A 144,179-nucleotide genomic window follows, 5' to 3' on the forward strand; every position below is an offset into this window, starting at 1 on the left:
TTTTGGAATAGGCTGATTTTTTGCGAGGATGATCTCTACGGTGAAGAGATCATCCTCACAAAAAATCAGCCTATTCCAAAACTTCTAAACCTAGTTTACAAGTTGAAGAATCGTAAACCGTCCAATTTTTGTAAATCACTTTTGATGGGGTTAGAAGTTTTGGAATATGCTGATTTTTGGTGAGGATGATCTCCTCATCATAGAGATCATCCTCACAAAAAATCAGCTCATTCCAAAGCTTTTAACCCATATTTTGAAAAATGTTTGGCACCAAACTTGGCAAACTTTAGGGCTGCTGAACCGTCCCCTATATATATATATATATATATGGTCAGGTTTTATAGTCAACGTTGGGAGCCAAAATTTGTCCTATATGGGTTTATTTTTGTGAGAATGAGCTCATCACCATAAAGATCGTCCTTACAAAAAAATCACCCCATTTTAAAACTTCTAACCTCATCAAAACGGGTTTACAAATTAATGGTAAAAATAAATGGTCACAATTCTTCAACTTTGTAAACCACTTTTGATGGGGTTAAAAGTTTCAAAATGGGCAAATCCGAAACTTTTGCCCATATACGTACGTTGACCACCAAACGACACCCATATATATAATTTACATTATTTGTCACATTTTATAGGATTGGGCCCTGTGAAATTGGATCCCATTAATCTATAATTAATTTGATAGGTTATCAAATAGGGCTCTTCTTTGAACCCAATCCTCGATCCATATCAAAAGTTATCAAATCAGATTTCATGTTTGATTTGATCCATTGACAACCCTAGCTAGTGTAGTGAAACTTCTACCTCAATGAAAAACTAAAATAAAATAAAAATCTACCATCTTCTACCTCATTGCAAATCGTATAGGAGTCTAATTCATAAATTAATTATTTTCTTTTGAACAGAGGTATCAGGGCCTCTTAGAACACATGACTAATCCTCAGGGTACATACAATACTCTCTCCCATACAGACCAGGTAATTTCTAGGATAAATCTCTAAAGCTAACCCCTAAGGGGGGATTCGAGCAAAATACCTCCACTTCTTGAGGTGAGGTATTGGCCAACTCACGAACATTTAGATGGTTTTATTCATAAATTTATTGTGTATCTAACATAAAATATATTTTTTCATTATCAATTGAAAAGAGCGAGGGGTGCAACACGGGGACTTCCGATGAGGCCACTCATCTCCTAATGCAAAATACTTGATACTTAAAGTCTTGTGAAATAGTTTTTGATTTTTCTAACCTTACAGAGGATCTTCAATGGACGCATACATGAATATTAAACTTCTTTAATAATTTATATTCATTAGATTTGATAATTGTATATTAATTTGATCTCTCAAAGCAACTGTCATATAAATATTTGACTCACAATAAGTGACACATAGAAACAAAAACTTTGTTTTTTAAAAGTCTCATTTAAAACGTGTTTCGTACCCCCAAATGATTAAAAACATTATAAATAAAAAATGTTTTAATATTTGAAACACAAATTTTACGTTTTAAACACGATATTTAAAAAAAATATATATTCAATTTGTATAGGTCTATGATTAATTTCTACGGCCTTATGGTTGTCTGTGCTTTGATTCATTGTTTAATGTAGGGTTTGATGATAATGCTTGATGTGATTGCTTTTTTTCCAATACTGTGTTATTTTGCTCAAAAGATACATTGATGGTTAGACTTTTTTTATTATTATCATAAAATATATAATTATGTATGGGAACATGTTGTCATACATAGATATTTAATAATATTTTTTTCTCAAAAATATATTGTAAACTTAGAATAAATGCCTAATGATTTATACATTTTATACATATATATTGAGTTGATTTTTTGTGAAGATGATCTCTATGGTGAGGAGATCATCCACACCAAAAATCATCCCAATCTCGACCTTCTAATCCCATCAAAATTATTTTAGAAATATGAACCATCAATTTTTTATCAAAAATCTGTATACCACTTTTGATGGACTTAGAAGTTTCAAATTCAGTTGATTTTTAGTGAGGATGATCTCCTCACCATAGAGATCTTCCGACAAAAAATCAGCTTAATTCGAAACTTTTAAGCCAGATAGGAAATAAATGTTGTTAGCCGAACGCTCCCCATATATATAGGTTGTGGTTCAAGAGCCAATAACATAACCAATGTGTGTGGTCCTACATGGGCTAAAAGTTTCCGAATGGGCTGATTTTTTATGAGAATGATCTTTATTTTGAGAAGATTATCCTTATAAAAAATAGCCAATTCTCAAACTTCTAACCCTAGTTTATAAGTTGAAGAATCGTGGACCGTCATTTTTTAGCATCAATGTGTAAACCACTTTTGATGGGCCTAGAAGTTTCGGAATTGGCTGATTTATTTATTTTTTCTTTTTTATTTATTTTTTTTTTTTTTGTGGATGATCTCTATGGAGAGGAGATCAACCTCACTGAAAATCAGTCCAATCTGAAACTTCTAACCCCATCAAAAGTGAGTTACAAAATTTACAATAAAAAATGGTAGCCCACAATTCTTAAACTTTGTAAATCACTTTTGATTGGGTTAGAAGTTTAGATTGGGCTGATTTATTTTGAGTATGATCTCCTCAACATAGAAATCATCCTCACAAAAAATCACCCCAATCTGAATATATATGTACATATATAAAGTCGTGATGGAGTAACATTGAAATTGACAACATTTGGGACTTGGTGTGCACAGAACATAGTTTTAAAACTCAATTTCGCATGTTGTCCATGCTAGATACCGACTCATCTCAAACGAGTTTGAGACATCTTGTTCAAAATTTTAAAAAATGAACGTGGGGTTTTAAATCTCATCCAAAAATTTGACCTGACCATCCGTATCGTCCATACCTGATATTGAGATGACTCAAGCGATACGTCTTGGTCAAGTTTTGAAACCATTGCAAAGAATCATAAACGATTTTCACTCATATCTCGATGAAAATCATCGATGATTTTATAGACACATCCACATCAACAATGTCTGAAACAATGTCAATTTCAATGTTACTACAATATTTTACATATATATATATATATATATATATATATATATATATATATGGGTGGCGGTCGGCAACCAACACATTTGTCCTATGTAGCTAAAAAGTTTCGGATTGATCTGATTTTTTGTGAGGATGATCTCTATGGTGAGAAGATTGTCCTCACAAAATATTGGCGCAATCTGAAACTTCTAAGTCAATCAAAAGTCGTTTGTAAATTTTTGATAAAAAAACGACGGTCCACTATTTCTAAACCACTTTTGATAAGGTTACAAGTTTCAGATTGAGCTCATTTTTTGAGGATGATCTTCTCACCACAAAGACCATCCTCACCAAAAATCAACTCATTCCGAAACTTTTAACCCTAGTTTACAAGTTCAAGAATCGTTAACTATCAGATTTTTGTAAACCACCTTTGATGGGGTTAGAAGTTTCGGAATGGGGTTGAGTTATGGTGCAAATGATGTCCTCATCATAGAGATCATCCTTACAAAAAGTCATCCAATTCTGAAATTTTTAACCCATATATATTGGGGAATGCTAGCATATAAGACCTCATGGGGATGTTAGCATTCTCTAACACTTTCACTTTCAAAAAATATACCTACGCATTTTTTTTAGTAAAAAAAAAAAAGGGGCATCTTGGTATTTTACATAATAAATGCACTTATTATGTATTTAATAAATACATTTATTATGTTGACATTAATTGTAAACAAAGTATTTAAATACATGTATTATATTGACATTAATTGTAAACAAAGTATTTAAATCTAAATGCTTAAATGTTCTTAACATTTATTATGTGAACAAGAATTTATTATATAAAAGACCAATGTAGACACCTCAATTTGATCGAACAAACTCGAGAAATCATTCGAATTTAACATCAAGGATCAAATCGAGAGAATTTCAATCAATCAAGTGGGACTCACTCAAACTGATCAAGGGAAATCAAATAATATATAATAATAAAAAGTTGGTTTTTGCCTGGCCGTATAGACCAAATGGCCAAACATTGGCATAGCCTGGCCATTTGGAAGATATGGCTAGGCCATATTTTGTTCTGGTTTTTGTTGAGTATTGCACAGGTATAATATGTTCTGGTTATTCTTGGCATATCCAATTCGTTTAAGCAGTTGAAAGAATCCATGTGTGCAAGAGATTCTTCCCAGGTGACCGCATACACTCTCTTAAGTTAGATTTTCCCTTTTCTAATCCCCTAAGTACCCTCTAAACCTCTAAATTTTCCTTCACCTAGGTCTTTTAGTAATTTCCATTGTCCCTTAATCTTTACCCAATGTTTTCTTGGTCCCCACTTAAGGAGAATTACCTCCTCTGACCCTAATTTTTTGAGACTCATTAAAGAAAATTCCCCCGTTCTACTCTTCTAACATTTTTCAAAACCAAAAAGATTTCATGACATTCAAGGTAAATTGATCATCTTCCAAGAGCTACAACCATTTTTTGCACGTTAGAGAATTCTCTAGAACTTGTGCACAATGACCTATTCATCCCTATTTTATTGGAGACTCTCTTAAGGGAAGTAACAAAAGAGGTCAAAACCCTATCCATTATTTACATGCCTTATGCACTCATTCTCTTTCAATTGACTCAAAACCTAGGGTTTATGACCACTTTACTCCCCTCAAAGAATTCTCTAGAAACTTTTAGTTTTTTACTAACCTATCATTTGATCATCTTTATTAGTTAGACTCATAGGTGAGTGAAAGACCATCAATACTAATTTGATTGAGGATATGTATAGCCATACTATATGATTTTTTTGTGAATTAAGAAAAATATAGATTTTAGAACTAAACTACCTCCAAAAGTCTTCCAAAATCCTATAAATAACATACTCATCCAAGGCAAATGAAAGGAGCTCAAGTGTGATGTAAAATTCTGTTTAAAGTTCTCTAACCTTCTATTCTTCACAAATCTCTTTAAAAATCCATAGAAAGAAAACCTATAAAAAATGACAAAGGTGTAATCAAGAAACCCTTTCTAATCCCCCTTATTCTCATTCTCCCCCCTCTATTTATTTTAAGTTTTTTTTTATATTTACAAGTTTAATTTCATGCATTTTTAATTTAGTTCTTTAAAATCCTAGTTTAGAGGCTTGGGGGTAGAGAGTAATCCCTTTTTGAGGTAATCTCCTCCAATAAATTCTCAATAAGCTCCTTGAGAGCATTAGAATATGTTATTTTACTTCCATGTAATTTAAATTTATAGTGTAGATGTTTTACTTTTATTTACTTTTCTTTCACTTTAAGTTTCTTAGAATAATGATTATTTTGTTTTACCTTTATTTGATGATAATAGAGTTAGAAAGTAAATCCTCTGAGAAGGTAATCTTCTTTTGCTAAGCTCATTCCATGCATACACATCTACATACACACCACATCTTTTTTTACAGAAGGGTTAAGAGTCAAAGGTGATAATTTCTCTAGATCTTCACCTAACACTCTAAACTAACAAAAAACAATCTCACAAAATCATACATAAGGTCCCTAGTTTTTCAACAGTGGTGTTCAATCCATGGGCACCTCCAAAAGACTAAACCAACAAAAGGATGCTCTCAAGTGAGCACATAACCTTCCAAAAGAACCTTTGAGTATAAAATGGTGGAATTCAAGTAGATTCCTATTAAAATTCTAGTATGCTCACTTTTCTAATTTTAGCTTTCTCATTAGTTTAGTTTGTCCATATTCTAAAATTAAACTATTTTCTATTTTCCTTAATTCCCTTTACGACTTCCTCTATCTTCAAAACTTCAAAAAAGAGTTTTAAATGCTTCATTTATACTCATATTGGTAACCATCTTAAGATGGGAGGGACAATTGCACCTTCATTGTCCCTCAACCGAACTTCCTTACCTTTAAAATTTCTAGGAAGACTTTTTTCTTTATCATTTGGATATCATAGTCACTACAAGCCAAGGAAAACATATTTGGTGTTCATTCACACCTTAATTGAATAGTGGAGACTCCAAAATCCAAGTAGATGAGCTCAAACCCTCAAAGATTTTAAAGCTCACGTGTCTACAACCAAAATGCTCTTACTTTTTCACTGAAAGACAAAATTAGTAAAAGTATTTTTGAAAAGTAAAAGTGTTGGAGAATACTATCGTCCCCATGAAAATCGTAGACGTTAGCATTTCCCATATATATATATTCACTCGTGCAACGACACGGGCATCCTTTCTTAGGTCAAGGGGGTAAAAGCAAAAAAAATTTAAGAGTAGATGGTGGCAATTTTAACACGACTTAGGAACATGACTTGAAAACAACACGAAATTAGTGGGTTTGAGTCAAAGCCTAAATGGATTTGATTTATTATTGAAATTTTTTAAGGTTATAACGGGTAAAAGATGAAAAACAATAAAAGGGGTAAAATAGGAAATATAGTAAAGTCATAGGGATAAAGTGTCAAAAAAATAAAGTAGATTCCACGAAATTATAATTTGATGAGACGGTTAAGAGCATAAAAGTGAAAAAAATAAAGTTGGAATGATATTATTAAAGAATTTTAAGGTTAACAGGATAAAAAATAAAAAAAAATAATTAAATAAATTAAAAGAGATAAGTTAGAAGAGTACAAATAAAATTGAAGGGAAAAAATAGTTAAAATGAATCCCACATAAAGATTTGTATCTCACAACTATACTAACTTGATTGTGTTTTATTATTATTATTATTCTTTGTCATTTTAAACTCATACTCCAACTTGGTGAATATGGATTCATGTACCAAAAATAAGTTTGATGGGATGGTTTTAACAATATATTTAAGAAAAGGTGCAACATTGGGTCTATATGTGATGATGGTTTTTAATCCAATGGTAAGAGAAGAGGGTGTTTAGAATGTTGTGTGAAAAGACTTCAAAAAGTAAACGAAAAATAATATATTTTACAAAAATATAATTCTTATAGTGATAAATAATAATAATAAACTTATTAAAAAAACCAATTGAAATGATTTGATCACATGGAGCGAGGTCCAAATATAATGAGTAGAAATCCTTGTAAGAATGACTGAATGTTAGAATTTCTTCCAGAGGTGTAACTAAAAATTCAAATCAATTGGTAGGATGGTTGGTTTTGGTTTCACTTTATTTATTTATTTATTTACTATTAGAATCAAACTTAACAAAAACAAGAATCGATTTTTTTTTTCTTTTATAATTCTCGATTCTAGGATTTTCCTAATGAGAAATAATACATATATGAGAAAGAGAGAGAGGACATGTAGAAGGGGTCTTCCCTTGTAATATTTACTTGATATGGTGAAAAATATCCAGTGAACCTCATAAATTTTTGTGTTTGTGTTCATATTTTCTTTTTTATTTTGAATCATGTTATGTTTTCTTATTAATTTTCACAATAGATAAATCCCTTCAATGTTAATATTCTAGTAGAAACTAATAATATGGCCAAAATACCCTCATCTTCTTGTCAAACTTGCAAAAAAAAAATTCCCACACCCATTGGTTTCACTATGTTACCTAGTTTGTCAGTTCGTTCGATTCGAATTTGGTTTTGTGGTTCGCCATTCTATAATTCGTTTCTTGGTTCACTTTGGTTCCTAGATCAATTCTCTAGCTTGGTTCACTTGTGTTTATATACATAATTCAAGTATGCAAGTTATAAATACAAGTATAATGTTAAAATATTCTAAATTAAATAGAAATAAATTAATATAATAATTCAAAATTTAAATATAAGTAATAAAAAAAATATAATAAATTGATTCGGTTCACTGAATTAGTTAAAAAAATTATTTAGCTCGCCAAATCCAACCATATTTCAATGGGTTTGGTACTAGTTCTTGGTTCGGATATTTTTTTAATTATACATGGAGCCGACCCAAACCCAACCCATGGACACCCTTAATTAGTAGTAGATAATTTCCCTCATTTTCTTATTTGTTTAATGGAAGATCTGTCCGGGGCAATATGTGATTAGCTTAAGAATTTGGGGGGGGGTATCACTAATTTTCACCCCTGAACCTAGAGGGGGTTACTTAAAAATTACCTTTTATATTATCTCACCGATTGTAAAGGTGGCTCCATAAATAAACATTAAATGGATGAGTTGGAATCTCTAAGAATCTTAGTTTTTATCTTAATTATCTAATTAGAGATGATCCTAACCCTTGGATGATGGGGATGAAGGATAGTACACCAAGGTTGGTATAGAGCATAGCATCATATAATTTCCTTTGAGTCTAAAAAGATGGGTCCATTCCACTGTATGTTTCGAAGCAGAAGTGAAGAGGATATGTTAAAATTCTGATAAAAATTAGGTAGAAAAAAAAAATTTACTTTAGAATGCCATTATGTACGGACGGTTGAGAGAACGTGACCACTTACTTACGCAGCAGCAGCAGCAGCAGCACATCCCTCAGTGCCACCACTCTTTACTTTTTTGTCTGCGACGACACCATAACAAACAAACCATATTTACTTTTTTTTTTTTTTTTTTTTTTTTTTTTAAATAATTTCAGTATTTATCTTTTTTTTTTTTTTTTAACTGCTATTGGCACTCCAAATTTTTGTTATTATATAACCTAATTAAAAATAGGGTTAATTACTATTTCGTGCGATGAATATGCCAAAATACCAAGTTCGGAACACTGTTCACTTTATGCATGTACGAATTCGTAAGTTCATCCTTTTTAATATCTACGAAGTGTACTGCATGCATGTTTTTGGAATTAAAATAAATTATGTACCAAAATCAGAATTTGGACAAAAGTTGCCCCCTGTTTATAAAAAAAGTTCCCAAGTAAATAATTAGATGATTGAGAATAAATAAAAATTGAGGTGCCAATAGAAGTTCTCTCATTTTTTTTTTTTATTTTTTTTTTTTTTGTGAGATTTTTATTTTTTAGGTTTAAGATTGTATATAAGCCTAATTATAATTGTAAACAATTATTGAAATATTTAAAGAGTGATTTAATCTTTAATTGGGGTGTCAATGGCAGCTCTTTTTTTTCTTCTTTTTTTCACTATATTAGAAAGTTGCTATTGCCTCACCAACTTTAACTAATGTCACACCAATTCTTATGTAAATCATTGCACATAGTTGGTGTGGCGTTAGTAAAAGTTGGTGTGACAATAATAATTCTCTTATATGGAGGAAAGATAATTTCATGGACCTTGAGGTGGGGGCTAATTTTTAAATGCCCGGTAAATTTTGGGTGTTAACTTAATAACCCAATTAATAAATAAAAAAATTTCTTAATACCTATTTGCAAAGACTAATTTTAAAGTATCCAAAATAGTCTTTCCTCATCTCTTTTATCTTACATTAATTTTTCAATGGCGGTTGTGATTTATTTTGATGAATCTTGATGAAAAATGATAAATAAAGACAATACCCAACGTCTGAATATAAAAATAGAGAAACAAAGTTACACTCATAATTTCAAAACTCATTCGAGATGGAGAGGTATCGCCCGAGTCGTCTCAATCCCGTAAGTCGTGAGTTTGATACCTAGTATGAATATTAATTCCTCAGGGGCCACTTGCGAGGGCACACCCCCACTTACCTAATGTGTGTGATGTGCAGGCATTGTACATGCCCCAAGACTAATCCTTGGACAAGGCCATGGTCTATGGATTGGGCAAAACCTAGATATGGGGCCTGGTCCGTTGTCCACAGGGATACCCAGTTATCAAAAAAAAAAACACTAAGATCAAACACTACATCTAAACCTTAAAATTTATGAGTAAGTCACTCTTCATTTGTCATTTACCTTTACAAATTGTTTGAAAGGATCAAAAGTTACATTTAAATCTTAGAAAATGAGTATGTCATTATCTACTTGTCGGAATGAATCATAATGACTATGAAAAAATTATGTAAGGTAAAAGAGATGAGAAACAATTATTTTAGATGCTTTGAAATTTGTCTTAAGGTAAGGAGCCATTTAGAAAGAAATATATTTACTAATGCTATATTTGGATTGAGAGGAATGGAAAGAAGAGAGAAGAGAAGAGAGAAGAGAAGAGAAAATAAATGAGATTGGATTATTAAGTGGGGGAGAGAAGAGAAAAGAATTGGAGAGAAAAAACATGTTAGTTTTCTTTCTCTCAAAAAGTGAAGAGAAGATAAGAGAAATGGTGAGAAACTCTTATAAAATATTTCACAATTCCAACTCTGCCCCTATATTTTAAATTTTCAAAAGTTGTCCCAAGTTCTCTCCTGTCCATCCAAACATGATGGAGAGAAATTGAGTTTCTCTTCTCTCCACTTCTCTCAATCCAAACATAGCCTAAGAGTTGTGATGGAGTAACATTGAAATATATATATCGATTCTCACATTGCTGATGTGAAGATGCACACATAACCATATATGCTTTTCACTTGTATCTCGATGAAAAGCATCTATAGTTTCATATATAATCCACATCAACAATGTGAGAATCGATGTACATTTTTATGTTACTTCAGCATTTTCCTTTTAATAATTAAATTATCATCCCAAAGTTAAGGGTATGTAGGAAGACGTTCCTATACCATCGTCCATTAAGCAATTTTCCCTTAATATTAAACATAGATTGTGGTACCAAGTATCTACTAATTAAAAAATTATAATTATTTAAATATAAATTTTTTTTATATTACTTCAATTTAAATTGTTTAAATGATTTAACTCTTCAAAGATTCGACGACTTAGATGAATCAACTTGTGGTGAGGGTAAAATTGGAATGAGTCCGAATCGGGTAGGAAAACTTGGTGCCTTTTTTATTGGGTTTTATTGGATCTCAACATTAGGATCCAAATCTGATCGAATAATCTGAAAGGTTACCGATTACCAAATTGGATCCTTATCAGACTTCAAATCGTCGACCCAATGGTCTAGGGTCGGATCTGATCCAATCCTTTAGTATGTAAAAATATTTGGGTGACCTAAAAGGTTTTATGGGATTGCTTTATAGGTTGTGGGACCATCCATTGGCATTTGTTTTAAGCCCCTATGATATATGTAAAATATTTGAATTTGATGGATAGAAAATAAGAATCATGATAATTAAATCATGAAGAAGTGGACCAAACATTTATGGGTTTAATGGACCTGACAAGAAAACTTACTTTTTTTCTTTTTTTTTTAACAGAAGAAATGTTCCATCTCTTATTGGACCTACATATAAAGATGGGCATGATTGGCTATTTGTGGATTTGATTCAAGATCTGTTTCATCGTGGGCATGGATCCCACCCATTGGATCTACTCAGAAGTCACACACACACAAAATCTCAGATTAATAATGGCATTGTTAGCAGGATCTTAGTGCTTAGAGCTTGAAGTGGGTGGGACTGTGGAAATGCCTAGTTCAAAAATATCCTAGGGTCTAAAGTGCCTCCAAAGTAGGGCTACAACTTGGGTGGGCTGACCTGGAATCAACCCGGGTTCAACCCGATTGAAGGGTGAGCCTGGTCCGAGATATGTAAGATATGAGTTGAGCTTGGGTTAGGATATCTGAACCCAACTTCAATTCAGGTTGAGCTTGGGTCTAATGTTCGGGCAACCCAACTTAACCAAAACCTGATGTTATATATTAATTTATAAATATTTTATTTATTTTAGTTATCTTTTCGTACATATATTTGTAAAACTAAGGGAAAAAAATATTTTTATAGATTTTTCCTTCAACTTGAATTTATTTCTATATATGTTGATCAAAATGAAATTAGGCATGTCCAAATGAGCTCGACTACCCAAAATTACTTAACTCAAGCTAACCCCAAGCTCAACCCGATTTTAGGAGTAAAATCTTGGGTTGAGCTCAAGCCCGATGGTCAGGTTGAGTTGAGTTTAAGTTGATGATTCTACAACTCCGGTTGAGCTGGGTTTACCCTCCAACTCGCCTAGGTTGCAACCCTACTCCAAAGTATTATATATAGAGTTATATATAATAACTAGAGTTTGCCCAAGCCTATGACATAGGCATCCTCTCGAGGTTAAAGGGATAAAAGATAATAAAGTTTGAGGGGTATTATTGAAAAATGAGGATAAAGTTGGAGGCATTTTTTTGAAAAGGGGAGCGAAAAGGAAATTAAGGCAATAAAGTTCAAGTTATCCTTGGAAAGTGGTGAAGAGAAAAGCCAATAAAAACAAAAGAAATCTTCATGATACATTTTTTATGAGGTATAAAGATTGAGACAAAGGAAAACAGTCCACTATTGTGTTTTATCATATAGATATACTCAAATATCAATTTTATTATTATATTTTACCATTTATTATATATCTCTAAAAATTATTTTTTTTTTTTTTTCTTGCTGAGATGACGAGGGCGTCCACACCTGTAGGCCGAACTAGTAGTGGTGAGTCAACTGACCTCTTATAACATAATATCTCATGCAAATCCCCCTGGTACATGCAATACCCCACAAATCATACATACCAGGTAAGTCATGATAAATCTTTGTGAGTGACCAATGAAGGGGCCAAAATTCAATATCTCTCCCTTTTGAAGGGAAGTCCTGGCCACAACGCCCAACACTCGTTGGTTTGGCAAAAAGTAACTTCTCTTTTACAATTTATAATTGATAATTTTTAAGAAAAGACAAATGTGTTTTATTTAGTCAATCGTTTATCAAAAAAAAATCTAATTATGATTCTGCCATAATTCATAGTTTAGTTATATTTTCTTCCATCCCTCTATAGTTTGATTGCATTATTATTATTATTATTATTATTATTTATTTATTTATTTTTGGTTATATTTAGATAGTTTAACTAGCATCACTAGTGTTACTTGTTACTCAACAACTCTAAATAATTACAACAAAACCGTTCTTGGTCAATGTTATTATTTATTAATTATTAAATATTTAATATACATTTAAATGGTTGAAGCTTCTTTTACTTGTGAAGTTTTCAATCTAATTTTGTTATTACAATTTTTAATTGTTATACTATTGTCGTCTTCTAATTGTAATATATACTTAATGTTGTTAGTGGAGTGAGATTATTCGTGAAGAACATGTTTCCAATATTTTGGGAGCGAGAATTGGAGAACAGTAAGCTCCTAGAGTGCCTAAGCGAGGTTTAGGAGTGTGAGTGATCCAATCACGAAGAGCATATCGACCTAAAATCCAATCCATTCCAACATGATAACTTTGGATATGGATAGAAGTTTTGGATTCTAATAAAGATCCAATTTGATAATCTATCAGATCAAATGATCAACCACATCCAATCCAATCGAACCCAATTTGATAAGATGTGAGAGAGTATGTAAATTATACAGAGTTGCTATCGACATCCCAACTTTTACTTAATCTCAACCATTCAAAACATTATAACACTCGTTCAGATAATTTCAATAGTTGTTAACAAGTATATGATTAGACTCATATAAAATCCAAAACCCAAAAATAGAAATATAGCAAAAGAAAAACAAAAGAGCTTCTATTGCCACCCCAACTTCAACTTCTACATTTTCTCAACTATTCACTTATTTTCTTTATTTTTAATTGGGGTGTATTGAGTAAAAGTTAAGGTGTCAATAGCAACTCTCAAATTATATTAACTATTCAATCCAAATCTAATTGCATCAGTTTCCTTTCCATTGGATTACACAAGGCATTTTCAAGGAGGTATTCCAAATTTTAATGGAAATGTAGGGTTGTGAAATAAATTCAAAATGCCACTTGTCTTATGATGAGGAGGGTTCTTTCAAAATTTTCGGACTCCAAATAATGTGTCATGTGGCATTTTTTTTTATATTTTGCTGAGGGAGCAAACTTTTCTATTGTAACTTTTTCTATGAAACTTTCTGCTGAGTTACAAATAAGGAAATAAATCCTTTTTTTCCCCTTTTTTTTTATTGATTTTATTTAATTATTTATTTATTGGATGCTTTCGTACAAAAAAACCCCTTTCATTTCATTTATATTATGTTATATTATATAGAATGGCAGAAGAAGGTCCACTTCACATGGTACCTTTTATTACAACCTTTTTCTTTTCTTTTACTTCTACTTTTGATGATAGAGATCACAACTTTTTCTTTAGGGTAATTTTGTAACAACCCCCTATTAAATTAGTGATATTTGATTTACTCCCTGAAAAATGTAAGATTAGATTTACCCTTGATCAAGACTTAATAATGAACCTAATTAATGTAGGTTCCATCATAAAACCCATATATTAGATCATATTTAGGATGAATTGAATGGAATTAGATAGCCCGTCTTACGTCCAATGGGCACTAAATGTGCCCAAGGGCGTCTAACGGGTCTTAGACTTGAAAGTATGCCTAGTGGGGCAAATGAATGTAGAATTGATTTCCGGCCTTGAAAGGGCACTTCCAATAGTCTCTGCAAAAGGTTTTAACCCTGAAAGGCATGTACTAGAAACTTGCGTGATAAGTTTTTTATCGAGTTAGTGCAAATTTTGAGAGAATTGACTATGTTGTATCTTAACGTTGTTTTTAATAAGTAGAGATAATCAACTAAAATGAGACTAAACCAAAAGAAAACTAAATAGAGAAATCAAATAAACCCCCATGTCATAGAATTATTAGCGATTCAGGAAGCTATGAATCTTGCTACAGTATGAAACTTTCCTCAAATTCTTATAAGTTCCGATTTTTTATATGCTATAAAAAGCATCAAAGGTGAATTTCTTGTGTCTTAAAAATATGTAGAATTGGTAAGGGAGATCCAGATAAAGGCAAACTCATTTGAATTTTATTGGAGGGAATCCAATAGGGTTGTAATTATCTTGTTCAATTGGGATTCTTGGGAGCTAGCAGGAATAGTATTTGACGATGTAACTTGTAACTATTCTCAAAGTTGATTGAATAAAAGGGCGGGACCCTTTTTTGTTGCTTATCATGGGTATCCCCACCGTTCGGGTGAGACTAATCTCACAGGCACATGCACCACCCCTCGAAAAGTCTTATGTGCAACTGGTTGAGTCGAGGGTGAACAAGACCTTGGAGGGTGACCCCAAGGAATTCATTGTTGTGTGGGGTTTCTAACACTTGACCTACTCTTCAATCCCAGCTTATCGATAAAAAAAAGATTAATATTGCAATAAGGACTTTCAAACATTAGATGAAAACAAACAGTTTTCACTCACTAATTTATTTTAAAACAAACAGTAACTTATCGAACCTTTCAATATTTTTTCATAAATACATATCAAACATTTTCCACATGGGAACTCGTGTAAGGAATTGTTCGGTATGTAACTATTGATCTAAAAATAATAAATTCAGTACAAACATACTGAACATACGCTACCATACGATAGGTACATACCGAACAATTCTTTACATGGGGATCCCATGTGAAAAAATGCAATCGGTATGTACTTATCGAAATAGTGTTGATGAGTGCAATCTTAACTCATCGAACGTACATGAAATTTTGGAGAAAAAAATTGATGCAAACGATAAAAGATAAAATCATTTTTTAGCATGGTTCATTTGCAAAACAATAAATAAATAAAAAAATCCAAGAACAAAAGAAGTTGAAAATAAATGATAAAAACTCACTTCCATCTATCAAAATGCTTAATTATATCAAATAATGGTTATAAAAAAAAATTAGATTTTAATAAATAATATTTTCACAAATTGATCCAAACACGATCGTTTGATGAATCTCTGAAGAAAAATCAGTTGGTTGAATTTCGATTGAACTTTGATAGGGTTTTTCGATATAGATGTTTTAATAAGATTTGATGTGCTTCGAATCAGTAGGAGGGAAAAAAGTATTTTTGTTTGGTGAGTGCTAGTTAGGTGTATGTAGTATAACACAATAATACCCAAAAGGGTATTTGAGTACTGGGTGTACGTAGCGCTGACATTATTTAAAACTAGAATGTGGTATGTGCAAACACATGTATCAAAAGGACTTATTTCTAATGTAATATATTAATTAAAGGATTTTTAATATTATATAGTGAAAAAGATATTTTTGTAATTTTCAATTAATGCGATTACGGGATTGTGGGAGTGAAATTTTCTTTGATTTTTTTTTATCAAAATGACCATATTAAGTTCAAATGTCAAAGTGAGGGCATTTGTGAGATCGAAATTTTGGTGTTGAACCACTTCTAGTCTGCCTCCTCTCATTATAATAGTACAAAAAAAAAATTCATTTGGTTCTAAATTACCTTCATTTATTTTCGTAAAAAAAACAATACCTATGTGTATGAACTTAAATTCAATTGAATAAGTACTTTTTTGAAAATAAAAAATAAAAATAAATCAGCTCATGTATATGAAATATGAATTTGAATTAGTAGTGGATGCCTATTTTGGTAAAAAGAAAAAAAAATTATGGACAAACCCCAAATCCAAATATAGTATTCACCCCTAAAATTAAAACCCTCTTGAAATCTTAGTGTTACAATATCTAAGACCACACCTTCGGAATTTGAGGTCTTGAATTCGAATCCCCCTTTATGGATCACCCTCAGGGATTTTTCCCAAAAATTACCTAGCACAATGGGTGGAAAGGACTGCAAGTGCCCAAGGACTAGTCGGGTGCTCTGAGAGGTTTGAATACTTTGGTTCTGAATGTTTGAATGAAAAAAAAAAAAAAATTCTCTTATTTTACCTCAAACACAAAATGGAAAATTATAATTTTCACCAACACCAATAAACTTATAACCTTTTTTTTTCTTTAATTTTTAACAGACAAAAATGCCTCTAATTGACCAAAATACAATATTTTGAAGGAAAAAAATGCTCCCCATGGAAAGACAACTGGATCAAAGGTCATTGCATTTTGTCCCCTTACCACACTAAGTGAAAGGAGTGTACTAAAAGTGATTATTCTTATTCTTAATTGATGGATCAAATTGCTTTTCATTATGAATATTTATAAATAAATAAATAAACAGTTTCGAATCCCTTTTAAGAAATGCTCCAACTAAATGATTAGACATCACCAATCACGTTGATCTGTGGCTTGGTCGATTAAAGAGTGGAGGGGAAAATTCATGGGATCAATGGACTATATAAGATGTATTACATAAAGATTCAATAACATCAAGAACATAATATCTATCATCGAATTTATTTATGAAAAAGTTATATCTACAAAAAAAAGTTTGGTCTTTTTTATAGGAAAGTATGTATTTTGATTGATTGAAGTAATATTCCATGAATAAGGCTGAAGTCACCTCACATCACACACACCCTGACGTGAAAGTGTATGGGAATCATAGATGTTTTTTCTTAATATACAAATGAAAAAGAATCTATGGTTCCTATCCACTTTCATGCCAGGATGTGCAATATAAGGTCCAATCTTGACGTCACTCTGGAACGACTCATTTTTTATTAATTTTAATAGTGTTGGATGTTTTTGTCAATATCGTGTGACACTATAAATTTATTTCGTATTTTTAGCGTAAAGCCGATAAGGGGTATATTTGTGGCATGTTTGATTGCAAGGCAAATGTGAAGAAAAATCATTTGTCAGAATTTTTTTATTTTTTTTTACCTTGTTTGAATCCAAGATAAATCAAATTAGGGTGAAAAATAATTTGCCAAATGCATGAGATTTGCCTTCCAAATGGGCAAATCATTTTCTCACCCCATCCCCTAGGAAAATTAAATTCCTGTATGGGAAAAATATGTTGGTGAATGACTAAGAAAATGTGCAAAAATTAAAAAAATATAATTAAATGTATTAGTTATAATTAAAATTTTTAAGTAAAAAATAGTAAAACTAGTCAATTTTATCATAAATCTAAGGAAAAGAATTTATAATTGGCAAAGAAAATTGTAATATTATCAACCCAAAATCAAAATATATAATTAATAAATGTAATCATAATTATATTATTTAAGTTAAAAAAAAAATTTTAAAATCATAAAAAATAGCCCAATTTAGCATAAATATAAGAAAATATGAGTAATAAATAAAATGTATAAAATTATTAACAAAAATTAGAGTATATAACCATTGAACTTACTTATAAATAATATAATAAGTTAAATAATTTACTAAACACAATAAAATAATACAATAAATGTTAGAAATTTATGATTGGCCAAGAAAATATGCACAAATTATAAGCAAAAACAAAAAATTTAAATCTATTATTTTTAAAATTAATTATATCAAATTATTTAAATAAAATAATAAATTTGGTAAAATCTACCATAAATTTAGTAAAAATAATTTAGTTAAGTGAAATTAATTAAAATTATTATGAATAGTAAAAAAATTAACTTAAATATAAAAAAGTTAATGAGTTATTTGTTGGTATGGATGCATTTTTAAATTAATTATAAAATGTTGTTAGGTTTATATAAATATATATATATATGAGGGGGTTTTGGACCCATAGGCAAAGGCGAAGCCAAGATTTTGTCTATGTGGGGGCAACCAAGAGTAGAAAAAATTTTGTGGGGGCAACTAAGAATGAAAAAAAAAAGTTGTAGGGGCACGTGCCCTCATAGCCCCCAATGTAAATCCACACATGCTCATAAAGTCCAACTAGCAATGGTTAAGCAACTGGCCTTTGAAAGCATTATCTTGTCCAAATCCCTCGAGTACATGCAATACCCCCACAAATCAAACATACCAAGTACAATTAATATATATACATATAAATTCTTGAAAGATTTTCACAACAAACCCTACATTTTTTAATGGGATTATCATTTTATACATAGTAATTAAAAGAATTATACTTAAATAAAAAATTACATAATTTTCCATGATAACATTTGTAGAGGATATTTATCAAAAAAAAATGACTTCACAATCACAAGACAACCTAGCCAAGCATCCGAAGTAGTAGAGGCGGAAGAAAGGTCGATCGTTGCTTTCAACCAAGTTCTGATGGTCTATGATGGAAGCTCGAAAGTTTTGAATCCCTTAAAATAAGGAGTTTAACCACATTTTCGAAAATCAAGGGAAGTCCCTAAAAGAATGAAATCATTTAAATGAAATATAGACATGAGATGTTCATTATTAAACCTCAATACTACGTTGTTTGAGTGTGAATGGGCACCCAAATTAATTTTTTAGGAAAACTATTTTTATAACATTGTAGTGTCTTTCATTTATGAAAAATAATATGGTCTACCTGAGATCTAGGTAAGGAGATTCAATTAGAGAATGAGGAAGGTTTTAGGCACCCCATTCTCTCCAATTATGATGGTTATCTTTTTGAATTTGATTATTTTTAAGATAATTAAAAATGAACAATAAAATATATGAGATGTATGAAGTGAGTGTGTGCACATGGTGTGATGTATCTCTTTGAAAGATGATTTAATATTAGTATTGACATGTAGGAATATTCTATGGAAAATGACATCTCATGGAATCATCACATTCATACATAAGTTAAAATGTTGGTTTAGGATTTTAGAGAAATTCCATGGATGGAGTTCATTTAAATCCATAATATCGATGCATGCATACTTGACTAGAAATTTAGTGTTTCAACCCTACCAAGAAAGTTACACATTTTTTCATCATGGCCAAACATGTGGTGTGTGTTTGCATAGTGTATATTATGATGCATGAGAAATGAATGGGTTTTAAAAAAAAGGTTTCAACCTCCATCTTTTTAGCCAAACTTCCTCAAGCAGTCCATGCCCAAGGTTGAGGTTCAACCTACTCAGGATGAAAAAGAGTTTTCCATTACATCTTAAAAGTTTTCTAAAAAATAAAAATAAAGAGGGATAGAAGAAGAAGATGCAAACTTAAAATAAAATTAACCCACCTTGTCCCTTGATAGACTTGAATGAGATTATCTTGAGTATAATTTGAAGTTAAGAGTTTTGACTAAGTGTTGAAGGTTAGAAGATAAGTGATGATTTTCGTTTTGAAGTTTGATGGTTGAGAGAAGATTAAGAGGTGGGGGCTTGAGTTAAGTATGGATTTTAATAGAGTTTAAGGTTGAGAAATAGAGGATTAGGAACATAAATTTTTCATAGGAAATGAGATTATTTATAAAGTTTTTGAAAAATTTTTGGGGATAAAATGATCTAACCCTAAAAATAAAGAGAAATGATATGAGGTTGTGATTATTTCTTTTAGGATTTTTCATCTTTATGAGAGTAAAGGTGGAATTTATGAGATAAAATCATAAAAGTATCTTTGGTTTTTGATTTTTTGATAAATAGAGGTAATAAAACAAAATTATTTTTAGGAAGGTGAGTAGGGGAGTAACATGTGTAAAGGTGAAGTGGTAGGTAAAAAGTAGATTAGGATTATCTTGTAAATATTCCCAAAAGTAATTGTAAATATATATTTTTGAAATAAACTAATTGAAGAGCGACATATATGTACTTAAAGATTCCTACCTTTTGTGGATAAGATTGGAAGTTCTCTCAACTTTTGAGATTTTTACCAAAGACCAATGTATCTTTTTGGTTTGACCTCACTTTTTGAAAAAGGTATTCTTGAGCTTTCTCAAAAAAGTTGACTCTCCAATTAGATTAAATCATTGGGCATTGAAAGCTTATGAAAGACCACCATGTGTCCTCTTTTGAGATAAGGTATAAGGTAATGGACTTGGCATTGGATTTCGATTTTAGACTTGAATTATGGACTCGTGATGGTTTGGATTGAGATATTTAGGCTAGGCTTGAGAATGGATTTCGTATTGGGTTAAGGTATGGATAATAGATTGATTATGAATAATGAATATGGAATTGGAAAGCGGGTATAAAATTGGGTTGGTTCATGAGTTAGGAGAGTGGGCATGGAATTAGATGGGATTGTATAGATGGACAAGGGACAAGGGACAAGGTTTGGGCACGATGCATGTGACATGATGTATGTATGCATGTATGCATAAAGAAAAGTGTCAAGTGACAATTATTATACAAGGTGAGCTCATTAAAGGATTTTCGACTTTTAATCAAAATCAACTTGAGATTTTTGAAAATTCCTAATGAGTTCATGCAAATTGAAGTGTCTATACGAAAATTAAGAAAAAAATTTAGGAGGATCTAAGGGAGAAAGCCCCTATAAATACATAGGTGCAAGGTACTAAAAGGTATTCAATTTTCTTTAAAAAAACGAGATACTTTCTTGTGCTAAATCCTAACTTGGGCATCAAAGTAGTGTTATTGCAGGCACACCTAGAAATAAGAGAAGAGATTGCAAGATTTTATCATAAATCTCAAGGTAGTGCAATTGTTTGCATCTACAACATTCAAACATGAGTAAATGATTTGCTAATAATCATTTTCCAATCAATCTATTTTCCAAGTAAATATTTTTCTTTAGAATCAAACCAGCCCTTTATATATAGAAAAAAGGCTATTGTTAAGGAAGATATTGCAACAAAGTTGAAAAGGATTTTGAGAGAGTTGTCTCAACTTTTGGAGAGAATGTGTAGATAGCACTTGAAGTCTATGGACCATTTAGATCTAAAATTCAACCCATTCCAATCAAATGGCATGATAATTTAGATTCCGATAAGGACCTAATTTGATAGGTTGTTTGATTGATTTTGAATCAAACTATGTCTTGATCTAATAGGTTCCAATCTTGTTTTATATACAATGAGAAAATGTATAAAGTATGTTATAATTTGTAATTTGGTTTTAATATATGATGTATACTCTAGAATCAAAATATGGATTTTAGGTATAATTTGGAGAAGCTATGGATCCAAAGAGTTTCACTTATTATCTCTACTCATAAAGTTAGAATATTTTCATTCTCTTTCTTCTATTCTTTTTTCATCTCTTTGGGCCCACAATCATTCAATCAAAATTATTTCACTTTTGGCAATATGGCACACAATCATAGATGATTTTTCAACAACATCATCATTTGCAAAATATACACAAATCGACTTTCAAAACTATATAATTTAATAAATTTATTCATATTGATGATCTTCTTCTTGAGGTTGAGTAGGTATTATAGAATTAAGATGCGTTATATTAAGTTGAATAAGATACACTATATCCCATGGTTGTGACTTGTGACATGGTGCAATCATAATTATTATTTTTTTTTTTAATTTTGTTGGAATCAATTAGTATATTTGTAAAGAGTACTGATTAATATGGATATTAAATACACCAATCTTATAATCGAGGGGGATACCAAATTATATATATTAATTCAACTATATTCCGATTAAGAATAAGATTAATATTTGTTTAGCCAACCAAATATTTTTAGAATAAGACTAATAATAAATAAATAAATAAAACATAAAGTATCCATGAAATCTTTTCATGGTTGCAAACTATAATACAAAAACTCGTTGCAAGGGGAAGGATATATATATATATATTATATGGGTGGCGATTGAAGGCACCTAAAAAGTGTCAAACATTTTTTTCAATATATGGGTTAGAAGTTTCGAAATGGACTGATTTTTGTGAGGACGATCTCTATGATGAGGAAATCATCCTCACCAAAAATCAGCTCATTCTGAAACTTTTAACCCCAACAAAAGTGATTACAGAAATCGGACGATCCACGATTCTTCAACTTATAAATATATATTTGTTCACAACCACTACTGGGATTTGATCTTAAGCTAGGGATGATTGCAGAGAAAATATTTTATTAAGGAAAAATAAATTTCAAAGAAAATAGATTCTCTCATGAAATGTTCTTTAGTGGATGATTGTACCAAAGAAAATCTAAAAAGAGAGGTGCCTTGTAGTTAGAGTCTTGATAATATGACTCGCCAAGTGGCATACTCAAATGACTCCATGACGTGGACAAGTTTGGGAATCGCAGATATGTATGCCTCGGGATACATGATTCCCTAATGATACACTTTTTATGGGGAATTGCAATTGTGTATCCCAATGCATACAGATCTATGGTATCCGAACTTATCTCGTCATGAAGTCATTTGAGTATGTCACCTGACGAGTCATATTATCACAACTCTTGTAGTTATGGAGTTGGGGGTCGTCATTTCCTAGGGCGTTTGATTGGAGAAAAGGTATTTGAGTAATGATTTTCTGACTCCCAATATGGCATACTCAAAATACTCTCCTAATGTGGCATGTGTTAAAACCATAGGTCTTTTTTTTGGCCTCGAGATTAACAACTGCACATATTTATGTGAATGTGCAGATATGTATCTCGAGGTAAAAAGATTAATGGTTGTAGCACATGTCTCATCATGAAAGTATTTTGAGTGTACCACGTGGGGGAGCACAATTAAAAGTATTTTCTTAAGAAAAATACTTTTCTTGAAAATTGGACAATCACATTTTCTTTGGAATATTTTTTTTCAGCCATTAAACCAACACCATATAAGGGAGGAAGAAGCTTTACTTTCCTTACCCATCTCTTATAATCCATCCTCATCCCATTCCCATGTATGTCCATGGTTTTTAAACTCGGTATTAAGTCTCGTCTCGTCTCGTTCAGCTCCGATATCGAGTCGTCTCGGACGAGTTTTCCGATACGTTTGAGACGTCTCGTGAGATAACTCAAAAAATTACACTATGAGACGTAAAATTCGGTCAAAAAATGACTTTGTGAGTTGGTCTCGATCAGTTCTGATACCGAGTTAACTCGGGTGATACGTCTTTAAAAACCATGTGTATGTCAGGCTTTTACAAGGTCTCTCTCTCTCTTTCTCATATGTCTATTCTATCCTTTTTGACCGTTGGGGGCCATTTTGAAAAGTTGATCACTTTTTATTTTTATTTTTAATTTTATTTTCTGATTGCATGTATTATTGTACTATTGATGGAGCCATGGGGTATTGGGGAATATATAGCCCCCCACTTTCAAACATACAAATTACAAGGGACAGGAATTAGTCCAAAACCATGTAGGAAAAGTTGAGACATTTTTGTCCTCTTCAATGCTGCAGAGAGGACCCCAAAATCAGATGTATCAGTTCCTATCATTGTACATTACTTTGACTAATGGTCTTTTTTTTTTTACATCCTATCCTTTCACCATATGGAGTCTATTATTACTGATGATTTTTGGCCACCCAAGTCATCTCAATGTTGTTCATGAACAAGACAAGTTGCCAAAGTCGAGATACTTCTTCTTCTTTCTGATTCAAAGATTTGTATTTTTGTTTCAAAATCTTTCGAGATACTGAGATGATGTGTTGTTCGTGAATGAGAAACCATAACTACTCTACCTAATTAATAATCATTTAACGTCTCTTATCATCACCAGGGCTGGAGTCAGGATTTTCTTGTCGTGGAGGCAAACTATGATTAGTTGTATAGTTGAAGAACTTGAAGATGAATAGTTTTAGAGAGAAATTCAATATTTTTGTTTAGAAGTTAAAGAAAATGATATTTAAGTTATTTTCAATTAGTATATGAGAAGGCCCAATCAAGAGGCAATGTCATCAACAAAAAATTGGAGAAAAATTTTTAAGATATGAGTCTAAGCCCAATGCACATAATGTTAATGAAAGAAAAACACTTACCTCACCTCAGTTGTAGAGAACAAAATTGTAAGAACTTTGATTTTTCTTTTAAAAAAAATATATTCTTTTAATATTTAATTTTAATTTTAAATTTAGGAATACGGTGGAGTCGGAATTTTTTTTTTTTCATTACTTTTTGTCTTATTTTCTTTATAAAAAAATCTAGAGTTTTTTTTTTAATTTTTTTATGAAATTTATAGGGCTATGATGGTGGTGTTGGATTGCCAATTTGATAATTTATGTGGGCCCAACAACCCTCTGTAAGATTTGAAATCTTAATAAGTTAGTCAGGCTAGCTGGACTTCTTATATATTAATAAATGCTTATTTTAAAAAATTATTATTTTTATTGTAAAAAAAAAACTTTTGAATCGGAGTTTTTTTATAAAATTTATAGGACTGGTGTTGTAATCCATGTATTTCCAATGACCTTTAGGAAGATTTGAAATCTTACTAAGTTAGTCTGGCTAGCCTGACTTCTTCATAGAGCCTCAGTTCCATGAGTAACGGAAAGAGTTGTAGGTAGTAAATATATATATATATGGGAAATGTTTAACACCAAACATTTTTCAAAACATGGGTTAGAAGTTTTGGAATTGGCTGATTTTTTGTGAGGATGATCTCTACGGTGAGGAGATCATCATCACCAAAAATCAACCCATTCCAAAACTTCTAATCCCATCAAAAATGGTTTACAAAAATTGGATGGTCCACGATTTTTCAACTTGTAAACATGGGACTAGAAGTTTTGGAATGGGCTGATTTTTGATCCGTTCAGCACCAAATATTTTGGCCAACATTTTAGCCAATCATTTTTGTCCTACATGGGTTAGAAGTTTTGGAATGGACTATTTTTGGTGAGGATGATCTCTACGGCGAGGAGATCATCCTCACCAAAAATCAGCCCATTCCAAGACTTCTAGCCCCATGTTTACAAGTTAAAAAATCGTGGACTGTCCATTTTTTGTAAACCATTTTTATGGGATTAAAAGTTTTGTAATGGGCTGATTTTTGGTGATGATGATCTCCTCACCATAGAAATCATCCTCACCAAAAATCAGCCCATTCCAAAACTTCTAGCCCCATATTTACAAGTTGAAAAATCGTGGACCGTCCATTTTTTGTAAACCATTTTTTATGGGGTTAGAAGTTTTGGAATGGACTGATTTTTGGTGATGATGATCTCCTCACCATAGAGATCATCCTCACCAAAAATCAGCCCATTCCAAAACTTCTAGCCCTATGTTTACAAGTTGAAAAATCGTGGACTGTCCATTTTTTTTAAACCATTTTTGATGGGGTTAGAAGTTTTGGAATGGGCTGATTTTTAGTGAGGATAATCTCTACGATCCTCACCAAAAATCAGCCCATCCCAAAACTTCTAACCCATGTTTTGAAAAATATTTTGCCAAAATGTTTGGTGCTGAACATTTCCCATATATATATATATATATATATATATATATATTTCGAAAATAAAATATGTAAGAAAAATGTTTTTGCGCTTTTGAAAAAGGTAGAGGATTATTAATAGATAGGGGAGTCAATTGGGCATTTTAACAAGCATTGGGCCTTGATCTTGATTCTATACGGTTAGTTTCAAAACTTTCCAACCCACTAAATCCAGACAGGTTAGGGCCTAACAATGCCCAATCTTACCCAGTTTAGTATCTTTGTACGCTTTATATGAGGGGTGTCAATGGATAGTCGAAAATTCAAATCTGATTTGAATTCGAAAAATCAGATATTATTCGAAAATTTTGAATATCGGATTCGAATTCGGATAGTTTTATATATTCGAATCTGATAATATCCGATTCGAAATAATATATGATATATATATATATATTATTGTATTTGATTAATTTATTATATAAATAATATAATATATATTATTTTAGTTTATTTATTTATTATATAAATAATATAATATATAATAAATTTTTCTAATGAAAAATCAGTTGGATAAGGAAAAATTATGTTTTTTTAATATACAAATTATTCGAATTCTAATAGGATATTATCCGATATTCGATAAAATAATCGGATTCGAATTCAAATAGAGTTTTAAAACATCTATCGGGTTCGAATTCGAATTCGAATATCAGATAAAAATTTCGTATTCGGATTCGGATATTGCTGTATCCGAACCGATAAACATCCGTTGACAACCCTGCTTTATATATGTTTATTATGTAGGGTAATTTAGAAAAACCCCCAATAAAATTGTTGATATTAGACTTACCCCATTGCAAAATGCAAGATTAGCTTTACCTCCTTGATCGTAAGTCAACGTTATTTTTTCTTGATGATTTAATAGTGAAATTTTAATGTTTTTCAAATTTTGATTTAGTTATTTAAGTATTTGAAGAGGATGTAATATAATTTAAAAAAAAAAAAACGCTACCGTAAAATCAAAGGAAAACTCAATGTCGACTTACAGTCAAGGGGGTAAGGCTAATCTTCCATTTTTGCAAGGGGGTAAACCTAATATTACCAATTTTACAGGGGGTGTTTCTAAATTACCCAATTATGTATGATTAAATATGTGATTTTATTTTTTATATATATAAATAAAAACAACTAAAATATAATATAGATATCGAACTCTCATCTCTAACCATTTTTTAACTAGAAAGAAAATTGGACCTATATTTGGATGAAAAGAAATATCAAACCACTCAATATGGTTTTGAAATGGTGCTCATATTTTTATTTTTTTTATAAAGTAGACTTAGGCCCGATTGGGATATAGGGCCCAACCAAGTCGAGCCCAAACCTACCCAGCACTAGTAATAGAGTATTTAATATGATTAATTATAGTATTTAATTGTGCATCAGATCATCTTCTACTATTCATGTATAAAAGAAATAATTATAAATAAAGAGAGCTGCTTTTGGCACACCAACTTTTACTTATTACATTCCAATTAAGATTAAAGAAAATAAGTGAATAGTCAAGAATAAGTAATAGAAAACACTCTTGTTATTTAATTTAATTTATTGTTTTTATTTTTTGTTAGATTTCTATTTTTTGGGTTTAGGATTTTATATGAGCCTAATCATAATTGTAAACAACTTTTGAAATTGTTTGAGCGAGTGTTATAATGTTGTCTAATATTTAGATTATAATTTGAGCCAAACCTTAGTAATGTTTGAAGGGTGTGTTTTAATCTGTTATTGGGGTGTAATAAATAATTTCAGAAATTGGGGTGTAATTAGTAATAGTTGGAGTGCTAAACTATGGCTACATAAAATGAAGTAGTTGACCAAACAAAATGGATTGACTTTTTTAATTGGCCCTGAAAACTTAACCAATGTCAGCCCATCTAGATGTCCAAGTCCAGCCCACTTTAATTAATTGGACTGAGGGGCCCGGGGGCAAGCTAAGGCTATTCTATTCTATCCATGGAAAATGATTTGGGAAATATTTTTTCCAGTAAAATACAATTTTCACAGGAAAATTAAACGATTTTATCATCCAAGGTGATTTTTCATGGACCAGAAAATATTTTCCCAGCCCACCCACTAATTGGGAAAACTATTTTTCTTTCTCTTGATGTTATTAACTTGTGATTGCCACCAACCCAAAAACAAAAAACCAACTCTATAATCAAACACCATAATTCATTTTTCCAGTGAATTTATTTCCCTCGCAAAAAATTTCTCTATATTTATACATACCCTAGCTAGAGTTTTTCCATGACTACATTATGGTGGAAAATTTTTTAAATCATGATTGGGCACATTTATTTTTCAAAAGGTTTTTTTTTTCTACTTTGTTTTTCATTTTAAAAAAAAAAAAATTCTCAAAAAACTGTTTGTTACCTTAAAAAAAAAAATGTTTCTCTAGGCTGCAAGTTGGTTTGCCGATAAACTATTTGGGCCACATGAAATACAAGTCCAACCCTTCAACTAAATGGATCTAGTCCGGTACACTATGGGCTTTTTGGGATGGGCCACAAGACAACCCGACCCATTATTTTCCCTGATAACTTGTATAAGTTGCCAAATTGAAATCAAAATCAAAATTCCACCTTCCCTTGTGAAGTAGTAGGCATTCAAAATAAAAGTATATTAAATTTTTAAGTGTCGAACATCTTCAAGTGTTTGAACAATATTTTCAAATTTCCTCATACAACTATGTGAGTATATGTAATATGTGACACGCCAGTGCCAAGTATTCAATCACAACGAGATAATGATTTTGTGTATCCCGAGATAAATGATCTACGATTCTGTGATGGGGGCGTTGGAAAATCATTACACTAAACTATATATGTAGGCGATTGAGAAGAAGAAGAAAAACACACACACTAACCCTAGTAGGGTTGTCGACTGGGCTTGTTGGCACGTTTGAAAAAACCAAGGTTTAGGGCCTTATAATGAATCCACAACTTAAGCCCAAAAAGATAGGTTAGGGCTAAAAGATTTCATAGACCATGGTCTTGTCTAAGGACTAGTCCTGGGGCACATGCAACACCCGTATATCACACACACCAAGTAAGTGAGGGTGCACCCTCACAAGTGGCCTCTAAGGAATTAATCTCATATTGGGTGTCAAACTCACAACCTAAGGGCATTAACTACTTATCGGTCTGAAATTGCCATTGAGCCAACCCCTCAGGGTTTACATGACTTTTCGTTAGGATATATGTTTTATCATAATATTTGAATTTCATTTTTTTTTTATTTTTTGTTAGTCACTTTTTTTGAGTCAACGGATCCAGACGAAAATTAAGTAACATGGCCATATAAATTTGCTTGCATTTAAGAAATGAAAATGGTTCAAGTTTTGAAATTTTGGTGTCTTGTTAAATCAAAGGTGATTAAATTTGAAGTCTCCATAATTGGATCAAATAATGCGGACAATTATTTGTTAGTTACGTAAGAGATCCATTTAATTGGTTGATGATTATCTTAATTGGATGATTGCTTCCTCATCTTCCACCCAAAGCTTCATGCAAATCTAGTCAACGTTACAGGTGAATCAAACACATCGGTGATGATGATGATGATGATAGGTTGGATAAGAAGTTCAATGGAGTGGCAGACATGACGTGGTGGGGATTTAGTGGCCAGAAAGTAGGCTTGTTTTTTTCTAGTTTGATTGGTTGGTTCGATAATTGATTTTATAATAAAATCGATTTGGATTCGATTATATTTTTATAGTGGATGTAGAACATAAAATTTTATTCTCTCTTAAAAAAGATATTAAAGAACTAAAATTTTCAAAGTTTTTGTAATTAAATTTTAATTTGAGAGTTATTTCAAAGTCTTTAGAGTTGGCAAAAAAATAATAATAATAATAGTAATAAGGGTAAATTACACTCTAACCCCTTGTAGTTTGGCATAATTCCATGTTGACCTCCTAAAGTTCTGATAAATGCACTTACCTCCTTATAGTTATCTAAGGGACTCATTTTGCCCCTTTCCATCTGCTTTCCGTCACCAAACATTTAAAATGATTTCTATTTTTAAAAAGATCATTTTACTCTTTTTAAAATATTATTTTTCTTGATAAACAAAAATATTTCTGTCAAAAAATGGGTTCATACTTAAAAATGTGAATGCTTAGATGGGGACTTTTTAATTTCATTTTAAAATTTTTTTTGTTGTATTAATAAAAGTAATAAAATAAAAAAGGTAAAACAGTAAAATAACATCTGAATTTTAACATTGTTAGTGAAAGGGGAGGTAAGTGTAATTATTAAAACAATAGGGGATCAACATGGAATTATAGCAAACTATAGGGGGTCAAAGTGTAATTTACCTTAATAATAATAATTGTTTTGAAAACTTCTATTAACACACCAAGTTTTACTTATAACACATCAATCTATATGCATATGAAAGTTTAGTTTCAAAAGGATTGGTGTTTAATAAGTAAAAATTTGTGTGTTACTAGAATTCTCTTGTTTTTTAATTTTAAATATAATCCAACGATGAAATCTAGAGGTTTAAGATGTCATTTGGACCTATGTGGTAGTCCACAAGACTCAAATGAAGACCTCAGTCCAAGCTCTGCACGATGAGCTCTACGTTATTTTCAAATTTACCAAACTAAAATTATAAGACCGATCGTAGTAGTCTGCTTCTGAAGTCGTTAATTGCAAAAACACAAAGAAATCGCTAAAGGATGATTTGATTAAAGGATCTTGTTAAAGTGCATTAAATACACCTTGAAAACAAGCCCATAAAGATATTTTTTGAGAATTTCTATATAAAAATCAAATTTCAAGACGTATTTAATGAACTTAAACATGTGCCCTAAGAGCTCACATTAACAAAATCCTTGATTAAATGAAGAAGCCAAAATGATGAACAAAGCCCTTAAGAATGAATTAAATCAATCAAGAATAGAAATTCTACACTCTGATGCTTTTTCTTTTTATATATTTAATGGAATTTTAGTAATTTCTATATCTTGGGAGATTATTTTGAATAAAATCAAATTTTCATTATCAATCAATCCACAGTTAGCTAGTAATGTATTGACTTTTGGTCAATGGGCTATAGACAACAACCTCTTGCATTCTTCTTTCAAAATAAAGAAAACATGTTATTTCTGAAACGTGATAATCTGACAATCCCACATGGGCAAACTCAATTGAATACTTTGATGTGACAAGTTCAGAAACGGCAGATCTGTGCTCCTCGGGATACACAACTATATCTCGAGATAATCAAATATCCTAAGGAGCACAGATCTATGATTCCCGAACTTGTCGCTTTAGGCAGTTGATTGAGTAGGCCACATGGGTAGTCAAATTATCACAAATATATATATATGGGTCCCGTTCGGCACCCTAAGTTTTACCACACACTTTAACAAACGCGTTTTGTCCTACATGGGTTAGAAGTTTCGGAATGGGCTGATTTTTGGTGAGGATGATCTCTATGATGAGGAGATCATCCTCACCAAAAATCAGCTCATTCCAAAACTTCTAACCCCATCAAAAATGGTTTACAAAAAATGGACGGTCCACGATTTTTCAACGTGTAAACATGGGGCTAAACATTTTGGAATGGGCTGATTTTGGGGGAGGATGATCTTCTAATCATAGAGATCATCCTCACCAAAAATCAGCCCATTCCAAAACTTTTAACCCATGTAGGACAAAAAACGTTTGTTAAAGTGTGTGGTAAAACTTAGGGTGCTGAACATTTCCCTATATATATATATATATGGGTAGCGTTCAAGGGCAAACTTTTTAGCAAACTTTTTGGCAAAACATTTTTCAAACATGGGTTAGAGGTTTTGGAATGGGCTGATTTTTGGTGAGGATGATCTCTACGGTGAGTAGATCATCTTCACCAAAAATCAGCTCATTCCAAAACTTCTAACCCATGTTTACCAGTTGAAAAATTGTGGACCGTCCATTTTTTGTAAACTGTTTTTGATGGGGTTAGAAATTTTGGAATGGGCTGATTTTTGGTGATGATGATCTCCTCACCATAGAGATCATCCTCACCAAAAATCAGCCCATTCCAAAACCTCTAACTCATGTTTTGAAAAATGTTTTGCCAAAAAGTTTGCTAAAAAGTTGGCCATTGAACGCCCCCCTATATATATATATGGGGCGGTTCAAGGGCCATATGTAAAAACATATGAAAAAATAATGGTTTTTCAAAATAAGGGTTAGAGGTTTTGGATTGAGCTGATTTTTTGCAAGGATGGTCACTATGATGAAAAGATTATCCTCACAAAAAATCAGCTCAATCAGAAACTTCTAAATCCATCAAAAGTGATTTACAAATTTGTGGTAAAAATTGGTAAAAAATCGACATGCCACATTCTAAATCACTTTTAATGGGATAAGAAGTTTCAGATTGGACTGATTTTTTTTTTTCGGATGATCTTCCCATCATAGAGATCATCCTGACAAAAAAATCAGCTCAATCCAAAATTTCTAACCCATATTTTAAAATTTTATTAATGTTACATTGTTTTTACATATGTTTTCTCATATGGCCCTTGAACCTGACCCATATATATATATATATATATGACCCACGAACAACCACATTGACTCAAATGACACCTCACCCTCCAGCTTCTATTTTTTGTATTAGATTATTTTATAAGCAACAAAAAATTGTCTTATAAAAGGCTGTGAGAAGGGATGGTCATTGAATTCTTATATTTGAAGTTCATTGATCAACAATAAAGGCATCTATTTTAAATAAAATTATTTACAATTATCATAATTTTGTGCATTATATCCATCTAGAAAGTGTTGGATTTTCAAAATGGGAGCCAAAGTCCTAACCAAATTTTGCCCTATGAGTTAAATTTGGTCAAAAGTGATTTACAAATTAACTGTAAAAATTGACAATCTACAATACTTCAACTTATAAAGTTAGGGCATATTCTTAAAAAGAAGGGGAGAAGAGAAAATAAATTTTAACATTGTCTTTGAGATAAATGTGAGATTGATTTTGAACCCCTCTTTCTGGGGGGATAAACATTAGGAAAACAACCGTCGTAAACAATTTTTGAATATTATATGGCAAAAAAAGTTTTTGTGTGTGTGTGTGTAATTTTGAAAACTAATAATTTGATTCTTAGAGTCATGTGTGTAATTTTCTTTATTTTCGACTAAAATGATCTTAATTATATTAAATTTAAATGTGAAGATGAGGGCATTTTTGAAATTTAAAGTTGTGTCAAACCACCTCTAATCCACCTTCTCTCATTATAATAGTAAAGATATGAGCTGAGATCAGGAGACAACTATTTGTTATAATATCTTTAACAACACCATCTAGATACCATCCATTTTTTCAAATTCTTTTTAATAATACCATCAATTGCCATTGGATCTTATAAAATAAATGACATCTGGACGTTGGATCTTGACCTGAGAAAAACTCTAGGCCCTACTTGTTTGCATCACAAAGTTGCGTAAATACAAAAGTTTGTGTTTACAAAATTTTATAGTCACTAATTTTTACATTGATTTGTGATTGAAGAGTTTTGTTGTGTCAAATGTAAAATTATGCGGGTGCTTGGTTATTTCGCAAACACAAAAAAGAAAAAAAAAATTGTAATTTTATTTTTTTGAAAAAAATCTTTTTGTTCCCATTAAAAAAATAATATTAGGCTCAAAAACATTTTTAAATAAATTGAAAGACTACAACCAACCTCTTATACATGGCCTTGCATTGACAATGATTAAAAAAAAATAAAATAAATAATTGACCAAATTTGTTAATATGGAAAGAACATCAATTTTCTTCATCTCAAAATGATTTGCTGATTGGAGAATCAATCAAATACAGCAACAGTGTTGTCACTATTAACAGCGACCAATGACCCAAACCTTTTTCTTTAAGAAAGTTGTTATTGCCACACCAACTTTTACTACTACCACTTCAAAATGAGTGCTAATCTTGTTTTAAATATGAATTGGGGTGGCATTAGCAAATGTTTGTGTGGCAATAGAATCTCTCTTCTTTAAATAAGTTAATTTATTTTCTAAAAAATAATAATAATAAATATTTAAATTTTGAATAATGCTGAAGTGGCCTCATATCGGACTTCTTGATGAAATGAATCTATGATTCCTATCCACTTTCACATCATGAAGTGCGAAATGAGATTGCAACTTCAGGTCACTCCAGCACAAATCTTGAAAATTAAATAAATGGTTCACTAACCCAATTGATTTTATTGGACTTTTGACACATTACAAAGCAACTTTAAGGTTATGGATCCAATTTCACACTATAAAAATTAGAGTTGTGTTGGAGTAACCTCAAGTTTGAACAGGAGCAGAGTTAGTCAGGAGTTGGTGGGGGCAATTGCCCACCCAAAATTTTAAGACACTCCTATATTTTCAATTAATTACATGTCTCATTTGTCCCCACTCCCTCACCTCTTTCTCTATTTGCCTCTACACCCTCACCTCCTTCCAATTCCCCCTCCCCCCTCTTCTCTATTTTTTGTTGATGACATTGCCTCTTGACTGGACCTTCTTTTATACTAATTGAAAATGACCTAAATACCCTTTTTTCAAGTTCTAATTAAAAACCTTTGAATTCTCTCTAAAATCATTGATCTTCAAGTTTTTCAACTATACAATTAATCATAATTTCCCCTCGTTACAAAAAATTTTTGGTTCCACCCCTGAATTCGAATTTCATATCACACTTCTTGATGTAAAAATGAATATGGATAGGAACCATAGATGATACAAGTGAAAAAGCATTTATGACTCATCCACTTTCTCTTCAAGAAGTGCGATTGAGCCCCGAGGTCACTTCAGCATTATTCTAAAAATTAAGAAAAAAAAATCAATTTTATTACAACAGAAACCGGTCGAACCAACGGTTCAATCCGGTTTTTTTAAAACAGTCGAATCCCATTCTCGCTAAAGACAATGTATTAGGTGACGTGAGAATCGTTCTCGTAACGAAATGGCCATCCGAGTTAGGTCAACAAATTGACAAGGTTAGGTGATTTATTCTGCCACGTGGCATTCAGGAAATTAGTTTTTGTTGGACGGATGACTCGAATATCCAACTACTCTAAAGTTAGAAAGATTGCTCTTTTTCGACCACTAACTAATTTTGTTCATCTCTGACGTTGCACCAACTATATATATTACAATCTTTTATTCTTGTTTTTAAAAGCAATGTTGCAAGAAATTATTAAATTACCCTTTTAGATGTTTATAATGTTTAATTAAGTGTTGAAATCTATGGGTATGAATCGATATCGATTTAATTAGAATCAGAATCGAAAATCCTAAGTTTGAAATTTATGTTTTATAGGAATCAAAATTGATTCGATTTAATTTGACAAATATTTGAAATCGATTTGTTTTATATATTTGAAGGCTTTCTGTTATTTAAACTTATTATGTATTTGAGCTTAAAGTGGGTCATCTTTGCAATGATCCGTTTGTCTTTTCTCATATTTTGTAATGGAAAAAGATTTGCATGTAAAGACGATGAAGATCTTCAATCATTTAGGTTATGTTTGGATTGAGAGAGGTGGAGAGAAGAAAAGAGAAGAGAAACTCAATTTCTCTCCAACATGGTTGGATTGACAGGAGAGGACTTGGGACAACTTTGAAATTTTAAAATATCTTAAAAGAGATCCAAGGGCAAAGTTGGAATTGTAAAATATTTTATGAGGATTTCTCTCTAATTCTCCTAGTTTTCTCCCACTTATAACAACTTTGAAATTTTAAAATATCTTAAAAGAGATCTAAGGGTAGAGTTGAAATTGTAAAATATTTTATAAGGATTTCTCCATATTTCACCTCATCTTCTCTACACTTTTGGAGAGAGAGAAAACTAACATTTTTTTTTTCTTCTTCTCTCACCACTTATAATTCAAATAAAAGAAATGGAGAGAAACTCATTTATTTTCTCTTCTCTTCGCTCAATTTCTCTCAATTCAAACATAGGCTTAAGGTGTTTTTTGTCTCATTCATGTTCGTAAGTATAGGAATTCATGGGTGCCCTTGATTCTTACTAGTTTCAATTCTAATTCCAATTCCAATTTTATTTATTTTATAAATAAAACTAATAAAAATCGAAATCGAAAAATATAATGATTTTGATTTTAGGTACCTCAAGATTCAAATCAGAACCGACCTGTTGAGACCCCCGTTGAGATCCAATGACTCACGAAAAACACAAAATCTATTAAAATATGAGATCCAATTGTTAAAATAAAAAATGGATCTCGAGAATACATCATGAACCTTGAAATAAATCCCAACCATTAGATTTCATGTTTTAATTGTTTACATGTTAGCGAATCTCAACCCTTTAATTAATTGTGCAATATATTGATTTAGAATCATAGCTAAAGCTTGAATCAAATAAAGTTGTAAAGTTTTACATTGAAAATTTTCAACTCGTTATGATGTTTTAAAGATTAGCAATCAAAACCAATAAAATTTACAATAATTTGTAGAGTGAAACCGATAAACGATTAAAGAATTTATGTTGATTTGCAAAGTGGCAACCCAACATAGAGGCATAAATGATCTTGTTTTACATCAATATGTGGCAACACCAAGTAGGCAAGGCATTAGGGCTGTCAACGAATCGGGTTGATCTGGGACCAATCCAATAGGGATCGGATCGTACCAAAACAGACTTGATAAGCATTGGATCTCATTTTATCGGATCCAAATCTGATCCAATAACAATAGGACCGGGTTGGATCAAATCAAGTCCAATCTTACATATATCAAAAGTATATAACTAAACTACTTATATTTAAACAAAATCTATAATATAATTTACACACTCCCTCACATTTTATCATATTGGGACATGGTTGATCCAGAACCAATTCGAGAGTTATTATCAAACTGGATCCTTATTGGAACAAAATCCTCGATCCATATTTAAAGTTATTGGATCAGAATAGATTGGATTTTGAGTCTGATTCGATCCATTGAATTCGATTAAACTCTTGTCGGATAGAGTACTTTTTTTTTAATTGGATCTCAATGTTAGGATTCAAATCCGATTCAATAACAATTTCAATGGGTCTTGCATCTATTTGATACGATAAACAAAATATGTGAAAAGACTTTTTGATTAATTGAGATTATTCATGTGTTAATTATTTTTTAATTTAAGCATTTGAAGGCTCTTTAACAAATATCATATTGATGTCCCATGGAGAAGTCTCCAAGCAAGGAGGAGAAGAATCCAATCTACTCAACTAGAGATTGATCTCGCGGTGTATGTGATTAGAGAGTTGGAAATCACCACAATTTACATATATTTCTCGGATTGTATCAGATCAGATCCTATCAAACTGGGATATAGTTGATCCGATAATGATCCGATAAGTTATCAAATTGGATCCTAACCAAAACCCAAATCATCAATCTAGATCCGTAGTTATCATATATATTGAAACTAATCAAATTTCGAGTCTAATTTGATCAATTGACAGCCCTATATCCACCCACAACGGTCAAAATAGATCATGATCCTCGAGATTCAGATAAAAGAAATATTGGATGGCCCTTGAGTTCCTAATTCATAGTAATCAACCTATAGTAATCAACATGTATGATTGATGTGGATGACAAGTCATGAATCAGTTTTATTAATAAAATAACTCTATAAATTGTTTATAAAAAATATTTTTTTTACTTTAAAAGAAAATATCATCCAACAAATTTTGTTTTGATGGGGTAAGTTAAAAATAAAAAATAAAAAACTGCTATTGGCACACCAAATTTTATTTATTACACCACAATTTCTTAAATTATTTATGAGACTGTAATTAAAGAGTAAAACACAACATTCAAACATTACAAAAGTTATATATCTATATATATATATAGGGGACGGTTCAAGGGACGTTTGAAAAATCCTATTGGAAACCAATGTTGTAAAGTCGTTGGATTTGGACGGTTAAACGGCTTGGATTGCGTATTCAAGTCAATTGCGAGCCAGCTAAGACGAAAAAAAATATTTGAGGTATTTTTAAATATCTCCTTCCTTTTTTCTTTTTTAACTTAAATAAACTCTCATCCTCTCTCACTGTAATCCAACGAAACCGATTCATTCTCTTATCTCTCTCTTTACTGAAAACACAGACAAAGTAGAACAAAACCCACGAACTCACAACCCACGATTGTGGGCAAGCTCATCGTCTTCAACCTCCTCCTTCCCTCCTCTCTCTTTGTCTCTCTCTCTTTCATCTAACGAAACAGATTCATTCTCTTCTCTCTCTCTCTCTCTTTACTGAAAACACAGACAGAGTAGAACGAAAATCACGAACTCACAACCCACGATTATGGGCAAGCTCATCGTCTTTAACCTCCTCTTCCCAAACCCATTGTCTTCAACCTCCTCCTCCCCTCCTCTCTCTCTGTTTCTTTCTCAACCCTAACATCCATTAATGGTGCAATATATGGCGAAAATAAATGTTGAACCATAGAAAAAAGAAATTGGTGCTAATGTCCACAATTGGCTTCGATTTGAGCACCGAACCATTGGAATATTATCCAATCTCTCGCTCTCTCTTTTGGAGATCTAAGAAGATGAAAAGGGGAAGCAGACAAACCCAACTGAATAATGGCAGAGAAACATTTTAAAAGTGAGTTCTATTTTCAACGAAGAGTGAGAGAAGAGAGTCGATCGAGAGAGGTTGAGAGAGAGAGATAGAGACGTCCCTGTTGAGAATTGGTGAGAGAGAGGTTCAAACTTCTCTTGTGTGTGTTAGTTCTATAGGGAGAACAAACTAATATTGAGAGTTGGATTTAATTTTAATAAGTTAGAAAATGGAGGGAGTTTTTTGAAAATATATAAACTCTTTTATAAAAGGTGTTCGGTTTTCAACTATTTGACAAATGCAATCCAAACCGTTTAATCGTCCAAATCCAACAACTTTATAACATCGGTTTCCAATGGGATTTTTCAAATGTCCCTTGAACCGTCCCCTATATATATATATATAGGGAGAGAGATTCTATTGGCACCCCAACTTGTACGATTTTTCAACTATTGACTTATTTTTTAAATTGTGATTTAATAAATAAAAATTGGGGTGCCAATAGCAGATCTAAAAATTGTTTAATTTTTTTCCCATTAAGTGGACACCATTAATTTGGGGATTTCATTAGCAGGGCATCATCCACGAGGAAAATATTGGTGTGGTTCAGACTTCAGACCGTAGCTTTCAAACTGAGTCGCCTCAATTTAACTGGATTTCTAGGTGACTCGCCCTTAAACTCAATGGAACAAACTGGCCAAGTCAACTTGAAAAAGCTCCAAGTTTAGTCATAAATTCAACCGAGTTATTACTCCGTATAAATTATTTTTGTGAAGAAAAATAAATAGTTTTATTTATTTAATTATTAGAACTATTTTTTAGATATTTATAATTTTAATATATTTTTATTTGACTGTTCAAGTTGAGTCTAGAGTTTTTAACTCGACTCATCGAGTTAAGTTTTTTAGTTTTAAAATTACGGTTCATATAATGGTTGTCAATGGACCGGATTCGGAACAGAATTGGTGGATCTGGGGCCATTCCAACCAGACCCAGAACTGGTTTGATAAGAATCGGATTGGACCCTCATTGAATCTCAAAATAATGATCCAAATCCCAAATTTAAAAATAATCGGATCGGATCAAGATTGGATCACATCCAAATTGATATATAAAAACATAAATAAATTTCATGCATGTAAACAAAAAATATAATAAAATTTACGTATTTCTCATATTTTGTCGGATCAAGATGTAGTTGATCCAGAAATGCTCTAATAGGTTACTAAGCTAGATCCTTATCAAAACGCAAATCCTCGATCTAGATCCAAAGTTACCGGATCAGATTATGGATTTGATCCAAATCATGGACAAAGAGTTGTGATACATGTGCATGCTAGACATACACGGTGTGTACACAGTTGATATGACAAAGGCATGTAACCATAGATCCTTTTCTTTGGGATACACAAGGAAAAAGATCTATGATTCTACGTTCTTGCCACATCAGCTGCATACAAACCGCGTCTATAGTCTTAGATAAATACATAGAAGATCTAAAAATACTCGAGATTCACTTTATTCCAAAATTCAAAGTTGATTGATCAAGATTGGTGAATTTGTACTCCAAAATACATATCTTATTCCAGCGCTCGAGACAATTACGGCGTCATTGGGTACACATTTAATAGGAGTGAAACCGAAACCAAAACCATTAGATGATTCTGGGTTCTTTTCTATTGGAATCGATTAGAATCTGGTCTCTTGGAACTGAACTGATTGAGAATCAAAATCGAAATGAATCAATCAAAATTGAGAAGTTGAACCGTTTAATGAGACATTTTTAACGGTTCTGATTATGATTCAATTGATTTTAGTTTCGGAATCAGAACCAATCGGAATCGAAACCAAGACAAATTAATGGATCTGAATTTTATAAGAACCGAACCGGAATCAACCCATTGACACCTTAAAGACAACGTTAAAAATCAAATTTTCTACCCCCAAATTTTATTATTTGAGACATTTTCAAACATCAAACAGTAAAGAGACGGTTAGTCAAAAGTCAAAGGTCAAAGGTCAGCCATTGAGCTCTGCCGTGTCTGCTTGGTATGAAATGGTTAGAGAGTACGCCATAGACCATAGTACATTGTTGCCTTGTTCTCTCATCCAAGGACTCCACCACATCTGAACGGGATCAAAACTGATTTCATATATAAAATATAAATCCTAATCGAAACCTAACTCTTGATCTAGATCCGATCTATTACTCGAATTTTTAACCGGTTGCAATATTTGGATCCAAAATCCAATTCAACGACACTTAAAATGGGTTTGGATCAAATAAAAACCAATTACAAATTATCGGATCGGATCGGATCAAGGAAAGCCAAATCCTCAAATCCAAAGGATTTGTTTAGTATAACTCCCATTCTTTTGTTGTCGAGAGGGATGAAGTGTTGTTAAAAGAAGTTTAAAAGTATTGTGAGGCTAAATTGACATTTTCGACGAAAATAGCTTTCAATTATTAAATTTTGATAGAATGATCGGAATGTATTTTTATACTAAGTGAAGTAATAATTAACATTTTTTACTGGAAAGGTAAATATAGTGTCGTAAATTATGTTTCGTGGGACCCACTATCAAAATAAAAAATGTTTGTAGATAGCAAAAAAAAATCCTAAAATCAAAATGACGATTGATCATTTTGTAAATAAAACAGATAAATAATCGATAATAACTAATGGTTATATATGTTTCTCGAGTCATGAGTTTAAGAGATAATCTCATTGTTTTTCTTCGATATTGTGGGATCGAGAGTCAGAGGTTTGCTTTACTGCGACAGACTTTCTTCTGTTTCTAAGACTCGAACTCGAACTCATTTCATTTCATGCTCCAACAATGATCTAGACCATCCATTGGATCACAAAATCGTCGTCCATGGGGTCATCCAAATTGAAAACGTTGTGTACCATGGTCAAAATTGACTTCGAATTATTATAAGTATTGTGCTACTTGAAGTAGCTTAGCATTTCCCAGGAAAAATTAGGTGGTTGCTTCCTATTTACCCCATAGGGTGTAGTACAAAGAGAGAAGTACAAGGACATGGTAGTCAAATTAGACATCTCTAAGGACATTTTGGGTACATAAAAATATTTCTCTCTCTAGACCACTAATAGCTCTACTTAAAAAAACATCGACTCTGTCTGTCTCTCTTCGTAAAAGTCTCCCATCCTCTCTCCCTCCCTCGCTGTGTTACTCTGTTATTTGGTCTTTCCTTCTCGGCCCCTTCTCTAATGGCGCCGGGTCTCAGAGACCTTCAACTCACACCTCTCTCTTTCATCTCTACAGATGATTCTGCAGATCTCGAAGAGGAACGGCTTCTCGATTCTTACGAAAAAGAAGAGAGAGAGAACAATGGGGAGGATTCGGGGATGAGGAGAATTCAGTTGAGAATCACTGGGATGACTTGTGCTGCTTGTTCGAATTCAATTGAGTCGGCACTTGGAGAAATCGATGGGGTTGTTCGGGCTTCGGTGGCTTTGCTTCAGAACAAGGCGGATGTGGTTTTTGATCCGAAATTAGTCAAAGTGAGTTTCAGATAATTGGTTCTGGGTTTTCGTTTTTTGTGAGCTTTTAGCTATGGGTTGTTTGTTTTCTCGACAATTAGGATCATTTGAGGCAGTTTTTTATTTTTATTTTTGAGAATTTTTGTTATTATATTTGTGGTTTTTGATCCGAAATTAGTCAAAGTGAGTCATTTCTTTCTGATAATTGGTTATGGGTTTCGTTTTTTTTTTTTTTGGATTTGTTTGAATGTTATTATGGGTTTATGGTTGTTGGGTGTTGAATTTTATGAATTTGTAGTTATGGGTTGTTGTTTGTTTTCTGAATAATTAGGATCATTTGAGGCAGTTTTTTTTTTTTGAGAATTTTTGTTATTATGTTTGGATGATAATTGATGTTATTGGAGTCAGGTGTGCTTTTTTGTGTTTTGGCAAATTTATTACTTTTAGGATTATTTATGGGTAGTTTTGATTTTTGAGAATTTATGAATTAGGACCCACATGGGTATTAATTGATGGTAGGGGAAATTTTCTTCCTTTTCTTGTGTATTAGATAGTTTTGATCGTTATTACTAGGTCTTTTATTTTTAAATTAGTTTTAGGATTTGAATTATTTGTGTTTTCAGTTAGAATTGAGGGGATTTTGTTCTTGGTAATTTTTTTTTCCATTTATCCTTGTTGGGGTTTTGAATTTGAGTTTGAGCATAGGTAGTTAATGTTCCCAAAGATAGTTCTCTTTATTTGAAGGTGTCTTGATTTTTAAACTTCTTTCTCCTTCAATTTCTAATTTTCAGTGATTTTACTTTGGGGGTAATATAGATACAATCTTGCATTTGAGAGGGTACGCTAATAAAACTAGCCATGGTTGATCAGGTTATGTAGAACTAAGAATAATATCATAATCAAATGGAAATAATGTGCATTATATCCCTTAAAAGGGTCCACTCCATGTTGCATACTTCAGATGGGTTTTGGTGAATGGAGAAAGTTACAAGAAATAATTGGGAGCAAGTAAAATTATTGGTTGTTGATCACGCTCTCGCCCATATTATACTCATTCACCTTTTCCACTTGATGCGTTTCTTGGATAAAAAATTTATATGTTTGCATTTCATGATTATCTGATCATATTTCTTTTACCTTTTAGTGACTGATGTTCGTGTTCTAGTGTTACGTTTCACATTTGATTGTTATTATTATTATTATTTTTTAACTATTATTTGGCGTTAGAGAAATAGTTCTTACCATATCTGCAAAAGCTCTTGATGACTAGGCTTGAGTCATCTCTTGATATCATCCCCATCCCAAAATTTGTTTTTATAGTTTTTGCTGTCGTTTCTCTTTTCCTACTTGTTCATATTGAATCTCCCTTTTGGAAACATTATGTTCTTTGGTACTCATTGGTCACTTTACATGAGAAATAAAGGGTAGAGTCATATATATGATGCATGGTCTTATGGTCTCATTGTCCAAGGTTTAAAATCTAGCTTCAAGGCAATGTTTCGGTTTGGAAAAAAAACCGAAACGGTCTCAACCAAAACCTTCCAAGACATTCTGAAAGATTTGAATGTATCAGGATTATTGTTTCATTTCGGTTTCGGCCGAAACTAAAATGTTCCACGAATATATTTTGAAATTGCTTGAAATTTTGAACCCACTTCTTGGTTTGCAAAAAGAATTTTCGAGGTCCTTTAAGGTTTTCCATCAATGCTTATTTTAGTGCCCTTTCCATTCATCCTCATGGTTAGGGCTTAAAATGGGATGGATTTTATCTGAATCGAATCCGAGTTTAGCGGGTTTGGTCCCATCAAATATGTCCGAATTAAATTATGGTTTGGATATGGGTTGATGCCCCTTAATCCAAGTTGTATCCGGGTCGGATAAGGTTCCATTCCTATATTCGTAAAGATCCGATTGATATATTACTTTGCAAGTTGTATTTTTATATTTTTCAAGTTATCTTCCATCAACCAACAATAGTTGGGTGTAGTGGTCAAGACCTCTCTCTAAAATGGAGCAGTCTTGAATTCAAGTCACCATTTAATCACATTTTAGTAATTTTATTTGAAATATCCTTGAATGATTTGGCATTATCCGACCCGACCCGAATCAATTAATTCGATCGGATATGAATCTAAATAAAAAATTTGGATATGGATATGGACATATTCATAACCGGACCATATCTGACCCGTTTTAAGCCCTACTCATGATGCTTTTTTTTTTTTTTCTTGTTAGAGGTTACATTCAGTGAATAATCCTTAGATTATACAGATTAAAGAATCAATCTTTAGTTTGTGTTTTCTCCATGAAATTGTTTCTAGTGCTGTTTGCTCAACTTATTTGGTATCTATTTTATATCTTGCTTTGCAGGATGAGGATGTCAAGACAGCAATTGAAGATGCAGGGTTTGATGCAGAGATCCTTCAAGAAACTAATTCTATTCGAGCAAAATCACAAGGGCCCTTAACAGGACAGTTCAGGATAGGAGGTATGACATGTGCGGCGTGTGTAAACTCCGTTGAAGGTATTTTGAGAGATCTCCCTGGTGTCAAAAGAGCAGTTGTGGCTTTGGCCACTTCATTAGGGGAGGTTGAATATGATCCAACGGTCACTAACAAGGAGGAGATAGTTAATGCAATTGAAGATGCTGGTTTCGAAGCTGATTTTGTGCAAAGCAATGAACAGGATAAGATCTTGTTAGGGGTGTCTGGGATCTCTAGTGAAATGGATTTACGGATTTTTGAAGGCATACTCGGGAACTTAAAAGGAGTACGGCAATTCAGTTTTGACAGTAGTCTTACAAAATTAGAAGTACTCTTTGATCCTGAAGTCGTAGGTTCGAGATCCATATTTGATGCAATTGGGGAAGGAAGCAATGGAAAATTTAAAGTAGTTGTCAGAAATCCTTACACTACAATGAATTCAAATAATATAGAAGAATCCTCAAAGATGTTTCGGCTTTTCACCTCCAGTCTTCTTCTCAGTGTGAGTATGATCCTACTTGGCATGAACATATGTCCATTGATGCTCTCTTGATTTTCTGTGTGTTATATTCTGCTACATGCATGCTTGATCGTGTTTTGAATGAAACATATTAATCATGGCTTTGTTCATACATCTATTCATGCCGTATCCTTTTTATTTTTTATTTTTTTGAGAACTGTTGGCACCCCAACTTTTACTTACTACACCCCAATTAAAAATAAAGAAAACAAGTGAATGGTTGAGAATAAGTAAAAGTTGGGGTGCCAATAGAAGCTCTCTCTCTCTCTCTCTCTCGTTTTTAGCCAAACCTTTGTAATGTTTGAAGAGTGTGTTTTAATCTTTAATCGGGGTGTGATTAATAAGTAAAAGTTGGGGTGCCAATAGCAGCTTTTTTTTCTCCCTTGGAATTAATTGTTGGAACTCATTAACTTTGTAACAGATCCCAGTTTTTCTCATACGGGTAGTTTGTCCCCACATACCTTTTCTATACTCTTTAGTAGTTTGGCAATGCGGCCCCTTTCAAATGGGTGATTGGCTTAAGTGGGCATTGGTGACCATTGTTCAATTTGTTATTGGAAAACGATTCTACGTAGCAGCCGGAAGAGCACTACGGAATGGGTCGACAAACATGGATGTTTTGGTTGCGCTGGGGACTTCAGCCTCGTACTTCTACTCTGTCTACGCGCTACTATATGGTGCCTTAACTGGGTTTTGGTCTCCAACATATTTTGAGACAAGTGCCATGTTGATCACGTTTGTGTTGTTGGGGAAGTATTTGGAAATTCTTGCAAAGGGAAAGACCTCAGATGCCATCAAGAAGTTAGTAGAACTTGCACCGGCAACAGCTGTGTTGATTATCAAAGATACAGGTACACCATGTTTTTCTCACTATATAGAAACCCTTCCCCATACTATATTGGGACTGAATCTGTATTTTTTGACAAATAATTACTTCTGTTTTGGAAAAATTAATAAAAAAGGGTTGATTTTTTTAATTAATTATTAAAAAAATATTTTTTAAGAAATTACTGAACAATTTAACACGCTGAACTGTCCAGCATTTTAGGCTTCTTTTTATATTTGAAGACTAAAATGAGTAAGGCTAGCCTTATTAACTTAGTAAGATTTCAAATCTTACTAAAGGTCATTGAGTTCACTTTGTGGCATCCAAAAACATGATCTGATGCCACAGGGATGTAGAGGACAAAATTCTATGAACTTTAAAAAATAAAAATAAAAAGTTTATTTTTTACCGTTAAATTTTAATGTTAAATTTGGGAGTTCAGTTGCCATCCATTTTCAAAACATTGGATCAAGCCCAAAATAAATAATTTTTTGGATCGGAGTTTTTCCATGAAATCTAGAGGGCTGCTGTGTTGGATTTTGCCAATTTGGTAATCCATTTGAGTTCAAAGGCCCTTAGCACGATTTGAAATCTTACTAAGTTGGTAAAGAAAGTGTTTTTCTACAATGTTCATAGCCTCTTACATGTTAAGCCAAACTTAAAAAAAAGTATAAAACGCTGGACAGTCCAGCAGCGATTTCAAAAAAATGCTGGACGGTCCAGCGTGGTAAATTGTTTTTTTCTGTTGTAATTTTTAAAATTTTATTCCTTTTTTGATAATTAATTAAAATTTTAACCCTTTTTTAAAATAATTTTCCCCTCTTTTTTTATTATTTATAAACGTGGGTTCTCCCAGTCACCTCTATCCCCGTCTCATAACTATTTTAACTAAATGAATGATTTATTTTTTGTTGGTTTCAGAAGGGAGGGTTATTGAAGAACGGGAAATAGATGCATTACTAATTCAAGCGGGTGACGCATTAAAAGTTCATCCGGGTTCAAAGGTTCCTGTTGATGGTGTTGTGATATGGGGTTCAAGTTATGTTGATGAGAGCATGGTAACTGGTGAATCTGCACCTATTTTGAAAGAAGTAAACTCTTCAGCTATAGGAGGTACAATGAACTTACACGGTGCTCTTCACATACAAGCCACCAAAGTGGGATCTAATACTGTCTTGAGCCAGATTATTAGCCTAGTTGAGACAGCCCAAATGTCCAAAGCTCCTGTTCAGAAATTTGCTGATTTTGTAAGTATTTGTTGGAGATTTTTACTAGGAAAAGTTTGATTTTTTGGTTTCAACTTCATATTGATTCTATTCTACAAGATGCTGATGTCTGCTTTGCCGTGAGTTATTGCAACTAAGGCTCTTCAGTTTCCTTAAACTTTTGAAACAGCATAGCATATTGCTATATCTTTTTTTCATCCTCTAATATGCTAAATGTTGAATTTCTATATTTACCAACTCATTTTGAATGAAGGATTTGACCACATGAGTCTAAGTTAGGATTCATCGGTCAAAATAATCAAATTCAATGTCATCCTCTTTATCTGATGTTTTATCAGTAGAATGGTCACCATCATCTTTATCAACTCATCTCCTCTTACTAATGCATTAAGGTCATATTTTTTCTTTCTCCCGATTCAATTGTGAAGTTTGTAAAAGTTGTGGTTAAATTGTTGAAGGAAAAAAGTCACGAATTATTTTTTTTTTATAACCAAATTTTTTTTTAAAGAGGACAAGAAGTCCTCAGAGAAAGAGAAACAAAGCAACAAAGTCACGATTTAATTGTGGCCTTTTCAATAAGTCCCAGAGTTTGGTGACTATGGATGTAGGAAGCGAATATAACTTTCATTTCCCTAAATCTAGGACACAGATTCCGATTTAGATTCTCCTATCTGATATGCTGATGCCATGCTTTAGCTTTTTTGTTTCCCTGAGACAAATATCATTATTTTTTAACATTCAGAGTATGCCCAATGTATTGGATCTTTTATAATCTGTTAGAGTTTCTTGCTGTTCAATTTATTATGGTACCTTATTTATGTTCTCATATTGATAAAACAAACAAGGAAAATAAGGAGTTAGAAAAACAAACAATATTATCCTAGGAAATGAGGAAATGTCATTTGTATTCTTCTTTACTAAGTAGATTCAATGTTCTGATTTCTTGTAATTATGTGGTACTTTATATATAAATTGATCATAAATCCTTCTGACATATAGGTTGCAAGCATTTTTGTTCCTACAGTAGTGACCATTGCATTGCTGACATTGTTGGGTTGGTGAGTTTACTTGACCTTCTATGAATTAGTCAACAGCCATACAACTTGGTTTGATTTTTGATAACCTTTTTTGATGTTGATCCTCTGTAGGTATTTTTTTGGAGTATTAGGCGCATACCCAGAAGAATGGCTACCTGAAAATGGAAATTATTTTGTTTTCGCCCTCATGTTTTCAATATCAGTTGTGGTGATTGCATGCCCTTGTGCACTTGGATTGGCAACACCAACTGCGGTTATGGTCGCAACAGGTGTCGGAGCAAACAATGGGGTCCTTATAAAAGGAGGAGATGCTCTTGAAAGGGCTCAAAAAGTCAAGTATGTGGTATTTGACAAAACGGGTACCCTTACGCAAGGAAGAGCCTCGGTTACAACTGCGAAAGTCTTCTCGGGGATGGATCGTGGAGAATTCCTCACTTTGGTTGCTTCCGCAGAGGTGATATTCATACGTTGTGATTGTTTTTATTGGTATCTCAATGTCCTTGATCACTATAAACTAAGGCTTAAAATGGCCCTGATCTGAGTATATCCATATTCATATCCGAATTTCTTTATCTGGACCCAAATCCGACTTGGATCCTACTAGATGATGAACCATATCCAAATCATTTTGATTTCACGTAATCTGGATCTGGATCTGAGCCGACCAAATTACTTCATTCAGGTTGGATAATTCCGGATATTTCAACATTTTTTTTGTTATACTTGTTTGTTAATTGCTATACTATTCTATTTTACCATTATGATCATTTTATTTTATAAGAATTTATGTTATATTAAGGTAGTAGAAAGGGTGTTTTGAAAAAACCTAAATATAATTTTCAAATCAATATATAACTCGGATCTAGGCGGATATATGGATGAACCCATATCTGACCTGACCTGGATCCAACTTGAATCATGTGACATTGAACCATCTTCAACCCATTTTTTATTTGTATCTATTCCAAGGACCCAGACTGGCTAAATTCGGATTTTGGATCACTCTGATCTCGAATAAAATCTGACACATTTTATGCCCTACAATAAACACTCATAGTTCATTTTTCTCATTTTGTGGTTTAGGCCAGCAGTGAACATCCGTTGGCAAGAGCAATCGTGGGTTATGCCGAGCATTTCCATTTCTTTGATGAGCCTTCCGCAGTTAAGGATGCCAAAAAACAAAGCAAAGTGTCTAAATTCTCTGGTTGGCTTCTTGATGTTGCGGACTTCTCTGCTTTGCCCGGGAGAGGAGTACAGTGCTTTATACATGGGAAGAGGATTTTGGTGAGTCTACCACATAAAGATACTAATACCTATATTATAAAACACAACGATTGACCCCACTCCTTTGTCTCAAGATTTGTACCTCATAAACTACGTATCTCAAGGACGGTTGTCCCTCCTCTTTTATCTTCTCTCTTTTTCCTCTTCTCAAAAATACCCCCAACTTTATTCTCTTTTCTTTTCTACCTCTTTCTGAAGAAACCCCAACAACTTTTTATATTAATTTCTTTTTTCAATATTCCCCTTTCAAATTTATTGTTTTTCCTCTTTCACCCCCTAAACCTTGACAAGAATGCCCTACGGCATTGACATATTCTAGTTTCACATAAAGGACAATAGGAAGTGCTTAATGGTTACTATTTTTCTCATAGAATGTTTGTCTTCTTAACAGGTCGGTAACCGCAAGTTGTTAACTGAAAGTGGAGTCCCGATACCAAGCCGAGGTTGAAAATTTCGTTGTAGAGCTGGAAGAAAGTGCAAAAACGGGGATACTCGTGGCATATGATGACTCCCTCATTGGGGTTTTAGGGGTAGCAGATCCTCTAAAGAGAGAAGCAGCTGTTGTTATAGAGGGACTCCAAAAAATGGGTATCAGACCGGTCATGGTCACTGGGGATAATTGGAGAACAGCACATGCTGTGGCTAAAGAGGTGTGTATCTTTTTGGTTCTTTAAAACTCTGAAATCAAAATTTAAGGTTTGCCTGAGTTAGAAAGTGCAGGGTTCAGGCTTTATCATTTTCTTGCTAGGGATGTTTGCGAAGAGTTATATAGAGTTATTAGGCATCAATGTTTTTAGAGGCATGTGAGGCTTACGCCTTGAGGCGCCCTCGCAGTGAGGCTCATTAAAAATACCTTGAGGGGTGAGGTTGAAACATAAAAGCTGCTAAGGTTTATGCATCAAACCAAAAGGCTCGCAAAAGGCTAACCTTTTGGCCATGGCTTACACCTCACCTTTATTTTTCTATTTTTTTTTTTACTTTTTAAAATAATATATTTTTCATCTCATTTTTATTTATTTCTTCTTTACTTCTTTGTTTTATTAATTAAGATCTTACAAACTTCATCTTTGCTACCATTTCTTCTTTGCATGTAAAGAAAATTATTGAGTTGAGTTGATTTATAAATAAGTTTTAATGGTATTTAATATTATATAGAATAAGTTATTTAAAAAAATATTTAGTTATGTTTTTACAATAAACATGGATTAATTATTTATTGTAGAAATTTTCAACTATTCAACTATTAAATATAAAATAATAATTTTATATTATTATTTATTGTAATGCATTAATACTTGGAATTCGTTTGCGTATTTGAAAATTGGGAATATGTGGTTGCCATCTTAATTTTCTATTTTTTAATATTACTTATTTATATCTTTTATTATTTATTTAAAAATATCATGCGTTTGAGGCTGCTAGGCATTGACCAATTGAGCGCCTTGCCTCTCGGTTTAAGCTTGTTCTCTTGAAACCCTGGTTTAAAATTACACCAAGTTCAAGTTCTATCAAATAAAGTTGTTTAACTTCTTGTTGCAACTAGACATCGTTGGTTGCATTCAATAACTGCTTTTGTGCCTCATGTAAATCACAAGGAAATCAATCTATTTAGTACTTAGTGAAATTACAATTTGGCTATGTGTAATCATACATAATGAAGCATATTCATGGCTTTGTAGGTTGGTATTCAAGACGTAAGAGCAGAGGTCATGCCAGCTGGAAAATCCGACGTTATACGTTCATTTCAAAAAGATGGAAATATAGTGGCAATGGTGGGTGATGGTATAAATGACTCTCCTGCCCTTGCAGCCTCCGATGTTGGAATGGCTATTGGGGCAGGGACAGATATTGCCATAGAAGCTGCCGATTATGTATTGATGAGGAACAACTTAGAAGATGTTATAACAGCCATTGATCTCTCAAGGAAGACTTTCTCTCGTATACGTTGGAATTATGTTTTTGCCATGGCCTACAATGTCATCGCAATCCCTATTGCATCCGGGTTATTCTTTCCCTTGTTAAAGATCAGATTGCCACCTTGGGTAGCTGGTGCTTGCATGGCCCTTTCCTCCGTAAGTGTTGTTTGCTCTTCTTTACTTCTAAGACGATACAAAAAACCGAGGCTTACAACCATACTAGAAATAACTGTAGAGTAAATAACATTGTCACTTTAATAGAAATGAAAATAGAAATGGGATTTGATGGATGTGTATTCCCGTGTCCCAATTTTGTGCCTTCGCACCATGGCATTGCATCTCGACCACCCATTCAATGTACATTCAACTTGTATCATCATGGGTTTCTTGTGATTGAGTGAAAAGGAATCAATATATGTGCTTCCCTTCTTGTTTTATTGTGTTACTCTTTTTGAAATTCATTTAGATAATGATTGAAGCTATTTATGAGAAACTTGTTATGGGTGCTAAGTGTCAAGGTGTCCGGATGTGTCTGGCATGTCAAACATTCAGAAGTTTCCATATAGCAGCACATTTGTACAAATATTAATTTGCATTACAATAGATCTTCTGCTACTCTAGTAATTTGTGGCACATTGAAGGAAATTTGGAGTTTAATACGTGTAGATTTAAAATAATTCCAAGTTTTTGGCACCTCAAGCACTTGCAATTGTTTTACAATTCTGACACATTTCTGATGTGGAGATGCCCACATAACTGTAGATGTGTTTTCTCGTATAACTGTAGATATTGTTTCCTCGTGATACGAGAATACACATCTACGGTTACGTGCGCACCTCCACGTCAGAAATGTAAAAATGGCAGTAAATCCAATGTCACTTCAGCATTAGTGAAAGTAAAATGGGTCTATGCACAATGAATATAATTTTTTTTTTTTTATTCTCACTGTTTGAACCTTTTATTTTAACCCTGGAAACAGGATTTGGTTGTTTGCCCATTTTTTCATTGGTATTTTAGAAACACCCTACTGTAAAATTGGTGATATTAGGTTTGCCCCCTTGCAAAATGCAAGATTAGGTTTACCCCCCTCTCAATTGTAAGTCAATGCTGTTTTTTCTAAAAATCAAAATTCCACCGTTTTATCATCAAGAGAATGCAATGTTGACCAACGGTCAAGGGGTAAGCCTAATCTTTCATTTTGCAAGGGGGTAAATCTAATACCACCAATTTTATAGTGGGGTGTTTTTAAAATACCCTTTTTTCATTTGAGATTTTCTTTGAATTTACTTGGTTTCCATACCTAGTCTCAATCAAATTGGGGATGATTTGGTGTGGTCAACTCTGTTGCAGATATTCTCAAAGTATGATAAAAACACGCCTTGAGACCAAACCCATATCTAAGGGTCTGTGATTTCTGTTTGTTTTTTTTTTTTTATGAACATAAATTCAAGATTTGGGTTGTCGAGTAAAATGTATTTTGTGTGTAGTTCGACTTTCACATCAAACTATGTAGCAATCTTAAGGTAAATTTTATTTGGTTACCGTATAGTTAATCAGCACGATTTAAAGATTTACACTATCTCAAGTGAGAGATTTGGTTTGATCCTTGAATGTTTCAGTGAGGACTCTAAATGTTGGCTCGAGATAAGATTTTAACCCTTTGTTATTGTAGATCCAAATTTTCGCTCTACTTCAAGATCTTCCTTGAAAACTCCCAGCTCGGTGGATGGCCTGCAACAGGATCACTCCGATAATTAAGTTAGAAATTAGTGCCGAGTTAATAAAGTGTTTTCAGGGAAGATTTTTTCTAATATTTAGTGTGAGTTGCAATCTGATTTTTATAGAATTCCTAACTTCTAGATTTCTCAAGATCCTTTCAATGATTTCCGTCGAAGTGGTCGTGTCTGCTCTTTAACCTGTCAGCTGTGGGAGTTGTTATACTTGACTTGTCATGGCATGAACAGTTTTAACCGATCTGTCAGGTTGAGAGTTATCACATCTGACCTGTCAGGTTTCATATGCATTCGAGTTTTGTTTACGAAATTTGGTTTGGTGCGGCTCGGTGATGTATTCTCCACTTGATTCAGTGAGTCGGTTATGATTTTCTTAAATTGCCACGTGTCACTAGTTCCGAGAAATACCCTCCACAGTGGTTAACAATTTAATTTGTTAGGCAAATAGATCATATTCTTCGACTCTAGGGTTTGATTGGTTCAAGTATGAGTTAGTTAAACCAACATTCATGTGGTATCGAATTTCAATTTTTAAGAATGTTACCTTTAAGGAATTTTGGACATTTCCATTTATATGGAAAATGTGGCTTGGAACATAAATGAATGGAGGAACGAGATTTGTTTGAATCTTTGGGATGAGGTTTGATGATGATGATGAAGACCATTAATAATAATAAAAATAAATTTATGGGACCAACTAGTTGCACACCACCCATGATCAATTGTACTCCATCACTTAAAGATTCCCCTTTATATGATTACATTCAAAAAATAATTAAAAAAAAATATTGCATTCCTCTCTCTCTCTCTTTAATTTTTTTTTTGTTCTTCCTCAATTATGTCCAAAGAAATTATTGCTAGTTCGTTAATTTTTGTAAGAATTATCTTTTTGTGTCGGAACCATGTTTACAAAGTAAGATTCCTCCAAAATTTTGAAGCATGACCGCTTCAAAGTCGGACTTGTGTTATACATTTTTTTTCAACTCAATTCTATAAAAAATTTTAAAAACGTGTTTTATTCATTTTTAAATTAAAATACATGAATTATTCAGAATAATTCAAAAATCCAGAGGATAATACTTTCTTTCATGACTTAAACGGGGAGATTACTACTAAGGCAAGGGACCAATGTAGACGGTGCAAAATCTAATTAGTATAGAATCTATAATATACATTCATAAATTTATTAAAATAGTGAGTTGCTATTGGCACACCAACTCTTACTTATTCTCATCATAAAAGTTGGGGTGCCAATAACGATTCTCTTAAAATATTGGCGAAAACATGAATAAGAACAAAAAAGAAGGTATGAGAATAGTTCATAATACTAAATTTTTCTATTTAATTTTATTATTTTGTGTTTTCTTAAAAAAAAAAAAAAGTTTGGTGTGACAATTTTAGATGGTTGCTATTGGCACCCAACTTTTATTTGTTAGACTCCAATTTCTTTAATTATTTATCACACCCACGTAAAGATTAAAAATACATGAATCAAATATTACAAAGGTTTGGCTCAAGTTATTATCTTATAGATCCACCAAAGTGGGTAGCCTTAACCATGTGTGGTAACAGGTAAGCTTGAAAGCTGTTCCCGTCCCTGTCAGGGGAGATGCCAACCGTCTCTCCTTTCTATGAACACGGCTCAAGTTATTATCTTAATGTTATAACACTTATTCAAATAACTTCAGTACTTGTTTACAATTATGATTAGAATCATATATATAAAATCTAAAATGAGAGAAATTCTATTGGCAGCCCAACTTTTACTTATTCAAGCATTCATTATTATTTTTTGAGTGTTTCTAGTGCCACACCAACTTTTGCCAATGCCACCCCAAGGAATGTGGGCTAATACTCCAAAGATTTGCACGAGAGAAATTCTAGTGGCAGCCCAATTTTTACTTATTCAAGCATTCATTATTATTTTTTGAGTGCTTCTATTGCCACACCAACTTTTGCCAACCCCACCCCAAGGAATGTGTGCTAATTCTTCGGTGATTTGCATATGAATTAGGGTGACGTTAGCAGAAGTTGGTGTGGGTGCCAATAGCAACTCACTATTTTTAATTATTTTATGTTTTCTTAAAAAAAATAAAATAAAGTCAGTGTTGTGGCACTACAAGTCCACTTCAAAGATTTAAATCCAAATTAAAAAGAAAAAAAGATTATACAAAGAGGTATATAGTATACTTCTCATCAAAATCTTACACGTGTACTTATCCATCTTTTTCTTTTTGCCTTTTATGTGGTGGCCACTCAATTGGATAACTAAAACGTGTCAAGAAATGTTGAATGATGTGGGCCCCACTACCTGATCTTACAGATCATCCCAAGCACATTATGGGCCCCACCACCCACAATTGATGGTCAATGATCCTTTGATAGCATAGATAATACAAAATGCCTTAGCCAAGCAAATCTGTTCTTCGGTTCTCTCAGATCAGTCGGCCATGGCTACTGCTGTGTTACAGCTTCCACCGGTCGTTAATGGCGGTTTTATGAGGAAAGATTTTTCTCTAATGGGTACCTCAAAAACTGGATCTTTATACTTAACCACTACTCAGAACTTCAATTTTCAGAAAAATTGGTCTCGAATCAGGTGTGGGTCACCTTCCTTTCTTACTTCTTTATCTGTTAAATATAATATACCACTGATTTGATCATGAGTTGTTTATTTTTAATTTTTTTGTATTTGATGATTTTAATAGCTCGGATTGGATGGATTTTAATAATTTAATTTGAATAAATAATAGATAATTATGTAAAAAAAAAAAAAAACACTTGATAAAGTTCTTATTCTGATAAGTTACAAGTCACAAGTAGTTGTGATTATACAAACAAACGTTTTTTTTTTGTTTGTTTTTTTTTTTTTTTTCATGGTTTTTCTAGGATTATGACAAGAACGCAACCAATAAAATACTAAGATGTTAGTGGTGATTTGGCAGTGTTTTATAAATCAGACCGAACCGGTGATCCGAACAGGATCGATTGAATTTTGTAATAAAATTGATTTGGCAAATGAACCATTTTTTCCTTTGAGTATTATCCTTTTATATCTATATATAAATAAATGTATTTTAGAAGAATTGCATACATATTTTTAAGTTTTTAATAAATATACATTGGTCGAACCGAATTGAATCAGCGTTCGACCTCAGGTTCCAACCAATTTGACAAATATACCGTCCAATAATCGGTTCAGGTTTTAAAACATTGATTTGGGCTCATAACACACTGGGGCTTCCGATGACCACTTTGTGGAAATTTTCACTATGGTAACCTTCTCTTTGGGCCCCTGGGTAGCTCTTTCCGCAAGTCTCTACTTTCGAAGTTTGAACCCAACATGTGGTGTTGGCTCTAATACCAAACGATACCCAACAAATAGACTAGGCACTAGTGGTGCGGAAAGTTAAGCCCATCTCTCTTTGGGTTTGTAACAAATTAGTGGTTGGAACTTTCATCTGAATTTACTAGAATGTTAAATGGGTAAAAGAAATTTCTATTTTGTGGATGACATGTGTAAATTGGGTGGCGTTGTCTTTTGTCTTGTAGATGCCAATCAACTAGTACTGAAGAACCAAAGACAAAAAGAAATCTATTTGATAATGCGAGCAACCTTCTTACCAATCTGTTAAGTGGGGGGAGTCTTGGCTCAATGCCGATTGCTGAAGGTGCCGTATCTGATCTCTTCAGCCGGCCTCTTTTCTTTTCACTTTATGATTGGTTCTTAGAGGTGCTTGCTTACTCTTTCCCCCATTTTAAGTGTTGGTAGTTCAATTACATTTTCTTTCTTTCATTGTCTGTTATTTAGAATATGCATTAAGGATTGAGTGTGTTCATGGAGATATGTTTGTTGTGCTCTTCAAAAATCTCTTTGATGTTCGAACTCAACGATGCTATAGACATTGTTATTATGTGGATGAAATAATGCGACATTCTTATTTTCTTTTGCATCTCAAACTTGCAATTTTTTTTAATGTTAGTTGTTACTTTTCTTGACCTCCTAGTTCCCTTTTTTCTGTTTTTTTATTTTTTATTTTTTATTTTTTTTATTAATATTTTTGTTTTATATTGGCAGCATGGTTCAGTTTACAAACTTGCTTTTGGACCAAAGTCATTTGTTGTCGTATCGGACCCCATTGTTGCGAGACATATCCTTCGTGAAAATGCATTTTCTTATGACAAGGTACAATATAAACTTTGATCCATGTTTTTTTCAGAGAGATTCTATTGCCACTCCAACTTTTGCTAACACCACCCCAATTCAATGTAACTCACCAAAGGATTAACACACATCTTGGGTTGGCATTAGCAAAAGTTGGTGTGGCAATAGAAGCTCTCTCTCTCTTTTCATTTTATTTATTTTCATTTCATAATGAGCGGTATGCTCTTTGTGCTGCTGTAGATTGTTCTCTGAATTTTTCCTTTTCCCAACATTTAACAGGGGACGAATCAATTTATTTTTTTCTAAATATTTTTTCAAATATTTGAAAAGTTGTCTTTATTACCTTTGAGAACTATCAATCTAGGTTGGCCTTTTGATATGTTTAGTCTCTCAAATTTGAGCGAAAAGTAATGCCATACCATAAGTACTGAATTGTTATTGAAATGTTCATTAAGACACCTTTCACTCTTTTGAGGATAAGTGAATGCTAGATTATCCATGAAGCAACTTGTAAAGTTGGTTGATCAATAAGGATTTTAGATTTTGATTCTTCTAGGGGTGATGACCTAGTGTGCTATGTGTAAGTCATATATATTAACTCATATAGAGTGAAATCTATGCAAAAGTTATTTATGACATCTCTCTCTCATACATACCTGTGCATATCATCCCCTTTTTTAATCCAACGTGTCATTCCTTAATAGAAGAAAGTTTCTTAGACGCCAATCAACCTTGTTCTTTACACCTATGGGATTCCTTACGTATGACATGGATGGTTATTAATTTTACTGTACAAAGGCTTCACTCAGCTTTGTACAATTTTTACTAATAAGAACCTTTTAATCCAATACCGACTATTGAATTTGAAAATTACGGTCCTGCACTTATGAAGGGTCTTCATTTTACTGCTAGGATTAGACATAGAATGGTTTTTTATTTTGTCAACGTCCAGATTGACGACCATGAATAAATAAATTATTACACAGAATGTAACTTCTCAGTCTTAACCCACTCTTTGTGACTTAGAAATTGCGAAGTTTTCAGTATGTTCATCCTAATAGCACTACATATACTTCTATCAATTAATTTTGTAAAATACCTGCATTTGCTTGACCATTGCATTTTGTAGCACATTACTTGATCCATTTGATTTTTACACCCAACTCTTAATTCTTTATTTAGGGAGTTCTTGCTGATATCCTAGAACCGATAATGGGGAAAGGGCTTATACCTGCTGATCTTGATACTTGGAGGCAGAGGAGAAGAGGTGAGAGCAAGTAAAGCATTTTCTACAATTACGCCCACTTACAACTGAGCATTAAGCACCTACATTGTATGTGCTTGACTTGATATATTGACATGCTCTTGGATTTTCTAATTTCTATCTGATCATTCTTTCTAGAGAACTTCTATTGGCACCCCAACTTTTACTTGTTACACCCCAACTAAATTTAAAAAAAAAACAAATATTAATAGGGTGAGAATATCATTCTCTCACTTTAGGAAAGAAAGTTAGGCCTGGATATTTTCTTCACTTTTATGGAGAGATATCAAGGAGTGAAGAGTGTGAAATCAACATCAAGAGGTTGGAGTAAACGATCATCATTGATGTCAGCTTGTTCTTTTTGATGGGTTATCATCGAAAGTGGCCATTTGTGGCTTTTATTTATTTATTATAAATCTTGTGCAAGTACCATGAAGAAAATTTTGATGAGGAAATGTTAATTCCTATTTTAAATGGCGTGCATTAATTTTTAGTTTAGAAGTAATAATTTAAGCAATTGGGGTGTAATAAGTAAAAGTTGGGGTGCTAATAGAGTTTCTCTTCTTCCTGTAGATTAGGTTTTCAAACTGCGCTATTTGAACCACGCATGAAAAGATAAATTTTATCTGAATGTGTCTGAGACCAATGAGAGCATTAACCTATATGTTTGAAGCCAAAAAAAATAAAAAATCCTGTCTTTTTTTATATTGTTTTACCAAAACAGATATCAGCTTATGGGGGACAAAGCCCAAAATTTCATTTTGAACAACCCTGATCGCTTATTTACTGTTATTGGGTTGCCTTCATGGAGGGAACCGTAGCACTTCATCTTTCCATATTTATATATTTTGATAGTTGTACATTGTAGGGGATTATTGAAGACTAATATATTTGAATTCTAATCCTCATAAATTGCAGTTATTGCTCCTGGTTTTCATGCTTTGTTCTTGGAAGCTATGTTCAAAATATTCACTGATTGTTCCGAGAGAACTGTGTCAAAGTTCGAGAAGCTTTTTGAAACAGTGAACTCACATGGGGGAAACACAATTGAATTGGATCTCGAAGAAGAATTTTCAAGCTTGGCCCTTGATATTATTGGGCTTGGCGTATTCAATTATGACTTTGGTTCCGTCACGAAAGAATCTCCTGTGATTAAGGTTTGGTGAATTAAACATACATTTTAATATTTTCTCTGTGGTTCTATGTTACTTTCTTTAGAGCGGTTTCATAATAATCCTCTAGTATATGTACTTAAAAAAATTCATCAAATTTGCTATTGATGATCAAAGCTTTTTTTTCTTTTCTTTTAATAATTATTATCAATGCTATGAATATTGTAACTTTGAAGTTGCTTTCCTTGAATGGTGAAACTAAGGTATCCACATTTTTTGTGAGCCCATTTTGTAGCATTGATATATGATGCTTTTTACAACCACGAAGATATGTTGAGGTTGATTATCAAAGCTTATATACCGTATATATAATAATTTGTTTCTATAATCTAGCTTGTATGTATTTAAGTATTTTTTGAAGGTTAGTTGCTTTATTAACCTGATGTGATGAGATGCATCCTTTCACTTTCTTCCTCATTATGGTTTTTTGAAAATTGCATGTATTTCATTAAAAACTATTTCTAGCTGTTTTTTTTCGAAGTCTAAACAAAGTGCATTTTTTGCACATTGTGCCAAACTCTTTTCCAGTTACCATTTTGTGTTTGAATTATACCTGCACTTGCCTTCCCTTTTCTTTGGCACCTCTTCTCTTTCCATCCTTTTTTTTTTATAGGTAAATCCAAATTGTATTAATGTGGCCAAGACGACCAACAAAAGCTTACGAATGCAAATACAAAAATAAAAATAAACAGGAGGTAAACGAACAGATCCACTCCCATTTGCCTAAAAAATCCTCAAAGACGACTCCTTTAAACTCTTTCAGAATTTTGCACCTGAAAAGTAAAGAGAGCTTCTACAAGCACCCCAACTTTTACTTATCACACCCCAATTTCCTAAATTATTTATCACACCCCCATTAAAGATTAAAAACACTCTTCAACCACGACAAAGGTTTGGCTCAAATCATAATCTCAACATTACAGAACATTATAACACTCGTTCAAACAATTTTAGTAGTTGTTTACAATTATGATTAGGCTCAATATAAAATCCTAAACCCTAAAAATAGAAATCTAGCAAAAACAATATAAGAAAACGTCTATTGGCACCTCAATTTTTACTTATTCTCAACCATTCACTTATTTTCTTTATTTTTAATTGGGGTGTAATAAGTACAAGTTGGGGTGCCAATACCAGCTCTCAACATAAAAGACCCAACACCTCCAGGCAAACATCAAAACTGAATTCTCCTTATCCTCGAAGACCCTTTGATTTCTTTGCTTCCAAATAGCGCAAGAAACCGCTAAAGAGAGACTAGACCAAAGAAACTTCTTAGACTGTGTAGAAAAATTGAATTTATTGAGAATTCTTGGATGATCATTACAAATGCCCCAATAGTGGTATTTATAGACCAACTATCCTATTACAAAAATAATCTAGAAATTCAAGAATAATCTAGAATAATAAACCAACTATTCTATTATAGAAGATTACAGGAATATTTTAGAAAGTCAAGAGTGATCAAGAATAATCAAGAAGAATATCCTATTTTCTTGATTCTATGAGATCAGATTTCCTGATTCTCCTACACTCCCCCTCAAGTTGGTGCATAGATGTCAATTATGCCCAACTTGCTTATCAGATGTTCAAAGTTAGGTCTAGCAAGCCCCTTAGTTAAGATGTCGGCTGTTTGCTGACTAGAAGGCACAAACGACAAGCAAACAGTTCCAGCTTCAATTTTTTTCTTAATGAAATGTCGATCAATCTCAATATGCTTCGTCCTATCATGCTGGACAGGATTGTGAGCAATACTTATTACAGCCTTACTGTCGCAATACAGCTTCAGAGGAAGTTCCACAGTCATCTTGAGTTCTTCTAGGATTCTGTATATCCACAATACCTCACAGATCCCTTGAACCATTGCTCTAAACTCGGCCTCTGCGCTACTTCTAGCAACAACATTTTGCTTCTTGCTTCGCCAGGTAACCAAGTTTCCCCACACAAAGGTGCAATACCTTGAAGTAGATCTCTTGTCATTCATCGAACCTGCCCAATCTGCATTAGTAAATACCTCAACACTCCTTTGATTTGTCTTTTTGAAAAACAGACCTTTCCAAGAGTAGACTTTAAATATCTCTAAATTCGGTAGACCGCCTCGAGGTGTTCTTCATAAGGTGCGTGCATAAATTGACTAACAACACTGACAGAGAAGGCAATATCTGGTCGAGTATGAGATAAATAGATTAGTTTTCCAACCAATTTATGGTATCTACCAGTATCAACAGGAACACTTCCTTCTTCCCAAAGCTTTACATTGGGATCCATGGGAGTCTCAGCAGGTCTGCAACCACTCAACCCGGTTTCCTTCAAAAGATCAAGAATATACTTTCGTTGAGAGACAACGATTCCTTTCCTTGAATGAGCAACTTCCATGCCAAGGAAATATCTTAGTGCTCCCAAATCCTTGATCTCGAAGTCTAATGCAAGGCTTTTCTTCAGTCTCTCTATTTCGATCACATCATCACTTGTGAGAATAATATCATCAACATAAACTATTAGCACAGCAACCTTTCCTTCATGAGAGAACTTGAAAAACAAGGTATGATCAGCTTGTCCTTGAGAATATCCTTGTTTTCTGACAGACTGTGTGAACTTCTCAAACCAAGCCCTTGGAGACTGTTTGAGACCATACAGGGATTTTTTTAGTTTGCATACTCTTGAGCCAAACTTCTCCTTAAAGTCCGGCGGATTATCCATGTACACTTCTTCCTCCAAGTCACCATTGAGGAAGGCATTCTTTACATCTAGTTGTTGCAAGGGCCAATCCAGATTAATAGTAATAGATAAAAGTACTCTCACCGTGTTTAATTTTGCAACAGGAGCAAAAGTCTCAGAATAATCAATGCCATATGTCTGGGTGAATCCCTTTGCCACCAACCTAGCCTTGTATCTTTCCACTGACCCATCAGAGTTGTACTTCACAGTGAAGACCCATTTACAACCCACAGTGGTCTTCCCAGCTGGCAATGCCTCAACACTCCAAGTATTGTCCTTCTCAAGAGCTCTCATCTCTTCAAGTACTGCTTCCTTCCACTTTTGAACCTTTAGAGCCTCCTGTACACTGTTAGGAATTTCTACACTGGACAATTGAGAGGTAAAAGCAGCAAGAGATGAAGACAATTTCGAGTATGACACAAATTTAGACAGTGGATGACTAGTATAAGATCTAACCCCTTTACGAAGAGCAATAGGAATGTCTAAATCAAAAGGCTTAGACTGACTGTTGGGAAGAGAAAGAGAATTACCTGTAACAGATTTAGATTGTTGATTCGTCCTTGGTTCAGAATCATGGCTGTGCTGTAGAGTCAATTCGTCTTTCCTTTTCTTATGAGTCTTCTTCAAGTAAACAATCCCTTTCCAAGTTCGATCACCTTCCTTGAATCTATTATCTGTTGTGACATTATAGTAGGCTGTTCCTTATTTTCAGTTTCTAAAAATTGTTGTTCAGAATTCTGATTTTTAGATTGTTTTTCAAATGTAGGCCTAGACTCAGGGGAAACATCACTCATAATAGGAGGAGTTTCAAGGAACGAATCTTGGCCATTTACTGTAGGTGCAGAGATACTAGATCAGACTCTTGCAAGAGAAACACATCATCTAAGAGAAAAACATTGTCCGAGTTAAATGAATCTTCCTTAAAAATCTTCCCCTAAAGATGAATATCCTTAAAATATGGTTGTTTTTCAAAAAATGTAACATCCATTGTGACAAAACATTTTTTCGATATCGGGTCAAAACATTTATAGCTTTTCTGAGTTGGGGAGTAACCAATGAAGATACATTTTATAGCTCTGGGCTCAAGTTTTCCAATTTTTCGATGTTCATGAACAAAAACCGTACAACCAAATATTTTTAGAGGTAGATCAGCAGAAAGTCTAGCAGTTGGAAAACAATTTGTGAAAACTTGGAAAGGAGTTCGAAATTGTAAAACTTTGGAGGGCATTCTGTTTATTAAGTACGCAACAGTTAAAACAACCTCTCCCCACAGATACTTGGGAACTTTAGTTGCAAAAAGTAATGCGCGAGCCACCTCCAACAGATGTTTATTTTTTCTTTCTGCAACACCATTCTGTTGGAGTGTATCGATGCAAGAACTGTGATGAATTATTCATTTTTCAAGAAATTTTTTTTCCAAGGTCATGTTAAAATACTCTTTCCCATTATCACTCCTGAAAACTTGTATGTTAGTTTGAAATTGAGTTTGCACTATATTATAAAAAATTTTAAAAACGCGTTCGGCCTCTGATTTTTCTTTCAATAAATACACTCAGCAGAGTCGAGTATGATCATCCGTAAATGTGATGAATCATCTTTTGTTAGAAGGTGTACTTATCTTATTAAGACCCCAAACATCACTGTGAATAATAGTGAAAGGTTTTGATGGTTTATATGATTGTGAAGGAAAAGATGTACGGTGGTGTTTTGCAAATTCACATATTTCACAATGAAACATAGATGGATCTTTATTGCCAAACAACTTAGGAAACAAATGTTTTAAATATTTGAAACTTGGATGACCTAATCTTAAATGCCATAACATAATATTATTATTGGAAACAGAAATATATTCAAAGTAGGAACTTATTTGTTGAGATTGTTGCCTCGATTCAGATCCATCATCAAGGAAGTAGAGTCCTCCACTCTGTTTAGCATTGCCAATCATCCTCCCCGAGGTCAAATCCTAGAACACACAATGAGTTGGGAAAAAATTAGTTTGACAGTTTTACGGGCTAGCTTACTGACAGACAAAAGATTACAGGAAAGTTTGGGAACGTGAAGAACATCGTGAAGAGTGAGTGATGGAGATACTATAATAGAACCTTTTCCTGCAATGACTGAAAGAGAGCCATCTGCAATCTTAATTTTCTGATTACCTGTACAAGGATTATATGAAGAAAAAAGATTTGACAACCCTGTCATATGATTAGTTGCACTTGAATCGATGATCCAGGTGCGATCAGGGTTGACACCAATGAGAGCTGTTTTCAGGTAATTACCTTTTTGTGCCAAAGAACAAGAAGGATTTTTCTGAGACTCGAGAAACTTGTACAGTTGGTCTATTTGCTCCTTGGTGAAAGGAAACAAACTTGAAGAAGACTGTTGCTCTTGATCCGAGACACTAGTCTGAAGTGCACGCCCCTCTCCACCAGACTTCTTCTTCCAGTTTTGAGGCTTGCCATGAATTTTCAGCAGGTTTCCCGTGTGTGTCACGGACGTTTGCAGTGATCGCACCACGGCCGTTCAGAACGCTTACCATTCTTTTTCACCTCCTCCTGAAAACCCCGAGTTACAAGGGCAGAACTTTCTACTTCCGAGTTAGTAGTACTAGGAACCGATTTGTTGTTAAGCATCACACTCTGCCGTGCTTCTTCTCTCCGAACATCTGAGAAGGCCTCACGAATTATTGGCAGAGGAGTTTTCCCTAAAATTCGGCCCCGCACCTCATCTAATTCTTTATTAAGTCTTGCCAAGAACATAAATACACGATCATTCTCCTGTCGTTTCATGAACCAGACACTATCATTCGCGCACTCCCAGACATCATCATAACAGAGGTCTAACTCCTGCCACAATGTCATCAACTCGTTGTAGTAGGAGGTTACATCTCGGTCACCCTGTTTCGCGTGCCAAAGTTTGGATTTTAAACCAAAAAATTTGCGAAGAATTTTCTAGATCGGAATACATATCCCTGACTACTTCCCAAACATCTTTGGCCGTCGGCAGGAACATGAAGGGTTGCCAATTGCGGGTTCCATAGAGTTCACCAACCACGCAATAATCAAAGAATTTTCTAATTTCTAGGTCTTGAGAGTCGAATCTCCATCTGCAGGTTTTGTCACTTCTCCTGACAGATATCCAAGCTTCCCCTTGCCTTCCAAAATCAAACGAATGATTTGCAACCATTCCGTGTAGTTTTTTCCATTTAGACGGTGGATATTTAATTGGAACGAATTCGTGGACCCTTTCGAACCACTGAATGAGATGGAGGAGCTCAAGTTCGAACTTGCGGTGCTTTCCCCTGACGCCGCTGAGTCCTTCTGGTCACACCGGTTAAAGCTTTCTTCCACGGATTTTGGCCCGCCATAGGTAATCCCTAGATCAGAACCTAGTGCTTTGATACCATGTAGAAAAATTGAATTTATTGAGAATTCTGGGATGATCATTACAAATGCCTCAATAGTAGTATTTATAGACCAACTATCCTATTACAAGAATAATCTAGAAATTCAAGAATAATCTAGAATAATAAACCAACTATCCTATTGTAGAAGATTACAGGAATATTTTAGAAAGTCAAGAGTGATCAAGAATAATCAAGAAGAATATCCTATTTTCTTGATTCTATGAGATCAGATTTCCTGATTCTCCTACAGACTGCAAGAAATAATCTGAACCCCACACTCCAACAAAGACCTCACTGACTGAGGGAAGCAACATCTGACCCCAAATAACTCCCAAGAAATAGCCCCAGACCTCCCAACAGAATGGACAATGTAGTAGCAGGTGGCAGACAGATTCCCCATTCTTCTTACACAAATAGCACATATTGTTAAGAGAGTGCTCGTTGATCAGAATGTTTACAGTAGTCTTGACAAGAAAATGGGCCATTTCTTCTCTAATTGCCTAAAATCTCTGACTAGTGGATGTGTTGGAAAACAAGTAAAAATTGAACAAGAAAAAGCAATCACATAAAGTAAACATAGGAATCAGAATGGTTCACCTTCGCATGACACTACATACATCCCTAGGAGAATTCATGTCAGAGAGATTTCACTATGGTGGCCACAATGATAGTGGATGGGAAGCTTCTTGTTGCTCCTATTGTGGCCCATAGAGTACAATACTATGGAACACTTGGGGTTGAGTACAAGATGTCCTACACATAAAGGTAATTTCTTATTAATGTAATTTAGTTAGAAATTCTTGTTTGGCTCCCGTCCTCGTTGGGATATACCCATTTTTCTTACTGGATAAGAAAGTTAGTAAATTGAAAGGTGAAAGTTTGAATATTTAATTAGTGGGTTGCTGAAAGCACTAATTGCTTCTTTGTCTTAATACAATGACTTTTTGTAATTCTTTCTCTACATGAGAAAATGAAAGTGAAGAATAGAAGAAATTGGTGATCATATTCTTGACCAAGAGAAGAGAAGAAAGAAGAAAAATCCATCCCTTCTAGTGGTGATTTACAGCATTCTTCCACCGATCTTTATATCTTCTTTGTTGTGGTGATATAGTTTTCTTTGTTGTTCGTATAAAAATCCACCTATTGGTGATTTGTATTTGTTACTAAAGAGTTGTGATTTAATTTTGATTTTTGATTCTCTCTAATTTTTTGGGTAGAGAAGACTTGTATCCTGTTATTTCATGTGGTGGAAGTTCTAGACTAGGTTTTGCAGTTTTTGCCTTGACATTGAAGGATTTTCCACGTAAAAGTCATGGTGTACCCTTTTTTTTTCTTTTGCATCTTTATTTCTTCTTTGGTTCCAGCAATTGCTATCTTGCATTTGCTCTAGTTGGTGTTCTGTTTGATTTGAATGTAGACGGGAAAGGTACACAAGGTTTCCCAACACTTCTTATGTTATGGACTTCTGTCTAGTATTGAAGAGGAGATGGCCATAAAATTGTTCAGTTTTTCTTGTATATTATATAAAAAAGTTCATTTCTTATCTGGATTACTCTAGATGCTTAGAATATAAGTTTCTATTCACATATTTTGGTTAGAAAGTCACATGTTTTAAATTTTGATTGCAGCAAATTATATCGATTATTAAAGATTTTTTATTCCTCTGTTGCAAAAATATATTGCAGGCAGTATATGGTACTCTTTTCGAAGCTGAGCACCGATCAACCTTCTACATTCCTTATTGGAAACTTCCTCTGGCAAGATGGGTGGTTCCCAGGCAGCGAAAGTTCCAAAACGACCTTAAGGTTATTAACGACTGTCTTGATGGGCTTATCAGAAATGCGCAAGAGACAAGGCAGGTTAGATGATATCTTAGCTGAATGGAGGATGAATTGAGTTTCAACTTTCAATTATAAATCAATGATAAAAGTCGGAACACTAATCTCCCTATGATTGTTTAGGAGAGCTCATATTGGCACCCCAACTTTTACTTATTGCACCCCGATTTCTTAAATTATTTATCACACCCCAATTAAAGATTAAAACACACACTTCAAAAATTACGAAGGTTTGGCTCGAATTATATTGTCAACATTATAACACTCTTTCAAACAATTTCAGTACTTGTTTACAATTATGATTAGGCTCATATAAAATATTAAACCCTCCCCCTCTCCAAAAAAAAAAAAATTCTAGCCAAAAAAAAAAAAAAAAAACGAGAGAGCTTCTATTGGCTCTCCAACTTTTACTTATTCTCAACCATTCACTTATGTTCTTTTTTATTATTATTTATAATAGGGGTGTAATAAGTAGAAGTTGGGGTGTCAATAGCAATTCTCTTGTTTATTTGTTGAGCTCTAATATCTGTTTCAAGATTTCCTTATTATTTTTCACTATTCTGACACTTGGAAAAGTATATTGCAGGAAGCTGATGTTGAGAAACTGCAACAAAGAGATTACTCAAATCTGAAGGTAGTTAGGATTTTCTTGAAATATTATTTTGGAACCATACAAACTTTTGAAAAGCAAGTCACGTGAAATTTTCTATTTTTCTTTTCTCTCAACTAAGTTTTCAGGATGCAAGTCTTCTGCGCTTTCTAGTTGATATGCGAGGGGCTGATGCTGATGATCGTCAGGTAAATGGTGTCCTATAATTGTCAAGTAATATTTAAGCACGAGGAATGCTTGGATCATGGTGTCCCCATATCTAGAGCCCTGCCTAGGGTTGGAAATGAATTAGATCTGCACCGGATCAGTACCAAACCAATACCAATCTGAATTTTTTTACTATGTGATCTGGATCCGATCAGATCAATAAGTTTTAGAACCAAACCGATCTGACTAAATGTTCAATCAATCCAAACAGATCTGATTAAATGCAATTTACATGTATGATTTTGTAGTTTATGTTAACCATGGCACCAATCAAGTTTAATTTTATACATAGGTCCACCAAAAGATCTGTCCATAGTGAGAGATTGAATGAGTACTGAGAAGAGAGAGTATGCAATACGTATGAGAATATTTTCTTTTAAATATATAATTAAATTTGGTTCGGATTTTTATTGAATTGGATTGGGGTTAATCCGAAACCGATCCGAAAAATTTATCAGGATTTGCAATTTTCGATCCGAATCCAATCTGAAAAATCAAACTTTAGATCCAAATCCTATTTTTCAAGAAGGATTGGGCAATGGGTAAATCCGACCCATTGCCAGTCCTACCCATCCAGGGCCCTCCATTGAATATCTATGATACTAAGGGATTGGACCCGCTTTTGACATTTCAACATAGTAGGCTTCGTATGCCAAAGTTCAACTCAATCAGCTTATTAACACCACTGTTGGGTCTATTGCATTATTTTGGAAGATCAGAAAATTTTGAGTTGAATGCTATAAAAAGTAAAGATGTTATCATTGATTTTCTAGAACTTCTGGGTGGACCTGTCAATTGTTGTGTGGGACTCTTGCACGTCTATCATTCATACCAAAATTAGGTGTGGAAGCATCTGATCAGGTTATCCGTCCAAACATACTGTGCCAATTATTCCTCTTTAAGAATTACTGAATCTATTTCAGACTAAAACTACAGTTTCAATATTTTATATTTCTTTTAGCAGTACAACTACTATTACAATTTTAATTTTAATTTTAAATCATGTTTACCTTGGTGATATGTTGGTTCAGTTATAACTCTTATATTGATGTCGTGCCAGCTTAGGGATGACCTGATGACTATGCTTATTGCCGGACATGAAACAACAGCTGCTGTTCTTACTTGGGCTGTTTTCCTACTTGCCCAAGTATGTTTCTACTTTGTTAATTTTAAAAAGAGTCCTGTTAATTGTTGAAGAAACTCAATACAGATTCATCAACTATGTTACCCAAATACACCGGTGGCATGGCTAGGATGCACCATTTTACACTTTAATTGAGTATTGTACCCAACCATGTTAGTCAAATGTGACACCCATTCTGAAGTATTTGGTTAACATAGCTGACCAGTTTTTTTTTCCATGTTTTTCAATTTCATGGATTATTTTCCACTAAGTAGCATTTTTTTTAGAAATATTTGGTCATTCTAAATGTTTCTTATCTGTTATTTATATATATGACTCAGAATCCCTCCAAAATGAGAAAAGCCCAAGCAGAGATTGATTCAGTCATTGGCCAGGGGAGAACAACTTTTGATTGTCTTCCGAAATTGGAGTATGTCACAATTCCATTATTTCCATGAACTTGTTCCATGAATTATGTGACTCAGCTATGTTTCAAGTCAATGGTTTTTTTTTGTTTTTGTTTTTGTGTGTGTGTGTTTGTGTATGTAAGAGGAATTAGATTTATTCAGCTAACTTTAATTTGTGTGACTTTGATGACCTTTTCTTATACTTTATTAAAGTGTGGGTTGAAACTTTGCTTTGGTCTGTATAACGAGGTATTTGGAGTATTTATTTAAACTTTTCTTATGCATCATTAAAGTGTAGGTTGAAACCTTTTGCGTTGGTCCATCTGATATTCAAACTATCAATTACTCAATTGCAAGTAGTTTATATCTTCAACTCCAATAATTCATTACTTGTCATCCACTTGAATCAATGAAGCAATCTTGGGTCTTCTACTCTTGACAAAGGGTTAGCTGCACTTAGCAACTGATCTTCAATTCTAGGTTCTTCCTTAGTTAATGAGTCAATATAAATTGTCTCTGGACTATCAAATTCTGCCTTATTCGTGATGCAGATGGTTGATTGTAATTTGAAGCTTCAACATGTTTCTTGTGAAAGTTCAAACACGACCACAATCTCTTGGTGCTCTTCATCTAGTTTGGGAAAGTGATCCAAATCAACCCTTGTAATCTTCTTTCCTAGTTGCAGGATCAATTGAAATAATTTTTGGAGAAATCTTGGACTTGGACACTCAACAGTTAACCTAGTTGAATGATCTTTTGTGATCAAGAAAAAGAAATCATTGAGGCCGGCATTAATACATGTGATGCAGCCCAAAGTGGTACGCCTTCTAAGTTAAATGGTCGAGGCTTAAAGATCAAGAGTTGCTAGAAGCCATAAGGAATAAATGCTAGGATTGAGAAGTTGCCAGATGTGTTAGAAATCTTATTGCATGATCGGCAACCCTTGTTTCACAACTTTTGTTGTGAACTCTTGGGATTGCTTGATTTAGCACCTTGCGGAAGGTTTTTACTAAATTTTCCCCCTACGAAACTTTGGCTTCGACAATGATCATTTATCACTGATTCATATAGCTTTTGCAAGGTATGGGTTTGATTGGGCAAAGTCCAACCGGTTATATTCTAGTGAAATGGGTTTGGTTTCTTAGTTTTGAAGCTCAAGAAAAGGTTCGTCAATGTTAGATATTTCGGTATTTTATGTCATAAGGGTGTATGTGTAATTTCATTTCTTTTCTAGTTTTATATATATATACACCACGGTTCATAGTGAGAGAGTCAAGTTCGACTCCTCCCACTTTCTCCATTATTTTCTTTTCTAAACCCTAACCTGATCTTCTACATGGTATCAGAGCGTCTCTAGGGATCAGATTTTGGTTCTCTCTCTTCTTTCGCATTTTTTTCTTCTTCTTCTTTTCTCTCTTGGTATAAAACAGATTTTTCTGATCTGATTTGTACCTATTATCCTCGTGGTGGTTAACATCCTTTGTTTGATTGTCTTTACGGTTGGAAAATATTGCTAATGTGATCATAGATCAAGGGATTTTCGATAATTATTAGTGGTTGGTTGTGGTTAGGTTTCAGATTGTGTTTCAAGGTACCCTGTGACTTAATCTTGAAAGGTATTGGAGATCTGTGATTTTCCTCTTTTATTTTTATTCCTAAGAATCTCCAAGATGCCTTATTTCACCCGGGATGGAGGATAACTATGGTTGATGAGATGGATGCTCTGCATTATAATGATACTTAGTCTTTGGTTTCTCTTCCTCTTGGGAAGTATGTTGTTGGTTGTAGGTGGGTCTACATTGTTAAATTTCATCCTGATGATACAGTTGTAGATTGAAAGCTCGGTTAGTTGTTAAGGGATACACACAAACTTATGAAGTTGACTATGTTGAGACTTCCTTTCCAATTACGAAAATTACTTCGGTTGGCTGGCCCTTGTATTAGTTAGATGTTAAAAATGCCTTCTTACATGATGATTTACATGAGGAAATGTATATGGAGCAACCACCTGAGTTCGTTGCTCAGAGGGAAATGGGAAAGTGTGTAAGTTTCGAAAAGCACTCTATGGTTTGAAACAGTCTCCACGGGCATGGTTTGGCAAGTTCAGTGATGCGGTTCTTTTGCATTTGGAACAGATCATTCAAGTTTCCATCAAAAAATTGAAAAGGGGTATGTATTGTTGATAGTCTATGTTGATGACATTGTTTTGACTGGTAGTGATGTTGATGGGATATAAAGATTGAAGTCTTATCTTCAACAACAAGTTCATATCAAGGACTTGGGAAACTTGAGGTATTTTCTAGGTATTGAGGTGGCTCATTCAAGTTGTGTTGTTAGTCTCTCTCAGAGGAAGTATGTGCTAGATTTATTAAAAGAGACTGGGTTACTTGGGTCCAAACTAGTGAGCACCCCATGGACCAAAAGTTGAAACTTATAGTTGAAGAGGGAGATGTGTTTGATGATCCCGACAGATACAGGAGGTTAGTTGGAAAGTTGAATTACCTCACCATAATAAGACTAAACATCTCACATGTTATTAACATTGTGAGCCAGTTTATGGAAGCACCTAGGATGCCACATTGGGTAATTGTTCAATGTATTATGAAGTACCTGAAGGGATCTCCAGGAAGTGGTTTGTTGTACAAGCCTAATGGTCATACTTGGATTGAGAGATATACAGATGCATATTTGACTGGTTCTCTCTCAGATAAGAGGTCTACTACAGGTTATTTTACCTTTATAAAAGGTAATCTTGTATCATGGAAAAGCAAGAAGCAAACAATGGTGACCAGATCAAGTGTAGAAGCTGAATATAGAGTCATATCTTATACTTCTTGTGAACTTATTTGATTGAGACATTTTCTCCAAGAGATTGGTTTCACAGTAGAGACACCTACGAGTCTTTTATGTGATAACTAGGCAGTCATTCATATAGTTTCCCATTCGGTGTTTCACGAGCGGACAAAGCATATCGAGATGGACTGTCATTTTGTTTGTGAGAAGCTTCTGAATGGTAAAATTGCCACAACATATGTCAAATTTGAGGATCAACTTGTTGATCTATTTATTTAGTCATTGGGTAGTGATAGGGTTACTTTTTTGTGTAACAAGTTGAGATCAATATATTCTCCAGCTTGAGGGGGAGTGTTAGATATATCAATATTTATATTTGTGTTATAAGGGCATATGTGTAATTTCATTTCTTTTCTAGTTATATATATTCCACGGCTCATAGTGAGAGAGTCAAGTTCGAATCCTCCCACTTTCTCCATTCTTTTTCTCGCTAAACCCTAATATGATTTTCTATAGTCAAAAACTTCACCTCAAGACCAACATAGATGTTACTGTTTGAAAAGCAAGCCCCAAATTAGTATTTGCTTGACTTAGTATATAAACTACCACAAATGCTTTTCTTAATGGCTAGATGTGAACAAAGCCTGTGGATACCAATTCTATAAACAATATTGGTTATGCTATGGTTATACGTCAACAACAAAATTCCAGTGTTGAGGTTTGTGACACCAATCGATGTGATTTGTGTCTCTTTAGAAGTTTGGGCTGCTAAAGAGAGGATAGAAATAGTGCCACACAATTGAAACTTGGTGGGAAGTATCGCTTTTCAATGCAAGACATCACGACCATAGATGTTTGGGTGGCCGAGCATACATGCAACATTGACGTTAAAGATTGGGTGGTGTTTCGCCATGGTAGTGGTTGGATTATCGACTTTTGGTGTTGATGGAAGGCATGAACAACAGAAATGGTAAGTAGATTTCTCACGTAAAACTATTCTACCAAGTTAACAAACTTCTATTTGAGCTTTTTGGAAAATAGTTAGATGTTAAGCATTACATCCTTTCCACATTCAGGGCACCATGTTTGTTTTCACAATAAATATCCCCGTGTAGCTTTCATGTAGCTAGTAAGATTGCTTCAAGTCTTTGATGTTTTTCTTATCTTCCCATTTTTCTTTACTAAAAATAGTTGCATCCTTTGAATTAATTATAGTGCCTTTTATGCTTAGGTACATACGACTTATTGTTGTAGAGGCTCTTCGTCTATATCCTCAACCTCCACTACTTATCAGGCGTTCCCTCAAACCTGATGTATTGCCAGGTATGTCATTGACATCAATAGGAAAATAGGGTAAAGGAAATATTTAATTTCTATATTTCAGCATAAATTTATTGGTTGAAAAGAGCATGTAATATGGAATTGTGAATTTGTGGCATTAAAAAAAAATCATGGTTTTACATCTCGGATGAGACTGGGATGGTGTGAGTAGGTCATCTTGGTCTTAGAGGCATCCTATCGAAATTTCTAATGTGAGCTGTCCAAGATTTTGAAGATTTTATACAGTTCTTCTAAATCTCGTCTGAGATTTAAAGCGTTGGTTGAATTGAGGCTGAGAATGACATGAGACTCGTAGAAGAAATGGCTTTGTGGAAGGGAAGGAGAAATTGAACATAACCCATGTCAGAGGGGAACCTAAAAGTCAGGTTAAACTGATTAAAATCTATGTTGGATTGAAGAAAACTTAATCGTCAAAATACCGATTCATTATCACAATTTCGAAAGAGAAAAATATTCTACCGTATATTATGTGCTAAAAAAGATTCAAGAGAATGGTAATATCTCCTCCTTTAATAAAATAATTTTTTTTAGAACCCAAATCCAAATTCCATAAAGAACCTATGACTTTCCAATGCTTGAATTACGAGTGTCCATGTTTTAAGTCATATTTATCCTTCTTTATTTTAAATCATCTTAATGTGCAAGTGTTTTTTCTTGTTTATTTCTGTGGCATTCAAGTTAAACCAGGAAAATAATTCAATTGTGCAGGAGGGTATGACGGTGAAAAAAATGGATATGCGATTCCTATTGGGACAGATATCTTTATTTCTGTGAGTAAATTTTTTTTTTTTCTTTACATCAAATGTGGGCATTTCAACATAAATTTTCAGGTATTCTTTAGTGTTGACATCCAAATATAAAAGAAGCTTTTAGAACTATATGATAAAGGCACGGAAGTTGTGGTTTCTTATGTTTTTGTAATTCAAGACAGTATGGCTGAAGCTCAGATTATTTAGCTGATATAGAATCAAAAGTTTTTTTTTATCACCCTTATGCAACATAAAAAAGATGATATAGAACCAAAGTTTTATAAGGAGTGGGATAGGGTGTTACATACCTAGATTGTAGGAGTAGGGAGTACAATAATATGATAGGTCTTGCTACATAGTAGTATTGTTAGTTGATTAGGATTTAGGCAAGGGATTTTATTAGATTTGGATTGGGATAAATTTAGAATAAAATCAGATTTGGGTCAAGATGAATTTAGAATAAAATCAGGTTAGTTAGATTAGGGTTTTTATCTTTTTATCTATAAATACCACTTGTATTCTGATTTGAAAATCAACGAAAAAATTAATCAAAAATCCTTTTGGGTTTAGGAGATTGTACATCTTAGATCGGTCGAGGTCCAATCTGCCTCTAATTAGATCAATATCTCATCTTATTCATATTTAATTCTTTATTGGTGGTTTGATCATCACAATTCGATGATCTAGGATCGTATCAATTGGTATCAAAGCAGTGTTCCTCGGATCGTTTGAAAAGAAACTGGTTTCTTCCACTTTTCGGCTTCATCCCTATTGTCACTTCATTTGGCTACCTCAACAATGACGTGCCACCAACAAAAAAAATTTCAGATCTGAATCATAATCTTCTTGATCATCACCATCTCCAACCATCATCACCATCGGCCATACATCATCAATCCATACTAATCCATTTTCATCACCATCAACATCTCTGCCACTAATCGTTTATTGCTAGCAAAAAAAGTACAGCCTACACATTATCCATCTATCCTTGTTGCCACCCATCACTTTGGTGGAGTCATATTATGAACCACCAAGCCCTCTTCATCGCTGTAACTCAACCAGCCGTACCCAACATCAAAGCACTTACATCGTTGCAGTTACATTGCCCAATCTTCAACAAAAAATTTGATGCTCTTGCAGATTTTAATCAACCATTAAGAGATTGAAGCTGAAGGAGGAAGGGGTTTGCTTGTCAAGACAGATGAATGCCAATGCGATATCTATGATCTAGTTCCTGCGCTTCCTGTTGAGATTCTTGCCATTAATTGCAATTTTCTTTGTGGCTCTAATTTTTCAGTAAGAATTTTTCCCATTGTTGCTAGCTGTGCTCAACATTTGGTCTTCTTGATGGTAGGGTTTCAAAGGTTCCCCAAAGTCTTATCTCTTCTTCAATGGCCCCACTCACTGATTTGTTGATATACCACCCAACTTTACCAAGTCCAACTGAATCCTTATCCTTAACAATAAGCCCAACACTATTTTACCTGGCCCATTCAAAGCCCACCTAACACCCAAAAACCAGCCACCTTCTTGCATCAAACCAGTAAGTCCTTTAGCCATACTCTTCTCTCTAAAACCAATTTTTTTTGTAGACTACCAGGGTCAAAATCAGCCCATCTGAAAAGTACTTTCAATAAAGCCCTCTGAACCCCAAGCCCAATTCCAGTACTTAATTACCTTTTCAATCCTCTAGAATTGGGACCATTCTTAGGCAGCACACAAGCCCCATTAAACCCTAACACTTTACTTGATCATATTCCCTAATAGCCACTAAACGTACCAACCACCAGTCCACTCCAATGTAGTTAAGTGCTAAAGGCACAAAGGCCTCCTAGTACTTGAGGCGCAAGGCGAGGCACACGCCTGAGTAAAGTAAGGCATAATAAGATTATAAAAATAATAATAATAGTAATAAATAGTGAAAGGTGGTTTCGAGATATTTACAATTATAACTGAATTTTTACAAACAAGTTAAAGTATTCCACACTTCAAGAGGAAAAACAATAAATAGTAGAAGAAAAAGTAAAGAGGAATAAGGAGAATAAGAAGAGAAGAAAAGAAGTGAAAGTAGAAGTAGAAGTATGCCAACATTTGTTGTTGCTGCTACGACACAACAACTAACACTATCAATGGGTGAGTTCAGGTCAAGCTTGGTTGAACCCTAACCAAATCCTAAAAAGGTGGGCTTTACCTTCTACTTGCCCTATACCCTTATCGGGCCTTAGTCGACTAAGCCCTAACGGGTTTGGGCCGAGTAAAAATCAACAAATGTAAAATTCAATATTTTAATGGTAAAAAAATTGAACTTTCCAAATAAATCTCATTTTATTATGTAAAAGATTATACAATCAATTATGAAACTAGTGTCTTATTTAAACAAATTAATTCATTTTTAGTGAGGTGCATGCCTGGTGCGCCTCACACGTCCTAGTGCGCCTTACTTAAACTGCCTCGCCTCACATGTATTAAGGCATCTTCAGTCTTCCCTTCCTTAAGGCATGCCTAAGGCACACCATGGCGCTCACCTTAACTACATTGGTCTGCTCTCGTCATTTAATCACCACCACTCAAGACATTCCATGATATCTTGAGCCTACGCCCAAATTGACCTTGAACCCACCTACAAACATTCCTAAACCCATTCATTTATTATCCAAATCCCAACACACTTGGCTCTTTAATACCCATTATTACGCTTTTTAACCAACCTATTGACCTTTGAGTTGATAAAGATCATGGAGTCAGATAAGACATGCAAATAAATATTGGAATCAATACATGATAATTGGAAAGAAGTGGGCCACTTAATCCAAGAAATAATTCAAAGAAATCAAGACATGTGTCTTACGATGGATCAAATCCTAGATCTATATTGCAATTGAAGAAGATCACGTCATGGAGTGGTCTAATTTAAGTATTGAAGGATTTATCACAAATCATTCCTTACAATCCTCATCTCAGGAGCAGAAAAAACTGTCAAGATCACCGAACATATTGAAGATAAAAGATACAATGAATCTGAAGGAACAAAGGCAACATTGATGCAATTAATATTTTTGAAGATTAGAAAGCAGACAATTTTGTGTTTCCAGCCGTATTTGAGATGCATGTGATAAAGTCAACTAATTTGAAGAATAGCCGATGTGAAGAGATCCAGGATAGTGTTTGTGAGGACATCATCAACTTCAAGAGCCAAGTAACTTACAAGAAAAAGTATTAAAATGGATATAATTGCTTCCTATGTGATTTGGGATCCAAGAGGGCTCGACCTTGAGGACAAGGACGATTTCAAGAGAGGTGGAATGTTATGTACCTAGATTATAGGAGTAGGGAATACGATAATATGATAGGTCTTGCTACATAGTAGTATTGTTAGTTGATTAGGATTTAGGTTAGGGATTTTAGTAGATTTGGAATAGGATAAATTTAGAATAAAATCAGTTTTGGATTAGGATGAATTTAGAATAAAATCAGGTTAATTAGATTAAGGTTTTTATCTATAAATACCCCTTGTATTTTGATTTGAAAATCAACGAAAAAATTAATCAAAAATCCTTTTGGGTTTAGGAGATTGATCATTTCAGAATGGTCGAGGTTTGATCTACCTCTAATTAGACCAATTTCTCATTTTATTCATATTTTATTCTTTATTTGTGGTTTGATCATCACGATACGATCTAGATGATCGTGTCATAGGGTTTAGATGGGTTTCATAAAAAGGTGGATCTAGATTTCAAATAGAACTTAGGATGCAGATTTAGTAGGTTTAATTAGGATATTCTAGGGTTTCAATAAGGATGAAATAAGCAGATGTAAGAAAAGGTTAAGGTAGAATCAAAGATTATATTGAAGAGGAATAATATTGGAAAAATGGAAGGAGGTTAGTCTTCGATGGGTTGTTGAATTGAATGGACTATGAATTTAGGAAAGCAGCTCAAAAAATAATGGTGAACATCAAAAGAACAAATAAAAAGGGGGAAAATAGTGAAAGTGGACTACAGGGCGAGTAGAATTTTACCACTTTGTAGGGAACACAAGAGTAGCACCACAAGATTTGCATAACCTAGATTATAAATGGAATCTCTCCACCCATTTTTGGATCTCTCACTCGTGTCTCACTCTAGGGTAAGGATCATGAATGCCTTGTCCCAAAAATTTGGGATTGGCTAAACAAATCATTTTCCTCCAGTCAATTATGTCAAAAGCCATGTCTAATGAATGATCAGGACTCACGTTAGGAGATGGCAAATTTTTACACCAGCTGCAAGCTTGGCGTAGCCTTTCTTTATTTGGGCTTGGCGTTGGCTATGTAGTGTAAAAGAAATACTACACAAGCATAGTTAAAGTAGCAACTTCCATAAATTTGTTGTGACTATCTTTTCGAACTTCTTTCACCTATCCATGCTTGATTTTCTAAAATAATAATTAAAAACATACTCTATAAATGATACAAATGTAAACTAATTTTTTTAAGTTGTTAAATCCTTAAGCCTCCCATAATAGTGAATGTGATCTAGTGATCATTGGATTTGTCATAATTTCGTACAATATGGTTGGATTATGACTACATTAATCCTTCCCAATTGAAAGAAAGGTCAAGTTTTGGAGGTTCCGTCAATGATTTCTTCTAGCTGATCCCTAGCATTATATGGGCAAAAAATCATATCACTCATGTGGTACCAAATGCTTATCTAGATAATAGAACATATGATAGATTTGACACTTATCTCTAGGCATTGATTGATATACATCTCAAGAAAAATCCAATGTAGATTTCAAGGCATTGATTATCATGGTTAATAAGGAAAGATTTTTGGAACTGAATCTTGTCTATATAAAGATGAAATCATATCTTGAAATGGGAAGTCCACTAATGGATTGGTTAGTTATCATATCTTGATAATTATTTATTTGACAATGACAATTATCTGATTGTGGGGATTGTTGCCTTTCTTTTTAATTTTGATTTATTTTTATCTATTTGAAGAGATGTTTTCCTACGAGGGAAGAGAGAGAAGAAAGTGGTCTAAGGATTAACTTGTAAATGGGAAAAGAATAGTGTAACAGTGTTGGAAAATTAGTGGAACGACTCTCTGAAGTCTGGGGATGTTGTCGTCGGATTTGCGACAAACCCTGTCAACAAATTGTGTTTATTCTCTATCTTATTTCCTATTTCCATATCTTTGAGATTGTTGGTGTGTCTGTATGAATGATTGCATATAGCCAAGAAGATTGTTTGTTGGGAGGGATCTCAAGGAATTGGTGCCATCCATGTGATGGAATATGAAGGCCATGCTCTATATATAACACAACCAAGGTTCATAGAAAAACATAGATGGAAAATTAGTGGACGGCTCTCTGGAGGCTGATGATGTAGTCATCCGATTTGCGATGAATCTTATCTACAAATTCATGTTATTTGCTATCTTATTCTCCTATTTACTTCTATCCATGATTGTTGGTGTGTGTGTGAATGATTGCATCTATTCAAGAAGATTGTTTGTCGGGAGGATCTGAGGAATTGACATCCCAAAATTTGCTCGAACAAATTCGTGTTGTTTATGAGAAGGATAAAGAAATGCAGTGTTTTATATTTAATACAATCAAAGTTCGTTGAAAAGCAGTCTTTATAAAATGTACATAAAAATATTAAGGGAGAAAGACAGAGTGGTCGCCACATTGCTATCTCTGTCGAAAACACCTCAAACAAATATAATAGAATTGTCTGTTTAAGACAACATGGGAAGATAGAGGAAATGAATCAAGGTTTTACCTCGATGTATGCCATGTACATCAGGTTTTGATATACGTGTTCCGAAAAAATTCGAGGGCTTCACTTCCCGATTACATTCATTTTATGAGCACTTAGTCATATCGAGATAACTTATGAGTCAATAAATGAGAAAAGGGTAAATCTCGAGTTGTGTAGCCAAGACAGAGTCACCCACTGAGTTGGGGCTAAATCATATTTGAGCAAATATCAACTTGGGATCAAGTCACCTCTGAAGTCAAAATAGATTTGCTCCTGCATTCCGAGCAAGGTTGCTGCCTCATCCCGTAGTAGCCACAATGAATCTCAAACGGCGAAGGGTTTCTACTCCTTTATTCTTTATTTTGAAAGAGATGCGAAAAAAAAAGATAGAAAGAAAAAGAATAAAGATTTGAAAATGATAAGGAAAAGGCCATTAAAGGGACACTTTGTGACCACCAAGAGGTCAAGTAGTGCATCTAAGCCCTACCATCCTACGCCTAAGAAGATGATCAATTAAATATCAGAATTACAACAGTTGGATCTGAGGAGAATCAAGCAAATGGATGCATATAAGAGCACTTCGCTACCCTTTGGCTTGCGACCACTGTCAAAGAGTGAAAGAAACCTTTTGTCTCATTCCCATCATGGAAAGCAATAGAGAAGATGATGGATTTTGGACTCAATCCCTATTTTCCATCCACCATTCATGCACTAAAAGAGAAAGGGGTTGAGGGCTTCATGACTTCCACTCTCTGGTTCGCTAAAGGCATTCATATCAACAAGGTCACTTAAGCTAAGGTAGATTTTTAATGTGTCCTGCACATTAAAAATGATGTACACAACTTGAAAAAGAAAGCTGAGAAAACCAGAGGGTGTTGATATCACCTTATCCAAGGCACTAAATCCAGGTAAAGGTCCAATGGGTTTGTGTTTTGAAGAACACAAGGTAAAAATACAATTTTCCATTATGAAAAGAATGTACACCAATTTTGAAGTACTTGATATGAAAAGTGTAATATTAACCATGGGTAACAAATAGGAAAAAAATAAAAGAATAAGATGAATAGAATAACACTAGGTTCATTGAAAATTCGACAATTATATCCCTAAACTACATAGAGTCATTTCATTAATTTTTCATCATTGTTACGTAATTTTTTTTTCTCATTTACATGTTAATCCTTAAGCCATTTTTCTTTCACCTTTCTCTTATAATAGAACGTCTCTTTAAATAGATTAAAACAAACCAATTTCTCTAAAAGGAAGGCAATCGATTCCCACAATCAAGGAATTGTGATTGTCAAATAAATAATGATCTAGATATGGTAACTCCCTAATCAATTAGGGGACTTTCCATTTTAAGTATGATTCCATTCTTATCTAAGTAGGATCAATTTTGAATCTTTCCTTATTAACCAAGACAATCTATACCTTGGGATCTACATTGGATTTTTTGTGTAATGTGTATTGATCAATGTCTCGGGATATGTGTTGGATCTACTATAAAATCTATCATCATGATACATATTTTGGTGTCACATGTCTAATATGATTTTTTTTTTAAGTTTTGTCTCGTAAATGTATCATAAGAAAACAATATTGTCACCCCCAAACTCAGTATATTGAAATCAATAGTTCTATCTACTTCTTCTTCCTACTCTTTTTGTTCTATCCTTTATTCTTCTTGAATTTATTTGTTTGGATCTTCCATGTCAATTTTTTATCCCATTACTTTGTTCTTCTTGACTTCATGAGTTACATTTCCAAACTTGCAATTGAATCCTATCTAATGTGCTTGGTGAATTTCATCCAAAGTTCCTGGCAATAAATTTGCGGAGAGATACAATTGTCTCCTTGTTAGCGATTGAAGCATTGATAGGTTTCATTTCGGAATGTCAATATGCCTCTCTTATGGAGGATTTGATTTTGTCACCTCTTCATCTTGTTTATGAGTAGATGTTGAATTGAGTTCCTGTTACTCGTCTTTTTTAAGTAGATAGTTTTCAGGGGTAGTTTCCTTATAAACTTGAATCCCCTTCATTCCGCCAGAGTTTTGTAGGAATGATTCTCACATTCATGGACTGGTTCACATTCTTTTATCCATTGTGGGTCCAAAAGTAGATTACATCAATCCATTGGAGTAATTGTGCATCAAACATTATTTGGATAGTTTACCTATCACACTCAGAAATCCAATATACATGTTCTAACTGTCAACTTCTTTTGTGTATATAAAATACAAACATAGTTCTTGTATCTAAAAGGATCAATTACAAAGACTAATGCAAGAGTAAGAGGTGTAGACTAAAATATTTTAGAAAAGAAAAGAATAAGAGGCAAAAAATTAGAGAAGGTTGGAGTTATGTAGACACGCCCACTTTACTATTTCTACTTGGGTGAAAAATACCTTGGAGGGAAAAAAAGAAAAAGAAAAAAAGAATGCAATTAATTCCTCCTATGTCCTCCCACATATGCATGGAATGGAAACCTTGATGGATCCTATCTCCTTATAATGTAGGAAGTGACAATCAACCTCTAAATTCCTACTGTACTCATGAAAGACTGGATTGGCGACAATATTAATTTCATAGTGTCAAGGTGCACATTCTGAATCCTATCATAAATTTGCTAAGTCATGTTAACTCGCGTGCTGCAAGAACCATGGCTTGATACTTAAGCCATGGTTGTTTTCTGCTTTTCTAGGTGACTTGTTTGCCTCAAACATGTGTAAAATAACCTGCGGTGGAATGGCAGGCGGATAGCGTTATGGGATTCCAATTTTTCTAAAACTCCTAGAACCTTGACCCCTTGACTCATCTATTGAAATTACAAATTATCTCCATTCTCAATGCCGTGTCCCAAATATTAGGGTTGGCTAAACAAATCTTTTTTCTCATTTCCACTTTGTCTAGAGCTATGTTACCTGGTTAGTTGGTTCACTTGGTTCAAATTTGGGTTCGTGGTTTGCCACTCTTGAATGAACCCGGTTCATAAAGGTAGTTCGTGGCGGATATTTAAGTCATTTATGTTAATCTCATAGAAGAAGACAAAGGGGTATCTTCAATATTGACCAAATCTTGGGATTTCTAAAACAAGGGTTGTCTATAATATTGACCAAACCATGGGGGCATCACTAAAATTCACCAAAATAAGGGGTTTTGTTAAGTTCGGTTTTTTTTACAAACCCAGTATGAACCGAACCTCGAACCTATTCGATTTGTACCAGTTTGCGGCTCACTACTATATTAACAAACCCATAACATAGGTCTTGAGACGTGCCTTGTGTTATTGAAAATGTTCATATCCACCTTTACATTCTCCATCCACGTTCTTTTGGGTCTTCCTCGCTCTTTTACAACCTTCAACTTGAGTATTTCTTCTAATTGGGGTTATAATATGATTCGTTGACTATTTATATTACATATACTTTACAACAATTAAACCTACTACAAATTAATTAATTAAGAAACCAAAAGACTTCCCTGGAATTTCTAGAGCCGCAATGCATCCAAATACTATAAAATGTAATTTTCTGAAATGGTAAAACTCAGTTTTTACTTGTAGAAAAAGCACATTAGAAAAAATTTAGGCATTAAAAAAAATTCTAACAGAGGGAAAAATTCCATTGCAAGAGAATACATGTTTTAGAGATATCAATAATTAGTTTATTTATTTATTTATTTTCTCTGACAATTATAAATTACATATACTGATACAGGTATACAACCTTCACCGATCACCATTTTTCTGGGACCGGCCTCATGAATTTGAACCAGAGAGGTTCTTAGTGCCAAAACAAAGTGATGGAATTGAAGGATGGGCTGGTTTCGATCCTGCCCGAAGTCCTGGAGCAATGTACCCAAATGAGGTTACTACGCCTAATCTTTTTTGGTTCTTCGAAATATTTTCTCATTAAGAGACATGTATTATTATTATTATTATTAGAGCACTTAGATTGCCATGTCAACTTTTGCTAATGCCACCCTAAGATGTGTGCGAATTGCCTAATTCTTTGATGATTTACATATGAATTGAGGTGGCGTTGGTGTGGCAATAGAATCTCTCTTATTATTATTATTCATCGGTGCTTTTTGTCACAATTTTCAGATCATATCGGATTTTGCTTTCTTACCTTTTGGTGGTGGGCCACGTAAATGCGTGGGAGATCAATTTGCTTTAATGGAATCAACAGTAGCATTGGCGATGTTGTTACAGAAGTTCGATGTAGAGCTGAAAGGATCTCCTGAGTCGGTTGAACTCGTGACAGGTGCAACAATTCATACAAAGAATGGTTTGTGGTGTAGACTTACAAAGAGACACAACAACCACCATTGATTGAAACACTAAAAAAACTTAAAACACGTTTTTACATTGTTGATTTAATGTGTTAATCTCATTATAATTCAAGCTTAATTAGTTGGTTTGAAATGTTTTATCTTGCAAGTAAGAGTGATGTTGCAGCAGAGGAAGAGTTTAATGTCTAGGACCAATTCAATAAGGATCGAATTGGAACCAATCTGATAAGAATTAATCCAATTTGAATGTTAGGATCCAAACCCTAATTGGATCAGGTCTCAAATCCAATTTGACATACAACATGTAAATTAACTTCATTTATTTAAACAAAGTATATAAATTTAGACATACCCCTCCATGTTTTGATCAATTTTAGAGATAACTCCCATGGTTTGGAAGTGATGACATGCCCCTTGACCTAGGTTTTGTCTGAGATACTGAAATAAAATGATCAAAATGCCTTGCCTTCTACCACTAGCCAAAACCCACTCAATTCTTTTCCAGAAAATCTGTTATCTTCATAGCTGTTAAAAAAACAACCCTAGGTTTTTCTCCGAAGAAACCATATCTTTAAACTCTTTAACCTCTGAAATATTTTTAATTGATTCAGTCATCTTCAGTCCATCATTTTCAACCTTGCCTTATCTCTTGTACAAACCCTTGATTTTTTATTTATTTATTATTTTAAATCCAAAATCAGTCATTTTCTACTGTCTCAAAATATCCTCTTGTTTCGAGAGGTTTGAAGGTTGAAGACGAGGGTAAAAGATTTTACCAAAGACTAATGCTATGTTTGTAACTCTTCTAAAGACTTAGGTCTGGAATCTAGAAAGTAGAAATCAAACTTCAAAAATTTCATCCTACATCCCTCTATTGCTGATTCAAAACCTTTGAATTTTGATCCTAAAGTCTGAAATCTGAACTACAACAAAAGGAAATAATGCTTCTAAAGTCTGAATTTTAAAGATAACCACCTCCATTTTAAATTTCATAAGTGTTTCCAAACATACACTAAAGCACTATCTAATTAGCTTACACAATCAATATGATTGGTGATTTATAGACATTGAATTGGGATAGTTTCTCAGTCATGTTCTTGGACTCACCATAAGCATCTATGACCTTACCTGGTACAGTGCAAATCTACCAAGTTCTGCATTGTATAGCTTTACCACTGCGGCTTTGTTTCCAGGTTCGCATTTTTACAATGATTCACAGGTGCTTGACCTTGGTATAAGACTTTGTTCTTGTATTTGAAGATGCTAATCTCATGGTTTCAAATCTCATCTGAGAAAGATGACTCGAGACAGATATACATGGCGTCTCATGCTTCATATCATCTCACGAGACAAATGAGATGATTCTAATAATATTTTGAAAATCTTGATCGAATCAATAAAAACTTGACCAACTTGTGGACTTTTAATCATCAAAATTCAAATATGTAAGGAAGGAAAACTAGATCAATGACACATCTACAAACAATGATAATAATCAAAATTCGGAAATAAAACTCAACTACAACCATAATAAGTTCAAAAACAAAGGGGTGGCATGGTGTCCACTCCCAATGATAAACAATCCTCACGACGAAACCAACATTTTCTTCCCATCTCGTGGGGGGGACTATATGAGGATTTCAAGTGCCGCTCAGTACAAATTACTCGACTCCCTAAGCCTTCATTGCCACCTCATGAATCTGCATTCCAACAATTTCATTTGATCTCCTCAACTACCACTTCATCCGCTTGAGACAACCCCTATTATTGGGGAAAAAAGGGCCCAGTCAGTCAGGTATATGGAAGACAACAGAGAAACTATCATCAAAAATGAATTTGTTACTACGAAGACATGGCACATGAACTCAACAATATGACATGACATGTTGAATGCATAGATGTAAGGAAAAATAAGGATTTCTTTTAGGATAATGCTGAAGTAACATTAAAATGTACATCGTGGGGGACATTTCTGACGTGCATACGTGTCAGAACCATAGATGCTTTCATCGAGACCTCACTCGAATCTTGATGAAAATCATCTATGATTTTGACACACATACACGTCAGAAATTTCCCCCACAATGTACATTTCAATGTTACTCCAGCATGACTCTTTATTTTAATCAAATTTGAGACAACATTTCAATTATAACCAAGCCAATACAACACTAGAAAAGATTTTCATGCAAATAAAACTACCATTTTAAGTGATATTGTTACATTTGACTAACATGTCAATGTTTGATTAAGATCCTCAAGTCAAACAAATATTGAATGTCATTCATGAAAGAAAAGGAACAATTCTCATATATACCTTAAAGAAAACCATGGGAGAGGTTGAACTAGAGGTAAGAAACCAGATATGGGGGAAGAACTTAAAAAAAAAATGAAATCGCCACACAAGTAATTGAAGTCATCCTTTGATAAAATAATAGAAGTTTCTAGCAGATGGGAAGTGAAATCCAAAAGCGTTGACTATGCACTGACAAAATATCAAGAACAACCTCCAGTATTAGCATCATTGAGGGATTAATTTGTTGAAGAGGGTTCTCTGACAAAATAAAATTTGATTAAACCTAAATCAAAGATCTTTATAAACAAAGTACCTGATTATGGGAAAAAAATCATTTCCTTTTATCAATGTATGACATTCATCAATCAAATGAAAAACAGAAGAAGTGTTCTTAAAATAATTATCTGTGGCATATAGACTACTAAGAAAATTGATGGCTGTTAAAAAATACATATAGATGGATTCTACTTGCGGCCCAAGCTACCATCAGCTAAATTTTAAAAAAGTATTTCCTGACCATCTATTTATTTGGTATATTTGGTATTTGTCAAGAACATGGCATAATGATTCTTGATAGTCTCCAAAATCGCAGGAAAGAGCATAATTGTTTTCAAAAGTTTGATACACAAATCATACCGAATCCATTCCTGAGAACTAATCTATATCCATAACTTTCTCCTCTCCACTGCTATGGCTTGACCACAGCTTGATGGTACGGTCATGTGCAACAGTTGCAATGTACTCTCCACCTATGCCACATACAAAGGGAAGGAAAAGCAAAGAGTTAGGTATAAATTACAAAATTACATTACCCGATGTGGATATAGCGCTTGAACAGGAAAAAAAATGAATTCATGTTGCTAGCCAAGAATAGTTGGGGCACAGTATGACAATGTGGTTTGGGTGCTAAGCGCGACAAGGACACCAGTCTCTAGACATGCCAATGTGGGAACTGGTAAGCTAATTTTTGTTCTTGGTAACTTGGTGAAGTATAGTCGAAGGGACACACTTGGTGAGTTGGTAAAGTTTGTGAGAGGTAATATCAAAGATTTGGGATCAAAACCTGTCTTCACCTGCTTACATAACCCCAAAGGCAAGTTCATATTACACCTACATCAAAGCCATTGAATATGAACACACTTCCAGTATCAAGACGTGTCTGAAGAGAATTGAATGGAGGAACAGGATTCCTAACACAGTAAGGAGAAGAATTCAAGTCTCCATAAAACACTAAATGTTGGTTTGGAATAAAAAGAAGAATTCAAGTGTCGAGAACTAATCATTGCTTCTTTTGGGCTAAAAGAACTCACCTCCAACAATATCTAAAGATGTAACTTTTGATTCATGTCCAGACAATGTCTTGATAGGTTTGAAATCTCGGGCTGACCATACCTAACACAAATGAAACAAATTACCATTAGATGAAATTATACATAGAATTCCAATATCTCAGATTTTCTTCCCAAGGTGATAAATTCAATATTTAGAAAGTAGCACCTTAGCTGTCATATCATAGGAAGCAGTTGCCAGAAAATATCCCTCTTGAGGTTCGAACTTGACTTGTGAAACAAGATTGGAGTGAGCTGGTATTGTGTAAAGGGATCTTTTCTTTCTTAGATCCCAGATTCGACAAGTATTATCTTCGCTACCAGTAGCTAAATGATAACCATTTGGAGAGAAGCTAATTCCGAAAACCTGAAAAAGGAAACAAAGATCGATAAACTTCATTACCAAAAATGATAGAAATCTTTAATGCTAAGAGACTTCCTATATCATTTTTTTTTACAACAAAAAAGCAGCAGCAGCTATTGGCACCCCAACTCTTACTTATTACACCACAATTTCTTATATTATTTCTCAACCCCCCATCTCCCAATTAAAGATTAAAACACACTATTCAAAAATTACCAAGGTCTGGCTCAAATTATAATCTTAACATTATAACACTAGTTAAAACAATTTCATTAGTTGTCTACAATTATGATTAGGCTCATATAAAATCCTAAGCCCAAAAAATTGAAATCTAGCTAAAAAACGAGAGCTCTTCTATTGGCACCCCCACTTTTACTTCTTCCCAACCATTCATTTATTTTCTTTATTTTTAATTGGGGTGTGATAAGTAAAAGTTGGGGTGCCAATAGCAGCTATCTAAACAAATAGATAGAGTAAGTTTGCATCTCACCGGCTTCACATGGCCTTCTAAGGCCATAATACTTCTTCCAGTACGAAGATCCCATACACGTGCAAGTGCATCAAGACCACATGATGCAGCTAGAGATCCATCATAGTGGAAACATATCCCATAAACACTCCTACTATGTCCTTCTTGAAGAAGCAACTCGACACCAGTATCTATATCCCACAATCTCCATGTCTTGTCAAAACTAGCTGTTCCCAAATACTTACCAGATGGGTGGAACGCAACACGAGCAAGACGATCCAGATGGCCCACAAATTTCTTCAGAACAGACCCTTCAGTGTTCCATAAGATTGCAGTCTGGTCAGCAGAGGCCGTTGCTAAATGATTGTGTACAGGAGAAAATGCAACATCGGTTGCACGTTCTATGTGACCCTTTAAGGGACAAACCTTATTTACTTGAGGCATGTTCCATAATTTGGCGACTCCGCTCATAGCACTTGATAAAGCAAATATGTGGAATGGAAATAAACTTGTCAATCTCATAGCATGGCAAGTAGATTATAATCTTGAAAAGCCATCTAAAAAAAATGGTAAAATTCAAAATTATGAGGGACTGATCGAGACTCTTTTTTTCAACAACAAAATCAAAGATCTGAGTGTTGCAGTACGTTTTGTCGAGTCAGGAGTAAGGCGCATTAAGGGTGCCAAAAGTGAGAATGTTTATATGCTACATAAATCTTCATCATTAGCTGCAGCCTTTCTTACACTGTAACAAGTATTAACTCCTCAGACATTAATAATTCTCTTGGGCTTACAATTCCTAGTTACAAAAAAGTCAAAGCACTTTTATGAAGATTTCTAACTACTTAAATTTTAGGACATGGGATTTTTTTTAATAAGTATAAATTCTATGAAAAAGAGAAAAGAGATGCAAATAAACATATCAATGAGGTGAATATAGACTCAGAGATCACTTGATTAGGATCTGTAACGAATTTTTTTAAAATCCCACTAATTGAAGTTTTCTGACTTCATTGAATGTCTTCAATTCTTTAATTTTTGGAAGTGTTTAGTATTTTCATGAGTTATCAACATATTTTTAAGCATTAATAAGTTTCCCGAGGTTTGAGAATTGATATTATTAGAGTCTATACAAATTTTCTACATTTGAATTATGATTTTTCAAAATCATAGGTATATGGAAACTAATTGTCAAATATCAGCAAGTTTATTTTATTATTTGACTTTCATCTCATTTATGTTATTAATTTGAATTAAAATTTTCATTTTATTCATAATTGGGTTTTGGATCCATGAAACGGATCGAGAAATTTGGCTCGGGTCTTTGGATCCGAAATTCGGAGCATGAAAATATGGTATCAAAGCTATTATTAGACTCTTATTAGGGCGTGTGGGATTTGTAAATAGTAATATCTGATTGAAACTTATTATAATGTGGTAATTAATTTATTTAAATTATATATTAATTAATGAATTATCTAGCATCAAGTGTAGATCAAGAACATACTTGAAAATAGAGATCTGAACCTAGGGTCACAAATAGATAGTTGGTTTTGCAAAAATACCACAACCTTCTTTTTAATAACCAAAATACCAGAACCTTCTAACATGAGCGAATGGCATGACATTGAAACTAAAGAGACATGAGCTACAAGGCATACCACTATGAATCCTAGACACTAAGAAACATACATCGAGGACTAAGACTATCACTTTGGTCAAGATCTATTGGTAGCATCGCGAGATAGAAGAAGACACTTGGAAGCTAGAATCTGAGATGTGAGAGAAATATCCAATTTCTTTGTCAGATCAAGTATTACCCAAATTTCGAGGACGGAATTTTTCTAAGTGGGTAGTTTGTAATATCCCAATATTAAATCATTATTTTAAAGGGTAGAGTAGTAACTTTTTAATTAATTCAATGGTCTCAAGTAATTAAATCTAGAGGGGCTCATTAAGTAAAGACCAAAAAGGATAGTTTTGTCAATTTGATAAATTAAATGTGAGCATGGCATTGGATTGTAATTGAATAGAGTTATAGGGTGTTAACTTTTAGGACTTTGATTTTCATCGTAACACCTACGTAAGCACCAAAAGAAAGGGGGTTGTTATTCCATGAAACAAAAGTTTTGTTATTTCAAAACCCCTTTCCTATTTATTCTTTAACTTTCTTGAGAGATGGAATGAGAGAGACATGTGACCTTCAAACTCTATGGAAAATACTTATTAAAAATCCTAATCTTATTGTGTTCTTTCCACTTTCCTAAATTTTTTCAAATACTAGTCATCATCTACTTCATTCATTGAAAATCTCATCTACAAAGATTTTATTAAAGATCTAAGAGAAGAAACTCAAGAGGGAATCGATTCGGATTTCATAGAAGACGAACCAGGCAACGTAGGAAATGATGAGGTGGATTCGATTTTCTTACCGTAAAAAAAAAAAAAAAAAAAAAAAAACCCTTTTGAGGAGTTTTCTGACTCTTAAGTAAAGGGAGTTTTGTTGGATTTTCTAAAATTTTATATAAAAAGATTAACTACGTATTTATTTTTATTTTCTTTTATATGAATGTTGAAGTTTGATCTTTACAAAAATATTGCAAAATGTTAATATAGATTCATAATGAATTCTTGAATGATTATACTTGTGTATAAAGTGTGATAAATAGTTACCATGATCATGCATTGTATACAATGATAAGACCGGGCATTAGTGGTGAAAAATGAAAATTGCTAAAATCTTGTACAGAAGATCTCGTGTATATAGAGATAATCTAACGGTTGGCCGACCCAGGTACTTGATCAGACCAAACCTAACGGTTGACTAACCCAAGCAATAGTCAATTTGGGTGAGTGAACTTCATGCATTCACGTATTGCACATCATTGATTGTCTTGTAAAAACGTACTTAAGAGTAATCTTTTTATATGAAATCGTAGAAAATCCAACAACTCCCCTTACCTAGAGTTGAAATACTCCTCAAAAGGGATTTTCTTTATAGTAAGAAAGTCGGATCCACCTCTTCATTTCCTACGTTGCCTAGTTCGTCTTCTATGAAGCCTGAATCGATTCCCTCTTTAGTTTCCTCTCTTAGATTTTTAAAAAATCCTTGTAAGAGATGAGATTTTCAATGAAGTAGATTTTTTTTTTATAAGTAAGAATTCCATTAAAAAGGGAAAAGCAAGGTCGATCGAGTTGGCCAACCAAGCGAAGGACAGTTACAAAACATTAATCTCGCGCAATAGAACATACCCCTTCCCATCTAAATACAAAGTCCTCGAAAGAAATACCTCCAAATTCCTTATATATTTTTTACCAAGGAAACAAACAACCTAAAATCGATAAAAATATAGACTGAATATCAAGAATTTTATCCTCGAAGATGCATTTATTTCATTCTAACCACAAATTCCCGTATACAACCACAACTTGAACAAGCTTCTAATCGACCTTGGGAGACAATCGGAAATGCCAAATAAACACCAAAAACACGTCCATACCTCAAAAGCCACACAACAATGAAGTAAGACATGATCTGCGGATTTTGAATCCCGAAGACATAGCATGCAACTACTAGCTCCACAAAATCCTCTTCTCAATAAGAAGTCCATTGTCTGAATCCCATTAAGAACCGATGTCGAAATGAAAAACGCCACCTTTGACGACATTCTTGGCCTCCACACCACCACCTCTAGGTATAATAGAGGAGATCTATCAATAATAATGGATTGGTAAAGAGAGCCCATAGTAAAATTTCCATCATTAGTCTTCAACCAAACTCGAATATCACCGCATCTAGGATTGACAATAACGAAGTTTGTGATATTAAGAAGATTTAAAACTGCCACCACCTCCCAATCACTGAAGGCTCTACGAAAATCGAAGTCACAATTCTAATCCCCATCCGACCACTTTCTAAACTCGATACTGGGATCCCTTTCTTTGTCGACATTGAATATAGAATGGAGAATTCCTCCATGAGAGATCTACGGCTACACCAACAGTCTTCCCAAAATCTAACTATGTTGCTTCTTCCCACATTGAAGTGTATATGCACCTTAAATAATGGGAGGACCTTCAAAATCCCTTTCCAAATGCCGCATCCATGAACCTCCCTAGTTGTCCCACTCTCCCAACCAAGGTATTACATTTCAATTTTGGTCAATTTTTCAGTTTGCTTGGAAATGGAAATATTTCAAGGAAATATTTCGAGATGTGTGGAAACAATTACAATTTCGTGTAAATTATGAAAATGATGGAAATATCACATAATTTTTCTTCAAACTTCATAAAATAATAAATCGTGCGTGAAAACATAATAATATCACAAATTACAATTAACTATATGTAACATATAAATATAGATTCATAGCATTGCGCTATATGTCGGTGGTCGATACTTGGAACCTAGCAGCTAAAATAGTCATAAAGTTACATGGGAGCAAAGATATATGAGGATGTCATCGAAAAATTATTTCAAAAGTGTTGGACAGAAATATGGGTAGATTAATTGAATTTCATTTTTTTAGATAGAATTTTACTGTTGAAAAGTAGGTTATAAAATATTAGCCAAGTGGTTGAAGATGAATGAGTCATGGAACAAAAATCAAAAGATTTATTTTATTACAAATTAAAGATGGCGGCATTTATGTCATTTTACACTAGTATATAAGAGAAGACCAAGGTCAAGGGAGCCAATGTCATAAGTTTGAAGCCCTAGGGATATGTCAAATACTTACCAGATTTGAAGGGTAGAACCTTAATTATCTTAGGAATTTGTTTTTTAAAAGTTCCTACCATGTTAGTTGTACAATAAACTGCCACATGTTACTTAAAAGTGGTCACATGGCATCTTTTAACATTCTAACAATTTTATTGCTTGACAGCCAATACCTACTCAATGTGAAGGAGTGAGGATAAGTTGTTAAAATAAGGGGAAATTATTAAAAAAAATATTTTAAAAAAAATTCGTAAAAAAAACCAGAATTTTTCAAAATTATAAGTAGGAACCTTTTTTTGACCCTTAAACGGCCGAAAAAGTATTTTTTTTTTTTAATTTAATAATAAAATAATTAGATTTTCGGCCCTTAAAGGGACGAAAATTTCTCTCATCACTTCCGTCCAAATTTTCTCTCTTTGAATATTTTAAAAAGTTTCAGCCCTTTAAGGGCCGACCTTTTCTCTCTTCTCCAAATTTTCTCTATTCCTTCTAAAAAATTTTGACCCTTTAAGGGCCGAAATTTTTTCTCTCCTCCATTCACCATTTTTCCCTCCACTTTCCCTCGGTTTCCTTTTTCTTCCATTGATAGTAACCATTTCAATTTCTTCATCTTCTTCATTCACTAGTTTAGGTTACTAACAAAGATAAAAAAAAATTCACTTTTCCCTCCATTTACTTACATCAAGATCTTGATCTTAAGAACTTGATCTTGATCTTGATATTATGATTTTGATCTTATAAATATTTGAAAAGAGAAAATTTGATGAGAGAGAAAAGTTCAACCCTTAAAGGGCCGAAACTTTTAATTTCTTTTAAAAAATATTCGAAGAGAGAAAATTTGGACGGAAGTGATAAGAGAAATTTTCTGCCCTTTAAGGGCCGAAAATCCGATTATTTTATTACTAAATTTATTAAAAAAAAACACTTTTTAGGCCATTTAGAGACCGAAAAAGATTCCTAGTTATAATTTCGAAAAATTCAGGTTTTTTTATGAAGTATTTTTTTTTTTTAAATAATTTCCCCTTAAAATAAACCAACGTAGCAAATACTATCCTCAATGTGGCATATATATTATATTTTATAAGTATAATATATTGAAAAAACATAGAACAAAGTACAAGGAGGCCGAGAAAGCCTCTTAAAGAGCAACCAAATAAAGGAGAGCTACAGCATCAATGATTACATAAGGAGTTCCATCTAAAAACAAAGCCATCAAAAGTAATTTCGGTGAACTCTGTTTTATTTCGACCAAAGATACAACAAATCCAAAACCTCTAAGAAGCTGCCGTGAGAGTTTCTCAACTTACTATTGAACACCCTGCTATTTCTCTCGTTCCACACCCCTCAAACAATAGCCGAGGGAAGAATAGCCCAAAGGAATCTTTTTCAACGTGGCATATTTATGTTGCTTTACAGCTTACATCGTTATACTTCAACACAACAAATCTATACTTTTGAAATCTTAACTAATAAACATGGTACCTAGACTCTGTTTATGGGTTTCAATGGAGCGAGATAAATGCTGATCTCTCCAAAGACGACAATTCAGACTATGCTGTCTCACTCTCTCTCTCTTAACATCTATAAGAAGACGGACCAAACCACTTTTTTTTTAAATATTTAATATACAAACGAAATATTTCGTGGAACTGATTTCACGTTTCTGTTGTTCTTTTAACTGTTTTGATCGAACTTTTTTGTTCATCAAAATTTTTATCGAAACAAACAATGCTTTCAGCTGAAACAATTTTTTTTTTTTTTGATCGATAAAGATAATTTATTGAAAGAAAAGACTAGGGGGTCGAGATGACCAACCCAAAAACAGAACAAGACTAACAAGAAAAGAACAACAAAACACTAAAAAGAAGGATAAACCCCCAAACTAGTCTTGCTGAAGCGCGCACACCCTGTCCCACCGCGCGACAAAGTCTTCAAAGAAAATCCCCTTGAACTCTTTATAAAGTTTACTCCACGAAAACATGAGTTCCAAAACAGAAATAACTAATCTTTCTATCGTTGAAGCTTTTCCTTCAAAGATGCAAAGATTCTGTTGGTTCCAAATACCCCAAGAGATAGTAAAAGGAACCAAAAATCAAAGAATCCTTTTCGAAGAAGAGAAGGGAGCTCCCCACGCCATCCAACAGTCCAACACCGATTTGACTGAATGAGGAAAGCAACCCACTATCCCAGATAGAAGCAAGAAATGCGACCAAATTTGATGCGCCACCCGACAATGTATGAATAAGTGATCCGCCGATTCCGCCAGAGATCTACACATACAGCACTGGTTTGGAGAAATGAAACCTCTTCTGATCAATTGATCCATAGTGGCAAGTCTCCCCAAAGCCGCCAACCAAAGGAAAAACGATATCTTCGGAGGTATCTTACCGCCCCAAACGAAAGAGTGAGGGAATACCTTTGTACCCCTTGGAGCAATGCTATCATACAACGATTTAACCGTAAACTTCCCATCCCGGGTGCCTATCCACATTCTTTTATCTTCCAAGGAGTTTTGCACATAGCTATTCTCCACCACCACAATAAATCTCCTTAGAGTGTCCATCTACCAATCATTGAAATTCCTTCTAAAACCAAAGTCCCAGTTCAGCACCCCATTCTCCACACTCTTTGAATGCAGAAATAACTTGATTTTTTTCCAAAGATAGATCGAAAAGATCCCGAAACGAGTCTTTAAGAAGACCATTCCCACACCACCAATCCTCCCAAAGCCTCACCTTCAGCTGAAACATATACAAAATGACTTCGTAACATAAATTACGTTATGCCAATTGTTGAAACCGAAATAATCGAAATATGTCGATTTTTAATGCCTTGCTCCCAACCCAAGAAATTTGTCCCGAATTTCAATGTGATAACACGCCTCCATAAACTGTCATCCTCAACCCCAAATCTCCACCACCATTTGCTATAACAAGGTTGTGTTCATTGGGCCAAAACTATTTATCCAAGCCCACCATTACATTTAACCTTGGTCACAAAATAGTATGTCTAATCGAATCTCCACCCTTCGAGGCATTTTGAACTAAGACATGAAATAGACTAGGATGCTGGATAAGACACACTTGATGAGTATAACCTTACCACCCTTCGAGAGGTAATTTGCTTGCCAAGAAGCCAACTTCTTACTCACCCTTTTCACAACCAGATCCCAAATCACCTCACTCCTAAAGGGAACGCCCAAAGGGAGACCGAGATATGTGGTAGGGAGATTGCCCATCTACCACCCCAACGAGGCCGCAAGAGGACACAAATTTGAAACTCTTCCAACAACAAAGACCCTGTTTTTTCTCATACACACAAGAATACCAGAAACCGCTTTAAAGCAACACAAAAATCCTCCAAGCCTCTTGGTTTGCTCCAACAAAGTATCAAGCATCACCAAAGTATCATCAGCAAACTGAAGGTGAGAGACCCATCTGACCTCCCCAAGAAACACCTGAGATCACCATTCGCCACACCTCTCTCTAGCATACAACCAAGGACTTCTACCACAATGATGAAAAGAAACGGAGATAGCGGGTTTCCAACTCTTAAGCCTCTCGAAGTCTTTAAAAAATCACGTAGCATTCCGTTTACAAGCACCGAGAAGAATGCCAAACCAATACCTGATCCATCTGTCTCTGAATCCCATCCTACCCAACAAGTATCTCAGGAGATCCCAGCTAATATGGTCATAGGCCTTTTCCAAGTCCACCTTACAGACAATGCTCGGATTCCCAGTCTTCAATCTAGAATCGATGCACTCATTTGCGATGAGCACTCCATCTAAAATATGTTGTCCTTTAGCAAACACCTCTTGGGTTGGACTAATTAAGTCACCAATAATCTCCTTCAATCTATTAGGCAACAACCCTGATATGATCTTGTACGATGTGTTCACTAAGCTAATCGGTCTCAAAACTCTTATCCCTTTGGTCCCAAGACTCTTCGGAATCAAAGATAAAAAGGTACAGTTAGATCCAAAATCAAGAAATGCATCCATATAGAAATCCTTCACCACTGCCATGAAATCTTCCTTGATGCTCTCTCAACAAGTCTTGAAGAATTCAATAGGGAAACCATCGAGGCCTTATCGCTACTCATACCTGCAATAGTGTTCCAAACCTCCTCAAATGGTTTCTCTAACCATAATCTCTACTCAATAGAGATATTGTCAAACTGAAGGTGAAGCGGTCTCGGTCTGCTATGGCACTCATCTAAGTAAAGCCTCGAATAGAAATCGACTATCCCCTTTGCCACTTCCTCTTCCCCCTCTAAACTAATGCCATCCACTCTTAACTTAGATATATAATTGTTCCTACTATGTGAGTTTGCCATACAGTGAAAAAACTTAGTATTGTTGTCCCCCTCCTTTAACCATCTAACCCTTGCCTTATGCTTTCAGCTTATCTCCTCCAAAAGGGTCAATCGTTGGAATTTAGCCTTAAGATCCATTCTCACCTCTTCATCCGATAACGAAAGTGGATTAAATTCTTCTTTTATATCCAGCTCCTCAATGTTCCCCACTACCTCTTTTTTTTTTTTTTTGCTAATCCACCCTACCAAACGAGTCCTTGGTCCACCTAATTAATCGCTCCTTCAACGCTTTAAGTTTCCTACGAAAAATGGTCCTTGGCCTCCCTCCACCCTCCATCTATAATATGTTTAAAATTCTGGTGAGACAACCACAGTTTCAAACCTGAATGGGATAGGGCCTCGTCGAAAAGTCTCAGCTTCCAACAGAATAGGACAGTGATCGGAAACTAAGTTAGGAATTGCTTGTTGGGAAATAAAACCAAACATCTCATCCCATCCTGTCGAGACTATGAATTTGTCAAGTCGATTAAGAACTGGTGACAATGAAGTAGAAGAAGACTAGTGTTAAAAAAACTTAAGAAAGTGGAGAAAATACAATGAGATTAGGGTTTTAATAGGTATTTTCCATGATATTTGAACGCCATGTGTGTCTCTCTCATTCCATCTCTTAAGAAGGTTAGAGAACAAAGTAGAATTGAGTTTTGAAATAACACAACTCTTGTTTCATGGAATAATAATCTCCTCTTTTTAGTGCCTACATGAGTGTTAAGATAGAAATCAAAAACCTAAAAGTGAGCAAATGCCATACTAACATTTAATTTATTAAATTGACAAAACTAACATTTTGGTTTTTATTCAAGATAAGTCCATATGGATTTAATTATTTAAGACCATTGAATTAATTAAAAATTTACTACTCTACCTTTTAAAATAATGATTTAATATTGGGATATCACAAAACAACCCTACTAGATGGTCTAACACTAGAGTATGGCCCCTACTCCTCATGATTATAACACGTCCAGAAGATCCTATGGCCTGCAAAACTACCCATCTTTTTCATGGCACCCACACCTCAAAAATAATTTTGTCGCTAACTTCTTCCAATTTGGATTCTTGGATTGCTATTATATGAGGATTCCTATCTAATGACCTATAATCATTGACCTTTTTTATTTCCCCCTAGACCCCTAACATTCCAAGATATAATTTTCACCACCATTTTTAAAATTTTCCTCTCCCCCCTTTCAATTCTTTTGCAATACTTCGCCTGATCATGCATATTTATATCCAAATTATGAATCTCCCTAATAAACTTCAGAGTCCCAAACAATCTCTTTGATTTCCCTTTTTAGTTTCAATCAACAAAGAATCTTCTCCATGGTCTCCTGTTATTTCGTCTCTCCTTTTTTGCCTTTTTACCAAGTCGGAGATATATAACCCCATTTTTTTTTCTTTTCTTTTCTTATCCAATAACTACCCTAATGAATCGGGGGTTTACACCTTTGACTGCAAGGGATAGGCCGAGGGAGACCCCCAATGTCAATTATGCACTCTACCAACCACTAGAAAATCTCCATTTTCCTATTCCACTTTCATTCTCTAGTTCTCAACTTCAAACTTTAGCAACAAGATCGGGTCAAAAGTACCTATGACATACTTCAAAGCTATGTTTTATATATACATTTACCTATATATAGGTTATTCTTTCCAAGGAAAATAGAGGTATCACATAGTATAAAAAGGAAAAGATGGTATCATCATTTTCATTGAGACCATTATCCCAAAATACAGGTTAAGCTGAACAAATCTTGTCCTTCGCTTCACATTTTTTTCCAAATCCTTGTGCTCTGTCAATTCAAGTGAGTTCATATCCGCTCTAACTACCTCAATCCACATTCTTTTGGTCTTTCTCTCACCCTCATATAGAAGCTTCAACTTGAACATTCCTTCTATTTAGGGTTGTAATTACCCTTCATTTTGTGCATGTGTTCGAATAGTTTCTTTTTTCTTCAAAGCTCCTATTTTCAGACAAAATTGATCAGTAAACTCTTGAAGGTCTTGTAGAAGCTGATCAAAAGAAATGCCATCAGGATTGTGACCTAGTATCAGACCATGTTACATTGAGGGAATATAATCAAATCTACAATCTAAGTTAATTTATCATTTTGTGAGCTTTTATCATGAAATGTTCATAAATTATAACATTAAAAATGTATATTGTGTACAAGAAGCGTAATAAATACTTCAATTAGGCCCCCTCTTCTATGAGCATATAACCATTAGAGAAGTCTGTCAAGGCAATCAGTTTCTAAACAGAAAAGACAAGCTTTCTTACCATAAGCAATAGAGCAAAAATATATTACTATAAATCAAACAATCACAACCTAAATCACTTTAAAGGGGAAATATATTACCAGGTCGCAAGAAGCTTGCCATCATGCGAAAAAGAGCAACCCGTAAGCGGCCGATCATCCCCAATTTCACTACAATCAAGAACCAAACCACTTGCTTGCCTCAAAGCCCAATCCATCTCAGCATCCAAATCTTCATCTGGGTCATCCCTTCTCCTCTTCGCACGCTCAAGCCTCAAACCCGCCCTCACAATTGAATACTTAGCAATATCAACCCGAGCCTCCAAAAGCACTTTTGATCCTTCAGTATAAAACGGGTATGTCTGCGGCCCTTCTCCTTCATCCTCTACCATTGAAGAAACCACTGCGGCCTCCTCATCCTCATGAGCTTTCAAAAGCTTATCCAACTGTCCTTCCGCATCAAGCTTTACCATAATCATTCTCAGTCGGTCTCGTCGTTCCATTTCTCTCTCCCCAAAGAGTGTGACAGGTTCACCAAGTCGGCGAAGCCGAGCACGAACAGCAGAGTCATTAGTGGGCACAGCTAAAGCATAAGCACGACGCTTCATTAGGAGCTCTTGCATTGCTTTTTCTTGCCGTTCTCGAACCTGTTTGCTCTCTTCGGAGATCTCATATTCCGCTGCAGTGGCCAAAGGGGTGGACCGATTGGGACCACCCGAATTGTCACCGTCGGAATCTGAATCAGACCCATTTGCTTCACCATTTTGTGGGCGGATTGGCGGACGAATAGGGATTGGTGCTAGGGCACGGGGAATTGGGGCGATTGGAGGAACAATTGGTAGTGTTGGAATTAGGGTTTGGGGAAGTGGGGCTTGTGGTATTGGTGTGGGAACAACAGAAATAGGAGGTTGAAGATTTGTAGTGGAAATTAAAGTTTCATCTTCTACAAGCACTGGTGTGGTTGAAGGTTCTGGAGTTGAAGTTGGATTTTTTAGGGTTTCTTCTTCTTCTACTTCCATGATGATTGATAATGCCCTAATTAATAAAAAAACGATCAAATAAACAGAAATCGAAGTTCAAAATTTTGGCAGAGAGAGAGGGAGAAAAAAAGCTAATTTAAACACCAAATGAAGAAAATCCCAAAATAAAATCTCCAATTTGGGGATTTAATTAAGGGAAGAGATTAAGGTGTGAAGAGTTAGGGTTCCTCCAATCGAAAGACAGCAAATTCAAAAATGAAAATAAAGTCTCCAATTTGGGGATCTAATTAACGGAAGAGATGAAGGTGTGAATAATTAGGGTTTCTGCAATCGAAAGACTGCAACTCTCTCTCTCTCTCTCTCTCTCTGAGTCTCTCACTCACTCATAAGCGCGCGAAAGCACGCAGAAATGTTTTAATTAGACGTACCCCTCCACATTTTTCAAACTGATGATATGTCCCTTGACCGTCTTTTCTGAGAGATTAGTAGAAAATGATTTCTATGCCCTCGTCTTCAATCTCTATCCAAAATCTGTGGTTTTTTCTCCCAAATATCAGTCCTCTTCAAGCCCTTCAACCCTTAGGCTTTACGAAATCTAAATCTCAAAAAATGGTGAATGGTGGAGAAAATTTGTACATTATTTGTAATTTAAATATTCCATGTAAATTAATAAAATTAGATGTATCATAATAAATATTATAATTAAGTATTGATTATTTCATCCTAACAGATCAAATTTGGAATCTATAGATATGTTGAACTCATATTGGGAGCCATATTTTGCTCAAAGAATTATTCCACATCTAGCAATTTAAGGAAAAAACTTTGGAGCGGACAATCCACTTCAAAATTTTGAAGGAACCCTCTCCATTGGATTGCACATGGCATTTTCAAAGAGGTATTCCAAATTTTGATGGAAGTGTAGGAGGACATGAAATAAATTCAAAATGCCACATATCTTGTAACAAAGATTCCTTCAAAATTTTGAAGCGGTTTTATTTCAAAGTCGGACTCACATATAGTTCTATAAATTGGGGATGTCATTCAATACACACGAGTACATGTGATTGGTGGATCCTGAATTCTGTGAGCAAATTTTTTTCCAGAAAGTTATATATACCTATATAACACTACCTTGTCGGATATATGGGACCCACTACTAAATGCTTAGATGGTGCTTATCGTTTTTCAAGCCAAATTAGGATTGAGCATATAAATAAAAAGAAAATGCTTGATTGTTTACGTTGGACACTGGGTTCAACACTGAGCTGACCTAGCACTACATGGAGAACTGTTGATTTTCTAACTTGTATCTTGAGGAAATAAATCTATGTTATCTGTGCACTACCAAGTCCACTCAATGTTCAACACAAGCAACGTAGCACGACTCTTCCTTGCATAGATCTGATCCAAATTTTTTCAATCACATTCAAATCCATTCCAAAAACAAAAACAAAAAAAATCCAAACCCCCATTTGAAAACCGTCTCTTTGTTTACAACTTTTGGTGATTGAAATTGCATGAAATATAATACATAATGCATAGGTTCACTTGTAGGCATGGTTTTAAAACTCGTTTTGACATCTTGTCTCGTTTGTGAACAAGACTGAGTCATCTTGAATGACTTTTTTTTATACATTTGAGACGTCTTGTTCAACAATGAGAAAAATGAACGTGAGCTTTAAATCTCATCCAATATATCGACTTGTCTGTCTCATTGCTAGGCGATACTGAGACGACTCGAGCGATATGTCTCAGTCTCGAACGAGTTTTGAAACCATGCTTCTAGGTGGTTAGGCCCACATCTTTAGCTAAGGTGCATTTTTTTACATGAACTTAATTTTGAGAGCTGCTATTGGCACCCCAACTTCTACTTATTACACCCCAATTAAAAATAAAGAAAATAAGTAAATGGTTGAGAATAAGTAAAAGTTGGATTGCCAGTAGAAGCTCTCACTCTCTTTTTCTTTTTCTTTTTTTTCTTTCTAGATTTCTATTTTTTTGGCGTTTAAGATTTTATATGAGCCTAATCATACATGTAAAGTGTAGACACCCGAATTTGAGCGGGCCCTCGACGTAAGATGCCCCCAAAAATCGAAAATTGGAATGGGCCCTGAAGCCCAAACCTACACGAAATCCAATACGTTTCAATTAATAAAGGTTCGAGGCCATTTACGTGGCCCATGGACCCGCACACCTCACCACTCTCATACATCCTTAAAATCAACCCAATCCAACTTAAACCCAATCCAACATAAACCCAACCCAACACTATTCTACAACCCAACCCAAATCTATCACCTAAGCCCAAAACCCTACCCAATCCATTATCTAAGTCCACAACCCTACCCAATCCATTACTAAAGCCCAAAGCCCAATCCACTACCCAAACTCAATCTAACCCATCACCATCTCATCAAACCAATCACCAAGAGATGACACATGTCATCATCCCCTTCCACCTCCCTCATCTAATCAACTCAACCCATAACCCTACCCTAACCTAACCTATTCCCCATCCTCTCATCATCTACAACCCATAACTCAACCCATAACCCTACCCTAACCTAACCTATTCCCCATCCTCTCATCATCAACAACCCACAACTCAACCCATACCCTATACACCATAACCTATCCCTCATTCTTTAACCACCCACATCACAACCCATACCTATCCATCACTTTCCCTTAAAACACTCCTACAAAATCACCCCAACCCATACCTCCCATCATCACCCCCATACTCTTCTCTCTAATCATCTAACCACCATCACCAATCAACCAATCTCATCATCTCCCCCATTTGCCACATGTCATCATCCATTCACCTCTCCTAAAATCCAACCAATCAACCTCTTACACTACACATCCTCTCAAATCTAACACCTTACCTCTTCAACCATCTCTACACTCATTCTCCAAACAACTCTCTTACACCCATCAACCATCACTCATCTCACCCCACCAAACACTCTACCCAAATGGATTTGGGTAAGATCCAAATCATTTGGGTTAAAACACAACCCATTTCCATCATTACAAAAATACCCTCATTTTCATCTCAAATTTCATACCCTTTTCCTCTCAAACCCATGCCATTAACCACTACTCTCATCCTTCACCCCATTATACCCTTAAAAAAACCTCTCAACCTCTATAAAAACCCCACCATTCTCCCCATACACCACCTAATGAAAATTTGAGAAAAAATCCTCAAAACACTACAACTCTCTACTTTACTCTCTTCACTACACTCAACCCTCTCTCATCTAATCTCAACACTTCACTCTCAACTCAACTCAATCTTCTACAACCTCAAGCAACTTCAAGTCAACTCAAGGGAAGACATATTTGAAGATCAACTCAAAGAACAAGGTGGGTTTGGACCAAGAACACCCTCCCAACTTCCCTCCTCTACTCTTCCCTTCCCACACATTTGCACACACTACCATGAGCTAAATCACCAAAGGGCCCCTTCTACATAAGGGTGCCCTTAATGATTGAAGCCAACATTGAAAGTCCCTCATGCTTGAGGGCACACATCGAATTTTTTTTTTTTTTTTGATTTTATTTTATTTTTATTTGAAGAAAACCGAATCCGAGGTTACCACATTACGTGGATGGAGTAGGGTGCCTAACACCTTCCCTACTCCATAAATGGACCCCCTTACCTTTGAATCAAGGTTGGACAAAATATGTACCCTATCCATACGAGAGTCATCAACATATCAAAATGCCATGTTTTTCAAAGAAAAACAATTTCGGGTGACCATTCACACCCCTTTCCAAAAATGAATGGTGGCGACTCCAAAACACCCCAAAGTGGAGGGATGTTGAAAAACATCGAAAATCCCGTGTCCACATAAAGAACTATTGAAATTGTTTGAATGAGTGTAATAATGTTTTGTAATTTTGAGATAATAATTTGAGCCCAACATTTGTAATGTTTGAATGGTGTGTTTTAATCTTTAATTCGGGTGTGATAAACAATTTAAGAAATTAAGATGTAATAAGTAAAAGTTGGGGTGCTAATAATAGCTCTCTTTATTTTTTTTAATAAAACAATTTTTCGCATTTCAATCAACTAATGCCCATTAAATTTTGGATAAATTATTAGAGTTACTACCAAAGAGTCACAAAGCAAAACATTGTAAAATACCATTTTTTTCATGATTTTGTAAAAATGTAACAAGTAAAATTGCAAATGTGATTGTAAGTTTACTTCGAAATTTAATAAATAAATACCCATATGGATGTACAAATTTTCCAAGAAATATTGCAAAAATATGATTGGACTAGTAATTTCGTCATGTAAGAGGTGCAAGATTAACTGACTTATCATATTTAGAATGTTACATCCATCATAAAATACCTTATAGAGAGTTACTAAATCTACACCAAGACAAGGTATTTTTGGTTGTCGAGGTCACTTTAAATCTTTGGAAATTAGAAATTATTAATATTATTATAATGAGATAACTAGGGTGATAGTAGGAATTAGCTAGGTCTTGTTGTGTAAATATTTTGTATTCTGTTGCGATATGCAGAACTGTATGGGTGCATGGGACAATCATGTTCCAAAATATTTACCAAATCATATTTTTTAGAATAATTTACCAAAACGGTAGAGTTTTCGAAATTAATTCCGAAAACGGTACACTGTAGCAATTAATTCCGAAAACGGTAAATTTACCGTTTTCGGAATTAATATTTTTTACCAAAACGGTAAAAACAGTAAAAAAAAAAATTTATACCGAAAATACCCTTTTTTTGTTTTACATATATATTTACAATTTTAACCTTAAAAAAATGAAAATCCAACTAAAAAGATTCACTCTCTTTCGGTAATCCATCAATCATATACATTTATAATTTTTTTTTACCGAAATCAATTTTATTTTTGTAATTTCAGCCAAAAAATAAAAAAGGGTATTTTTGGTATAAAAAAATACATTTTACTGTTTTTACCGTTTTGGTAAAAAAAATTAATTCCGAAAACGGTAAATTTACCGTTTTCAGAATTAATTGCTACAGTGTACTGTTTTGGGAAATAAATGAAAAGTTGTGCATGTTTTGGTAAATCTGCCTATTTTTTAAGTGTTACAATAAATATATATATTTTTTAAATGTATAATATGCTTCTAGCCTTCTAGATTAAATACCTTTAAATATCCTACTTTTGTATATTTGGATATTAGTAAAATTGATTTTTGCCCTAAAACCATTTAGGTTTAAAGGAAAAAACATCTTATTCTTACCAAAATCACCTTTTGCCCACTTATCTCTAACTAATTTGAGTAAACAAGATATGATCATTTCATCCCTTGTTGAAAACTTAAAATGTTAAAACCATTGTTAGAAACAAGACTTCAAAAAAGAACATACAACCAATGAATATTGTTTACGAATCTCTTGAAAAAGTAAAGTTGATTTGAGATTGATTATTATTGCAAAATTAAGTAAAACATAGCTATTATGAGGAGGATGTCAACTTTATTCATATATATTTCTTCTAAAACAACAACTACTATTACTACTTAGAATAATAATGAAGAAGATCATCCATCCATTGATTTATCGTCAACAATTCTTCTCGCAAAAGCAGCGACGTCGAAGTCCTCGACAATGGCCATTTGGGAAACCCTCAGTCTTGCAAATATTAGCACAATTGGTGTGGCTTGTACATATTCCATGAAATTTATGACTCTTTGTTTGGCACAGCCTATTAGGATGCACCTGCTCACACCACCACTGCCATAAACCACCATCTCCTCTGTAAATGAACACACATAGTCGTATCAGACCATGATTTTTAAAACTATTTTTTTTAGTTTAAATATTATACATCAGGGTGAAAAATCATTTTTTATGACAAAAATCCATCAAACACATGGAAAATAATTTTTTTCATGGTAAATCATTTTTCATATCGTATTTTTCTTGTGCAATCAAACACATGGAAAATATTTTTTTCCATGGTAAATCATTTTTCTTGCGCAATCAAACACTTGAAAAATAATTTTTTCCATACTTTTGGTACGTGGTTGGTTGGGTACACGTTGACATGTTAAGGGCACAGAACCATAGATCTTTTTAATTGGGTCACACAAGAAAAACATGTGTGGTTCTATGCCCTTGCCACGTCAGCTGCTTACCAAAATCGCATGCACTCATCATTATTCTTATTGTAATAATATTTTATAAAAATATTTAGAGTCGTGATAATACAACTCACCAGGTGGCATACTCAAATGACTCCATGACGTGACAAGTTCGGGTACCCTAGATTTGAACGCCTCGGGATACATGATTGCACTTCCCATTAAAAAAAGTGTATCCAGTGTATTGGGAGGCATACAGGTCTATGGTTCCCTGAACTTGTCCATGTCATGAAGTCATTTGAGCATGCCACTAGCGAGTCATATTATCACTCTCAAACATTTAATACCCAATGATTAATATGATTCCTTGATTGACTAATTAGGGATATTCACATCGACTCTCTTGGTTGCCTTGAGAGATCAATAAGATTTGGGGCATCACCATCGTCATCATCAATGAATCCCACCTAAGTGGGACCCAATGTTGAATGATGATTTCCCTATACTTGCATCATGTACTTTTAAGAGGGGAACATCAAACGTATTTATGTTCATGAAGACAGTAAATTTATGTCCTTAGATGATATATCAACGTAACCCATCAAGCCCGCATAAGGTTTGAGAGTGAGTGATAGAGAGAGAGAGAGAGTTACGATGTGGGAAAAACAACAAAATGAGGAAGAAAAGAAATCCTAACAACCTATCCATCTTCATCACTATTTATGTGAGAAAGAGAGGACCTTTATCTGATGGGATGAGATTAAAGAGTGAAGAAGAAGAAGGCTACAGAGGGACTATAGTTATAGTAAGAGAGTAGTGTTGTTAAGGTGGCAAAGATGTGTAACACATAATGAAGATTTCGCATGCAACATCAAACCCTCGTTATCTACTGTTATAACAAGTGTCATGCAACTCGAGGATACATCCATCTCCAAATGAGTAGTTTTCTTGTAAAGTCGTGATAATCTGACGCCCCACTCTAATATACGACTCCATCACAGAACCATATATCATTTGCCTCAAGATACACAAGAAAAGATTTATGATTCTGTGTATCCTAAGGTAAATGGTCAACGTTTTGTGATGAGAAGCGGATCGTACTTTAAACGGTTGGAAGAGTGCTACATCAGCGATAAAATTAGACCTCACACTTAAAATCCAAGGGAGTTCGGTAGCCATTCATTTTTAAAGACTTGGATCTGCATCAAAAAACTTTTTTTTTTGTTTTTTAATTAGATCTAAGTCATGACCATAAGAGGCTAAGATATTAATTTTTTTATAAAATACCTCTCTCTCAACAATTTAAAGTGTGCTACAAGACTGCTACAAGAACAGTGTGCTACAGAGGATTCGCTTCCTCTATGATGGGGGGGTATATGAAAGGGGGGGGGAGGGTTAGAAAATCATTATTCTTTTTGATAAATTTGTACATTCTGAACTGCGAGGTCAGGGAGTGTACCAAAAAGGTAGTCAAATTATCATTAGTCATATAAAATTTATTTTGACTATACATATTTATCTCTTAGATAAATCTTGACTGTTTGATTTCAGTAAATGCATAAGGCTTCGACAACTCGTGAAGAATGACTCATGAGAAATACATTATCTCAATTGCGTTAGCATGAAATCCAATGGTTGGGATTTATACGTATTTAGATTACAAAAATCTCGAGGATGCTTATTTTGAAGATAAATCACAATCGTAGGATTTTATATTTACACGGTTGGGATCATGTATTTTTTCCCAGGGGTGTCAATGGGCAGGCTCAGCCTGGGATTGGTTGAGTCTTAACCCAACCCTAAAGAGATGAGTTCTATTGAGATTGCCCTATACCATTGTACAGCCTAAGTCAACTAGACCTTAGCTCGATCTTAACAGGTTCGAACTTTACTAGGCCAGGTTCAGGCCAAATAAAATTACTAAAATTCAAAAGTTTTAATGAAAAAAATATATTTTTGAAATATATATATATATAAGGTCACATTCCATGTACACATAAGTTGACTTATATTTCCACAAACCATAGTAGCCGTCAGATTAAACAAAAATCCAACGGTCAAGATCTATGTACGCATACAATCAAAGCATTTTAAAGTAAAAGTTTCAAATTTACAATGACCTCCCTATGAAATTAGCTCGTCTTCAATCTCTTCTTTGTTATTCTAAAGGAGGGCGACTTCATCTCAATGATCGTGGTTCACGGCTTCTCACCCTCCTTCTCTTTCTTCTCTATGCAAAGAAATCCTAACTCTTTCTTTCTCTCTCTCTCTCTCGATTGATCGATCGACCAATACATTTGATCTCTCTCGAAGGGATCTCGTACTTTTAAGGTAAAAAATGACAAACCCTGAAAGTTTTCGTATATTTGATTTTTTTAAGAGAAAACCAATTCAGTTTCTATTTTTTGTTCATTTTAAATAAACAAGCTTTGATTTTTAATTTTGATTATTTTTAAATTTTTTATATATTTAATGCAGGGAGATATTTATGATCATGGAAGTTTGGTGAAGGCAATCAAACAAGTCGACGTTGTGATCTTTAACGTAGCAACGAAACAGCTTGCGGATCAGGTTAAAATCATTGTTGCCATTGAAGAAGCTAGAACTGTGAAAGTAAGCTATTTAATAATTTATTTCATTTTTTTATATATTTTATTTTTACTCTGAAAATAAGAAATCACAAACCCTAAAAGTTTTTTTTTTTTTTTTAATTTGATGTTCTGAGTTTGAAGAGGAATAAATTAGGATTTTAGATTCCAACAAGATTTTTGTTTAATGTTTTGGGAATTATTTTGTTTGCAATTTGTTGGGTATTTGGAAAGAGGTTTTTATTTGCAGTTTGAGATTGATGTTTTGCTTTTGTCCCATTTTTTTTTCTATTTGTATATCTTTTGCAGAGATTCATTGCATTTTTAAATCTAAGATTCAAAATGATTGAAATGCCCCTATAGATACCTCGATGATGCTAGGGAACTTGTAGTCATATCCAATAGTTATTTGATGTTTTAGTTTTTACTTTGTGGGAAGATTTATTTGGCGTCACCTTTAGAATTTCTGCCATCTAAGTACTATGAATGGAATGGGTACTATATAATTGGAAAGGAGTTTGAACTATGGAGGTTTAGTTTCAAAATGAATCGTGTTTGAATTGTGGTACCTATTCATGTTTATGTATGAAACTCATGCTTTTGTGCTGATCGATTAACTCTAGGACTCTTCAAAAATCAGTACATATAGTCTTATACATTCTCAAATGTACCATATTTTGAAAGCATTCATAAGACATGAAATAGGTTTGAGAATTATTGATTTAGATATAGAAATGGAGTTACTGATTTAGTATGAAAATAGAGTTATTGATTTAGTATGCTAATAATAAAATCCTAATTTAGTATGAAAATAAAGTTACTGATTTAGATATGAAAATAGAGTTACTGATTTAGATATGTGTAAAGTTAAATATCATTAACTTTGATACTCATTTCTTAATGGTTAATTTGTTTTAGATAATTGTTCATGGATATGATTGACGTTGAGAAGTATGGGAGTGTATCTATTAATGAAAATCTTAGATCATCTTCGATCATCCAAGTAAATAGTGGGGAACATGTTGATTGCCTTATTCCTAACAAAGATATTCAAAAGTTAAGTACACCACATGTTGAGATACTTTTTATTCAACTGAGGGAGCAAAAAAATACTATGAAGATATAGACGTTAGGAAAGGTTTAACATTCACGTACAAAGTAGTTTAAGGACAATACAAGGTTCAAATGAAGTGACTAAGATAATATATGTTTGTATACATGAAAACAAACATACATCAAAGACGAAAAAAGATGCGACAACAAATAAGAATGAAAAGGGAAAGAAAAGAGTTGCAATAAGTTATTTTACTTTAAAATGTGGATGAGAAGCATACATGCACATTGTATTCGACCAATATGTAGTAAAATGGAAAGTGTCACTTTTCAACGATGATCATAATTACAAAGTTGTCATTCCATCGAGGAAAATGAAAATGAAGTTAAATCGAAATATGTTTAGCGTAGCTAAGGATCTAATAGAAACATTCTATAATCAAAACCTTCAAATTAATAAAGTTTTATCAATTTTTCTTGGAGATATGATCAATTTTGATGGTAGAAACTATTGAAATCACCGAAATGTTAGACGAAAAGATTTGAAAAGAGGTGATGCACAATGTATACTTGAGTACTTAAAATTGTCATATGAATATTTTGGTGATATAATGACATTTGACACAACTTATAGGACAAATAAATACAAGATGTCGGCCCCATTTACTGGAGTAAACCATCATTTTTAGTCTATCCAATTTGGATACACTTTCTAGGAGATGAGACAGAGGTTATTTTTATATGGTTGTTCGATATTTGACTTAAAGTTATGAGAGGAAAACATCTAATTTCAATAATCACATACCAGAATTTGACAATAAGGAATGCAATTGTCAAAATTTTCCCCATCACCCATCATCATCTGTGCATTGACACATTAAGAAGAAGTTTGCGGAGATATTGTCCCATAAATACTTTGAAACTTCTATTTTAAAAAATAAGATAGAAAAATGTATTTGGTCGACATACACTAAGGAAGAATTTAAAAAATAGTGGCAGAACGTAATTCAGGAAAATGAATTAGAAGGAAATGAATGGCTTCAACACCGGTTTAAAATGCGAAAATCTTGAGTGCCTACGTATAATGGAACAACTTTTTTACCGGTATGAATATCACTGGACGTAGTAAAGTATCAATGCATTTTTTGATGGATTCGTTAATTCAACAATAAATTTCAGAGAATTTGTTGTAAAGTATGAGGAACAATTGAATGATATTATGAAAAATGAGAGTGATCAAGATTATGAGACTAAGCATAAGTTTCGATGTGTCAATGACAACGACTTACTTTTTGAAATATGCAGCAAAGATGATAATATAGAGCACATAAAAAGACATAATACGAGAAAAAAATTACTTTAAACTACATGTTGATTTTGTACAAATAAATTAAATAAAATCTTACAGTTGATTTAAGACAACAATAAAAAAATTTCCCTTTATTATCATTTTTGTTTGATGTGGTAGTTATTAATTTGCAAGGTCCACTCCCACATATGCACCATTTTAGTTTATCCATCCAAATCCAATATTCACAATTATTATCATTTCTAACTTAAAAGAGACAAATAAAAGAATTCATAAAGTTTTTAATAATTTCTTATCAAAGTGTATGTTAAATAATTAAATCTTACTGCATTTGGATATTTAAGATAATGACGATTTGGATTTCTTGAAGTTTCAAAAATGAATACTTGATAATTTCCTTTGCCACAAGCATATAAATTTTTTATTTCCATCGATATCCTAAATACTTGAGAAGATAATATGAAAAAAAAAAAAAGTTGGGTAAGCATCATAAAACACTAACTAACATGAAAAATTAAAATGAAATATTACAACTACTGAAATTAACTTATAACACACAAAACAAGGGTATAACCACTAATAAAAATTAGATATTCTAAAATGAGAAGTTTTGACAATATCAACCAAACTTTGATTAATTTCTCCTCTCTATTCATGATTTGGTAATTATTTCATCAGATGTTGGACGTGTTGATAGAACATGTGCTTTTGCTAAAAAGTTATCTGATGCGTTTTTAGCCATTGTGGATAAAAGGAATCATAGACACAATGTTACTAAAGTAAGAAATATTCAAAAGATTGTGATAATTACTACTAAAATCTAATTCTCATATTTCACATGTTTTTGTGTTATGCTTCGTGTTGTCTTTAGTAGTAGTATATTGAATTATTTCGAAAAAAAAAAAAATTTAGGGATTTCTAACTGTAATGATGATATTACATATAACATTTGGTACCCATGGTATATGAGCTGGGAGTTCAACTACCTTTTGATGGGTCCTACATAGGAGATTACTTAAGATACAAAAAAAAAAAAAAAGAGTTTGAGTAGAATTTAACCCTTCACCATGGAGCAAAAAAATTTGTGTTTGATTTAGCTACCATTACCTATGATCTAGAATGCATTTCAAGAAAGAAACTATTCTCATATAAGTAGTACAAGCATAAATCACCAATCTAGTTCCCAAAAACTTTTCATGGAATGCTTATAATGACCCAAGTGACACTAATATGTTTTCACTGTTCAATTTTGTATAAAATCATATCTTCTCTAAATTCTAGTTTGCTAATATTGGCATCATACTTATACTTATGTCATTTTACTTAAACTTAATTCATTTTTCATCTTCCATCTGTTGTTTTGTTTTGTGGCAATAAGTAATAAATATTGCTATTGAATAAAATTGAATAACCTTCTTGTGGTGGTCTACATAGTTTTCCTAATTTAGGTTGTGCTATTGTTCTAGACCTATTAAGATATAATTAGAATTTTCTATTTGGTGATTTGATAGACAGTTTAATCTAAAAGTGTTATGCACATTTAAAATATTCATCTAATTTTGTCATCCAATTACAATAAGACAATTCATTTTGTTTTCTAGAGTACTAACGACACTAATTGTCGCCTTTTACCTTCATTTCCTGTACAAGCATCTCTTATGGAGCTCATTCTATTAGAGTAGATTGTCAATACTACAAATAACTCATTGCAATTTTATCTTTTTCTAATTTCTGTAAGAAACACAAAAACGTCATTTGTATATTCCTCAAATGTTCCCTAACTTTTTACAAAGCATCAAACAAAAACCTTGTTGGAATTAGAAATCCTAGCTTATTCCCCTTCAAACTTAGAACATCGAATTTATAAAAAAAAACTTTTAGGGTTTGTGATTTCTTACCTTTGTAAGAAATCTAATGTATTGGTCAATCAAGAGAAAGAGCAAGCCAAGATATTGTTGCATCGAAGTGTGTTTCTGTAGCCTAAGTTTCAATCTGTCATCAAGAACAATGGAATGCAAATTAAGGTTTCTTTGCATAAAGAAGAGAGAGAGGAATGGTGAGAATCCGTCGTCGCCTGAGAAGGAGGGTGAGAAGTCGTTAACTACAATCATCAAGATGAAGTCACCCTCCCTCAGAGTAACAAAAAAGATATTGAAGATGAGTTGATTGCATGGAGAGGTCATTGTAAATTTGAAACGTTTATTTTAAAATGCTTTGATTGTCTGTGTACACGGATCTCGATCGTTGGATCTCCATTTAATCTGATGGTTATAATGGTTTGTAGAGATATAAGTCGACTTATGTGTACACGGAACGCGAACTATAATATATATATTTAATGTGGTTTAAGATTATTCAACCGAATTTAAAATTAATGTCCTATTAACCTATAAAGGTTATAGATGAAAATTAAATTATAATTTGACAATATATTTTACTTTTATTTAAAGAATATTCATTTAATTAAATATATTATGAATAATTTTATAAGATTTATTAGCAGGTTGGGCCAGGCACTATAAAGGTCCTAGTCCAACCTGGATTTGACGTGCCAAAATTATTGAACTCGACCCTACCTTTATGGGTTCAAAGAGTTTATTACCCTCTTACCTTAGTTTATTGAGATCTACTTTAAGTTAATTGACTATAAACCAACCATTGTTGGTCTTAATTCAAGGTCAATCCTTTTATGTTCCATACAATTTGATCGAGATCAAGGGACCTTAAGTCTTTTGCCCATCTATAAGAATTCTCTAAAACCTCAAAAGTAATTACTCTTTTACTCTCAAGTAGTTAGGAGTCTATCCAAGTCAATTGACTAAAGAGACCCAACTCTCGTATCTTTATTACATGTCATTGATTTTATTTTCTTTAAAGTTTGACCACATTTAATAGATCATGACATTTTTGCCTCTAAAAAAAATTCTCTATAACCTTAAAAGTAATTACCCTTCTAACCTATTTTATTGAGAGCCACGAGAAATCAATTGACTCTTGAGCCTCCCTTCTTGGATGTTGTTTATATGTCATTTTGACCAATTTTCATCAAATTTGTTGTCTTTCAAAGGGTTTGGACACTTTGTCCCTCCCAAAGAATTCTCTAGAATCTTATGAGCTCTTATATCTTTATCTTTTGATTATCATGATTAGTAAGACTTAAAGAGGTAGGAATTACCATCAAGGATACTTTAATTGAGGACATTCATTAATTAAGATTTTCTTGAGAATAAGTTGAACTTGTGAAATTTTGACCTTTAAATTTTCAAGGATCTCTCAAAGGCCTATAAATAAAGAACTCTTCCAAGGCAAAGAGAAGAAGTCTATCATCCCAAAATTCTGTCCAAATACCAACTCATACTCTTAGAGGGCCCAAAATAAGAAGACAAAGAATATAGAAAACTAAGGTGGGGTGGAACCTTTAAAAAAATTGTTAATTGTATCCCCCAAATCTCACTTCTATCCCTCTTATTCTTTATTTCCAAGCACTTTAAATTCCAAAAAATGTAGTGTAATTTTTTCAATGGCTTAAGTAAGAAGAGAGAATCCCTCCATTGTAAAGTAATATATCATTTTCTAAATCCATAATAAATTCAGTAGGAAATATTTAATTTCAATAGCAACTATTTTTCAATTATTTACTTTCAAGCACCTTTGACATTCAAGCAAGTAATATAGTTTTATTTTCATGACTTCAGGAGAAAGAGAGTACTCCCTCCATGTGAAGTGATCTCCCCCTTTCTAAGTCCATAATAAGTTCCTTAGAGGACATTTGTTTTTTATTGTTTTGCAAATTACTTTTTTAGTTCATTTACATTACATGTAGTATAAGCATTTTAATGACTTAATGAAGAAGAGAGTAATCCTTCCATTGTGAGGTAATTTTCTATTTTTAAGTCCATAATAAGTTCATTATAAAACACTTGCATGCATACACATTTGTACACACTCTCTTATGCATAAGGTGAAAGTTTCAAAGGATACATTCAATCCATGAAAGTATTCTTAGAGCTTCACTAACAAAAATAAACCCTCACTTGAGCATCATTTCTTTTTATAAAATACTTGAGTCTTTTAGAGTGAAATATACATAGATTTGAGCTCAAATTCAAAGCAAACAAAAAATTCCAGCAAGTGAAATATTTCATTTTTATTACTATTTGTACCCACATGCATATTAGAAGGCATTCATATACATCCATGCATTAATTCATACTTTTCTCTAGAAAATAGTTTTCTACTTTACGTTTGGCCAATACATGGAAACCACCAATTTGATGGGTGAGATAAGGTGTCTACCACCTTGCTTGTCCCACAACCAAATCTTCTTAATCTTAACTTTTAGATTAAGATAGACCATATTTGAATCACCAACTCCTTGAAAAAAGATTTTTAAAACTATGTTTTATGGTATCCATTCACACCTTAAACTTTTTGAATGGTGACAACTCCCAAATCAAAGTAGATGAGTTCTAAACTCATTGAACCTTACATGTCTACATTTATATATTTAATATATTTTTAGTTAATTTCTCCAAGTCGACTCATGAGTTGCCAACTGAGACTTGAATTTTAAATTAAAGGAATTTACTAATGTGATATAGATCTCGAAATTACCAGGATAGCATACATGTTCCAAAATATTTTCCAAATAATATTTTTTGCTTTTGTAATAAGTATTTTAGATTTTGTATTCAATTTTTTAAATATATGATATGTTTTTACACTAAAATACCCTTAAATGTTCCTACTTTTGTGTACTTGGATATGAGCAAAATTGATTTTTCACCCTAAAAATTTTAGGGTTTGCTTGATTGCATAGAAATGCAATTTTCATGTATTTCAAAATCCATGGAAATTTTGTGGTGGAAAATGATTGGGTGGAAAAATAAATATTTGTTTAAATCAACTTGAAAAAAGTTAGAGGAACAAAAATAAAAATTAAAAAAGGCAATGGAGGAGGAAGTATAAGAAGAAGAGAGAGAGAGAGAGAGAGAGAGAGAAAGAGGAAGAAAAGAAATAGGGGATGGTGACCAATGAAGACCACAATTGTAGCAATGGCAGCGATAGTCGATGTTGGTGGTAGTGGTGGAGTTGGGGAGGGGGGGAGTTGATGGAAGAAGAAAAGATGAAATTATGATTCTAATTTGAGGATGGAAATTGGGGGTGGATTTTATTTTTCATGGGTATATGTGCAAAAATGAAATCCACACTTTGTTGGATTTTTGAAAGATAGTGAAAAATCATTTTCCATGACAAAAACTAATTGAATAAAAAGAAAATGACATTTTCTAAGAAAAATGATTTTTTCACCCTATTTTTCATATGTAATCAAACACACCCTTAGGGTTTAAAAAGAAAACAACTTTACTTTTAACTAATATTACTTTTTACCCACTCTTAGGGGTGTAGCTAGTAAGGAGCCAGAGGGGGCAATTGCCCATACTCATTTTTTTGAGAAAGTTACTTAATAATCCTTAACGCTAACTTTTCTTACAATTTAGTCATTGACTTTTGCGGATTATCAAAATAATCTATTTAATAAATTCCTCTTTTCAAAAAAGTCCATGAACCCCACTCTAGACATTTCTCATGATTTAGTCCAAAAATTTGGGATTTTTGGCAACTTGATCGAGTTTTGGAGACCCCAATCCGATGAAAAGTATTTGAGAAGAAAGAAGAAGCCATTTTAAGGATTTTTTTTCAAGAATTTTGAAGATGCATATAGAAAACTTGGGTTTTTTTAAATGGTTTTGCTTCATTTTTTTTTATGAAAATTGATCAAGGGTGGTTCTTTTGGTTTGAAATCATCTACACAAGTTGGTATGTAAAGTTTTAAGTCAATCTTTCTATGTATTTTAGTTGGAATCGACGAAAAAAAATGAAATCATGTCGATTTTACCGCGTTGAGGTTAACAATTTTTAAAAAAAATTATTGTCAAGGTCACCAATTTTTTAATTATTATCGGCCTCAACAACTTATTTATTTTTTTATTGTCAAGGTCGACTATGTTTTTAAAAATTATTGGTGAGGCCGACAATAATTAAAACAAGGTAATTTTGACATACCCCCCTATGTTTTGATGAATATTATAGATACCCCCCTATGTTTTGAATAAGTTGACATACACCCTTTGACTTCCTTATACGTATAAAGACAAACGGAAGAGCTAATGAGAGATTTAACTTACTTTTGAAATGACAAAAATACCATCTAATCTTTCTTCCAATTAATGTGAATTGATGGCCGAATATCTCTCCAAGATATCAACATTAAAAAGATGAAACTACCCTTTCTCAATTCAGAAGTTACTAAAATAATCATTTATACGAGAAAATTGCTATTAACACCCCAACTTCTAATTATTACACACCAATTTCTAAAGTATTTATTACACCCAAATGAAAGATTAAAAGACAATTTTCAAACATTACAAAAGGTTGGACTCAAATTATAATTTCAATATTACAAGAATTTATAACACTCAATTCAAATAGTTACAATCCTTGTCTACAATTATGATTAGGCTCATATAAAATCCTAGGAAAAAACAAAAAATCAAAATCTAGGACAAAACAAATTTGAGAGCTCCCAGTGGCACCCCAACTTTTACTTATTCTCAATCATATACTCATATTCTTTGTTTTTAGTTGGGGCGTAGTAAGTAAATGTTGGGATGCCAAACTGCCAATCTCTCTTATACAATGTTGTACCATTATCACCTATGAAATGAATGGTCTAAATATTAAGTTATAGAAAGTATGTAAAAATATTATTCCTAGCTATAAAAGTATATTTAAATTAATAAAATAATAATTATTAGATTATGATTACGCAGTCAAGATCTTTTTTTTTTTCTCTCAAAAAATTTGAATTAAATTTTGATTAGTTAAAAATATAAATTGAGTTGACTCAATCAAGCCATATTTCCTTAGATGAGTCAATAAAACTTTGTCGACTCAACCAATTTTTTGTATTTTTTGATAAAATAGTTAATTTGAGTAACTTATATATTAAATAAAATTGATGTAATGACTAAATATCTTCTAATCCTCCTAAAAAAATACAATTATTTGATAAAATGTTGATTATAAGAATAATAGAATTATAAACCAAGTTAAATGGATTTTTTAAAATTAACTTGGCCGAATCAACCAAAATTTTGTATTTTTTTTTTTTATAAAATAGTTAATTTGGAGTAAGTTATATATATAAATTGATCTTATGACCAAACATCTTGTAGAGATATTAGGCCATCGAATCACGTTAATTGCAATGAAGAATAGAAGGTATTTTTGTCATTTTCAAAGTAAGTTAAATCTCTCATAAACTCCACTGTTTGTCTTTATACGTTTAAGTAAGTCAAAGGGTGCATGTCAACTTATTGAAAACATAAGGGGGTATCTCTAATATTCATCAAAACATAAGGGGATATGTCAAAATTACCCATTAAAAAATTGGTGACCTCGACAATAATTTAAAAAAAAAATTGTGACCTTAACAATAATTAAAAAATAATAAATGGTCAACCTCGACGCTGTAAAACCTACCTGATTTTGTTTTGTTTGTTTTTTTTTTTTTTTTTTTTTTTTTTTTCAGTTTTTTCAACTAAAATACATAAAAAGATTGACTGTAAACTTGACATAACGACTTGTGTAGATGAGTTCAAATAAAAAAAACCATCCTTGATCAATTTCCATCCAAAAAAGGAAGCAATACAATTAAAAAATCCTAGTTTTTTTACATACATCTTTAAAATGTTTGAAAAAAAAAATTTGAAAAATCCTTTTTAAAAATGATTTTTTTCCTTTTCATCAGAAGGGAGTCTCCAAAACTCGATCGGGATGTCGAAAATCCAATTTTTTTTTTTTACGAAAAGAGGGATTTACTAGATTGATTGATTTGAAAAGAGGGATTTACTAAATGGACTATTTTGATAACCTGCAAAAGGTAAGGACTAAATTGAAAGAAAAGTTAGCGTTATAAACTATGAGATATCATGTACTTTTAACTAATGGCATTGTCCTGTTTGCCTCGACTCCCTCACCTCTCTCCAATTTTTGCCCCCATTTTTTTAAGATGACATTGCCCCATGAGTTGGCTTTCTCTCATAAACTAATTGTAAATGACTCAAATACCCTTTTCTTCAATCTCTAAAAATAAAAAACAAAAACCTTTGAATTTTCTCCCCAAAACCGTTCGACTTCAAGATCTTCAACGTTACCATTAACTATATATATATAGTTTGCCCCCACTACAAGAAAATCCTGACTCCGCCTCCGCCCACTCGCTAACTCGTTTGAGTAAGCAAGATGATTTCATCCCTTGATTTGATAACATGCCATGGTTGAAACAAGAATTAAAAAGAAGTGAAGATACAAACAATGAAGGTTTATGATTCTCAAGGAAAAAAAAAAGTAAGGATAATTTGAGTCTATATTACTTTTTATTGCAAAAGTACGATATAGGTATTAGGAGGATGATTTGAACTTTATTTATATATATTTCTTCTTAAACAAGGACTACTAGTACTTGTAGTAGTGGTTGTAATATTGAAGAAGAAGATCATCCATCCATCCATCTATCTATTGTTAACAATTCTGCTCACAAAAGCAGCGATGTCGAGCTCCTCCACAATGACCACCTTCGAAACCCTCAGCCCTGCAAATATTAGCACAATTGGTGTCGCTGGTACACACTCCATGGAACTTATGACTCTGTGACTGGCATAGCCTATTAGGATGCACTTGCTCCGCACCACCACTACCATCAACCATCATCTCCTCTGTCAAAAAACCAAAAAAAAAAAAATTTACAAAAACACACATATCATTGCAAAACCTTTTTTCTTACTGTAGATATTAATAATACCTCTCCAATTTTATTATTATTTTGCTTTCACCCCCCAAAGAGGATGCAAGTAGTAGGCACTAGCAAATTCTGGTATACTAAATGTAAGAGTTTTAAAGACACTTTTTGAAATGAGTCATGATAATTTGACTTACCCACGTGGCATACTCAATCGACACCCTTGATGTGACAGGTTCAGGAACCGAGATTTGCTCTTCTCTATTTTCCTTGGAATAAATAACTGTACCTTTTTATGGAGAACCGTAGTTCTATCTCCCAATGAGAGTGGATCTACGATTCCTGAACCTATCACGTCAGGTGTATCGATTGAGTATGCCAAGTGGATAAGTCAGATATCACGATTCTTTTAAAAGTACTTATGTGTTAAAGACATTTTTACAATTACCCAAGTGTTTATTACAATGATAATTTTATAAAGGGTTTTGATAATAAGTACATAAGGACATACGTTAAGATGCATTTTTTTTTCTATAATGCCCTAAAAATAGTTTCGCACCCAAAAAAAAAAACCCTCAAATGCTTATTTCTAAGTTATATTTAATGCATCATAACGTGTGCCCTTAGAGCACATGTAAACAAAACCCTTCTATAAAAATATTTAATACCCACAGACTAATATGATTTTCTAAAATTGGCAATTCACATTGATTTTCTTGGTTGCCTTGAGAGATCAATACGACTTAGGGCATCACCATTATCATCAATGAGTCCCACTTGTGGGACCCAATATTGAATGATGATTTCCCTACACGTTCATCATTTCATGCACTATTAGGTGGGGACATCAAGAGTATTATGTTCATGAAGACAGCAATTTCATGCCTCTGGATGACATATCAGCCCAACCCATCAAGCCCACAAAAGATATGATTAGCAAAATATGAGAGAGAGAAAGAGAGAGAGTTATACTATGTGTGAAAAGCAGCAAGATGAGGAAGAGAAGAAACCCTAACGACCTCTTCATATTCATCACTACTTGTGTAAGAAAGAGAGAACTTTTCTTCGATGGGATGAGATTGAACTTCTGAGTGAAGAAGGCTACTTATATAGTATGAGAGTAAGGTTGTAAAGGTGGCGAAGATGTGTAACACGTGCCCAAGATTCCGCATGCAACATCAAACGCCCGTCACTCATTATTATAACAACTGTCTCTCAACTCGAGAATATCATCGCCCAAATGGATTATGTCCTTTTTTTTTTTTTTTTTTTTTTTTTTTTTTTTTTTTTTGTGTGTGTGTGTGTGTCGGGGCGGGGGGGGGGGGGGTATAGAATATTTTTTTTAGGGGATGGTTTATATTCTTCCGAAATTTAATGGGAAGCCATCTGTAATTAAAAAAGAATCGTGATAATCTGACTACCCCATGTGGCACAGTCAATCGACCCTCCTGACGTGACAAGTTTAGGAACCGTACATCTATATGTCTCGGGATACACATTTTTATGGGGAAGTGCAGTTTTGTATCCTTGAGACGTATATATCTACGATTCCCGGACTTATCATGTCAAGAGAGACGATTGAGTGTGCCACATAGGGTAGTCTGATTATCATGATTCATTAAAAAAAAAAAAAACTTACTCAACAAACCTTACTTTAGAATGAGGCTAAATTGATCAACCTAGTAAGATTTCCAATCTTACTAAAGGTGGTTGGACCCACATGGATTATCTTATTGACAATCAACACTAAACTTCAAGATTTCAAGGAAAAACTCAATTAAAAAAATCTTTTTTTTTTTTCTTGATCCAAGGTGTAAAAATGTCATTTATAATCAACAACTAATGACAATGGTTTATTATGACGATTACAAGCTGTTGTTTAGGCCGACACTTTCCCTACTGACTTTATCTATCACAAAGGAAAAATGATGCCAATTTTTTCGACTATTCCTATGATGGTCAGAGCAGTTGTTTTTCGCGCAATTTGACGTAGTGACCCAAATTTAAAATTAAACAGTGAAGATTAACTTTTTTTATCAACATGTTATGAGGGGGTGCAAAGAGTACATACAAAAGCATAAAATCCTAGATGTCTTTTTTTTTTTTTTTTTTTACACTATGTGAGTATGTTAAGCATTTTACTTGTGTGCAAATAGTGCTACCCAGATTATTTTAACATTAGGATTTAGGGAGATTCACCTTCCTTTGGCTTCATCTTCTCTACACATGTAAATTGTAAACATGCTTTTTATATGATTAAGTATTTCTTACAAATAATTATTGAACCAACAATAAATTTTGTGCATGATGGAGTGCAATTGGTAGTGGGTGGTGTGCAACTAGTTGGTCTCTTGAAAGAAGTATGTCAGGTATAAAATATTATTTTGATTAAATTTCTTTCCTTAGTTTAGGATGGGTAAGCGGAACGACCTCAAAGTTGCTTTGCAATGTGTCAAATTTAAATGACAATTTTTTCATTTATTAAACGTTACACATCTCTAAGACAGAACTTGACAATTAAATTTCAAAAGATGTAATCAAGATCTAGATTTTTAATTAGAAGATCAGAAACTCTCATACCATAATAAAATTTGAAATATTTTTATAATCGGAATGAATTTTATCTTGAGTGAGATTCAATTAATTAGAAAAGGGATAAGGTAGAGATATTGGTTGTTACATAATCTCCCAACTGTATAACATATGCATAACTATATTAATAGGATGCACAACAATATTAATATAGTCTAAATATAATATGACAATGTTTGCTTATAATAAAAAAATATATGATAATGTCTCTCAATAGAAACAAATTAAAATATCCTCAGTTACTAATTTGTTATGATTCAACAGTTTGTAGGTCAAGTCGGGAAGAATAGGTTTTAATCTGAAAATCAAACTTTGAAAAAAAAATATATATATATATAAATAATAAATAAAAACAAAACTAAGAGAGGTTGATATCTCTAAAACTTTACTAACGTTTCAGGATATAAATGTTGGGATGGTTTAATAGAAAAAATGGGAACACCACTTAGGAGTTTTTAAGTTCTTAAAAATCATATTTGATCCTTTATGTGTGTTTCAAATGGGTTGATTTATTGCTTAAAAATTAAGATTTTAATCAGTGAGGGTATTTCCCTATGATACTAGAGCAATAATTTTTGTCCCCCGCTCTCCCTTTTCAATTTTTTGTTGATGACATAACCTCTTGACCGGGCCTTCTCATATACTAATTGGAAATGATCTAAATATCATTTTCTTCAATTTCTAACCAAAAACCTTTGAATTTCTCCCTAAAACATTCATCTTCAACTATACAACTAGCCAGAGTTTGCTCCCACTACAAGAAAATCTGGGCTCCGCCCCTACGTATACTCACCGTTTATGATGGATATAAGAGTTGGGAATCAAAATTATACTATGAAAGTTGGTAGCCATTCCCCTCCCGCATACGATTTTTTTTACTACCATCAACTTGGCCGTGTGATAAGGATTGGGATAGAGTTATCTCTACAGTTATGCGTAGTGAAAATTACAAATTGGGTATTGAAAGCCAAAAAAAGAAAAAAAAAATTGAATCACTCTATACTTGGATTTGTTAAAAGAGGTATGTGGATATAAATTAGCAAAAGATGATAGTACGTCCATGTGTTTTGGTTTTGATTTTGATTTTAATTTATATATGTTTTAGATTCTGTTATTTTCATTATTGTAATGAAGCTTCCCAATAATTGGTATCAGAGAAAGGACCAAGTATTATTTTTAATCGGGTCCTCGTCAGTAACCTTTGCGGGCAGTCCCAGCTGGCAGCACTAAACAACTCTCGTCTTTCGATTTGATGTTAGTGTAACAACTTTGTTTCGAAGATATGGGCTTAAAAAAACCCATCCCAATAGCACCTTGAACCAACACTCAATTGTTATGACTTATGACCCGAGGTTTAAGAATCATTCCCTTTAAAACTTTATTCGCTCTTTACTCAAGTAAGATCTCAAATTTATAAAAAGGTTTTAACAAAATGTTTTTAGGATATATACAACTAAAGGGATGGTTTAATAAAATAAAATGTGGGAACCCTGCTTAGGAATTTTTAAATATATTTATAGTACTTTTATAAAAAGCAAATTGATTGTTGTCTTAAATTATTTTTCTTTTATATCCTATACTATACTACTAAATAAAAGGTTCAACCTCTTAATCTTCCCAAACTTAATGTGCATGTTGGATAGTCTATCCAGTACACATGACACGCAAGAGTGAAACCCACAACTTGAGATGCCACTTAGGATATCTTGCGTGCCAAAGAAGGATCTAAGTCGTTTGTTCTAAATTTCTTACGTTTACCATTTCTTATACTTGTTGTAATCCTTTAGATTGAGATATTTCTGAAAAAGAAAGATAACTTTGATCATTGATGTTGTTGTGACGGAGGAGAAAGAAGTTTATAATGGTGAGGAATAGAGATGGAGGGAGACTAAGTTTATTGGGCTTCTAATTTGTGGATCTTAATGTGACAATATTGGTAAATTTGCTATAGTGATCCATTTCTTCGATTATAGATGTTGGAGTAATGGTGGTCATTAGAGTGGACTAAGAAGAGTTCAATAGATGTGAGCATATTTTGGTTGTAGCTTCTATAACAATAATCATGATATTCTTATTCAATTTGTTATTTTTCTTTCCCTTGTGTCCTTTGTTTTAAAAGCACGACTGAATGTTTAGTAAAATAAATCAACCTCATCGACCATCAATGATTAGATGCATGTGATTGTCACTTAGATTTCAAATTAATTAGATCATATATGGTTCAAAAATCTGTCTATGGTCCTGATGTAGCAACGGATTAACTGGTCTCGGGGAAGAGGCACATGCAGATTGCAGGTTGAAGAAGCATCATTGCTGATAAATTTGGGGGTCCAACTAATCAATTGGCAACGAGCGTCCGATGTGGGACTACATTCGATACACCCCGCATGTGTGGGCCGAACTGGAAAATCAAGTGGAGATATGAACTAGGTGTTGTGGAGGAGAGAAAAGCCTGTTCTAATACCATGATAAATTTGGGGGTCCAACTCAAAATCAATTGGCAAGGAGTGACGAGGCCCAAGAGCTTATAAGGAGAGAGACAATGCAATGAGTGTCCAATGTGGGATTAAAGTCAACAATTGCAACATTTTGAAAGAAAAAAATGAAACAGCTTGCATACCTTAGCAGATGCTAGAGGCACCTTTTTGACTAATGAGACAGACATTGATGAAGCAGTTGTGGACATTCAAAGAGATCTTTGTTAAGGATCACCCTCCATGTCAAACTGACTTTGATGACATCATTTACAGAAGACCTATTTCTGCCCAGGATATGATAATTCCCTTGAAAAAGAAGTCATTGATGAGGAGATTGAGATATCTAGGTTTGGATTAAATGGAAACAAAGCTCCTAGTCCAGATGGGCATACTGCCCATTTCTTCCAAAAGTGTTGGACCATGGTGGTTAAGATGCTATAAAGAGTTTCTATAGAAGTGGCAAGATTGTTATGGAAATAAATGCAACTAGCATCTCCCAGTGAACAGCAGCCTCCAAGGTTACTTTTTTCCTCTCCTCTTTGTGTCCTAATGGAGGCTCTATCAGGACTTCTAGATTCAAAGGCTTGGCAATGTCAACTTGGTCCTTTGATATCTCACGTCTGTTTTGCGAATGACTTAATGGTCTTCAAAGGTAATATTGAATTAGCTTCTTCTTCTTTGCAGAGCTAGAAGCCAATGAAAATAAGAGCAAGATATTTTACTCAAATGTGCCATCCAGAACTAAGGAATCCGTAGAGAATTGTCTTCTTTGGAAAAAAGGAACTCTTCTTGTCAAGTACTTAGGCCTACCCCTAACTCCTACCCGGCTAAAGTTCCAAGATTGTCAACCCCTCCTAAACAAGATCCTGTAAGGGAAGATTCCTTAGCTTCGTGGGAAGACTTGAGCTGATCGGAGTAGGCTTGGGCAGCATGCACCTGTATTGGTCCTCATGCTTCTTACCTCCAATGAAAGTTGTCAAGGAAGTGGATAGAATTTGCGTCAAATTCCTATGGGTTGGGCCTGAACTAACCAGCAAAAATCATTCCTATTGGGTTTCAAATGCACTCACAAATGGAATAGAGCCGCAATCTCGAGATAAATGTGGCTTCTAGCTTCCAACAAGACAGCTTATGGACAAGATGGTTGATGAACAACAAATTAAAGAACAAACATTTGTGGTCTATGCCCATTCCTACCAATGCCTCATGGGCATGGAGAAAAATTCTAATGGCTAGAACTGATGTGGTTGGCCATATTCGATATCTCGTAGGGGATGGTCAGAAAACCTCTCTATGGTTAGAGCATTGGCACCCGGAAGGAATCCTTGAAGAGCTGAGATTTGATCCAAGGTTACATCTTTAGGCCAAGGTGAAGGAGCTAATTCAGCATATGATGTTTGGGCTCCTCTTATGCTTTGCTCAAGCTCCCTGACTCACGTTTGGAATCAACTGCACTTGGATGGCCATGAATGGCAGCCTAAAGACACAAAACTGGCTTGTTCAAAGAGGAAGACTTAACCAATATCCAGATGTGTTCTATGCCAAGCTAGCATTGAAAATACTGCTAACTTGTTGATGGAGTGCCATTTCTCTTGGGGTATTTGGGACAAAATTCTTGCAAGATCTCTTTACAGAAGAAATTCCCTCCAATAGGCTGAAGAAATACGATGGATGTGTATGAATTTCAAAGGTCTACATGTTATTACCGAAACGAAGATGTGTGCTTTCATGGCATTCGTGTACAACATCTGGACTGAACGATGTAGGCGCATTTTTGAAAACGAATACCTTCCCCCCCCCCCCCCCCCCCTCTATTAGAAAATGGCTATAACAGAGGATGTTAAGCTCAGACTGGCAGTCCTTAAACCACAAACTATAGACTCACCTTCAACTCGAACCTTTTTCTCTACATGGAACTTCATGTTGTCCTTCTATCACAAGCAGCTGAAAGGATACAAATGGAAGCCCCCTCCTATGGGTGCCTGATGATTCTGTGAGAGGCCTCTTTGGTGGTCGGTCATGGTGCTATCATCAGAAACGAACAAGGCATCCCCCTTGTGGTTTACACAGGTTATACCACAGCAGAGTTCGTCTTATTCCACCCAAGAGTGGAGGAAAATATACACTCAACACTTCCCCTCACCCACAAGAGTGGAAAGATTCGAACCTGTGACCTAAACAAACCTAGTGCTTTGATATCATTAAATTTGAGAGTCCAACTCAAACTCAATTGAATATGAGTGGATAGGCCCAATAGCTTATAAGGAGAGAGACAAAGCAATGAGTGTCCGATGTGGGACTAAACTCAACACTTGTCCTAGAAGTTAAAACCATGTTGGAAACAAGACTTACAAAGAAGTGAAGATAACAAACAATGGAGGGTTATGATTCTCAAAAAAGTAAAGATAATTTGAGATCTATATTACATTTTATTGCAAAAGTACTACATAGGTAATAGGAAGATGTGAACTTTATTTATATATTACTTCTAAAGCAACAACTACTATTACTACTAGTAGCAGTGCAGAAGATTATCCATCCATCCATCCATCTATCATCAACAATTCTTCTCACAAAAGCAGCGACGTCGAAATCCTCGACAATGACCACTGGGGAAACCCTCACTTTTGCAAACGCTACCACAATTATTGTCACTGACACACGCTCCCTTGAATTTATGGCTCTGTGTCTGGCACAGCCTAGTAGGATGCACTTGCTCCATGCCACCACTACCATCAACCATCATCTCTTCTGGAAAAAAAAATGTTACAAAAGCACACATCATTGTATTAGACTATGGTTTTCAAAACTTTCTTCTTTTTTGAGTCGAGATCTTATACACCTAAGTTGGAGGATTCAAACCATCTTCCCATAACTCAAAACATACCACGTAATCAAGAATTTAAAAAATAAATTATAAAAGGGTTTTTGATTACATGACATGTTTTGAGGTGAGGGAGGAGGGTTTCAATTCTCCTCCTATACGCCTTTGGTGTATAGTTGACTTGTCCAATCCATCTCATCTTAATACAGAGAGATTGTTTGGACTCTTCTTCTCTTACACGAATCATTTCAACATCCAAGGCCAACTTTGGATTTTGATTTCATTAATTTCAAGAGTTCTTACAATTTGTACTCTATAATGCTTATAGGGTCATACATTTTTCATGAAAAATATATTATTTTAATTTTTTTCGTAGACACGAAATCCAACAATTAGGAGAACGCTAACATCCAATCCTTCATTCAAAGATTACATTCTCCACAACTTCCATCTTCTAAAAATAACCTTAATTATTTAATTTGTAGTGAAAAGATTAAAAGTGTGCATCTTTTATATTTGAAAAGTGCATGTAAAATGACAACTATCGTAAGAGTCATGTTGGAGTGACTTTAGCGGTGAACACACGGGAGACACCTTGACATGGTAGCGTGCACATGTCCATAGATGCATTTTACTCGTATCTCGGAGAAAATGCATCTACGGGCATGCACGCGCCATCACGTCAAGATGTCCCCACTGAGGTCACTCCAACATTAATCTTATCGTAAATATAAAGGTTGGGTTTATTACACAGTATATACGGGTCAGATTGGCTAACCCACAATTTTGGTGTTTATCTCACAATTACTTAAATATTAATTAAAGATTTCAAAAGTAGGTTTTTCTGAAAAAATTTCCATCCATAAGTCGTGACATCATCCAAAAACATAATTGGATGGTAGATATCAAAATTTCAAAAACTTTCAATAAATTAAAATATATATATACAGGTTTCTGGTCCTTTTTTTTTTTTGAATTTTTTTCATAAATCCGATACACACCATGAATTCTAGAGGGATGACGTATTATTTTTCCAACATGGGACTTTGTATCCCTTAAGTTTTCTATTAATTTTTTATTTTGTGATATTTATTTTGGGATTACAATTTAATATGAAACTCAAATTTAAAATATTTATTACATCATAAGAAACAATATGCAAACTAAATCATAACACGGCTAATGTCAGACAAACAACATGAAAGCTAATCTGACTCAAGATTTATCGTTACAAGGTCAAGAAAATTTTAATTCAGAATTTATAAACCAAATTTATGGTAGCTAAACAGATCAAAAGAGTTTTAAAGAAAGTTTTTTTTTAAGTACTTGACATTTTTTTAGAAGAATTCATAATATTTATTATTATTATAATGATGTATATATATATACCCAAGTCCCAAAGACTGATGTGATTTTCTAATTTAGCTAAGAGTGGTGATAATCTCCCTACCCCCATGTGACAAACTTAGTCGACTATTTGAAGTGACAAGTTCGAAAATTGTTGATCAGTACTCCTCCTCGGTATACACGTTTCCACCAGGATACATTTTTTTTATTTATGGGAAAGTGCAATTGTGTATACCAAGGAGCACAGATCAACGGTTTCCGAGCTTGTCCAGTCGGGATATACACGAATAGCTAAATATGTGTTCTCGATGAATCAGCCCAACCCATCAAAAGCACATAAGATATGAGTAGCAAAATGTGAGAGAGAGAGAGAGAGAGAGATACGAACTTACGATAAGGGAAAAGCAGCAAAATGAGGAAGAAAAGAAACCCTAATGACCTCTCCATATTCATCACTATTTCTTTGAGAAAGAGAACTTTTCTTTGATGGGATGAAATTGAAGAGTGAAGAAGAAAGCTACAGAGGAATTATATTTATAGTAAGAGAGTAGTGTTGTTAAGGTGGCAAAGATGTGTAACACATGGCGAAGATTCCGCATGCAACATCAAACACTCGTCATCCACTGTTATGACAAGTGGTGGGTTCAATTTGATTCTTATACAACAAGTGGATGGTCACCAAATGTTAGGTATAAAATACTTTTTTTTTTTTTTACTACCATCAACATGTCCGTGTGGTAAGGATTGGGATAAAGTTACCTCTACAATTTTGCTTTGTGATCTCGTTATTGTTATTTCATTATAGTAATTAAGATTAAAATCTAATTTATATCTTAGTGAGCGGTCCCAACTGGCTGCACTAAAGAACCCTATTTCAGTTTGATGTTAGGGTTCTAAACCCCACCCTACAATTAACAGTTTTACTTCGGCTTTGTAAAGATGAAACTTAAAAACCCAGCCCAACAGGACCTTGAACCCAAGCCAGGGAGGCCAAAACCTAATTGATCCAGACCGGCCGAGATGAAACAGAGGGAGCGAATCTTAGAAGCCACACCATACCCCAATAGGACCTTGAACCCAAGCCAGGCAAGACAACACCTAATTGACCCGACGCGGCCCAGCCGAGGATCACATTCAGTGAGATGAAAGAGAGAGTTAGCGAATCTTTTAGAAGTCACACCACCTCTCTTGCTAAAAAAAAAACCATGCCTTTCTTTTATATGTTTTGGTCCATACAAAATAGGGTTTAGGGCAGTCAACGGATCGGATCGGACCCAAAATCCACTCCATTCTTATAAAGATAACTTTGATATAAATTGAGGATTTGGATTTGAATAGAAATCCCATTTGATAACCATTCAACTAGGATAACCCATAATGAATATTTTGTATATCAAATTGGGGGACACGACGTGACTCATTGGATCAAATTTGTATCCTAATATTGAAATCCAATGAAAAACCAATCCAATACTTATTGTATTGGTCTCCGGTCCATTGACAGCCTCGTCTTAAAGATCTAAGCATTCACATTGTTCCAATCTTCAAATTATATGTTTTTTTTCAAACTCCTTTAAAAGTTGCATCAGGCTTGCATTGCCAACTTAAAGAGAGAATGATGATGGAGTTGACATTCAAAAGTACTGACATATATAGAGGAAATATAGTTATTATTGAACCAAGATATTTGAATCTCATGTGTTATGTTTAACAACCACCAATGCCAGAAAACAAAATCAACGAGCCATTAAGCCCAATTGAGATTCTACCATCTAAAATACATTATCATATTCGTCACAATGGACGGAACTCACCATAAATTCAACAGCAACAACCCAAATTCATACAGTACTTCAGTTGTTGGCAGCGACCAAAGCCATGTGTTCGATCAGATCCAACACTCGGTTGCTGTTATAAAAAAAACATGTAAAAGCTACATTTTAGACCACCAAGAGAAAGAGAAAAGAGAGAGAGAGAGAGAGAGAGTGTGTGTGTGTACCTGTAACCCCACTCGTTGTCATACCACGAAACAAGCTTCATGAAGGAGGAGCTCAAGCCTATGCCGGCCTTGGCATCAAAAATGCTTGACCTGGAAATAATAGCCCAAAAACAATATTAGATAGGGATCTCAATCATGAATAAAAAAGCCTTATCCCCCCCCCCCCCCCACCCAATAAGTTGGGGTCAGCCAAACAAATCTTGCTTCCTCCATTCCACTCTGTTCAAAGTCAAGTCTTATGTTGTTGAGAGTGTGTCCAAATCAACTTTCAGTGTCTCTATATGCATCCTTTTGGATCTTCCTTTAGCACTTTTAGAGCATCCAACTAGAATATTTCTTCACAATGGGGCTGTAATCGGCCTTCATTAAACATGTCCAAACCATCTCAAACAGCTTTCTCCTAGTTTTATCAACTCTTTATATTATTTTTTTCGAATGAGTCCTCCATTTCTAATTTTATCTTTCATAATCTTTCGACTCGTCTATCTCAACGTCGTATTCTATGTCACCTCTCCCCCTCCACCAACAAACCAAGCAGTGAATCTCAAATATAGGATTGAAAAACTTGTTTGAGTGGGAGAATAACATATCCATATTAGCCAATATGGCAGCAAATCTCATTAGTTACCAAGACCTGAAACCTGCATTTTTGTTAAGCTAAGGAGTGCTTAGATAAGAATTTTATACCTTGAGTCGCCAACAAAATCACTGGAAACGACATCCTCGTCCGTGTATCCAAGGATGCCTATCAATGGACCCTCTGATGCATACCTGGGGATGGGAGAAAATTACAAGGTTGGTCGACTGTGTATATAGAAATGTATTAAAAAATTAATAGTAGAAATGACAAATATGACATAAGAATTCTATTTGAACAATTAAAAATGAAAGGGTAGAGGAAACTAGTTACTTTATGGCTGCTTTGACATCTTCGTATGAAGCTCTTTTCTCTAGTCGGCAAGTTAGGTCCACGACTGAAACATTTGGTGTTGGGACACGGAAGGCCATACCAGTGAGCTTGCCATTGAGTTCTGGAAGAACTTTTCCAACAGCCTACACAACCCCAAAAGCAAAATCATAACTCCCATACAAAACATCAACAAAAAGAAGAATTGTTTTTAAGTTATTCCAAGTAATACCTTCGCAGCACCGGTTGAACTGGGGATGATGTTTTGTGCAGCTCCACGCCCCCCTCTCCAATCCTTCATTGAAGGACCATCTACGGTCTTCTGTGTTGCTGAACACAAAAAGCAAAACTGTGTTACTAGGGATGCAACTTGGCAAGACCCTACCCGAACTCGGGGCAGATTTGAGTTGATATTTTTTGGAGATTGGGATGCATTTGAGCTCAAACTATCAAGCCTGATCAAAAATCAGATTGGACTCAGGTTCAGGCTTTGGTTAACCCAGCCCAACCCGCAGGAATTTCACCCATGTTAGCATGATCAAGTGTTCACACTTCCACCCAAAAACTGATTAAAAGAAGAAAAATAAATAATAAAAAATTCTGAAAGTCTACTCTTCCAAAAGTATGCACGTAGATGAGGTAGTGAGTAAACATGCAAAGTAGAAGAGTGTGAGAGGGCAAATTCTGAAGTCTACTCTTCCAAAAGTTCGAGGTAGATTGGGGCTTGTCTAGTTTGCTTCTTGAGTAACGCAAAAGAGTGTATTGCAGCCTATTCGAAGAGAGGGTGAATTCTATGGGGTTTGTTGAGGGTATATTTTCCTCCACTCTTGTGTGTCATACCCCAATTAAACCCCCCATGACCCCCTTATATTTATAGTTCTCCCTCTCTCCAACAGATTGGTCTTTTGGAGTAGTTGGTTGGTTAACATTGTATCAAAACACTAGGTTCGTATAGGTCATGGGTTTGTATCCTTCCACCCTTATGGGTGAGGGGGAGTGTTGAGTGTGTATTTTCCTCCACTCTCGGGTGGGTCATACCCCAGTTAAGCCCCATGAGGGCCGTGATCTTATATTCATAGTTCTCCCCCTCTTCAACAGATCCGTCTTTTGGAGTAGTTGGCTGGTCAACATGGTATCAGAACGCTAGGTTCGTATGGGTCATGGGTTCAAATCTTTTCACCCTTATGGGTGAGGGGGAGTGTTGAGTGTGTAATTTCCTCCACTCTCGGGTGATACCCCAGTTAAGTCCCATGACCCTCTTATATTCATAGTTCTCCCCCTCTCCGATAGATCGGTCTTTTGGAGTAGTTGGTCGGTTAACATGGTATCAGAGCGCAAGGTTCATATAGGTCACAGGTTCGAATCTTTCCACCTTTATGGGTGAGGGGGGGTGCTGAATGTGTATTTTCCTCCACTCTCGGGTGTGTCATTACCCCAGTTAAGCACCGTGATCCAATATATTCATAATTCTCCTCCTCTCCATCAGATTGGTCTTTAGGAGTAGTTGGTTGGTTAACAGAGTTTACTCCGGTTTGAAATATTTTATAGAGTTTAGTAGGATAGGCATTGTAGGCCCTTTCAAGGCAAGTAAAAGAATACATCAACATTGTTTGAAATATAGCCCTTTTGTATCACTGGTCAGTGGTTTTAAAGAGTGTATTGGGTTATTCTATGAAGATTTAGACTTCAGATAGGATTCTGTAGTGCATAGAAGGTCGTTGTTTAGAGTTGCTTTTTTTTATTTCTGTTGCTGTTTGTATCCACTTCCGCTTTGTAATCTTTTCTCTGCTTTTAATATGATCTTATAAATACATACATTAGACCCTCAACACTACTGAACTTCTGTATCTATATAAATGTGGAGCCATGTGTGCATCTATGGTGTATGGGTGTGTGTGGGTGTGTGAGAGAGAGAGAGAGAGAGACCTGTGGTTGCATGCACAGTTGTCATTAGACCTTCAACAATGCCAAACTCCTCATGGACCACCTGCAAGACACAATAAATTATAAACAGGTATCATGCGATTGTGACAACCTTGTCTAAAACTAAGGGTCCAGAATCCAGATGCAAATCAAGGGCAGCATTAAATAATTTTAAAATAAAAAACAGAAATTATACATTTTTTTAAAGTATACTACCAAATCTATGAAAGAAAACACAATGCAGCATATGGATTTACATAAAAAGTGGAAGGCACAAATTATGTTCTTTCATCAATTGCTAATACCATCAATAAGCGCTGAAAATCAACAATACACCCAGAATTTTTTAAGTTTTAGAATGCAGTAAAACCTTGGCAAGAGGAGCAAGACAATTGGTGGTACAGCTGGCATTAGAAACAATGTTCATGCTCGGCTTGTATGAACCCTCATTCACTCCCACCACAAACATAGGAGCATCGGCAGATGGGGCTGATATTACCACCTTCTTGGCACCACCCTATTGAAGCAAAACACAAAGACTGGTAAGAATATTTGGAGAGAGAGAGAGAGAGCACAAAAAAACTAACTACATAAGCTGAATCCACGACTGACCTTTATATGTGATGATGCCTTGTCTATTGTGGTAAAAACCCCAGAAGATTCAACAACATAATCGGCCCCATAATCTCCCCAAGGAATCTCTGCTGGATCCCTGAATAAATTTAAGTTATTAATATTTCCAATAGATCAAACTTCTTGGTAATGATCTCAGAACCAGAATAAGAATACCAGTACAGGATTATTCATATGTCATGCAAGTAATTAGTAGATTACTGACACATGTTCACCGCCCTGAACAGAATCTTTCCCAATATGGCAATAGAAATTTAATTCTCTATATTAAAATATAGAAAGAAACTATCATCAAAGCCCTACCTTTTACTCGTAACTTTAATTTGCTTCCCATTGATTTCCAAAGTAGAGCCATCAACAACCTTAATAGTTCCTTTAAAAACTCCATGGGTTGAATCATACTTGAACATGTAAGCCTAGAAAGAAAAGGAAAAAAAACAAGTACATTCATCAAACTTTGCTCATAAATTTTAAGGATTCTTAATTTGTGAACTGGAAACCAATTCTACATTTCACACAAAAAAATAAATAAAGAAGAAGTAGAACTACGAGCATCTAAGCCGAAAATAATCCCTAACTAGGAAACAGGCCAACTCTTGCACTGCTCCAAAGGTATTTGCTTGTCATCCAAAATTTAATTAATGCAGTGTGCAGTCCCTTACCACCTTCATATGATGCATTTGCATAACCTCATTATGTACCCTTTTATGTAATAGACAACCCTTTCTTAGAAAGGCCAATTTCGTCATAACCCTAAGACACTTCACATAAAATACCACTCAGCCCTTTAATTAGGGAAACAACATAAGAAAGAGGTGTTATACATCATTATCCCCAAATACAAGTATTCATGTTGAGGTGACACTGGTATACATAACAGGGGTATGCTATCGGTGTACTTTTAGTATAATACCACTCATCCCTTTAATTTGGGAAAATAGTATAACAAAAAGGTGCGTTAAAGCTTTATATCGTTGTTACCAAATCCAAGGACTCACATTGTGGTGGTATACTGGTGTAAGGTACCACTAGAGCTGTAACATACAGTTTCCGCTTTTGGAAATGACAGGAAATATCTGTCCAATTAATTAGGGGATGGCGAATGAAGGCTCCAGCTGCCATTCAGCATAAGCACATCATGTACTGAAACTGATCTGAAAAACAAACAAAAGCACACACACACACACACACTTAAGCTAACCCGACAAACACACTACATACTTTAATACCAGATTCCACTAACTATAGCAGGTGTTTGAACAGGTGAAATTTAACCCAGAAAAAAGAAAGAAAGAAAGAAAAGAAAGAAGACCACAAACTGCTTAAAAATATTTCCAGAGTTTCGAGGAACAATTTCGAGGGAAAAACTCTTAAGAATTAAACTAGCAAACCTATTTATCACTAAAGACACCTTAACATAGTGATCTGTTGGTATAACTTAGCTCCATTGACATCAGCAAAAACCAAAAAAAAAAAGGCGGGTTAGTCAGGTGGGGAGGTGTAAACAAAAAATTGCTCACCATGTACTTGGCATCAATAAATGGATCATTGACTGCTACCACTTCAATATCATCCCTAGCTGTCGCTACACGTAAGACCAACCTTCCAATACGACCAAAACCTGCATGATATAAAAAATTTATCTTAGAAATTTAAATTGAAGATTGGAAAAAAAAACAAATATTTTATGCTCTTAGGATTTCAAATAAGATGCATGATTTCAATGCGATGTTTTGAGATAAACCAACTCCTAGACCTTTTTTTATTACTACTAGGATCAAAAGGTGTCATAGCTAGATCACAATTAAATAGTTCAAAGTTCTTAATGTAACTGAGTTAGTGTTATCCTCAATAGGATTTGTTGTCATAAGTTGTAAGAATAAACCTAAAAATTATGGGATTTTTGTGACAGCATGGGCTATTGGAACCCATATTCACTGGGGTGTAATCTAATTCCTAGTTGTTCCCACTTGGTAGAAATAAGAAATAGAGAATCAAACTTTGCATTCGTTATTATAACTTAATTTTGAATATAACAAAACTTTATAAAATACACCTATTTGACCTAGTTCATGTGTTGTTCAAGTCTTTTTTATGAGGATTTATAGTCCCACATTGCCTGCAAAGGAAGCACTCAAAAGTGTGAGCTTTATAAGCCATTTAAGTGAGTGTCTTGACAAGCTCTAGACAAGTGGTGTAGAGAGAGTGAGAGACCACAAGCATGCTTGCAGGCTATGCAACACCACGCCAGGCTTGGGTATGGGCACTTGTGCAGACTATGGGGTTGTAGGGCCATATGTGGGATGTACAATATAATAAATTCTTCCACATAAATTCTTCTTGAGTCCTTTATAGAACTGTAAGAAGTCAACGACTTTGGGGAGTGTTTTAAAGTTATTATCTAATGTGGAAGGTGTGCTGCAATTCGTCCCAAATCTCTTTCTGAAAAAGGGTAATGGTTTGCCGTTGTTCAACCTAACCTTCTGGCTCTACTTGATCTATATAGTCAGAGAACACAAGAATTGCTAACAGATCTTGTTACAACTCTCGTAAGTTTCCATTGCTTCCCTATCATTTTTTGTATAACTTTCGAATGCTACCACAGTTTAGTTAGCTACTTCTCTAAAATCATATTGGTGTCAAGCTTATCAAAAGCATGAGGCATAACTTTTGTTTGGCAAAGCTTTTTTTTCTTAAAATTTATATACTTGATACCTTTATATTTATTATAGTTTTAGAAAATGTTATTGAAAAAAAAAAAAATTGGAATACATTTCTGACTGTAAATTCATCTATTGCATGGGTTTTAGTCTTTTAGAAACTTGATGTATTTCAAGTTTCAGATTGTGAAAATCTTAGAAAAAAAAATTGTAAGTAATAACTTTTTTATTAATTTTGCAGTATTTGTTGCTACCGAAGGTGGTAAAAAAGATAAGAAAATGATTAAGAGTATCTTAATAGGTATAGCAAAGTTGATTTTAAAAGAAAAGAAACAAAACAATAGGAGGAATTGAATGGTCTGGATGAAGTTTGGGTTCTTCTTTAAAAAATAATCCACATAAAAACAAGGATTTTGGGATATTTAATTTGTAAAAGGGATTGTATAAGTGTTAGTTTTAGTTTTGGGGCTTTAGTTGACTAACTTTAGAAGAGAAGAATTAATAAAGAGAGCAAAAAATGATCGTATCATGCAGGGGACACTCGAAGCATCGCCTTTCGTTGCCTAGGCCTCACCTTTTGGTGCCTTTGTATTTCAGCACCTAAAGGAGGCGAAGTGACTTGGCCTTGCTTGACAATGCCGAGTGCCTAATGGAGAGCCTAGAGAAGGCGAGGCGATTTGGCCCCACATCGCAACGCCGAGCACCTAGTAAAGCACCATTTGCGCCTTCGATAACACTGATTGGTTGAACTGTAAATATCCCTTGAACCCCAAGAAAAGGAACACTAGGACGCTAACATCATCATACCCTTTGAAAAAGCCTATTACAAGATAGTCCATAAATGATTATATTAATTTTTCCTATTTTGTAATCTTAATAATATTGCTATTTTCTAGTACTGTGATCAACATCTAAGGCTTCTAGGAGTCGTGTCAAACATAATGTACCCATGTCAACATCAATACAAGTGTTCTATCCTTTTTACATAGGTTGAAAGTAATTGATTAAGGAGGTTCCAATATCCTTGGAGCCTTATTGATCCTCGGAAATTTTTTGTTTTTATCCTTGTTTTCTGTGTATTCAGTTTTTAATCATAGCTATTTACAAAGATAAGTTCTAAAAGTTTGCTTAGAGTAGCAAGGAAGCAAATGACATGTTGACCAATTGAAACAAAGTACAAAGCATTCCTTTATGCAATCTAGATAGGAAATGGCAAAGCCTACTGATAAATTAGATCAAAAGGTAGCAACTAAAAAATAATTTGGCAAGATGGTTTTGCTAAACCAGCCCCAATAGCCCATGGGATAGTAAAACATTAAAATACCGTTCAAAACAACACACTTTTTGTAGCACCAACGACATAACAAACTGCATCCTTTTTAATACCACTGGTAAGTAACAATTTTTTTTCCCTAAACTCACTAACACTAAATAATATCTATTTCAAGAAGATTTTCAAAACATAATGAAGATGAGCCAAAAAAAAAAAAAAAACTCCTTCACATCACACATCAAAAATTTTAAATAAAACGAACATAAAGTATATAAGCTAAAAATAAACATAATCAGAAGAAAGAAACCATACCGTTGATCCCAATCTTTGTCTTCCCACTGCTCCACGATTCTAAAAAAACAAAAAAAAACAACAACAAAAAAACATAAAATGCAAAAGCTTTGCCAACTTCGAGGAAAATTACAAGAGAATTGTGAAAACATGGTTCTCACTCTGAACTGTTGGGGGAATCTCCGTAGCCGTAGCTCTGATTGGCTGAATTCTTTTGGTGGTGGAATTCCTGCATATTTCAGATAAGGAAGATACGAGTTCAGTATCAAAATAAAAAAAATAAAACAATAAAATATATAACTAAACAATTGAAAGGATTGATTACTCAACTGTAGAGAAGATGATTCTGCAGAAACAGCTGTACCAAATATACTCGTTTGAATCCTTGCAGATTTCAGACTGCGACTAATGCCGCTGAAAGATATCTGAGGACAAACAAATTCAAAACACAGAATAAACAGATCAGAACATAAAGAAAAATCTCAAATTTCAAAAATAACAAAGAAAGAAAGCAATCCTTCCAAGAACGAATACAGAAATCATTAAAAACTGATTAAAAACATAAAAATAGGACTAAAGCATGAAAATTTCAACAGAAATGTTTCAGAACTGAACATCAAAATATTCATGAACTCAAAAATAAGGTATAAAAGTCATTAAAAACATACTAAAAACAACAAAAAAAAAATTAGGATTAAACTATGAAAATCTCTTCCCTCATCATCAAAAATCACCTTGAATCGTTCATGAACTCGAAAATAAGGTACAAAATTCATTGAAAAAAAAATTAGAATAAAAGTACGAAAATTTATTCCAAAATGTTTTAGTCTCGGTACTTCTCATCGAAAGTCACCTTGAATCGTTCATGAACTAAAAATTAGGACAGCTCATCATAAACAGATTAAAAACAAAAAAAATAGGATTAAAGTAAGAAAATTTCTTCTGAACTTCAACACTCATCATCCAAAGTCGTCTTAAATCGTTCATGAACTTCAAAATAAGGTGTAGATGTCATTAAAAACAAAAAAATCAGGATAAAATATTAAAATCTCCTCCAAAATGTTTCAGTTTCAGTACTTATCGCTGAAGTCACCTGAATCATTCATGGACTCGAAAATATGATATAAAGGTGATTATAAACAGATTAAAAACAAAAAGTAGGATTGAAGTATGAAAATTTATTTCGAACTTCAGCAATCGTCATCAAAAGTCATCTTAAATCGTTCATGAACTCGAAAATAAGGTACATAGATCCTCAAAAACAGATTAAAAACAAAAAATCAGGATACAAATATGAAAATCTCTCCCGAAATGTTTCAGTTTCAGTACTTATCATCGAAAGTCACCTTGAATCGTTCATGAACTCCAAAATAAGATATAAAGTTCATTATAAACAGATTAAAAACTTAAAAATAGGATTAAAGTGTGAAAAAATCTACCAAATTTCAGCACTCATCATCGAAAATCATCTTGAATTCGAAAATAAGGTACAGATGTCATAAAAAAAACAGATAAAAAAATATATAAATCAGGATAAAAATATGAAAATCTCCAAAGACACCTTGGATCGTTCATGAGCTCGAACTCCGCAATCAATCCGAGGAACCTCAACTCGAGATCTTTCGATCAGAGGAGATGCAGATCTGACGAGAGCAGAGAGCGCCATTTCCAGACCAGTTTTCTCTCCTCAGATCTATCGATCAAAACGAAACCCTAAAAATCAAAGAGAAGAGAAGACGGTGAAGAGGACGCAAAGGCCACAAGAGGAGTTTTTAAATTCGCAGAGGTTGCGGAGACACTTATGTTTTCTTGAGGGGTTAGGTGGCGTTTTCTCTCACAGATCTCTCGTTTCTCTCTCCGTATTTGGATTTGTCGTTTTGTACTGAGCTGGCATCGGTGACAAAGCACTTTAGTAAGCCACGGCAGATATTTTAAGATTTTTTTTTAACTGTGATTTAGAAATTGAGCATGACCCTCTATGCTTTAGTGAATTCTTGAGATACTCACGTGTTTTTAAAATGTAACTTGAATGTCCTAAATGCCCTCATCTTCGATCTTAAACTTAAAATTCTTGATTTTTTTTTTTTTTAAAGTAATCGAGGATTAAAACTATTAAGATGTCTCCGAATTATTCTTGACTTACTAGATTATTTATGTAATTTTTTAAATTGGGATAGTTGGGATTTTCTAGATTATTCTTATAATCCTCTAGATTATGATAGTTGTGACTTTCTAGATTATTCTTACAATCTTTTATAAGAGGATAATTGGGACTTTCTAAATTATTCTTGTAATGCCTATAAATATCTTATTGGGACATTTGTAATAACCATCTAAGAATTCTCAATCAAATAAGATCCTTACAAAAACAGACCCCTACCAGTAATTTAACTAAAAGAAAGAGATTACGATCGATCATAAATGCAAACTCATTAAAGGAGTCTGTGAGATTTTGGATTGCTTTCTAACTTGCCTTCTAGAGTGCGATTTTGGAAACCCATATTTTAGAGACCTCCAAAACCCTACATTCTCATTGATCTACGTGTATTGAAGGACATTTCAACGTGAATAAAATATGAGTATTTTTGTAAATTTAGATGTCTTTCAATACTTGTAGAGTAATGAGACTGTAAGGTCTTAGTGGCAGAGCTAGTAAGGAGACATTGGGGGCAATTGCCCCTACTCAACTTTTTTAAACATTTTAGATATCCTTGAATTTATACTTAAATTTGAGATACCCTTACATTTTGAACTTCTGACATGCCTCATTTAACCCTGTTGCCCCCACTCCCTCATCTTCCTCCAATTTTTGCCCTCTCCCCCTTCAATTAACTATAAATTTGCCCTCACTAAAAGAAAATCTTGACTTCGTCCCTATAGGGTCTTCAAAAATGAACTTTGCCTTCAAACAGTCCAAGGAGTAGAGCATTCATCATTTATGCATTGAACCACCACTTTGGAATTCGTCGACTTCTAGAACAAGAATAAGATAGGAATTTTGTACAATTTCCTTATCAGAGGGATATTTTCTTTCGTTTTTAATATGTTTGTTGGAGGATAAAATAGATCTAACTTATATTTACCCTTGATTATGAATTATAGGTGGTAAAATACTTTTCCCTTGTTTTCAATCTTGAGATTCTTTCTCTAACAACATTCAAGTATTAAGAACAAGATAGATTTTTTGGGAAGTAAGAATTAATTCAAATGTTAATGTGATCTTCTTATATTTGTTTTTGTAAATTATTTTTCAATCATCTTTAATCATAAGAATCTCTCTTTTTCAACATTCAAACATCGAGAACAAGATAGGACTTTTGAGCATCAAATTCAAATTCAATCTTTTTATAAGAGGGGGATCTTCCTCCATTTATTCATGATTTTGTTTTCGAAGCATTAAATAAGTACACTTACTTGCTTAAAAGGAAAAAAAAAAAAAAAAAAACACCAAGACTTTTGCAAATAAAAGATAAAAATTATCTATGCTAAAGTTTCAAGAATAGAGATGTTCAAAAGAAAAATTAGGAGAGTTTTTGGCTTTAGTTTTAGAGACTACTATTGCCACACCAACTTTTACTAATGCCCCACCAATTCCTATATAAATCACCAACAATTGGGAACAGTTGGTGTGTCATTGGTAATAAATGGGTGTGGCAATAGCAACTGTATAATCTTAAGTTGAGGGCATTTAGGACATTTTATTTTTGTAGGCCAAGGTCAAGGGTTATATATAAGCAGTTTGAAGACAAAGGCGTATCTCA

The 144,179-nt window shown here is 33.9% G+C and overlaps 5 protein-coding genes and 1 pseudogene across 7 annotated transcripts; 2 read left to right on the top strand and 4 right to left on the bottom strand.

Moving 5' to 3' along the window:
• The first annotated feature begins 41,608 nt into the window (after positions 1 to 41,608).
• On the top strand, positions 41,609 to 51,704 carry RAN1 (copper-exporting ATPase / responsive-to-antagonist 1 / copper-transporting ATPase (RAN1)). The gene is given in 10 exon segments (XM_086420404.1): positions 41,609 to 41,996; positions 44,346 to 44,960; positions 45,400 to 45,829; positions 46,726 to 47,051; positions 48,030 to 48,088; positions 48,179 to 48,521; positions 49,151 to 49,351; positions 49,743 to 49,790; positions 49,792 to 50,001; positions 51,031 to 51,704. Coding segments are annotated over 10 exon segments (3,003 nt in total). The 5' UTR covers positions 41,609 to 41,702; the 3' UTR covers positions 51,508 to 51,704.
• A 2,796-nt stretch (positions 51,705 to 54,500) lies between these two features.
• Positions 54,501 to 54,639, bottom strand: LOC147388257 (U6atac minor spliceosomal RNA; annotated as a pseudogene).
• A 761-nt stretch (positions 54,640 to 55,400) lies between these two features.
• Positions 55,401 to 84,961, top strand: CYP97B3 (cytochrome P450, family 97, subfamily B, polypeptide 3). 2 transcript variants are annotated; one of them, XM_086420112.1, is made up of 14 exons: positions 55,401 to 55,599; positions 56,553 to 56,733; positions 57,079 to 57,186; positions 58,348 to 58,432; positions 59,348 to 59,586; positions 67,411 to 67,584; positions 68,150 to 68,197; positions 68,302 to 68,361; positions 69,441 to 69,527; positions 69,845 to 69,933; positions 73,935 to 74,026; positions 74,753 to 74,814; positions 84,267 to 84,416; positions 84,656 to 84,961. In XM_086420112.1, the coding sequence occupies exons 1-14, from the start codon at positions 55,451 to 55,453 to the stop codon at positions 84,881 to 84,883; spliced, it is 1,752 nt and encodes a 583-aa protein (XP_086276238.1). In that variant the 5' UTR covers positions 55,401 to 55,450; the 3' UTR covers positions 84,884 to 84,961. The 2 variants fall into 2 exon arrangements, with proteins under 2 accessions (XP_086276238.1, XP_086276239.1); XM_086420113.1 differs by lacking the exon at positions 56,553 to 56,733 and having other exon boundaries at positions 55,477 to 55,599.
• Positions 84,962 to 86,289: 1,328 nt separating this feature from the next.
• Positions 86,290 to 102,009, bottom strand: LIS (WD-40 repeat family protein / small nuclear ribonucleoprotein Prp4p-like protein). The gene is made up of 6 exons (XM_086420115.1): positions 100,755 to 102,009; positions 89,322 to 89,775; positions 88,637 to 88,834; positions 88,450 to 88,531; positions 87,776 to 87,888; positions 86,290 to 86,604 (listed from the first exon to the last, which is right to left on the bottom strand). The coding sequence occupies exons 1-5, from the start codon at positions 101,669 to 101,671 to the stop codon at positions 87,794 to 87,796; spliced, it is 1,746 nt and encodes a 581-aa protein (XP_086276241.1). The 5' UTR covers positions 101,672 to 102,009; the 3' UTR covers positions 86,290 to 86,604; positions 87,776 to 87,793.
• Positions 102,010 to 128,961: 26,952 nt separating this feature from the next.
• On the bottom strand, positions 128,962 to 131,283 carry LOC147388260 (defensin-like protein 1). 2 transcript variants are annotated; one of them, XM_086421941.1, is made up of 2 exons: positions 131,125 to 131,283; positions 128,962 to 129,312 (listed from the first exon to the last, which is right to left on the bottom strand). In XM_086421941.1, the coding sequence occupies exons 1-2, from the start codon at positions 131,183 to 131,185 to the stop codon at positions 129,119 to 129,121; spliced, it is 255 nt and encodes an 84-aa protein (XP_086278067.1). In that variant the 5' UTR covers positions 131,186 to 131,283; the 3' UTR covers positions 128,962 to 129,118. The 2 variants fall into 2 exon arrangements, with proteins under 2 accessions (XP_086278067.1, XP_086278068.1); XM_086421942.1 differs by having other exon boundaries at positions 128,962 to 129,309; positions 131,125 to 131,265.
• A 1,102-nt stretch (positions 131,284 to 132,385) lies between these two features.
• On the bottom strand, positions 132,386 to 142,203 carry LOC147388261 (glyceraldehyde-3-phosphate dehydrogenase GAPCP2, chloroplastic-like). The gene is made up of 14 exons (XM_086421940.1): positions 141,980 to 142,203; positions 140,749 to 140,843; positions 140,580 to 140,647; positions 140,440 to 140,478; positions 137,715 to 137,815; positions 136,498 to 136,610; positions 136,174 to 136,273; positions 135,932 to 136,078; positions 135,565 to 135,625; positions 133,871 to 133,968; positions 133,642 to 133,784; positions 133,419 to 133,502; positions 132,732 to 132,821; positions 132,386 to 132,640 (listed from the first exon to the last, which is right to left on the bottom strand). Exons 1-14 carry the CDS (start codon positions 142,082 to 142,084, stop codon positions 132,586 to 132,588), a joined length of 1,299 nt encoding a protein of 432 aa, XP_086278066.1. The 5' UTR covers positions 142,085 to 142,203; the 3' UTR covers positions 132,386 to 132,585.
• Between the last annotated feature and the right edge of the window lie 1,976 nt (positions 142,204 to 144,179).

The sequence above is a fragment of the Akebia trifoliata genome, chromosome 13, assembly GCF_017979445.1.
Source record: "Akebia trifoliata isolate Shusen 1 chromosome 13, ASM1797944v1, whole genome shotgun sequence".
NCBI classification, from domain to species: Eukaryota; Viridiplantae; Streptophyta; class Magnoliopsida; order Ranunculales; family Lardizabalaceae; genus Akebia; species Akebia trifoliata.

Coding starts and splice junctions, on each gene's coding strand:
- CYP97B3 (XM_086420112.1), top strand. CDS start 55,451: ATGGCTACTGCTGTGTTACAGCTTCCACCGGTCGTTAATGGCGGTTTT. Junction 55,600..56,552: donor AAAAATTGGTCTCGAATCAG/GTGTGGGTCACC, acceptor TTTGTCTTGTAG/ATGCCAATCAACTAGTACTG. Junction 68,198..68,301: donor GAGATTACTCAAATCTGAAG/GTAGTTAGGATT, acceptor CTAAGTTTTCAG/GATGCAAGTCTTCTGCGCTT.
- LIS (XM_086420115.1), bottom strand. CDS start 101,671: ATGGAAGTAGAAGAAGAAGAAACCCTAAAAAATCCAACTTCAACTCCA. Junction 88,835..89,321: donor TAGAAGGCCATGTGAAGCCG/GTGAGATGCAAA, acceptor TTCCTTTTTCAG/GTTTTCGGAATTAGCTTCTC. Junction 88,532..88,636: donor CCTATGATATGACAGCTAAG/GTGCTACTTTCT, acceptor CATTTGTGTTAG/GTATGGTCAGCCCGAGATTT.
- LOC147388260 (XM_086421941.1), bottom strand. CDS start 131,185: ATGAATATGGAGAGGTCATTAGGGTTTCTTTTCTTCCTCATTTTGCTG. Junction 129,313..131,124: donor TTTGCTGCTTTTCCCTTATC/GTAAGTTCGTAT, acceptor TTTTTTTTCCAG/AAGAGATGATGGTTGATGGT.
- LOC147388261 (XM_086421940.1), bottom strand. CDS start 142,084: ATGGCGCTCTCTGCTCTCGTCAGATCTGCATCTCCTCTGATCGAAAGA. Junction 136,274..136,497: donor ATTAAAGTTACGAGTAAAAG/GTAGGGCTTTGA, acceptor AAATTTATTCAG/GGATCCAGCAGAGATTCCTT. Junction 133,969..135,564: donor AACTGTGCATGCAACCACAG/GTCTCTCTCTCT, acceptor TTTTGTGTTCAG/CAACACAGAAGACCGTAGAT.